This window comes from Chelonia mydas, chromosome 8, assembly GCF_015237465.2.
Source record: "Chelonia mydas isolate rCheMyd1 chromosome 8, rCheMyd1.pri.v2, whole genome shotgun sequence".
Taxonomy (NCBI): Eukaryota; Metazoa; Chordata; order Testudines; family Cheloniidae; genus Chelonia; species Chelonia mydas.
The window spans coordinates 44,082,856-44,227,034 of record NC_057854.1 but is presented as its reverse complement, the minus strand read 5'-3'; the positions used below and the strand labels follow the sequence as shown (position 1 = coordinate 44,227,034).

Sequence of the window (144,179 nt, the reverse complement as noted above, 5' to 3'; positions counted from 1 at the left end):
ATTCTCTTCTTTAATCTTTGTCTAATGGAGATTCAGTCCTGCCTGGAATATTGGCAAAGGGATAGCTCAGTGATTTGAGCATTGGCCTGCTAAACCCAGGGTCGTGAGTTCAATCCTTGAAGGGGCCATTCTGCCTTAGGCTGCTCTCCCAGCCAGCAGCACCGCCATCACACAGGAGATGATGACAGCTAGCAGTCGTACTGCACTGTCTGCTGTCAGCCTACCCCTTGCTCCTCTCTCCATGAAAGCAACAGCTGAATTGTTCCATGCCTTTTTCCGTGCGGGCGCCATACTGCTGTCAGCATCGTCATCCACCTGCCGCTTCCGCTGCCACTCTGCTCTTCTGCTCAAGCCATACCACGGCAAGCTTGGAGCCCGCTCAAATCACCGCAACAGTCATGACCATTCTAAACACCACGCACACTATCCAGCAGTATATGCAGAACCAGAACCTGCAAAAGCAGGCGAGTAGGCAATGGCAGCGCGGTGAGGAGAGTGGACACACACTTCTCTGAAAGTACAGGCCCCAGGAATTTGGCCATCCTGGTGGCAATGGGGCAGGCTCATACCGTGGAATGCCGATTCTGGGCCCGAGAAACTAGCATAGACTGGTGGGACCGCATAGTGTTGCAGGTCTGGGATGATTCCCAATGGCTGCAAAACTTTTGCATGCATAAGGGCACTTTCATGGAACTTTGTGACTTGCTTTCCCTGCCCTGAAGTGCAAGAATACCAATATGAGAGCAGCCCTCATAGTTCACAAGCGAGTGGCGATAGCCCTCTGGAAGCTTGCAATGCCAGACAGCTACCGGTCAGTCGGGAATCAATTTGGAGCGGGCAAATCTACTGTGGGGGCTGCTGTGATGCAAGTAGCCAACGCGATCATTGAGCTGCTGCTATCAAGGGTAGTGACTCTGGGAAATGTGCAGGTCATAGTGGATGGCTTTGCTGCAATGGGATTCCCTAAATGTGGTGGGGTGATAGATGGAACGCATATCTCTATCTAGGGACCGGACCACCAAGGCAGCCAGTACATAAACCAAAAGGGGCACTTTTCAGTGGTGCTGCAAGCACTGGTGGATCACAAGGGACGTTTCACCAACATCAACGTGGGATGGCCGAGAAAGGTACATGACGCTCGCATCTTTAGGAACTCTAGTCTGTGGAAACAGCTGCAGCAAGGGACTTACTTTCCAGACCAGTAAATAACTGTTGGGGATGTTGAAATGCCTATAGTTATCCTTGGGGACCCAGCCTACCCCTTAATGCCCTGGCTCATGAAGCCATACACAGGCATCCTGGACAGTAGTCAGGAGCTGTTCGACTATAGGCTGAGCAAGTGCAGAATGGTGGTAGAATGTGCATTTGGGCGTTTAAAAAAGCGCTGGTGCAGTTTACTGACTCGGTTAGACCTCAGTGAAACCAATATTCCCATCATTATTACTGCTTGCTGTGTGCTCCACAATCTCTGTGAGAGTAAGGGGGAGACGTTTATGGCAGTGTGGGAGGTTGAGGCAAATCACCTGGCTGCTGGTTACGTGCAGCCAGACACCAGGGCAATTAGAAGAGCACAGCAGGGCGTGCTGCACATCAGAGAAGCTTTGAAAACCAGTTTCATGACTGGCCAGGCTACGGTGTGACAGTTCTGTTTGTTTTTCCTTGATGAAAACCCGCCCCCTTGGTTCACTCTACTTCTCTGTAAGCCACCCACCCTCCCCTCCCCCCTTTGATCACCGCTTGCAGAGGCAATAAAGTCATTATTGTTTCAAATTCATGCATTCTTTATTAATTAGTCACACAAATGGGGGGATAACTGCCAAGGTAGCCCGGGAGGGGTGGGGGAGGAGGGAAGCACTGGGTGGGGTGGTGGAGGAGGGGAGGAGGGAAGGACAAGACCACACTGCACTTCAAAACTTATTGAATGCCAGCTTTCTGTTGCTTGGGCAGTCCTCTGGGGTGGAGTGGTTGGGTGCCTGGAGGCTCCCCACTGCATTCTCGGGCGTCTGGTATCCACACTGCCCTTCCTTCTTATACACATTCTCCTACCCACAACTGTATCCTTTCTTACTTCGTTTTCTTCCCTCTCAATGCTAAAATCCGGTGTGGAGATTACCTGGACATCTCCCAACCATCTCCCCCAAATTCCTAGTTTAAAGCTTTCTTAATCAGTTGTGCCAGCCTCCATCCTAGAAGTCTATTTCCTTCCCTACTCAGATGAAGTCCATCCCGAGAGAACTGTCCTTTGTCCATGAATGCCTCCCAGTGGCCAAAGATCCCAAAGCCCTTCTTATAGCACCACTGCCTAAGCCATCTGTTAATAGTCATAATCTTGTCACACCTTTGTTGCCCTTCTCTAGGAACAGGCAGAATCCCACTAAAGATCACCTGAGCCTCGATTTCCTTAAGCATCTTCCCCAGCCTAGCATAGTCTCCCTTAATACTTTCTAGCGAGAATGTAGCCATATCATTTGTTCTCACATGAAGGATAATTAGGGGATTCTTTCCTGCTCCCTTTAGGATCCTTTTCAACCTCAGGTCTACAAACACCGGGACCATAACAAAGCATGGCAGCGTATGGTCCCGGTGTTTCTATAGATTAATTAAAAGCACCTGAAGCCAATTAGAACACCTGAAGTCAGTCACCTGATAAAAACCCCCTGCTTCAATCAGCCAGGGGAAGGAGCTGGAACAGAGTGGTTTAGAGTTGGAGCAGAGAGCAGTTTGAAGGAGTTGGAGCAGAGTGCAGTTTGGAGGATTTGAAGTAGAGGAGAGTTTGGAGACGTGCCGTGGCTGGCTAGACGACCAAGACCCTAGGTAAAGAGACACCCAGCTTGTGCAGAGAGAGGGCAGGAAGCCCCACAAGCTGAAGGGCAGGAGCGGGAAGTAGCCCAGGGGAAGGAAGCACTAGTTCAAGTGGGTTGCCACTCTCCGTAGGGCCCCTGGGCTGGGACCCGGAGTAGAGGGCGGGCCTGGGTCCCTCCCTCTCCACTACCCTTCTCTGGGTTACTAGTGGGACAGTAGATACCCTAGTTCAGGGGCAGAAAACTGTGCCCTGAACCCCCCACAAGACGAGGAAGCGCGAGACCCATCATAATCATGCCAGCAATTTGCCACATATCACACTGGTAGATGTGCAGGTGAATGAGCCCTTGATGGTGTGGTTGATGTGGTTAGGTCCTATGATGGTGTCCCTTGAATAGATATGGGGACAGAGTTGGCACCGGGGTTTGTAGCGGGGCTTGGTTCCTGGGTTGGTGTTTTTGTTGTGTGGTGTGTAGTTGCTGGTGAGTATTTGCTTCAGGTTGGGGGGCTGTCTGTAGGCAAGGACTGACCTGTCTCCCAAGATCTGTGAGAGTGAGGGATCATCCTTCACGATAGGTTATAGATCCTTGATGATGCGCTGGAGAGGTTTTAGTTGGGGGCTGTAGGTGATGGCTAGTGGCGTTCTGTTACTTTCTTTGTTGGGCCTGTCTTGTAGTAGGTGACTTCTCGGTACCCTTCTGGCTCTGTCAATCTGTTTCTTCACTTCACCAGGTGCGTATTGCAGTTTTAAGAACGCTTGATAGAGATTCTGTAGACGTTTGTCTCTGTTGGATGGATTGGAGTAAATGCGGTTGTATCTTAGAGCTTGGCTGTAGACAATGGATGATGTGATGTGGTCTGGATGGAAGCTGGAAGCATGTAGGTAAGTATAGCGGTCAGTAGGTTTCCGGTATAGGCTGGTGTTTATGTGACGATCACTTATTAGTACTGTAGTGTCTAGGAAGTGAACCTCTTGTATGGACTGGTCCAGGCTGAGGTTGATGGTAGGGTGAAAATCGTTGAAATCCTGGTAGAATTCCTCAAGGGCCTCCTTCCAATGGGTCCAGGTGATGAAGATGCCATCAATGTAGCGCAAGTAGAGTAGGGATGTAAGGGGATGAGAGCTGAGGAAGCGTTGTTCTAAGTCAGCCATAAAAATCTTGGCATACTGAGGGGCCATGCTGGTACCCATAGCAGTCCTGCTGACTTGAAGGTATAAATTGTCCCCAAATCTGAAATAGTTGTGGGTGAGGACAAAGTCACAAAGTTCAGCCAACAGGTTTGCCGTGATGGTATCAGGGATGCTATTCCTGATGGCTTGTAGTCCATCTTTGTGTGTCTGACTTGTATTTAAAAATGCATCCTTCTGGGAAGAGATCCATTTACCACTAAGCCACTTTATCAACATACAAGTTTATGGGATTTCCAAATATGTGTACTAGAAGCCAAGCCAGGAGAGAAATCAGAGTAAATGATAAAGTAAGGAACCAGTGGTGCCTCTTTAGAGGGATTGCCCTGAGAAAAGAGAAGGTGCATCATATGAATGGTATTTGGCAACACGTACCTCAAGTTCTTGATGCGATGTAGTTGTTGGTATGCATTTATGGGTCAGAGTTAAGCTTGCTTGTCCATTTTGATTTCTAATTTATCCTTACATGTGAATGTAGTGACTGAAAATAGAATATACGAGAGAATCATAGAATCATAGAATATCAGGGTTGGAAGGGACCTCAGGAGGTCATCTAGTCCAACCCCCTGCTCAAAGCAGGACCAATCCCCAACTAAATCATCCCAGCCAGGGATTTGTCAAGCCAGACCTTAAAAACTTCAAAGGAAGGAGATTCCACCACCTCCCTAGGTAACGCATTCCAGTGTTTCATCACCCTTCTAGTGAAAAAGTTTTTCCTAATATCCAACCTAAACCTCCCCCACTGCAACTTGAGACCTTTACTCCTCGTTCTGTCATCTGCTACCACTGAGAACAGTCTAGATCCATACTCTTTGGAACCCCCTTTCAGGTAGTTGAAAGCAGCTATCAAATCCCTCCTCATTCTTCTCTTCCGCAGACTAAACAATCCCAGTTCCCTCAGCCTCTCCTCATAAGTCATGTGTTCCAGTCCACTAATCATTTTTGTTGCCCTCCACTGGACTCTTTCCAATTTTTCCACATCCTTCTTGTAGTGTGGGGCCCAAAACTGGACACAGTACCCCAAATGAGGCCTCACCAATGTCGAATAGAGGGGAACGATCACGTCCCTTGATCTGCTGGCAATGCCCCTACTTATACAGCCCCAAATGCCATTGGCCTTCTTGGCAACAACGGCACACGGTTGACTCATATCCAGCTTCTTGTCCACTGTAACCCCTAGGTCCTTTTCTGCAGAACTGCTGCCTAGCAATTCGGTCCCTAGTCTGTGGTGGTGCATTGGATTCTTCCATCCTAAGTGCAGGACTCTGCACTTGTCCTTGTTGAACTTCATCAGATTTCTTTTAGCCCAATCCTCTAATTTTTCTAGGTCCCTCTGTATCCTATCCCTACCCTCCAGTGTATCTACCTCTCCTCCCAGTTTAGTGTCATCTGCAAACTCGCTGTGGGTGCAGTCCATGCCATCCTCCAGATCATTAATGAAGATATTGAACAAAACCGGTCCCAGGACTGACCCTTGGGGCACTCCACTTGATACCGGCTGCCAACTAGACATGGAGCCATTGATCACTACCCGTTGAGCCCGACAATCTAGCCAGCTTTCTATCCACCTTATAGTCCATTCATCCAGCCCATACTTCTTTAACTTGCTGGCAAGAATACTGTGGGAGACCGTGTCAAAAGCTTTGCTAAAGTCAAGGAACAACACGTCCACTGCTTTCCCCTCATCCACAGAGCCAGTTATCTTATCATAGAAGGCAAGTAGATTAGTCAGGCATGACTTGCCCTTGGTGAATCCATGCTGACTGTTCCTGATCACTTTCCTCTCCTCTGAGTGCTTCAGAATTGATTCCTTGAGGACCTGCTCCATGATTTTTCCAGGGACTGAGGTGAGGCTGACTGGCCTGTAGTTCCCCGGATCCTCCTTCTTCCCTTTTTTAAAAATGGGCACTACATTAGCCTTTTTCCAGTCATCCGGGACCTCCCCTGATCGCCATGAATTTTCAAAGATAATGGCCAATGGCTCTGCAATCACATCCGCCAACTCCTTTCGCACTCTCGGATGCAGTGCATCCGGCCCCATGGACTTGTGCTTGTCCAGCTTTTGTAAATAGTCCCGAACCACTTCTTTCTCCACAGAGGGCTGGTCACCTCCTCCCCATGCTGTGCTGCCCAGTGCAGTAGTCTGGGAGCTTACCTTGTTTGTGAAGACAGAGGCAAAAGAAGCATTGAGTACATTAGCTTTTTCCACATCCTCTGTCACTAGGTTGCCTCCCTCGTTCAGTAAGGGGCCCACACTTTCCTTGACTTTCTTCTTGTTGCTAACATACCTGAAGAAACCCTTCTTGTTACTCTTAACATCGCTTGCTAGCTGCAACTCCAAGTGTGATTTGGCCTTCCTGATTTCACTCCTGCATGCCCGAGCAATATTTTTATACTCTTCCCTGGTCATTTGTCCAATCCTCCACTTCTTGTAAGCTTCTTTTTTGTGTTTAAGATCAGCAAGGATTTCACTGTTAAGCCAAGCTGGTCGCCTGCCATATTTACTATTCTTTCTACACATCGGGATGGTTTGTCCCTGTAACCACAATAAGGATTCTTTAAAATACAGCCAGCTCTCCTGGACTCCTTTCCCCCTCATGTTATTCTCCCAGGGGATCCTGCCCATCAGTTCAGAACAGAAATATTTATTGGCCCCTTTTGCCTTTTGCTCACTATTAACAGTTTTACCATCTCCAGCCAATAATGGCCCTATACTATTGTTAGGATTTATTTTGTTCCTAATATACTGAAAAACTCCTTATTGTCCTTAGTTCTGCCCTCCATGGATTTTTCCCTGATGTCTTTAGCTTCTCATATCAATTTTCTATGCTTTATAACTTCTAATTTACATTGACTCCTTTTTTCCATTTGTTCTATATTTCTTTTTTATTTCTCATTGCTGCCTTTACTTAGCCATTGAATCAGGATGGGCTGTTGGCCAAAGTCATCCTCTCTTGATTGTGGAATCATAAAGGACTCCCAATTTTCATTCACATTTTTATGTCTACGTTTTTCCTCCTGGTGAATTTCATTCATAATTTTCCTCAGCTTTGGAAAATTAGCCCTTTTGAAGAACCAGATTTATATATTACTGGTCAGGACCGTTCTCTGCCCATATTAAACGTAATCAGGTCATGGTCTGTAGGCTACCACCAACTTCCAGTGATCAGTTACTCTTTAGCCATTATAATGAGCTCCACAATAGAGTTACTTCATGTTGGGTACAATACCTTCTGTGCTAGAAAATTATCATCTATAGTTTTTACTAACTCTACTGATGATTTACTACCGGGTGCATGAGATCTCTGGCCTGACTACCAAACTGCAGTGCCCCATAACAACACAACTTTTGGTTCCACCCATTATAGACAGGTGCTTAAGGAATAACTTGCCCTGCTCTTTTGTTTGATTTGACTCTCTGTGACAGACGCCCTCATCAGAACCCCCTGCTGGGTTTTGTTAGTACACATAATCCATATGTAGCCCACTGAATGCATGTGCATGAATAGACATGAACTACCTTAACACTCCAGGCTCACACCAGTTTTCTGGTGGAGTTTCCGTGATCTCTTTTGTAGGGTGCAAATGAAAATTTCCTAACACCGTGAACACACTGATCTAGGTTTAAGGTGTGTGATGGAAGATTTTACTAAGAAAATACCCAGGGACTCAAACTGAACCCAAACCTGAAAACTGGGTCAGAGAGATTTTCTAAGTGAACCGGAACTGAACCCGGACCAAAAACCTCAGTCACATTGAACCCAAACTGAAAGCAAACACTAAAAGCAAAACCAGTAACCAGTTCAAAACAACAGGTTCAATGAGCAGGAGCTGAGGGAGGATCTCTCTGCTCCAACCCTACAGAGAGAACAGCAGAGACTACATTTCACAGGAAGCCACTGGAGGAGATGAGAAGAGAGGGGTTCTGGGATTGGTAGGTCTCCTGTATGCCCTGGTAGAATCCTGCAAGGAAGTTCTTCTCATTTGACCAGGCCAAGAATATTTCTACTTGTAAAGTTGATAATTGCAGGACTGTTATGACAGAAATACCTGCATCAAATTTAGAGCAACAGATACAAAGACATCACCCTGATGAGTGTACTGTCCTTACTCAAGAGAAGCTATCCCCAAGTGAGACAAGTTCACATAACAATTATGATAATCCAAACCCTCAGTGCAAAAACAATGAACCTGTCCTCAAAGCAATGTACTCTAGATTCTGTGTGAAAAGCAAGATAATAAAAGTGAAGATTGAGGAGTCTACTTTACTTACTGCTTGCCTTGAATTAGTAACAGTAAATGGAAGATTCAGGCTTCCAAAAATTCTTAACCCTCTTCTTGAAGGTTTTGCAATAAACTGTCAATAATTTCTGAAAATATTCAAGACAAAATTTCTGCCCTTGCAACCAGAGTATGTCATGAAATTAAGCAGGAGGCCAAGGGCAAGCTTATGTCTTTGAAAATTGATTGTACTACTCATCTTGATAGAGCCATATTAGTAGTGAATATGCAGTATACTGCACGTGGAAAATTATCCTCCACACACTTCTTATTAAGCAGATCACTGAGAGACACCCACTGAACACCTGAAGGCAATTATACTCAAAGTCATAAGCTGTTACGGAATTTCTCTGAAACAGATCTATAGCATAACTTCTGATAAGGCGGCTAATATAGTCAAATCTGTCAACTGCATGATTGCAGATCAAGAAGAAGAGGAAAAAGAAGATGAAACTGGTGATAAGCGTCAAAAAGAAAAGGAAAATAATGAGGACTTTTGTGGAAAAGAGACTCCCGGAGATGTTACACAAGACCAGCTTCAGAAGAGACAGATTTCAACATGGCAGGTGCTAATGGTGTTGCTTTGTGAGGAGTTCTCCATTCTGCTCATACCTTGCAACTTGCTGTTGCGGATGCTATGAAAGAATGCTCTGTGAACCATATAGTTGGAAAAGCATGTTTGGTTTGCCAAAGGCTTAGGAACCCAACAGTTATGGTGATTATGAAAAAGCTTAATTTTAAAAAGTGAATACAAAATTGTCCAATTAGATGGTGTCATAAATATAAAGGGAAGGGTAACCACCTTTCTGTATACAGAACTATAAAATCCCTCCTGGCCAGAGGAAAAACCCTTTCACCTGTAAAGGGTTAAGAAGCTAAGAAAACCTCACTGGCACCTGACCAAAATGACCAATGAGAAGACAAGATACTTTCAAATCTGGAGGGGGGGAGAACAAAGGGTCTGTCTGTCTGTGGGATGCTTTTGCCGAGAACGGACAGGAATGCTCTTCAGAACTCCTGTAAAAAGTTAGTAAGTAGTCTAGCTAGAAGTGCGCTAGATTTCCCTTTTTTTAATGGCTGGTAAAATAGCTGTGCTGAATGGAATGTATATTCCTGTTTTTGTGTCTTTTTGTAACTTACAGTTTTGCCTAGAGGGATTCTCTATGTTTTGAATCTGATTACCCTGTAAGGTATTTACCATCCTGATTTTACAGAGGTGATTCTTTTACTTTTTCTTTAATTAAAATTCTTCTTTTAAGAACCTGATTGCTTTTTCATTGTTCTTAAGATCCAAGGGTTTGGGTCTGTGTTCACCTATGCAAATTGGTGAGGATTTTTATCAATCCTTTCCCAGGAAAGAGGGTGTAGGACTTGGGGGATATTTTGGGGGAAGACGTCTCCAAGTGGGCTCTTTCCCTGTTCTTTGTTTAATACGCTTGGTGGTGGCAGCATAGGGTTCAAGGACAAGGCAAAGTTTGTACCTTGAGGAAATTTTTAACCTAAGCTGGTAAGAATAAGCTTAGGGGGTCTTTAATGCAGGTCCCCACATCTGTACCCTAGAGTTCAGAGTGGGGAAGGAACCTTGACATGGTGGCAGAGCAGTGGGATCATTTTGAGATCACTTTGAGATTTTTTTTTAGATCATTTTCAACCAGAAGCACAACAGGATTTTAAAAGGGTTTTGTAAAAGGGGACAGCAGCAAGCATAACAAAGGGATCTTCCTTTTGTGAGCTGGAGTTTTCTCTACCTGCAGGGAAATTCACAAGGTTTTCAGAGACCTGAAGAGTTGTTTGTTTTTTTTTTAGCTAAGAGCAGCTAGAGGGGTTTTCTGTCTATTTGCCTGGAGACAAAGGTGTTAGGTTTTTTTAAAGGATTTTTCTGTAGGCTGAGAATAGCTATCAGAAAACATAGGTATCACATTACAGCACAGCAAAATTTTACAAGCCAGGTTCTTTGTGGTTTTCTTTCTAACTCTTGGGTGTAAAGTTAGTTAAAAACAGAGAGGCTACGATGACAGAAACTAAGGCAAAACACAGACTGGATTTAACCAGAACGGAGGCAGTGAAAGAGGCAGAAAAAGCCCTAGAGGCTGCCCACAGGAGCGCTATGGAGGCAAGGGGAAAAGAACTGGAGGAGAAGAAAAAAGAGAGGAAGCATGCACTGGAGATGGAGAAGGCAAAGGCTCAACAGAATATACTAACAAACCCTAGCAATCCTTCTCCAGGTACCATTTCCCATCCCAGAAAGTTCCCCACCTACAAGGCAGGTGATGATACCGAGGCCTTCTTAGAAAACTTCGAAAGGGCCTGCCTTGGGTACAGCATCTCTACAGACCAATACATGGTAGAGCTGAGGCCACAGCTCAGTGGACCCTTAGCAGAGGTGGCTGCTGAAATGCCTAAGGAACACATGAACAAGTATGAACTGTTTAAAACTAAGGCAAGAGTCAGAATGGGGCTAACACCCAATCATTCCCATCGGCGGTTCAGAGCCCTAAGGTGGAAACCAGACGTGTCATTTACCTGACATGCCTACCACATTCTGAAACATTGGGATGCCTGGATAGCAGGAGCAAGTGTTAAATCTCCAGAAGAGTTGCCCTTCCTAATGCAAATGGAGCAGTTCTTAGAGGGTGTTCCTGAGGAAATAGAAAGATACATCCTAGATGGGAAGCCCACAACTGTAATCGAGGTGGGGGAGATTGGAGCCAAATGGGTGGAGGTGGTAGAAAAGAAAAAAATAGTAGCAGTTGGGGTGAATATCAGAAGGGGCAAACCGGAACAAAACGAGTGGAGGGAGGAGAGAGGAACAATCCTGGTCACAGTTGGAGCAGAGACCAGAAGGGACAACCTCCGACCTCACCCTACTACCGGGGACAGCCCAAGACCCCAACTACACACCAAGGAACACTCCAGACACCTTATCATCCTGCCACACCATTCTCCAGCAACCCACCTTGCCCCAGTAACCCGTCAGCTGGATGATGTTTTAAATGTAACGAGCCGGGGCATGTAAAGACCAACTGCCCCAAGAACCCCAACAGATTACAGTTCATTGCACTGGAATCACACCAGAGGTCCTCAGGCCCAGATGCCTCCCAGATACCCTCGGAGTGGAGGGAAACTGTGAGTGTGGGCGGAAAGAAGATCACCGTGTGGAGGGACACCAGAGCGCAAGTGTCGGCTATCCATGCTACCTTAGTGGACCTCAGTTTAATCGACCCAGAGATCCAAGTAACAATTCAACCCTTCAAGTCCAATTCTTTCAATTTGCCTACAGCCAAGTTGCCTGTCCAGTACCCGTGCTGGTCAGGAATGTGGACTTTTGCAGTCTATGATGATTATCCCATCCCCATGCTGTTGGGGGAAGACTTGGCCAATCATGTGAAGCTAGCCAAGAGGGTGGGAATGGTCACCCACAGCCAGGCTAAGCAAGCTATCATGCCTAGCTCTGTTCTGGAAACTTCTACCAGGACCCACTCAGAGGTAATGGAACCAGACCCCATGCCAACGTCAGCAACAGCAGTAGTGGATCCAGTCCCAGAGACCCAGACAGAGCCAGTCCCACAACCAGAACTGGCGGAACAACCAGCACCAGAACCAGTGCCAGCACTGAATCCAGTGCTTGCAGCCCCAACACCAGAGGGCCCCACTGAACCTGCACTGACAGCAGCAGATAGTCCTACACAAGAGGCTCAGCCGGAGCCTGAACCCCAATGTAGTGCACCAGTGGAAAGCGGTTCACAGTCAATGGAAACAGCCCCATTCCCTACATCGCTTCCAGAGGGACCAAGCCCAGATCCACAATCCAATGAGGAACTGATGTTTCCAGCATCAAGGGAACAGTTCCAGACCGAACAGGAAGCAGATGAAAGCCTCCAGAGAGCTTGGATGGCGGCACAGAGCAACCCACCGCCTCTCAGCTCTTCTAATCGATCCAGGTTTGTTGCAGAAAGAGGACTTTTATACAAGAAAACTCTTTCTGGTGGACACCAGGAAGACTGGCATCCTCAGAGACAGTTGGTAGTTCCAACTCAGTACCAGGTAAAGCTAATAAGTTTAGCCCATGATCATCCTAGTGGCCATGCTGGGGTGAACAGAACCAAAGACGATTTGGGAAAGTCGGTCCACTGGGAGGGAATGTGCAAGGATGTTTCTACCTATGTCCGGTCTTGAGGCGTGCCAAAGAGTGGGGAAAACCCCAAGACCAGGTCAAAGCCCCTCTCCAGCCACTTCCCATCATTGAGGGTCCATTTCAGTGAGTAGCTGTGGATATTCTGGGTCCTTTTCTGAAAAAGACACCAAGAGGAAAGCAGTACATACTGACATTCATGGATTTTGCCACCCGATGGCTGGAAGCAGTAGCTCTAAGCAACACCAGGGCTAAAAGTGTGTGCCAGGCACTAGCAGACATTTTTGCCAGGGTAGGTTGACCCTCCGACATCCCCACAGATGCAGGAACTAATTTCCTGGCAGGAACCATGGAAAGCCTTTGGGAAGCTCATGGGGTGAATCACTTGGTTGCCACCCCTTACCACCATCAAACAAATGGCCTGGTGGAGAAGTTTAATGGAACTCTGGGGGCCATGATACATAAATTCGTAAATGAGCACTCCAATGATTGGACCTAGTGTTGCAGCAGTTGCTCTTTGCCTACAGAGCTGTACCACATCCCAGTTTAGGGTTTTCACCATTTGAACTTGTATATGGCCATGAGGTTAAGGGGCCATTACAGTTGGTGAAGCAGCAATGGGAGGGGTTTACACCTTCTCCAGGAACTAACATTCTGGACTTTGTAACCAACCTACAAAACACCCTCCGAACCTCTTTAGCCCTTGCGAAAGAAAACCTACAGGATGCTCAAAAAGAGCAAAAAGCATGGTATGATAAACATGCCAGAGAGCGTTCCTTCAAAGTAGGGGACCAGCTCATGGTCTTAAAGGGGCTCCAGGCCCATAAAATGGAAGCCTCGTGGGAAGAGTCATTCACGGTCCAAGAACGCCTGGGAGCTGTTAATTATCTCATAGCATTCCCCACCTCCAACCGAAAGCCTAAGGTGTACCATATTAATTCTCTAAAGCCCTTTTATTCCAGAGAATTAAAGGTTTGTCAGTTTACAGGCCAGGGAGGAGATGACACTGAGTGGCCTGAAGGTGTCTACTACGAAGGGAAAAGTGCTGGTGGTATGGAAGAGGTGAACCTCTCCATGACCCTTGGGCGTATGCAGCGACAGCACATCAAGGAGCTGTGCACTAGCTATGCAGCGACATTCTTAGCCACCCCAAGACTGACTGAACAGGCATACCACTCCATTGACACAGGTAATGCTCACCCAATTAAAGTCCAACCTTACCGGGTGTCTCCTCAAGCTAAAACTGCTATAGAACGGGAGATCCAGGATATGTTATAGATGGGTGTAATCCGCCCCTCTGGCAGTGCATGGGCATCTCCATTGGTTCTAGTTCCCAAACCAGATGGGGAGATATGTTTTTGCGTGGTCTACCATAAGCTAAATGCTGTAACTCACCCAGACAACTATCCAATGCCACGCACAGATGAACTATTGGAGAAACTGGGATGGGCTCAGTTCATCTCTACCTTGGACTTAACCAAGGAGTACTGGCAGGTACCGCTAGATGAAACTGCCAAGGAAAGGTCAGCCTTCACCACACATGTCGGGCTGTATGAATTTAATGTACTCCCTTGCGGGCTGCGGAATGCACCCGCCACCTTCCAAAGACTTGTAGATGGTCTCCTAGTGGGATTAGGAGAATATGCAGTCGCCTACCTTGATGATGTGGCCATATTTTTGGATTCCTGGGCAGAACACCTGGAACATCTACAAAAAGTCTTTGAGCGCATAAGGGAGGCAGGATTAACTGTTAAGGCTAAGAAGTATCAAATAGGCCTCAACAGAGTGACTTTCCTTGGACACCAGGTGGGTCAAGGAACTATCAACCCCCTACAGGCCAAAGTGGATGCTATCCAAAAGTGGCCTGTCCAAAAGTCAAAGAAACAGGTTCAATCCTTCTTAGGCTTGGCCGGTTATTACAGGTGATTTGTATCGCAATACATCCAAATCGCCGCCCCACTGACAGACCTAACCAAAAAGAAACAGCCAAATGCCATTCAGTGGACCGAAGAGTGTCAGAAGACCTTTAACCAGCTTAAAGCGACACTCATGTCTGACCCTGTGCTAAGGGCCCCAGACTTTGACAAACTATTCCTACTAACCACAGATGCATCCGAGCGTGGTGTGGGAGTAGTTTTAATGCAGGAAGGACCGGATCGAGAATTCCATCCTGTAGTGTTTCTCAGCAAGAAGCTGTCTGAGAGGGTAAGCAACTGGGCAGTCAGTGAAAAAGAATGTTATGCTATTGTCTATGCTCTGGAAAAGCTACGTCCATACATTTGGGAACAGCGTTTCTACCTGCAAACCGACCATGCTGCACTACAGTGGCTTCATACTGCCACGGGAAATAACAAAAAACTTATTCGGTGGAGTTTAGCTCTCCAAGATTTTGATTTCGACATACAACACATCTCAGGAGCTTCTAACAAAGTGGCTGATGCACTCTCCCGTGAAAATTTCCCAGAATCAACTGGTGAAAATCGTCCTTGAGATGTGGAAAATATTGTTAGGCTTTATACACTGGTAGTATATTTAGAGGTGCATGTGTCTTACTAACTCTGTTTTCTCCTAGAGCTCCAGGAAGAAATCACAGGCAGTGTTCCATCCTATCTGTGATTTGGGGGGCGTGTCATAAATATAAAGGGAAGGGTAACCACCTTTCTGTATACAGAACTATGAAATCCCTCCTGGCCAGAGGAAAAACCCTTTACCTGTAAAGGGTTAAGAAGCTAAGATAACCTCGCTGGCACCTGACCAAAGTGACCAACGAGAAGACAAGATACTTTCAAAGCTGGAGGGCGGGGGAACAAAGGGTCTGTCTGTCTGTGGGATGCTTTTGCCGGGAACAGACAGGAATGCTCTTCAGAACTCCTGTAAAAAGTTAGTAAGTAATCTAGCTAGAAGTGCGTTAGATTTCCCTTTTTTTAATGGCTGGTAAAATAGCTGTGCTGAATGGAATGTATATTCCTGTTTTTGTGTCTTTTTGTAACTTACAGTTTTGCCTAGAGGGATTCTCTATGTTTTGAATCTGATTACCCTGTAAGGTATTTACCATCCTGATTTTACAGAGGTGATTCTTTTACTTTTTCTTAAATTAAAATTCTTCTTTTAAGAACCTGATTGCTTTTTCATTGTTCTTAAGATTCAAGGGTTTGGGTCTGTGTTCACCTATGCAAATTGGTGAGGATTTTTATCAATCCTTCCCCAGGAAAGGGGGTGTAGGGCTTGGGGGGATATTTTGGGGGGAAGACATCTCCAAGTGGGCTCTTTGCCTGTTTTTTGTGTAATACGCTTGGTGGTGGCAGCATAGGGTTCAAGGACAAGGCAAAGTTTGTACCTTGAGGAAGTTTTTATCCTAAGCTGGTAAGAATAAGCTTAAGGGGTCTTTCATGCAGGTCCCCACATCAGTACCCTAGAGTTCAGAGTGGGGAAGGAACCTTGACAGATGGCAACTTAGAACTTAAGGATACTTGTGGGGTTATGATTTAAAAATAAAATAATTTCTTCAACCCAAGACATTTATATGAGCGATGAGAAATGGAAGGCCATTAAAAATATTATGGAGGCACTAATGCCTTCTATATTAACAACAAAGGCACTTCAATCAGGACAATTTACTCTGGATGATTTTTACAGAGCCTGGCTAAATGGCCAACTCGACACATCAAAGGAGTCTTCTTCATCTTTTATTGAAACACTGTGGCCTCAGTGAAGAACTGTAAGAAAATGTTATTGGACAATGATACATTTTGATCCTGTAATTACTTTGACCCCCAGGTACAAAAGGCTTCTCTCATATGAGGACAAATAAAAAAGTAAAATTCATCTAACTCAAACATGGGCTAATTGGGAATTACTACAATCTGATATTCCAAATGTTGAACTTACCGATTTTTCAGTCTGGACAGTCAGATAACAGCCTCTTCAAAGCATCTGAGAAGTCCAAGACGCCAGAGACAAATTTTGGTTGAAGCAAGGTCAAAAAACATGTTAGTCCCTTCCTATGTTATTTTGTTGATGAGCCTTATTTCAGTAAAAGTGAAAATATTCTCCACTACTGGGAGCAGCAAAAAATAATGAGACCTGAACTATATCAGTTGGCTAACATTGTGTTTTCTCTTCCTGCTAGGTATGTCAGCACAGAAATGGGATTTTTGTGGGCTGAAATTCATTTTGTTACCATAGCGGTCAAATATGACTGACAGAGTTCTGGAGGACATTGTATTAGTGCATATAAATAAAAAAAATTTCTCCAGTGAAAGAAATATTTGTATTTGTATTCTTTTGCTAGGAGTTACAATGCAAGCATAAGAGTATGTGACATTAATCTGCAAGAAATGTATCTGAATCAGTTCAAACAGGTTACAAATGGTTGAACTAGTTACCAAACCATCATTCTAAGTTAGTGTCTGAACCGGCACTGAACCGGAGAGTTAGAAAATACTGATGAACCTGAATTAGACCTGAACCAAAATGTTTAACGGTTTGACTCGTGTTTAAATAGTTATTTCTGGGAGAGATGGAAAACAGCCATATTCAAATCCCTCTTTTTCTACCAATCAACAAGAAGATCAAACTTATTTTGGCCTTCTGTAGTGAAAGAAGACTTCTGGGGAATTTACTCCTAGAAACCTAGTTTACATAGTGACCGGATGCTCTCAAAATTATCTCTACGTGCAGCCATAAATAATTTAAGACAGAGCCAAAATGGAGATTAACCATAGACTTCCCATTACATAGGTTGGATAGGGCTGTTGGGAAATTGAGCTCCCAATTTGCCAAAGTAGTAATGGGGGAATATGGGCAGTCATTAAAGAAGTAAAACACAACAACTTGTGTCTGCAATACTGCCCCCTCCTGGACAGATGGGACCTACTTCTGACAAAGAGCTGGATGCTCCATCTCTCTTATGCTTTAGCAGCCCTTATACGGTTATCTCGGCTGTAAAGCTTTTACTGTGTTGAGTGCAGATGTATGTGACTCTAGGTTTGCAGAGTGCAGTGCACTTCTCAGTGTGGGGTAGGTGAATCATAGAATATCAGAGTTGGAAGGGACCTCAGGAGGTCATCTACTCCAAACCCCTGCTCAAAGTAGGACCAATCCCTAATTTTTACCCCAGATCCCTAAATGGCCTCCTCAAGAATCGAACTCACAACCCTAGGTTTAACAAGCCACTGCTCAAACCACTGAGCTATCCCTCCCCCATACATACAGGAATATGTATGCCTGGTTCCGTAAATGTGGGTAGGTGGAGGTGCCTTGCTGGGAAGGAGGGTATAAAACCATGAGGAAGGAGCCAAAGGGCCAGGGGCAGAAACAAAAGGATCCTATAAATGCCAGGTGCAGTCCTGATTAAACACATTCCATGTTAGCCAAAATGCCTTCTCTGCCAGTATCCCATTAATTCGCATACTCTTTTAGGTCCTAATCCAAATCCCACGTAAAACTCCCATTGACCTCAATGGGCTTCGAATCAGGCTCTCAGGCCCAAAGCCTCAAAGCTGTTCAGGTGCCTAACTCCCAAGTGAAATGAAGGGTGCCTAAATACCTTTTAGGGTGTGTACTTACAAAAGGGGGAAAATGCATAATGTCAACAGTCTGGTTCATCTTTAATAATTCAAAACCAGTTGGTAAATGTCTTGGCATAAACATTAGAAGTTATGGCAAAAAAATCTAACCAAACACTTTATTGGGTAACTGTTCGATCCAACACAAAGCACTGGAGTCATTATCACTGTTGATATATGTGCTAAATATGAACTTGTATATGTTTCTGTTTCTACACTAAGAAACCTGAGGGACCCAAAGAAATGTTAGAAAACCAGTGATGATTTTTAAAAAATGGGTCATTTAAAAATATTTCTAAATTTTACATCTGCATTTAAATCACTTGAAGCTTTCCAGATAATTAAATCTGGATCACTACAGTCAGAGCCATAGTTTTAGAAAGGAAAATGTTTTTATTGCAATAAGTCTCACTTTACCTTCTATATGAAATTGCAATCAACACCTCCAGAATGTTGTTCTTTCTAGGGATAAAACGTACTAGTGAATTTATATCTAGTGGAAGAACTGCTTAGCTATTGGGCCTGATTCACTGTGTCTTTGGCCCCTGTGTAGTAATTTATACTTGCACAAAAAAGTGTAAAGGCACCACCAATTCAGGATGCTAGTGCTTTACACTCTTTTTTTTGCACAAATGTAAATGACTAGACACGGGGTGGAAGGTAGTGGAGAATCAAGTTTTTTAAATGTATTTTTTACTTAGGTGCCATTTTAAAAATTATTATTATAATTATTTTCTTGTAGCACCTCGTGTTCCTAGTCATGGACCTGAACCCTGTTGTGATAGACACTGTACAAACACAGAACAAAAGACAGACCCTACCCTAACGGGTTCCCAATCTCAGTAAATATATTTCTAGGGGTATAGCTCAGAGTTCTTTTAATTAGCAGGTCAAATGAGCTTTGTAATGTAATACTTTAATATAATTAGTGTGTGAGCTCTTTCTCTGCTTCTGTACAATTGACCCATGTTTATAACACAAATACATAAGCACCAGTTGCCTGGTGTTGAGTGATCGGTGTCTGTGGGATGATTGTGTCTGATGGCTGGAGCAAGCCACTCTGAATATTCTCTGCCTGCGTGCGTGTAGATATAAATAACTAGTTAGATCTGCATATGAATATTTTCAGCCCTTTTTCCTTTTATATCGAAAATGCAGAGGGAAATAAGCTAATATTGAGAATTGGGTATGACTAACCCAAAAGGTCTGGGGTTTTGTTCTTTCTTCTCTGTATTACATATGATACAATTCACACCATGTCGTGGTTTGAACTGTCCGGTGTCTTGAATTCACTTTGTTTCCAGAGCGCAGCCAAAAGCAGTTTCAAGGAGTTCATTTTCTTTTGATAGCCTGAGGTTAGCTCTAACTCACGCTGGCTGCCACGAGGGGCTGCAATGACCGATTGTAGGTACATCCTGGCCATTGGGGAGTAACAGAATCTACACCGGCCAGGGATTCCCCCCTTGCGCTGGGTTGATTCTTCCAGGATTAGATATGTCGGCTGCATAGCTGGAATCCATTAGTGGTACAACACAGAGCAGTCGTGCTGCACCAGAGGAGCCAGCTTTTGTGTGTGTCGTGCAAATCAGTGCCTGTGCACACACACAGCTCTTACCCATTTATAGTGGGTCCAATCCTGCAGCCCTCACTCCTGCCAATAGTACTTATACAAAACATCTTGTCAGGCCTGATTCCACTGGCACTAAGGCCCCTTTGGACCACTCTGGCACTGCAGAATGGCCTGATGTAAATAGAATTTACCCCCACTCTACAGCCCGTTATGCTGTTAAACTGATGTAAATGCCAGTGTGAATCAGGCCAATTGAACCCACCTGGGCCTACAATTGCAGAATTGAGCCCTCTGCCTGTGGGTGTGCACAAAGACCTGGTTTCATGCGCACATCTTGTGGGCACTGCTCATTTCAGCGAATTGCTTTAGCCACAGCTCTAGGGGCAAAGTGTAAAACATACAAGAGAAAAACAAAGCATTCGGCATTAAACCGCCTGTTGCCCCACCTTCTCCAGAAGACGTGGAAAGGCAGGTCTTCCCAGCACTGCCAGGACCTTTAGAGAGTCGAGTATGTGTCCATTGCCCTGCCTGCAGCTCCTTCCTGTTCGCGAAGGCTTCAGCGCTAACCCCTCCGCCGATCGCTGCAATGCAGCGTAGTATTGTACAGGGAGAGATGGTGCTTCTCAGATAACCAGGTCCTAAGCCATGCGGGGTTTTACGAGGTAAGGCCAAGACCTCAAATTCGTCAGCCAGTGCAGAGCATGGAGAACAGGTGGGATGTGCTCTCTGTGTGAAGCTCAGCTGGTCTCAGGATGTCACTTCACTTTCCACTGGCATCCATTCCTACAATCCAGGACTGGTATCTATAGCATGGGCCCCAACCAAAACAAACTGGAGAACTCAGGTCTACCACTGCTACCTGGGCACGTAGGTTCAGCTGAGCCTCTCAGGGTCTGTCTACACAGCAACTAGCTACCTGTGGCTGGCTTGTGCCAGCCAACTCGGGCTGTGGGGGGGTTTCATTGCTGTGTAGACTTATGGGCTCAGGCTGTAGGACCCTGTGAGGTGGGAGGGTCCCAGAGCTATGGCCTGAGCCTGGAGGTCTACAAAGCAATGAAACAGCCCCTCAGCCCAAGCACTGTGAGCCTGAGTCATAGAATCATAGAATATCAGGATTGGAAGGGACCTCAGGAGATCATCTAGTCCTCCCTAGGTAACCCATTCTAGTGCTTCACCACCCTCCTAGTGAAAAAGTTTTTCCTAATATCCAACCTAGACCTCCCCCACTGCAACTTGAGACCATTACTCCCCGTTCTGTCGTCTGCTACCACTGAGAACAGTCAAGATCCATCCTCTTTGGAATCCCCTTTCAGGTAGTTGAAAGCAGCTATCAAATCCCCCCTCATTCTTCTCTTCCACAGACTAAACAATCCCAGTTCCCTCAGCCTCTCCTCATAAATCATGTGCTCCAGCCCCCTAATCATTTTTGTTGCCCTTCGCTGGACTCTTTCCAGCTGTCACAGACCAGTCAGCTGGCACAGGCCAGCTGTGGTATTTCTTTGCTGCATAGACATACCCTAACAAGAGCCCTGCATTGTGAACCTGTGTCACAAACAGTGGTCACCCCCACTCAGTCATAGGCACTGATAGCATCTTTGCAATCTCTTCTGGTTCGTTCCCCCGTCCATAGGTGCTGGAACTAGGGGTGCTGGGGGTGCTGCTGCATCCCCTGGCTTGAAGTGGTTTCCATCATATACAGGTTTTACAGTTGGTTCAATGGCTCTCAGCACCCTGCCTATACAAATTGTTCCAGCACTCCTGGCCCCCTCCCTAACTACTGCTCCCCAAACCTAAAGTCACCCTCAATCCCCAGCCTTATGCAGGGCTGCCCAGTGAAATCTGGCCCAGGGTCTCTGTCCTTATTGTCAAGGTTCTCAATAGCTAAAAAGTCACCTGAAGCTGAGAAGAAGCCCGTGGTGGGCAGCCCTGCTCCCCTGGGCACTGGAGAGTATAAGAACTGGAATAGAACAGAATAGCCTGTAAACCGTGAGGACACTTGCTCAACCAGGTGAACTTGAATGGAATGTCTACATAACCTGCTTGCTGATCTCCTGTGACTGGATTTCAGGTACAAATGTCACAAACTCTTTCTGTGGATTGAGAATGCAGCTTTTTTGTTTTTTTTCTGCAGATGTTTCTGAGTCATAGGAAACAGGTTTGGGATACCCAAAACAGGAGACCATGGTGATTTTCTTATAAAATATGTATAGTCTTCCTGCTTCATGACCTCACGGGTATGTTATCTGGTTAAGAGCTTTCTGGCATTCATTACGCATTAAGTATTCTTTTCCTCTTCCTTTTTGTGTGTGTGTAGTGTGGGTTTCTTTTTAAATAATGGCCTCGGCATGGAATTTTGCATGGGTGTTATTTTTCAGTGTGTTTAATAATAATCTTGTGAGAATGGATTTATCTTGAGTTCTCAGATTTCTGAGTTGCCATAAACAAAAAGCTCTTGTGATGTTTTTCATAGAATATCAGCATTAGAAGGGACCTCAGGAGGTCATCTAGTCCAACCCCCCTACTCAAAGCAGGACCAATCCCCAATTTTTGGTCCAGATCCCTAAATGGCCCCCTCAAGAATTAAACTCATAACCCTAGGTTTAACAAGCCGCTGCTCAAACCACTGAGCTATCCCTCCCCACTCACTGAAGACATTTAAAAAATCACAAATGCTTGCCTAATTCCAGCAGGGCCTTTACAGCTCAGCGACTGCAAAGGGAACTCTCAACATTCCAGTGGTTTTTTTTAAACACAGCTACTCCCCACTGCTGGCCCTGTGCTAATTAGTGGATTCTCCATCACTAACCATTTTTAAATCAAGATTGGCTGTTTTTCTTAAAGATCTGCTCTAGGAATTATTTTAGGGCAGTTCTCTGGCCTGTGTTATACAGGAGGTCAGACTAGCTGATCACATCAGCCTTGGAATCTTTGAATGAATTATTCCATACCCTGGCCTGCTACTTCCCAAGCTGTCAAGGCCAAGGGATGGGTCGAGAACCATCAGCTGCCAGAGGCAGGTCACACTAGAGATGCTGGCTAATCCTCTTAACAGTTAAATGAACTATGTGCAGTCTTTGTAATCAGTCCCATCTCCCTCTGCTCCTCCAGATGCTGCCTTTGGACTCTGAGGGCCCTGGGCAAGTTCTGAATTAGTCTGCTTGAACGTTACATAACCCTCAACCCTTTGAACTCTGGTTCTTTGACCTCTGTGAACCCTGCTGACCAGTTGCAATGAAATGAGCTTACTTGATTCTGGTTAGGGATGAATACAGACCTAGCCTGTGAAGGGTCTCATCCTCCAGCTGAGAGAGCCACGTGAACAAGTGAGCATGGGGGAGTTTGGTGGGTGTGGGAATCAGGCATCTAAATTAGACCACTAAAAGCCCCCATTGTCTACTGAAAGAAAGGTTAGCCTTGGTCTTAGTCCTCAGTCACATGGCATAAACCGCAGTCTAATGGTGGAGGTAAAGGACCAGCAGCAGATGAGGTGGGGAAGGGGCTACTCCAGTTACCACAGGTGCAGAATGGATGACTACTTACCTTGTGGCCAAGAGGCATCTGTCTGCAGCTGGTGCAAGCAGCTCAGGGCCTCCACGTGGTATCTTGAGGCCAGAGTTGCTGAATTGGATATGCAGAGAAACAGAACAGCATATAGGGTCATTATTGAGCAGGCCCACCCTAGAACTGACTGCCCCAATCCACCAGCTGAGGAAGCCAGTCACATGATGGAAGGGCATGTAGATAGAATGGAGGGTCCTCCCCGACCCCCTTGGATGGCACCCACTGTTCTGGCCACGGCATGCACACAGAGAAGTTAGATAGCAATATCAATGCTCCTGTTAGAAGGCTGAAGCGTTACATGATTATATTTCTTGGAATTCAGAACGATAAGACATAAGAACCACAAAACAGAGGGAGATAAAGCAGGCTGCTCCCTAAAGCAGTGAGGCACAACTCACCCCACCTCACTCCAGGCTACTGATTTTGATTGCACACTTCCCTACAGAGCCCCCTGCTGGCAAGCAGGACCAGGAAGCCCCTGAGAATTTAAAGAGATCGATCACAATTTTAACACAATTTTCCAAACACACCACACCCACGTTCTGACTGGGGTAAAGGAAACTGACAATTAATTCCTCATGCCGTAAAGAGGGCACTCCAAGAGATGGGTTGTGGCTGGGAGATAAAGACAGGTTAGGGGACAGGATCATTAGAAACTTAGATAGCTGATTGTGGGGTGACAGCAAGAATACACCAAAACTATTATAATGCCATTACAAAACTCAATGGCACTGCCTCATCAGGAATACTGCATTCACTTCCGGCCGTCCTACCTCAAAAAAGGATCTGATAGAAACAGGGGGGATTCAGAGATAGGCAAATGGCATCATCAGGGGCATGGGGAAACGGAAACAGAAATGTCCATGAAAGGTTGAAAAGATAGGGACTGGTTATTTTGGAGAGGAGATGAATAAGAGAGGAGGTGATAATGCTACACATAATAGCGAGTGGTGTAGTGAATGCAAATCAGGAGATTCAACTCACCTTGTCTCATAACATGGGGCTATGAAGCAGCACTGGAGAAGTGGCAAATTCAAAACTGATCAAAGCAAAGACCATTTCACACAAAGCACCATTAGTCTGTGGAACTCATTGCCACATGATATCATTAAAGCTGGGAGTTTAGCAGGATTATTAAAAGGATTGGCCCTTTATATGGCTAATAAGAATATTCAGAGGTTACAACAGTCATAATTAATTATAGAGGCTTGGAAGGGATCTAAACTCTCCTGCTGGAGGGGAAACACCAGCCTTTAACTCATAGGAAGCAATTTCCTACGTGGAAAAGTTATTCTGTAACTGCGACCATGGGCTTTCTTGCACCTTTTGTTTTAAGCAGCTGCTAGGGGTATGGAACAGCTTCTGTATGAGGAGAGATTAATAAAACTGGGACTTTTCAGCTTGGAAAAGAGACAGCTATGATTGCGGTCTATAAAATCATCACTGGTGTGGAGAAAGTAAATAAGAAAGTGCTATTTACTCCTTCTCATAACACAAGAGCTAGGGGTCACCAAATGAAATTAATAGGCAGCAGGTGTAAAACAAACAAAAGGAAGTGTTTCTTCACACAACGCACAGTCAACCTGTGGAACTCTTTGCCAGAGGATGTTGTGAAGGCCAAGACTATAATAAGGTTAAAAAAAGAACTAGAAAAATTCCTGGAGGATAGGTCCATCAATGGCTATTAGCCAGGATGGGCAGGGATGGTGTCCCTAGCTCTGTTTGCCAGAAGCTGGGAATGGGTGACAGGGGATGGATCACTTGATGATTACCTGTTCTGCTCATTCCCTCTGGGGCACCTGGCATTGGCCACTGTCAGAAGACAGGCTACTGGGCTGGATGGACCTTTGGTCTGACCAGTAGGGCCATTCTTATGTTCTTATTACTAGTGGCCACTATTTAGAGACAAGACACTGAACTAGAAGGACCCTGATCTGAATGGATATTCCTATGAGGAGCATTTCTGCTGCAGAGGACAAAAAGGGCACAGAGGGACTCATTCCACCCTCCAGCCCTGCTGTCATTTGTTTCTGGGCAGCCCTCCCCCCGGCCCCTTTGGGACAGTGCTATCTCCAAGACACTAGCCAAACAGTTGCCCCCAGGCAGCATCCACCAGGGGATCAGTCAAAGTCTAAGTGCAAATGTGTGACTCCAGTTAAAAGATAAGGGTTTTCATGGAACTAGAACCCTGCCTGGGCTGTCCTTCAGCTTTGTGGGGCTCCAAGCAACACTGAGGCTACAGAGGTGGGTGAAATTTGGCCATCAGTTGCTCCATGGTGGTAGGGGTATGCCCACCTTAACATTTCTGATGGGCCTGAGCTGTGCGTTTTTGAGTCTAGGGAGAATCCCAAAACATCCACTGGTTTTACTTCTGCTTCAGACCTGCTCTGGTTCCCTGGGGGACTCACACTGAGCTCACTATGAAAAAAACAATGCTAAATCTCTGGAATGTCCCTGCCAAAGGAGGATAACCTGTAACCTTTGTCCAGAGTCCTCCTCATCCAGAAATGAGTATGAGCCACCGCCTCCATTCTCACTGTACACTCAGTTCTAGATCAAGGGACAAAGGTGACCAATTCTTCCTGGAATGTAAAATGACTCTGCTTCTTTGATAGTAACATTGAAACCTGAGGGGGATCATTAATGGACAGGAGAGAGACAAAAATTTCCACTAGACACCTGCCTCTCTCAACTGACCACAGCGTGAAGGCTCATGTGATTTCAGTACCATTTTGCTGGCTTTTCTTACACATGGAAGTAGTCCCATTGAAGTCATTGGGACTTAATTGCATGCTTAAATGCTTTCCTGAATCAAGTCTGTAATTCGCAAATATTGCCCTTGCTTTTCTGTGTGTGAATTTTCTGTGAGCTGGTTGCAACATTCTCCCTTGTATTCCCTGCTCAAAACTATTTGTAATTTATTCCACAAATTTTGGTCAAAATTATGTGTAAGTGTTACGTTCAAATAGCACTCTCCGAATGAGCAGTGATGGCAGTAGCTGGGCAGCTATAGTTTCTGCTCTCTGGCTGGATGATTTATGTAACTAGCTAGCAAATTGGCATCAACTGCCAGTTGCATGTTTGACTGTAATATACACATGCCACATTCTACGCTGGGTTGGTTCCCATTAAGTGTGATTCATGAGTTTTACAATCCAATTTACAAATACAGTTTATTTTTTGGCAAATATTCCAAGAATGCGAGCTAAACATTCACTGCACCTGGCTCTGGTGCTTAGAAACTGACCTGTGAAGGTGGAACCCTGTTTCTACAGAGCCCCAATGGGATCTGCTCGTGTGGATCAGCTGACAGGATTAGGGCCTTGTCCGTCATTCCTTATTGACCCCACAGTGATAAACTGAATTGTGTTCCGAGTCCTTGTCTCTGCAAACCATCTCTTACAGTTTATCTATTGCTAAATGATTGTAAACCTACCCTTTTGTACATTCAATGATTGTTTCTGCATAAATATCAAACTATTTCCTTGTTTTAATCCCTGAGTTTAAAATCCAGGATTGCCCACCCCAAACATTTGAACATCACGAGTCAGATCCTAAAAAATCATAAGCCTGGTCCCCCAATCGGGAGATTTTGCTAAAAAGATTCTATTTTGTCTCGTGGTCTGTCTTCTCCTTTCTGAACTCCCCCTGCCTTCCCTCAGTGTGTGACAATGTCAGGGCTGCCGTCTTTCATACATGGACAATGAGGAACTGAAGTTGCTGCAGAACTCTCGCTAGAAAACCCAACTGAGATTGAAGCTTTCAGTTTCTCTCCTAACCCAAAATCCCAAGTAGCTAACGCTGTGCCCCCCCAGCTGCACATCTGCCTGTCCCCCAGCCAATCAAGTATAGAAGCACTTGTCCAACCCCATGTCATTTCTGTGCCCCTCATCCCCACATAAATTAATTTTGTGTCTCTCCAAACCTCACATCTGCCCCACCCTATAAAGCCACATCAGTTCTGCACCCCAGCCCCACCTCTGCTCCTCCTGCAACTGCAGGGTCTTTTCACCTCCCTCCCCTCTTGTGAAAATGGTATTCTGCTCCCGCTGCTCTCTCCCCTCATCAAAAACTTATGTTGGCTCCTGAGGGGAGCCAGGGAGCGCTCTGTGTCCGGGAGCACGTGGGAAAGACAGCCCATCAGAGCTGCCGGGTAGGGCTGACATGCACGTGGCAAGACGAGCTCCAGCAGATGCCAAAATGCCTTCAGGATAGTACACCAGGGCATGCCACCCTTACAGTAAATGAGTTCATTTTAACCGTTAATGTTTTGACTTATGTTGCTCATTTAAAATGCTCTCAGCAGACATTTGCCAGTGTTGAAATGGGAGGTACAACTTCAATTTGAATAGTATTGCTGTCACCTAACGAATACTGAACCTTATTGTTTCTGTAGAGGTACAGGCAGTATATATACGCTGTGTGGCTGCAGCCCACATAACACATAGACAGCTGGAAATGCGCCCACAATGGTAAATAGGTTGAGAACCACTGCTCCAGCATGTCACCTCGTGCCATGATCTAGGTTTCCAGCTGCCGAGGTCTGACCAGACCGAGAGCATGGCTGCCCCTTCCCCTTTCATGGTTGGGTTTCCCGCATCCAGGGGGTTCTCAGGAGCGTGTATGCTGTTTCTGCTTGTCTCAATATGATGTGCAATTAAGTTCAGCTATCCTTAAGAATACATCCTAATAGTTAATAGCTCATGGTTGTCAGCTATCAGGGCGGCATTCCTAAGACCCTATAGACGACTGCTGTTACTGCTTTGACCCATACCTGAAACAAGGCATGTTGGTCATTGCTTGGGAAGCAGCAGCATTGACTGCCCTCTGCTGGATGTTCAATGCAGTTCTCTCCACTAAGGAATGAGTTCCACTCAACAACCAGCAACAAATCTTGCTACCTCCTGATATGAATCAGATTCAAAACCCCATTACCAGGGCTGGGAGCCAGCCAGTCTCCCTGCTAGTCTCATATCGAGTGTTCGCTGTGCATGCACTTCCCTGACAATAGATAACAATCAGTTTAATTCTCAGAACTGCAACGGTCCCACCAAGGAAAGTGATCAACTGCTGCAATCTGCAACTGACCCATGGAGACTAAAATAAGAAACCATTTTCCCTTTACAGTACTCACGGGCCGACAACAACCCAGGATGTATCTATATCTCCCTGTTGCTTTGACTCAACTAGGTCAACCGAACTCAGTAAATGAGTGAGGGTGAATCAAGTCCTTTCTTCATGGGGTTGGTGGTTGCTTTTATTTAACCTGTAATGGTCTCCTTATCTGTTTGAGACTCAACCTGCCCTGGCTGGGGGATGATTGCGTATTCTGCTAATCCGAGCTCTAGGAGCCATCCCAGCTATTTCTAAAGTACCTATCTCTGTGCTATCTAAGCCATCATCCGATCACTGATGATTTTCAAACTAGCCTGCAGGGGTTTTTTCCCATTTCCTGGGCCCCATGCCCAAATCTCGCTCCCTATCACTGTTACATTTCCTCTGCTATTCTAAAACCACCACCCCTGGCCCCAAGCTGCTGAGCGAAAAAAAAAAAAAACAACCTGCCAACGAGCAGAGCAAAAACGGCCAGCCAATCAGAGTGGAGCCAAAAGGCGAGCAGCACAACAGTGCAGCACTTCTTGGAAACAGGCACCCAAAATGACTGCCCTGCTTGACCACCCCTAGAATAAGCCTTGATGGCCAACTGTTGAATATCCCCTCCTTAGTCTCCAGAGCCCATTCATTCTCTGCTGGGTGCCACTTAGTGCCCATTATGATGGTGGTTTATTGAAATGTAATTGGTCTAAACCCACCAACTTCTTTCAAATTCGTGCTCTTCCTGTGGTAAATCAGTAGCTTGTGGTGTCGAAATACCTTACAGTATTTGGTGTCTGGGGAGAAATAATCCCAGAAAAGTTCAGTTGCTAACATAGAAAACTCATCTGAGTACTGACGGGATATCATGCAGTCATGACACTACAGCCCGGCGATACCATCAGTACTAGTATGACTAGTTTAGAATATAAGATGGAAAAAGAAAATACATCAGACAGAAATACCCCACCCCTATATTATTTTTTAGATAATTTGGGTGTCCTGGATTTACAAAGAGTTTGCCATGAATGGCATGAGGTGGTAATGACTCCCCCATATGTATGGAAAGGTCATTAGTAGGAATAATTCCATATCTTTCCACATCGTGTATTTTTGACCCCTTCTCCTTTTGACCCACCACTTTTGTTATCCATTGAGTTGGCAGTATGGTTAGGAAAGTTTCTTCTACCCTTTCCACCACTTCTAGGGCCCCTAGCTATCACTTCTGGACACGTGTATTTTTGGTACCATCGGACAATTTGAAAAAACAAACAAGACTTATTTTAAATGTTATTTAGTTAATCCTTACTGAAGATATTAAAGCTAAATGAATAAATATAGATTTCATGCCTTTTGCTCATTTTAAGGAGAAAATGTGCTTTTCATACCATTAGTAAATGGTGGTACAAAGTCTTAATGACACAGGAATAAAGAAGAATTGCTAATACCTATAATATAATATATACATGCATGCATATAATTTTCTTGATTTTTCTAAGATTTTAATGATCCTTGTATGGGTAACAAACAGGCAAGAACCATGCTCTCTCTGCCATCTTCATACCAAAGCCAGTGCTCCAGACATTATCCCAATGTGTTGGGTTGTGCAACTAATACATGAAAAGAAGAGACCAAATGCATACTTCATGCACTGATCAGGAATAAGCTTAGCAGAGGATACCAAACCAGTAGGAGATGCTAATACCAGGAGGACAGAGAAATAATACAAAAGGAGTTGTTGAGATCAGAAACTTAGATCAAAAATAGCAACATGAGACTGAGCTGAAGGAATGCCAGCTAATATATCAGTGGGCAACTCATCCAAACCAGGGATAGTCAATGGGAGAGAGAAACTATGAAACCTAGCAATCAGTATTGCTGTAGCAGATGTGGATGTGATAATGGGGAAGCAAATTAGGCATGAGTTTGTAATCCAATGTGACCCCAATTCAGCAAAGTAATTAAGCCTAATTTTAAGGGCACGAACAGTTTCACTGTCAATGGGGCGACTCTCACATGGAAAAAGAAAAGGAGTACTTGTGGCACCTTAGAGACTAACCAGTTTATTTGAGCATGAGCTTTCGTGAGCTACAGCTCACTTCATCGGATGCATAGCATATCGTGGAAACTGCAGAAGACATTATATACACACAGAGACCATGAAACAAAACTTCCTCCCACCCCACTCTCCTGCTGGTAACAGCTTATCTAAAGTGATCATCAAGTAGAGCCATTTCCAGCACAAATCCAGGTTTTCTCACCCTTCCCCCCCCCCCCCCAACACACACACATACAAACTCACTCTCCTGCTGGTAATAGCCCATCCCTCTTTGAAACCTCTCTTTATAATGCGCATGATAATCAAGGTGGGTCATTTCTAGCACTAATCCAGGTTTTCTCACCCCCCCCCCCACACCCCCCTCCAAAAACCACACACACAAACTCACTCTCCTGCTGGCAATAGCTCATCTTACAATGTGCACAGCAATAATCCAAGTTTAACCAGAACGTCTTGGGGGGGGGGGGTTTGTAGGAAAAAAACAAGGGGAGATAGGCTACCTTGCATAATGACTTAGCCACTCCCAGTCTCTATTCAAGCCCAAATTAATAGTATCCAATTTGCAAATGAATTCCAATTCAGCAGTTTCTCGCTGGAGTCTGGATTTGAAGTTTTTTTGCTTTAAGATAGCGACCCTCATGTCTGTGATTGCGTGACCAGAGAGATTGAAGTGTTCTCCGACTGGTTTATGAATGTTATAATTCTTGACATCTGATTTGTGTCCATTTATTCTTTTACGTAGAGACTGTCCAGTTTGACCAAGAAAGGCCAGTCCTTGCCTACAGACAGCCCCCCAACCTGAAGCGAATACTCACCAACAACCACATACCACACAACAGAACCACTAACCCAGGAACCTATCCTTGCAACAAAGCCCGTTGCCAACTGTGCCCACATATCTATTCAGGGGACACCATCACAGGGCCTAACAACATCAGCCACACTATCAGAGGCTCGTTCACCTGCACATCCACCAATGTGATATATGCCATCATGTGCCAGCAATGCCCCTCTGCCATGTACATTGGTCAAACTGGACAGTCTCTACGTAAAAGAATAAATGGACACAAATCAGATGTCAAGAATTATAACATTCATAAACCAGTCGGAGAACACTTCAATCTCTCTGGTCACGCAATCACAGACATGAGGGTCGCTATCTTAAAGCAAAAAAACTTCAAATCCAGACTCCAGCGAGAAACTGCTGAATTGGAATTCATTTGCAAATTGGATACTATTAATTTGGGCTTGAATAGAGACTGGGAGTGGCTAAGTCATTATGCAAGGTAGCCTATCTCCCCTTGTTTTTTTCCTACAAACCCCCCCCCCCCAAGACGTTCTGGTTAAACTTGGATTATTGCTGTGCACATTGTAAGATGAGCTATTGCCAGCAGGAGAGTGAGTTTGTGTGTGTGGTTTTTGGAGGGGGGTGTGGGGGGGGGGGTGAGAAAACCTGGATTAGTGCTAGAAATGACCCACCTTGATTATCATGCGCATTATAAAGAGAGGTTTCAAAGAGGGATGGGCTATTACCAGCAGGAGAGTGAGTTTGTATGTGTGTGTGTTGGGGGGGGGGGAAGGGTGAGAAAACCTGGATTTGTGCTGGAAATGGCTCTACTTGATGATCACTTTAGACAAGCTGTTACCAGCAGGAGAGTGGGGTGGGAGGAAGTTTTGTTTCATGGTCTTTGTGTGTATATAATGTCTTCTGCAGTTTCCACGATATGCTATGCATTCGATGAAGTGAGCTGTAGCTCACGAAAGCTCATGCTCAAATAAACTGGTTAGTCTCTAAGGTGCCACAAGTACTCCTTTTCTATTTACGAATACAGACTAACACGGCTGTTACTCTGAAATCTCACATGGAAGTACCTTGCAGACTTGGGGCTCCAACAAGCAAAAGAAGCTAGTGCAGTTTTGGGCTGTTACCCAGAGATAATAAAAACAGAGAATTTTTTACTCTTAAATAGCCCCAAGGTCACCCAATAGGCCAGGCTGGGAATAGAACCCAAGTGTCCTGCATGACAGTTTAGTGCTCTATCCATTAGGAGACACTACCTCGCTTTCAGGACAACCCCTTTCTTGGCACCTCGTTAAAAAAGGTTAAATAGATATAGTTAAGCAAAGAGGCCTAAGAGTCTATGAATATTTGAAACTAATAAATATGAAGACAAGGGAGGAATTTATCCGCGGGGAGACGAGGGGTTAATGCTAGAAGTGATGGGATCAAACCTGGAGAGGCTGCTCATCAAGAACTCACTGAGAGTTAGTTGTGTTGGGTTGTGCCAAAGATTGTGAGAAAGTTGGTAAATCCCCTAGTATGGACTGGACAAAATTAGAACATGGACTGTAGGGAGTAACTCTGCTGTGGTGGGGGAGGGGACCCTACCAGATCTTCCCCAGCTCTAACAGCAATAATCTCAGGTCTCAAACAGATGCAATTTTTCAACTCATCCTATTATGTGTATAAGGCCCTTAAGCCTCTCCCTGCTTTCTCTGCCCCTGGGTTAAGCCTAAAGATTAGAGATTTAGGCCTGGTCTATACTGGGGGCGAGGGGGGAGATCGATCTAAGTTACGCAACTTCAACTACATGAATAACGTAGCTGAAGTTGACGTACTTAGATCGACTTACCGCGGTTTCTTCACTGCGGTGAGTCGACTGCTGCCGCTTCCCCGTCGACTCTGCCTGTGCCTCTCACGTCGGTGGAGTACAGGAGTCGACGGGAGAGCGCTCGGGGGTCGACTTATCGTGTCTAGACTAGATGCAATAAATCGACCCCCGCTGGATCGATCACTGCCCACCGATCCGGCGGGTAGTATAGACATACCCTTAGGGTTGCCAACTTGGACTGAAGCTATTCCGGGAGATTTTTTCCACAACATGGCGTAATGTCCTTTTCTTAAAATATCCTATTAAAATCTCCTGGATTGCTTTCAATAGTCACTGGGAGATCAATGCCGATTCCGAGAGACTCCAGGCCAAACCTGGAGAGTTGGAAACCCTATAGAGACTAGACACTGGTATCTAGTTCATTTGTGTCCAGCTGGGTGACTCTGGGCTTCCTTCCTTTGAGGGACACTTTTTGGAGTCTATGGAGGCTTACAGCCTTTTGGAGAGCTAATGAGGGTCTCCATAGGAAATGATGGGCAGTGCATTGAGGGGCTGGGCCTGTTTGGCTGCTGGTTTTAAAGAAGAATTGTGTTACGGTAGGTAGGGACCAGTTTATTTCTCCCCATTCTCATCTCAGTTTGCTTTCCCTGGTACCTCCGGGGGAGCTGAAGGGGAACTAGCTTTGCATGGTCGCCTATTTCTGGGATGTCAAATTGGATTCAAGACAATGGGCCCATGCACCAAAGTGGGGGCAGGAAGGTATAAAGTATGCTGCTCTGTGGCAGCTAATTCCCCAACATGCTTTGCCCTGAGAGAGGGGCAGCTCCTATAGGGGTTTCACCCTAGGAGAGACGAGTTTGTGGCCAGGATTTGCATCATGAGAGACTGCAATGATGCAGCATTGACCTTGCTGTGCCCTCTTCCCACCTGCTTGTTGGGCTACACCCGCTAAGCCACTTGACACCACCAAGACCCTGGGCAGAAGTCAGCACAACTTGAGGTGGAATCTGACCCCAGGTCAGGTAGTAGGCTGCATAGGACAGAGCTTGTGAATGAAGCTGTCTGACTGAAGTTGTCTGGTTGTTATTATACAGCCTTTGCATTGCAGTAGCAGGTAGAGGCCTCAGTCACAGCTCAGGGCCCCCCTGTGCTAGGTCTGCCTCTGCCCCAGAGAGCTCACAATGAAGGATATGATGGGACACAACAGACGGATGGGGTGACTGATGAGGGTGGGGAATATGAAGAAACATTAAAGTGAGCAAATTCTACAAAGCTCACCACCTACCCAGCCCCTGTTAGTTATTTTTTCTGGCTTGTACATTTTCTTTGGCTGTTTCACATGGGTATACAAGCCCATGCTAGAAAGAAATTAGGCAACATCTTTAGCAAGAGCTCCTGCCCCTTTAAGAGGATCTTTGGGTGCTTCCATGCAGTTTTTAAGTAACCCATTTGGAGAGCGGTCACATCAGACATGGCTCCCAAGGCTAAGTACAGTAGTTAAAGATACGCTCTAGGCAGAGAGGTTTCAGATGGTCGGAAGTATGTCGTGAGTGACCATGGGTCTGTGCCCCAAGCTGTGTTTTGTGTACAGGATCTTGGAGGTTGTGTGCTGGGAGGCTGGGATTGCAACACATTGAAATTGAATGAGTCTAGCTGCCAAACAAAAGGGCAACAGTCCCAGGGGCCTGCCCTGGCTGGGGAAAACCAGTCTGATGCAGAGGGAAAACTTCATATATAGGCCCTGGGAGAAAGGCCATTGAGCAATGTGGTAATTTGGCCCACACAAACACCAGAAGGGAGATGGGCTTTGAAAAAAGGGCATTTCACAGAGAATGGGGAGAGCAGGCTGGGTGAATCCCATTGTAGATAGGAAACGGAGATGAGGCTGGGTCCAAAAAGTACCCCCCCCCCCCCCGAGCTTACTAAAAGAATGTAAGGTCATAGAATTTAAGGCCAGAGGAGACGACCAGATGAGATCCGCTAGACTGACCCACAGGCCACCAGCACCACCCAGCCCCCGAACACTAAACCCAACAACCGAGCGTAGACTGAAGGATTACAGCCCAGAGGAGACTGGACTATTATGTGCCCCAGGCAGAGAACAGGAGGGACTGAGGTGCACCAGTTCCTGAGGCCCCTGCAATGGCAGGGAAATGAGGAAGTGAGATAGACCCAGGTAATCCTGGCAAGTGACCCACACCCACACGCTGCCGAGAAAGGCAAAAAAAACCCAAGGTCACAGCCAGTCAGACCTGTGGGAAATTCCTTCCTGGCCCCACACTGGCAATCAGTTAGCCCTTGAGCTTGAGAGCCAGAACCAGCCAGCCAAGCACCCAAGAGAAAGGGCGCTCAGTGCCACCTCAGAGCCTGGCCCTCCCTGTCCAATGTCCCATCTCCAGCTGTGGCCGTCCTTGTGAGGAAGCTGAGTCAGTTCCCTTCCTGTAACACAAGGGGGCATGTTTCAGAGTAGCAGCCATGTTAGTCTGTATCCATAAAAAGAAAAGGAGGACTTGTGACACCTTAGAAACTAACAAATTTATTAGAGCATAAGCTTTCATGAGCTACAGCTCACTTCATCGGATGCATACAGTGGAAAATACAGTGGGGAGATATTGTATACACAGAAAACATGAAAAATGGGTGTTACCATACAGACTGGAACAAGAGTGACCAGGAAAGGTGAGCTATTACCAGCAGGAGAGCTGGGGCCGGGGGCCGGGGGGCGGGGGGGAACCTTTTGTAGTGATAATCAAGGTGAGCCATTTCCAGCACTTTACAAGAACAGTAGGAGACGAAATAAACAAGGGGAAATAGTTTTACTTTGTGTAATGACCCATCCATTCCCAGTCTTTATTCAAGCCTAAGTTAATTGTATCCAGTTTGCAAATTAATTCCAATTCAGCAGTCTTTTGTTGGAGTCTGTTTTTGAAGTTTTTTTGTTGAAGAATTGCCACTTTTAGGTCTGTAATCAAGTGACCAAAGAGATGGAAGTGTTCTCCGACTGGTTTTTGATTATTGACTGGTTATAATTCTTGACATCTGATTTGAGTCCATTTATTCTTTTATGTAGAAACTGTCCAGTTTGGCCAATTTACATGGCAGAGGGGCATTGCTGGCACATGATGGCATATATCACACTGGTATATATGCAGGTGAACGAGTCTCTGATAGGTTTCAGAGTAACAGCCATGTTAGTCTGTATGCGCAAAAGGAAAAGGAGTACTTGTGGCACCTTAGAGACTAACCAATTTATTTGAGCATGAGCTTTCGTGAGTTACAGCTCACTTCATCGGTGTGGCTGATGTGATTAGGCCCTATGATGGTGTCCCCTGAATAGATATGTGGACACAGTTGGCAACGGACTTTGTTGCAAGGATAGGTTCCTGGGTTAGTGTTTTTGTTGTGTGGTGTGTGGTTGCTGGTGAGTATTTGCTTCAGGTTGGGGGGCTGTCTGTAAGCAAGGACTGGCCTGTCTCCCAAGATCTGTGAGAGTGATGGGTCATCCTTCAGGATAGGTACTCCAACAAGAGACTGCTGAATTGGAATTAATTTGCAAACTGGATACAATTAACTTAGGCTTGAATAAAGACTGGGAGTGGATGTGTCATTACACAAAGTAAAACTATTTCCCCATGTTTATTTCCCCTCCTACTGTTCTTGTAAAGTGCTGGAAATGGCCCACCTTGATCATCGCTACAAAAGGCCCCCCCACACCACCCCCAGCTCTCCTGCTGGTAATAGCTCACCTTTCCTGGTCACTCTTGTTCCAGTCTGTATGGTAACACCCATTGTTTCATGTTCTCTGTGTATATAAAATCTCCCCACTGTATTTTCCACTGTATGCATCCGATGAAGTGAGCTGTAGCTCATGAAAGCTTATGCTCTAATAAATTTGTTAGTTTCAAAGGTGCCACAAGTACTCCTTTTCTTTTTACAAGGGGGCATGCCATCTATCTTAGCTTGTGGTGCCATGTACAATTACTCCAAGTATGTGTGTTGGCTGTTTGGCATTATATCACCTGAAGCTGCACCTGCATGGTAATAAGCAGCTGGCACAGGTGGTGTGTGGCACCCAGATCCTATCTAAGAGTGGGAGAATTGTGGAATTCCAACCCCAGATCAGTGAGGGCATGAGGAGGGGCACTCAGAGAGATGAGGTGCATAGAGAAAGGGGCCAAACAGCCCCATAACTGTGACAGGTATGATGTGGTTACTATTGTTTAAATATATTACCATTTATTCTGCTTATGTGACAATATGTCCAGTTAGAAACAAAGGCCAAGATTTTCCAAACTGGGTGCCTAAAGTCAGGTGCCTAAAAGTCCTAATCCAGCGTTGAGAAACTCATCTTAAATCCATATTTATGCAGCTAAATAACCAGCCAGATTTTCAATAGTGCTGGGCACCAGCAGCTCCCCCTGACATTATTTCTACGGGGGAGGCCGTTGGATGCTGATTTGTCAGGCTTGCCGCTAGCACTCGCAGAGTGTCTAGGTTCTCCACCTATCAAAACCTTGTGCAAGGCTCTGTGCTGGCTGAAAAGTGAGCCTGCCAGCTGGTAGGGTATGTGGTCATGTGTCCATTACATTACCCTGAGCCCCTTCCACACTGTTGGCAGGATGTAGGTAGTTTCATTAGGACTGTAGCAGGAAGCCAGCCATGATTGGGCTAGGAAAGATTTTAGGCAGAAGCTCTATGGTGAATCAGAGAGAGAGAGAGGTGTTGGGGATATCCCTGCTCTCCTTTGGCTCCTTGTTCCTTGTTCAAGTTGGGAAGAAAGTGACTGATTCTTTGCATTGGTCCCCAGTGATTCCTGTTCCGGGTCAAGTGTGCCCCATTGAGAAAGAGAGTGGTAATAGCAATCATGTGTTTTCTGCAAAAAGAATTCAGATTGTCCAATGCACTCAAATGAGCAAATGCTTACTGGGACTGGCGCAGGTAGGTGCTTTGTTAAGACCATATTTATTTAATAAAATCAATGGTGAAAAGCTATTAATTATGTCTTGGATTATCAAAGGGACTGAAGGGATTCAGGCACCTGACTCCCATTGACTTTCCAAATGCTCCCAGGCCCTTTTGAAAATCCCCTCCCATATCAGGTTTATAGATTGCTATGATTTATTATTTGCCATAGCAGGCCGAGACCGCAGCTCCATCGTGAGGGGCACTGTACATCCATAGAACACAAAGACAGCCTCTTCCCTAACGACCTTCTCTCTCTAGTTGTAGGAGTCACCAAAGCCAGTGCTTCTGCCTCGACCCTTCCCCAGCCCAGTCCTGCCTGGCTTTCTTCTAGAGGTTTAGAGAACAGGGTCAGGATTTTCCAAAGTGACCAGTGATTCTGGGTGCCCAAACTGAGGCACCTTAGAGATGCCTGATTTGGAGGAAATGCTGAGCACTGGCCCTCCAAAAATTAGGCCTCATTAAGGCGTCTCAAATTGGACACCTTAAATCCGAAGTCTTGGCCACCGTACATATATCCCCTTAACTGGAAATACTGTACTGGTGCTCACTCTTTGACTTCCTGCTGCAATGCTTTCGGGAATAAAAACATCAAAGGTTTCTTTGGAAGCAAGCAGAAGTGATCAATGTTTCAGTGGGGATGTATTCAGATCATGAATCACAACAGGAAAACACTTGATTATCAGCCAAGGATGGGTACAGGGAGTTTGCCTATTCCCTTAACAGGGCAGAAGATAGCTATTTATGTTGCTTTATACAGGATGGCCCTGACCTTGCATGTGTATCCACAAACATGGACTCTCTACTCCTGGGTGAAGTACCATTGATTTGAGTTTTGGCTGCGTAAGGACTATGTAGTAACCTTTATTGATGCTCAACCTGACTAGTTAAATACTTTATATCCTGAATGCTAATGTGACATGTGAAACTATGGTGGCTCGTTCTCCTGGAGAGGTCTATATATAAGTATATGGCTGAGCCCTCGCTGACTGCATTGGTAACCAGGCACTTTGTTGAGACCTCATATAGATGTTCCAGCCACTTGAGTATAGAGCTGGGGAGAACAGTTTTTTGTTTTGTTTTTTGGTTTGTTGGCAGTTCTGAAACAAATTGAGGGGAAAAATTGGTTTGGGTGAAGCCGAATTGAAAAATTGTTACACATTTTGGCTCGACTTAAATGGGTTGGGGGCCAGCAGGGGTCTCTCCCTTATAACCTTTAGCCCAGTGGTTAGAGCACTCAGCTGGGATGTGAGAGACCCAGATTTGATTCCCCTCTCTGGCAGGTGGGGAGAAGGGATTTGAAGGCCACTTCACTGTAGCATTCCCACATGAACAAATGCATCCTCACAACACTCTGGGGAGGCAGGGAGACATTGTTATCCCCTCTTGGCAGATGGGGAACTAACACAGAGAAAAAACCAAGGGCCAGGTGCCTAGTTTCCATTGAAATCAATGTGAGTTAGGTGCCTAAATACCTCTGAAGATCTGCGCCTAAGTGACTAGTTCAGGGTGGCACAAGCAGTTTGTTGCACAGCTAGGAAATTAACCCAGACATCCTGAGTCCTGAATCACAAAGCCATGCTTCTTCTTCCCCTACAGAAATATGTTTGTAGGGGGGGCTGGAGTGAGGGCAGGAATTCCTGTGCTATGTAACTTATGCCACATGATGCCCATGCACTTTGAGTGGGGAACATTGGTTGCTGTAGCCCTGTCCACATGGTGTATGACCCTGGAGTGACCAACAAGATAGAATCTGCATAAATGCCATGACAACATGCAGCACAAACGACTAACTCCGTTCTTTGGGGATTTTACACACATTTCATTTCCTTTTGTTTTCCATGAAAGCAGGCACTATGGGCACCAACATAAGATTTGTTAAAGGGAGGTGAAACATGCTTGCAGTGTTTGGAGCTGGATTACATGGAGGACAGGGCTCAGAGTTCGGGGTTCAGTATGGGCTAGGGTTCCGTTCTGGATTCAGTGAGACTGAAATCTCATAATCCAGTCTCATTGGCTTCCACCTGAAATTGGGTAAATCTCACCAGATCAACTGTTCCTGAGAGGTTTAACCTACCATGGAACACATCTGATCCAGGTCTGGGAAAAGGGCATGTTCTGCTTTTTGGATCACCCCAGGAACCTAAACAATAAGCGGGTAGAATTCAGAGCTGGGGATTCCACTCTGAATTTACCCTAACCTTCCAAAAATTGAGAAAGGGGACAGTCAGATTGGAATTTCCACCTCCAGGTTAGGTCTATCTGTAATTAGCAGCTGACTGGTAAAATATGCCACGTTCATCACAATTACAGTCTGTTATGAGGTGAACCCCCAGCATGGGTGAGAAAGGGTCAAAGTCTAGTTTGGTACATTCACTCCATCTGGGCGGTAATTAGATTGTCACTTGTCAGTCAAGGAGGGTAGGACTAAAGAAGGACCAGGTGATAACTCAGCAGACACCTGGGCCTTATTAATAGGATTCAGCACATACTTCCATCAGGGGAGAAGTCGCAGGGAGAAACCAGGCTGGCTGGCTTAGATTGGGCAGAACAGTGCATGAGAGCAGAGGTGGGGAAAGGCAGTGGAACCCCAGGAAAGCATTGCACAGAGGGCCCGGAGGATAGGTTGGTTCCCTGGGACTTTGGATGACACTTGGACCTTTTCTTGTTACCCTGGAAGGGGTCTAAAGTAGCTCCTTCTCAGCTGGAGAGCTGAGTGGTGCACAAAGACAGATGGCCTGAAGGGGGTGCTGTAGATGAAAAGCCCTGCAACCTCACACCCTGACAAAAGGGGGCGCTTTCAAGGGTGCGGACTCACCACTGCACAGTCCAAATGCGAAGATGACTTACATATACATCTATTAAGAACTGGATTTCACGAGAGCATCAAGAACAGTGAAAGTGACCTGTATGCAGTTTAGGAAGATACATCATTTATATCAGCCCCATGTGAGATGTCTAGCTCCTCTGTTGAGCTACTCTGCTATCCAGTGCTTGAATGCTACAGCTAGTCACTGAATGTAGTCTGCATTCAAGCTGGTAGGGAATTTTTTGACTAACCACGCCAATTTGTCAAAATCCCGACTGTTCACATAACAGGTTTGGTTACAACTAATCTCCCAACTCAAAACAGTTTTGGGGGGGAAAAAGTTTAGAATTTGTTCAGGATTTGTTCTGGGATTTTCAAAATGAAAAATTCCAATACAAAATCATAGATTCGTAGGATCGGAAGGGACCTCGAGGGGTCACCTAGTCCAGTCCCCTACACTCATGCCAAACAGAATTACTTTGTTTTAAAATGTAAGTGAATTAGACTGAAAAACAAAATTGAAATTGAATGTTTCAAAATTATTGAACCAAAGCATTTCAATTGACCTAAAACAAAAAAAAAATTATTTTGTGAAAATTTGACATTTTGATCTTTTGTCCCAGTTTGGGACAGTAACCATATATTCAAAAACATTTCCTCCCCAATTGTACTCTGCATGCTGAGATCAGACTGAAGTGGTCTGCTCTCACCAACACTGAGTTGAAAAGAGTTTGAGTGACAGGGAACTAGGGACAGGAACAGAGAAGTTCTGAAGGGAAAATCCCTAGGCACAGTAAGACAAAGAGAATGTTTGCTCTGAGGTGTCAGCTGTGTTGCTATTTCACTTAACAATACAGGGAAACCCCTGAGGGAGAGGGGTGGGACATGTCCCATGTGTTTATATGTTATAGCATGTTGGGACCTGCCTGTTTATAGACCCATACACAATGGGACAAGTTTTGCTGTCAGTTCCACCGGCAAACAGCTTGAATGTCTTTACATATTGCCTGTAGCTGTGAGGCTGGGAGTACCTTCCCCAGACTGAAGAAGAGCTCTTTGTGGCTCAAAAGCTTGTCTCTCTCACCAACAGACGTTGATCCAATAAAAGATACTATCTTCCCCACCTTGTCTCTCTAATATCCTGGGACCAACACAGCTATAACAACACTGCATATGTGTCTTTCCTGAAGTCAGTGGAGTTGCTTTGGATTGGTGGAACTGAGAACACAATCTACCCCCTCACGGTTTTGACATCAATCCTGTATTCCTGCATCAAAGGTGATATTTGCACAATCACCCAGCCATGGAGGAAAGTTCTAGGGACAACAGTGAATATTCTTATGTTGACAGATGTTAATGGCTGTCATCGGGGGTGGTCTTAGACCCCAAGACAATCACAGACCCCATTACAGCCAATGGGTGTCAAACATTCTCTTCCAGGCTCAAGAGAAGGAGCAATCTGTTTCATTCACAAAGAGAGATGCTGAATGCAAGTGAAGTTGAACAAGTAGAAGTTTATTAAACCCTGTGGACTGCTCCGTCCCTATGGCTGAGTTGTTTCCAGCCTGACTCCCCTATTTCCCATTTCCTTGGTGTTCCCTCAATAACAGTCTCAGGGAACATGGGCCCTCTGGTTTCAATTCTATTGACCATGATATGCAGTCAAGCCCCTTCATGTCATAAAAACAGCTGCAGATAATGGTGATGACCACCCAAGGCAATAGGCCGCCTGGCAGGCCAGAGCTAGCCCAGATAGACTAACAGGAGTTACCCTGGCCTGCTAGTGCAGTGGCTTGGATGCTGGGTGCAGCACATGTGTTGGAGAGGGAAATCAGTGGAAGGAATTGTGAGTGTGACCCTGAGAGGATGCCAAGGGACAGGGCTCCTTGAACATAGGGCTCCCTGGAGTGACAGACCTGGGGATTTCTAAGCACTTTGCTGTGTTCTGAGACACAGGACTTTTTGGACATGCTTTCTATGATTACAAACAAGATTACACCAAGAACAGACCTAACTCCTATCACTGATTTCCCCTCCTGAGAGAAACAACCCTGCAAGGCTCCAGATACTGGCTAACTGTTTGGGCCAAAGTGGAAACAGCATGATTGGGAATACAGTTGCAGAAGAGGCCAGAACCATTGCCAAATGTAACCCGTATGACTCCAGAGGCCGCAGGGCAGCAACTCCAGACTAACGCCACTGCGCATGTGAAAACAAAACAATATTCTGTCCCATGGCCCAGTTGCCATCAACAGAAACGCTTGACTTACCATAGGCATTTCTCTGTCAAACAATCATTTGGACGATGCTTTTGGAGAACAAACATGATGCAGACAGATCAACATAAGATGTGATTTCGGTAATAGAACTGGCCTTGATTTTAATAATAAAAATTAAAAGATTTGCCGGGTGCCCACAAGAATTTCTTTACAAACCAATCATTTCTGGAAAGGCGTCAGATCTGACTCTCAGTCTCCATAGAAAACAGGGCTATGTAGTAAAAAGGGACCGGATTATGTGATGACTCATCAAATTAGAGACAAATTTTCAAGGGCAGTCCTGCTCTGAAAAGTTTCAGAGTAACAGCCGTGTTAGTCTGTATTCGCAAAAAGAAAAGGAGTACTTGTGGCACCTTAGAGAAAACTGGTTAGTCTCTAAGGTGCCACAAGTACTCCTTTTCTTTTTGCTCTGAAAAGTGACTCTTTGCAATGAGCATCATGGGGTTCTGCGCTATTGTTTCTCAGGTTCAAGGTTCCCAGTTTTCAGCTAAAATGGTGGTGTGGTTTTCCTTAGTGCCTGCCTGGCCTCTGAGAACCAAGCCCCGTTCTTTCCTCTCAGGCATCATCACGAGGGTAAAGATCCTGCAGTCCTCGCTAGGCATCTGTGCAACGTAATGGTCTTCTCATTATGTCTCCAGTGACACGGGCGAAGCCGCGCTGCTTTGAACGGGCTAGGGTAAGAATTGTAACTGAGTGATCGTGGGGTTGTAACAATGTAACTGTTTGGAATGTATTAAAGTTCTGTGGATGATGTGCGAGAAAGAATAGAACCCAGCTCGCTCACTTAGCTCTGCTGACTCCTCCAGGCTAAACGGCGTAAACGTACTGTAGGCACTAAAGTGAGCTGATTTGATTCCTGTGAACAAAGAATCTACTGAGTCTGAAGGTGCCATTTTTCCATAGTCACTCATCAAAGCAGAGCCGTACTTGAAGCAGGGCCTTTTCTGGGGGTGCTTTGTAATTCTGATCTGCATTTTGCACCAGAAATGCCAGAGGAGGTTGTAGGGATCCCACAGCAGCTGTCCCAAGCAAACATGACAAAACCATACTTTGACAGGAAGAATCCCATCCCAGTGGTATGAAAATGGGCAATGGGAGGAGCGGAGACAGGACCCAGCAATGGAGCTGGTGACAGAAACAGGGGCCAGCCCTTTGCTGTACTCCATGCCCCTTTCTGCACACCTGACCCCTCAATGCAGGCAACCTAAATTCTGGCCTCTCCTAACTTTTGCATGCATGACCGTACAACCTTAATAATGATCTTTTCATGTAGTTGCAATATATATAAGTATACTGTATCCTATTAATATGGCACATAAACGTCTGACCCCTAGTGGCTGTAATTAAGATCTACACCAAAGGTCTCAAACTCGAGGGCCACATAAGGACTAGTTTCAGAGTAACAGCCATGTTAGTCTGTATTCGCAAAAAGAAAAGGAGTACTTGTGGCACCTTAGAGACTAACCAATTTATTTGAGCATAAGCTTTCGTGAGCTATAGCTCACTTCATCGGATGCATACTGTGGAAAATACAGAAGATGTTTTTAAACACACAGACCATGAAAAAATGGGTGTTTATCACTACAAAAGGTTTTAGCTTATCTAAAGTGATCACTCTCCTTACAATGTGTATGATAATCAAGGTGGGCCATTTCTAGCACAAATCCAGGTTTTCTCCCCCCACCCCCAAAAAACCCACTCTCCTGTTACCTGGATTTGTACTGGAAATGGCCCACCTTGATTATCATACACATTGTAAGGAGAGAGATCACTTTAGATAAACTATTACCAGCAGGAGAATGAGGTGGGGGGAGAGAAAACCTTTTGTAGTGATAAACACCCATTTTTTCATGGTCTGTGTGTATGAAAACATCTTATGTATTTTCCACAGTATGCATCCGATGAAGTGAGCTGTAGCTCATGAAAGCTTATGCTCAAATAAATTGGTTAGTCTCTAAGGTGCCACAAGTACTCCTTTTCTTTTTACATAAGGACTAGTATATTGGCCCGAAGGCCTCATCACTGAAACCTTTTCATACAACGATACAAAAGTATAGTCAAAAATGAAAAAAATGAAGAGTAATATAGTATGCGATTAAAAGTCACTGTATTAACTTTTTAAAAACTGTAATGTGAAGAGGGTTTTTAATAAAATATAAACACTCAGAAATGCACCTCACTCAAACAACAAAACACACATTTACTTTTAGAATTACTTGAGTTAAAGCCTCCCCCACCCCCAGCCCCGCCCCACTCCACCCCCGCCATGAGGCCCCACCCCTGCCCCGCCTCTTCCCACCCCTTCCCTGCCCCCATTCCAACCCCTTCCCCAAATCCCTGCCCCGGCCCCGCCTCTTCTCCGCCTCCTACCCTGAGTGCACCGCGTCCCCGCTCCTCCCCCGCCCCCCCGGAAAGTCCTACACACCGCCAAACAGCTGTTTGGCAGTAGGAAGTGCTGGGAGGTAGGCGGAGGAGCGGGGACATGGCATGCTTGGGCGGGGAGGGGAGCTTGGCTGCCAGTGGAGTCAGCACCTATGGCTGGCTGCAGCGGCCCACGGGCCGCGTGTTTGAGACCCCCGATCTACACAATAGGTTTGTCACTAAAGAAAAGGTCACGAGAAGACTGCAAGTGGGAACTGGATAGAAAGGGCAAAGCAAAATGAAACGTCACATTGATATCTCCTTGCTACAAGAACAGTGTTCAGAGACCCATTCTGCATTGGGAAGCCTATTTTGTTAGGTTGTCTGGTTTGAGTAATATTCAAGAGAGGATATTATGGCATCTCTGGTAGCTTGTTCCATTGCTGAATTGCTCCAATATAAGCACACAATAAAGATTCGCATTCACCAGAATCTCGTCATTGCAGAGAGTCCCGGAGTGCTCTAGATCTTCTATAGCTACAGGACTCACTCCGCGACTGAAACACAGCCATGACTGCCCTACGAGGGAGACAGGCCAACATTGCACACTGCATAACAGTGCTGGGAGAGGATTTATGGGTGGGGCAGATCCCAGTGCTCCTGAGAATCTTTAATCTCCACGCAGAGGGAATGTGAGGTTTGAAGGTTCTCTCTGAACGACATACAGTCAATTTATCCAGCCCCCTTCACCATTGTGTCTCAGCACCTCACACACCTTCTGTTAATTCTCTCTAACCGTGTGCCTGGGAGGGAAGGAAGGAATATCTCCATTTTCCAGATTAGGAACAGAAGCACAGAGACTAAAGGTGGCTTGTTCAGAAAGCCTCAGCATGGACCTAATTCTGCATCTGTTTAAGTCAACAGGCCAGTGCTGAGGGCCACAGAAAATCTGCAGCTGACCAGTCCGAGGCCACATGGGAAGTGGGCAGCACCTGAGCCCAGCTCTCAGCACAGGGCCTTAGCCACAAGACCCCTCGACTCATCCCACTTCTGAAGGATGAAGGACTGAGTCGCACGGCCACGTTGGGAAAGGCTGGGTTCAAGGCCTAGCTCTGCCACAGACTTCCAGTGGGACTCCAGGCAAATTGCTCAGGGTAAGGTTAGCCAAAGCGCTCAGCGTTGGCCTGGTGACTCTGTACCAATGGGCCTGTACACCACAGTCCTCATACTTAGCCAGTCAGCCATGTCCCTTGATGCTGTGATGCTACATCTTCTAATGCTTAACCTCACTTCTCCCAGCCGCACCTACTGAGTATCCCTCCACCGGCGAATGGGAAAGGAAGCAAGTCTGGTCCTCTGGATCAAATCCCTTCTACATGCCTGGAGGCAGCCTTCATGTCTCCCCTACCTCTTCCCTCTAGAATGAACATGCCCAGACGTGCCCGTCAAAAAGAAAACCCCCAGAATCTTCAGCACTTTTTCCCTTCCTGCTCTCATTTTGAAAGCGTGTCTATAATCTTTCATCCTCTGCCAGCAACAGGAAGTCCGATTGCCTCTGCAGTCTGGCCAAAGCACACCACAAACTGGCAGAGCAGCTCATTCTTTAGCAACAGACCCCCTTGATGCAAAGTCTGCAAAGTTCACAGCCCAGCTCCCTAAAGTTCTGTTCTCTGCATTTGACTCAACCCACTTCCATTTGTCAGCTGGCAGAAAACAAGTGTATGAGAAAATGTTCCTGCTTCTACCAAGTGAAGCCCCAGTCCAACAAACCACCGAGGCTGAGATTTGCAAGTAACCTGAGGGAGTTTTGCTGCCCCAGGCCTGCTGATTGTTCAACAGGCCTCTTTGCAACACCCATTCTTAAGTACTTGCTGAACTTTTCTAAGAGATGACTTATATGCTGAAGGTTAAGCACATGCTTAATCGCTTTGCTGAAGCAAGGCCTGAGTCAGTGACCCTATGTAGACATGTGTGACACCGACAGACCCCGGTCATCGGCAGGCGGGATTGAACCTGGGACCACTAGAGCTTAGTGCATGAGCAGCTCTCTTCCCCCTGAAGAACACCACACCAAGGAGGTGTGTGGGTTACATATGTATGCACCAGTGTGTGTATGCAAAAGGTGGTAAATAAACACAACAGGACTCGGTGGAACAGCAATGTTTGTTGTAGTGCTACAGTGTTTTAAGGGAGGGGCGACTGTAACAAGTTACTCTAAAGGAAATGTACTGGTGAATCAATATCTGCTGGCCCAGTGGGAGAAGCGGAGTTCATGCTGTAATTCCCCTGGAGTGTGGAAAGTCATGCTTTAAAGCACTCTACATTTTTGGCTTGAGGATCTGGCCTGCAGGAAATGGAGCGCGCGAATGATGGACACCACTTTCACACAGGGTTTAGAGCTGTGGTTCTTGTAAAGTTTCAGATCAACTCTGCGGGCTAGAACCTCAGCTGCTGCAAATCCACATCGTTTACACCAGCTGAGGATTTGGCCCTACAGAAACAAAAGCTTCCCTTGCACAATGAGGAAGAAGTTAAAAGAATAAGGGAGGGGGGGGGGACCAGTAGACCAGAAAGAAGTTGGAACATGAACCCACTGTCTTAGAATAAGCCAAATTTACTACACAAGGGAATGGCAAGGACCAGAATGTTTTGAAATGAGACTGGAAGCTGTAACAAGATTGTGGTAGCTAGCGTTGCACATTCAGTCCCAGTGGATGGAGTAGGTGGCCACTTCTTTCCGTTTAAGATCATAAAGAAAGGAAAACATCTGCTTTGTTTTGCATATTCTCTCTGATGAGTTGCCAAGGCTCAGTGTCATCTGTTATCAACTTCTGTTATGTATAGAAATGAACTCATGCTGCAAAATATGGATTCAGCTATAATATATCAGGGCACAAAGCGATCAACCCTTAGGACCTAACCTCAGCCACAACATGGGCTACCACGAGCACATCAGTGCTGTCCTTCCCTGGCTACACTGGCTTCTCAAAGAACATTGAATCAAGCCCTGGGTCCTTATCTTCAGGTGCTCAGTGGCTTGGACCCAGAGTATCTAAAAGATGACCTAAAGCTCCAGGACGAGGACCCTGGTTGACAGCTCTGCTGTTCAGGTACTTTCTACAATAAGGGTAAAGCTTGTCTGTGCGGAAGACACAGCTTTCTCGGGAGTGGGCTGGACTGTGGAACAAACTCCCTCAGGGACTAAGGACCACCACAAACCTTCCTCTCCAAGGACAAGGTACATGTCTTCAACCTGCCTTCACTCATCTAGAGATAGCGGAGAATATAAGGAAAACCATACCATGGAATCCTACCAAACCATTACACTGCATACAGAATGCACCCCGGGGAAGAGGAAGAGAGAAAGAAGAAACCATGTGTGACAGCTGTCAGTCACGGTACTTAGTGCACCACTGGAAGGTGGTGAGTGCAGTACAAGACCCTGAAGGGAATAGAATCCACATTTTTTATACCTTAAAATTCAGCTGTGTTTGGATCCAAGGGTTTGGTTCTCACCATTACAGCGATAGGTGGTAGATGTAAAATTCATGTCTAGGTCTGGGTTCAGATTTCAAACACTTCCAAAGGTTGGGGCGGGAGAGTAGAGCCAACGTTGTCAGTTGAACATATCCAGTAAAACATCTCTTTTGCCACCAGAAACAATACTGATACGTAGGGCTCTGCGTTTGTCACAGAGGTCGCAGAAGTCACGGATTCTGTAACTTCCTACGACCTCAGTGACTTTTGCAGCAGCCAGTGTGGCTGACCCCAGGGCCACCCAAGCAGGTGGCTCCAGGGCCAGCTGCTCAGGCGGCCCTGGGGACAGCCACAGTGGCCACTGCTGGAGCGGCCCCAGCCTCGGGGACAGCTGCACTGGCCGATGCTCTGGCAGCCCCTGGCAGCTGGCCCTGGGGACCGCCCAAGCAGCAGCCGATGCAGCTGGCCCTGGGGACCACCTGAGCAGTGGTCCTGGGGGCAGTGGGAGCAGCTGCAGCTCAGTGGCTCCAAGCAGCAATCCTGGGGCATCCCCAGCCTCTGATGTTGTGGACTCCTCCCCCCCCCCCCCCCGCCCCAGCAGTGCTCCTCCCCCTAAGATTAAATCAGGGGAATTTATGGTATAAGTGATGGACAGGTCACAGGCTGTGATTTTTTTTATTGCCCGTGACCTGTCCAAGGCAGCCATTCCCTGCAAGCACACACCACTCAGAGAGAGAGCCCACCACTCCTTGTAGCCAGCGAGCAGGGCACCCACCTGCCATGTGGGCCAAGCCCCTCATCCAATGATTGAGCATTTCACATCAAATGAAACTGGAGAGCGCCCACCCTAGAACACCCAGCAACCTAGTGCTCAGGGCACTTCGCTGGAGTGGATGAGACCTAGGCACAAATTCCTGCTCCAAACCAGGTGACGTGGGGACTCAAACAGGATATCCTGTATTCCATGTGAATGCACAACCCCCTGGGTATCTGGTGTTCCAGAGAAGATGAACCCAGGGCAGCCAGCCCTAAAAATTTCTAACTTGCTTGCCCTAAGCTGTCTTTTGCACAGGTAGGGTGCATTCCTGCTGGATCAGGCCCTGAATCTAGCCTTTAGTGACTACATCATCCACCCCCGTAGACACAGGTGGATCTCCATGTTTCCGAAGGGGTCCTAGCACCAGAGTCAGCATATCCTCCCCTTCCACGCCCTACCCCCAGCCCCAGAATCCCACCGTTGGGGTTGGGACCCTGTTTCAAAAGTGGTCTCTGGATTTTGTGACCCCCCCCATCCCCAAAGACAAGAGCATGCTTTGGGGGGGCAGCCTTTCAAGAGGGCTCCCCACATTTCACAACCCCACCTCCCACTGAGCCCGGGTTTGTTTGATCAAGGCCACATGTAAACCTTAATCCAGCTCTGAGAGGAGCCGCAGACAGCAATTCAGCCTGCTTCATGCATACGTCTTGCAAGAAGGGGAAACTTCAGATTATTCCCACACCCTACACTAACAACACATTGTGGTTAGGCCTCGCATTTGCGGTAGAGTTCATTTGCCTAGCACAGCACATCAGCTGCTTTGATGTCAAATGTGACGTTGGGATGTAACTTGCGTTTTCTGCTCTCAGTCTGACCCACAGTTGTCGAGTGCTGTGCACTCTGACTGTTCCCTGGAGCAAAGCTGGACTTCTCTGCGGGGCTCGACTGACTGGGGATCAGGTGGCTTTGGAGGGGTTCTGTTACATTTATCCTTGGTGCTGGATTGACAGCCCGGGGGACTGACCCTTGCACATCCACAGCACAAGAGCAGCATGGGCTGCGATGGTCAGACCCACATGGACCCCAGCAATCTCCTCACCCCTGATGCATGAAGGGACAGTGCCTCGGCAGTGTAGAAAGCATTGCCTAGTAGACAGGGTACTGGCTGGGGATTCAAGAAACCTCCCTTCATCTCTTGGCTCAGGCACAGATGCCCTGTGTGAAGCTGGAGAAGCTGCTTAAGCTGCCCTGTGCCTCCATTTCCCTATCTGTAAAGTGGGGCTAGCATTTCCCTACCACAAGCCTGTGAGGATGAAAAACCATTCATGAGACTGGGGCACTCAGAGAACACCATGATAAGGGTCATATAAGTAACTGGACAGAGACAGCAAACCAATAGTTTAGTGGTCCCTTATCTCCCAAATCATCCACGTGTTGCTCTGAGTGACACCTCTTTCCAGCTGACTGTACCACCAAAGAGATCCTGCTGTGGGCAAAACAGAGCTGCTTTTGCTGGTGAGATTGGGCTTGTGGATAATGCACCGGACTGGGACCCAGGAGATGTGGGGTCAATCCCTGGCTCTGCTACAGATTTCTGGTGTGACCTGGGCAAGTCATTTGATCTACCCTGTGCCTCAGTTCCCCATCTGTAAGTGGGAATAATGCTGCTGCTGTTGTCTGCTATTTGTACTGGATACTCTTTGGGTTGGAGCAGTGTCTCCCTAGGTGGGTGCTGAGAGCATATCACAATGGGGCCCCACTAAGGAAGAAGCAGGAACATTGCTTCCTACAAGTGGAGAGTGCGGCAAGGCTAAGCTTTTGCTTCCCAAAGTGGCAGTGGGTGGGATGCAGCAGAGAATGTGGATGGGGAATGAGAGCAGAGAAAGGATCTGCTCTCCTTCAGCAGAGTTAGACAGCAGCATATGAGTGGCAAGGAGTGGGTCCTCTGGTCCTTTTTGGGCTGGAAGATGGCAGATGCAAAGAAAGGCGTCAGCAGTGGGCACATGAAGGGAATAAAATCAGGGGGCGGGGGGGGAGTGCTCCATATGGACTATGGTGGAGATGTACAGGTAGGGACAGAGACCAAGAAATTGGGGGGAGTGCTGAAAAAAATCCTGCTTTGAGGGTTTCTACTAATGGACACGGTGGTGCTTAAATGCTCATAGAATCATAGGACTGGAAGGGACCTCGAGAGGTCATCTAGTCCAGTCCCCTACACTCAAGGCAGGAATAAGTATTATCTAGACCATCCTGGACAGGTGTTTGTCCAACCTGCTCGTAAAAATCCCCAGTGATAGAGATTCCATCACCTCCCTAGGCAATTTATTCCAGTGCTTAACCACTCTGACAGGAAGTTTTTCCTAATGTCCAACCTAAACTGCCCTTGCTGCAGTTTAAGCCCATTGCTTTTTGTCCTGTCCTCAGAGGTTAAGAAGAACAATTTTTCTCCCTTCTCCTTGTAACAAACTTTTATGTACCTGAAAATTGTTATCATGTCCCCTCTCAGTCTTCTCTTCTCCAGACTAAACAAACCCAATTTTTTCAATCTTCCCTCACAGGTCATATTTTCTAGACTTTTAGTCATTTTTGTTGCTCTTCTCTGGACTTTCTCCAATTTGTCCACATCTTTCCTGAAATGTGGCACCCAGAACTGGACACAATATTCCAGTTGAGGCCTAATCAGTGCGGAGTAGAGTGGAAGAATTACAACACTCCTGCTAATACATCCCAGAATGATGTTTGCTTTTTTTGCAACAGCGTTACACTGTTGACTCATATTTAACTTGTGATCCACTGTGACCCCCAGAACCCTTTCCACAGTACTCCTTCCTAGGCAGTCATTTCTCATTTTGTATGTGTGCAACTGATTGTTCCTTCCTAAGTACTTTGCATTTGTCCTTATTGAATTTCATCATATTTACTTCAGACCATTTCTCCTGTTTGTCCAGATCACTTTGAATTTTAATCCTATCTTCCAAAGCACTTGCAACCCCTCCCAGCTTGGTATCGTCTGCAAACTTTATAAGTGTACTCTCTATGCCATTATCTAAATCATTGATGAAGATATTGAACATAATTGGACCCAGAACCAATCCCTGTGGGACCTCACTCATGACCTTTTAGCATGACTGTGAACCACTGATAACTAACTACTCTATGGGAATGATTTTCAACCAGTTATGCACCCACTTTATAGTAGCTTCATCTAGGTTGTATTTCCATAGTTTGTTTATGAGAAGATCATGTGAGACAGTATCAAAAGCCTTATGTCCAGCAGCTCAGGCCTGCATAATGATACGGGGCAAGTCACAATCTAGTTGTGCCTCAGTTTCCCCTGCTGCAAAATGGGATTAAAACCATGTTGTTCCATGCTCCGAAAAGGCCAGTTATCAACTCAGATTCTATTAACATGATTAATCACATTACTGAGTTTCTCACCCCACCACTTTCATTATTTCTCTTTGAGCCAGGAGGATGTCCCTGGGGGAGAGTGAATGGCTCAGGTGTGACTGAGCAATCTCATTTTGAGCTCACTGCTCCTGCAGTGCTGGTCTTCCCAAAATAGAACTACAGTATTTTGTTTCTCTGAAAACCTCATTTCTTCAACCACAGTTTCCAGGAAGAGCACCTCAAATTTCCCAGGCTGAGTGTATGAAGATGTAGCACATTTGACATGACTGCATTCTTCCTGTGCCATTGTTACATGTATTTTATCAGGCAATGAGTGAGTTCAGGGAATTTTGTGCTGCTTGACAAAGTTGAGTTGGTCTTACAGTCACGATTCAAACTGTTCACAGATTTTTAAAGCCAGAAGTCATCATTAGATCATCTAGTCTAACCTTCTGGCTAGCACAGGCTAGAGAGTTTTACCCAGTTACCCCTTTATCGAGTCCAATCGCTTCTGTTTGACTAACACAGGCCTTCATGAAAGGCATGCAGTCTTGATCTGAAGACATCAAGAGATGGAGAAGACACAACTTCCCTTGGGACTTTGTGGTAATGATTAATCATCTTCATTGTTAAAAATGTTACTCCTGCTGGAATTCTGCACCAGCCAAATTTGTGCAGAATTAATGTTCCCCAGCACCAGAACTGGGAGAGCCACGGGGCCATGGTCCCTCCACTTTTTAACAAGAGAAACATATGCACTGCGGGGAAAATGATCACAGAGGTGATGGGGGGGGCATACAGTGTCATATACCCCTCCCACCCCGAGATTCACAGGAGAACCTTGCCAGCATCAGCCTTTCGGTGCTGTGTGGGCGGGAAGGGATGGGAGCTGCATCTAGCTGTAGGGGGGAGGAGGGTGTATCTTTGCAGAGCTCATCCCTTCCTCCCGCCTCCCACAGCTGGAAGCAGCTCTTGTCCCTTCCTGCCCGCACAGCCCTGAAAGGCAGTTAATGCCTCCAATTTGCTGCTGGCCACCATCATAACCCAGCCGCTTCCTGTCCACTGGCTGCAGTGCAGGCAGGAATGGGTTAAGCCTTAAGGTGGCATTGTGCACCAGGCCAGGAACCTGACTGCTGGGACATCAGCGACCTTGGAGCCTGGCCAGAGGTAGCTCAGCAGGGGAGGGCGCCTCTTCCAGGAGGAGCAGCACTACGTGTGGCTGCTGCCTTGCGCACAAAGTCTAGGGGAAGGAGCAGCCCTGTGCTCCCTGGGGCCAGGACCCAGGCTGAGCAGGGAGGCTTGGGGTGGGGGGGGGGGATGCGCAAAAAGAGCGCTAAACCTCTGCCTGAAGGCTGCTGCAGAGCTTGAGTTCAGGCAGGAATAGGCTAGAAATCACACTCTCTTCCACCTCACCCCAGTGATGTTTAGAACTAAAGTTGTCTCATTGTTTTGTTTATTCGTACTATAATTATACTTAAATAGTATAAGGTGGCTACATTTTGTATTTGGGTTATTTAGGTTACAGTTGTATTCTGTGGGATATGTAAGTGGTATTTTCATTCCTCTGCCACTTTGGCCTTGCCCCTCCGTGTTCCCCACAGTTCTACAAAGGCTCCAGTGCCCTTGTTCCCAGCAGAATTTTATTTTTTCCACACAGAATTTGCAATTTCCACCAAAGTGCTTCCTTTTCCTGTTTTGCACATTTCAAATGGATTAGTTACATATCCACGTAACACGTTTGCATGCACATGAGTGCTCCTGCTGCGTGGTGCAATGTAAAAACCTCACTCACACTGTATAGTAGCACTTCACTGTGAACTCCACTCTATGCATATCTGACCTGGGTGGGAGGGGATAGCTCAGTGGTTTGAGCATTGGCCTGCTAAACCCAGGGTTGCTAGTTCAATCCATTTAGGGATCTGGGGCAAAAATTGGGGATTGGTTCTGCTTTGAGCCTGGGGTTGGACTAGATGACCTCCTGAGGTCCCTTCCAACCCTGATACTCTATGACCCTAGTGGTGCCACCATACCTCTTATATTCCCTGCCAGCCTGAACCAACCCCCTCTGCTCCCACCTATCACTGACACTCCCCAGCACTCCAGTCCATGCCTGGCATGGGGGTGTGCATACCATCTCCAGAGACAAGGGGGTGTTTGCTGGCACACCATGTACATGACCCAAAACACACAGACACACACACTCTACCCTGGGTATCTCTTCCCCATGCTAACCACCCGCTATCCTACAAACTACTGATGACGCACCAACCCACCTCCTCCCGCTACAGTGGTGTGACCCAAAAACCTTACAATACACATAGAAGCTTGACTTTGGACAAAGCATGACATCACTGGATGTGGAGAAATTGGAAAGAGTCCAGCAGAGGGCAACAAAAATGATTAGGGAGCTGGAGCTATTGATTTCTGAGGAGAGGCTGAGGGAACTGGGATTATTTAGTCTGCAAAAAGGGAAGAATGAGGGGGGATTGAGAGCTGCTTTCAACTACCTGAAAGGGGGTTCCAAAGAGGATGGAGCTAGGCTGTTCTCAGTGGTAGCAGATGACAGAACAAGGAGTAATGATCTCAAGTTGCAGTGGGGGAGGTTTAGGTTGGATATTAGGAAAAACTTTTTCACTAGGAGGGTGGTGAAGCACTGCAATGGGTTACCTAGGGAAGTGGTAGAATCTACTTCCTTAGAGGTTTTTAAGGTCAGGCTTGACAAAGCCCTGGCTGGGATGACTGAATCATAGAATCATAGAATCAGAATATCAGGGTTGGAAGGGACCTCAGGAGGTCATCTAGTCCAACCCCCTGCTCAAAGCAGGACCAATCGCCAACAGTATGCATCCGATGAAGTGAGCTGTAGCTCACGAAAGCTCATGCTCAAATAAATCGGTTAGTCTCTAAGGTGCCACAAGTACTCCTTTTCTTTCTGTATTGTTGCAGACATACTGGCTAACATGTATTTTGAAAGAAATTACCAATATAATTGAAACTGCCTCGGGAGAAAGGTGGTGGAAACCTGCAGTCCTTAAAAGGGAATCTAGGAACTGCCATGCTGGCTCAGACCTAAGGGCCAGTTAGTCCTGTGTCCTGGCACCATTAGCGGCCAGTGCCAGATGCTTCAAAAGTTGCGAGGATCCCTGATGCAGGCAGCTGCTGCGAAAAATTGTTGGGTCAAAACCCCCTTATGTCCAAAAAAAAAAAGTTGTGATTTATTATTTCTAATCCTACATTTATAGGATCAGTCACTCATTGACACACAGGTGTAACATGGACCCTTTCTCCATTCTCTAGGTGGCCCGTAGTCGGCTCCTGTGACCTGTCTGGTTAGTTAACTGACTTGCTCCACTAGCTACCATAGTTGCTGGGTTACTCCTCCTTCCTTTGCAGGTCTCAGCTGTGGATTCCAGGAGATGACTGGACAACATCTTAATCACTCTACTGAAATCTCCATTTACAATAGAAGTGAGATAAATGCATAGGCTGTAAGGAACCGTTATGGTCATTTAGTCTGACCTCCTGCATGACATGACATGTCCTAATGAAATATTTTGCCACCCATAGCTCATTTCACGCTCCTACTGTTATCAGGATGTGGTTAGAATGATCAAACTGCCCCTAAGGTCTCATGCCATCTTTGGTGACCTTTAATCAATAGCTTCTGCACTTCATATAGTGAATTGTATACAGGTATCACTGTCTGTGCCCTTTATCCCTTTGTTGTGAGTTGTTTACACATAAATATGGAGAAGGTTGTAGTACAGTAACTCCTCACTTAAAGTCGTCCCGGTTAACATCGTTTCGTTGTTGCATTGCTGATCAGTTAGGGAACATCCTTGTTTAAAGTTGTGCCATGCTCCCTTATAACATTGTTTGGCAGCCATCTGCTTTGTCCACTGCTTGCAGGAAGAGCAGCCCATTGCAGCTAGCTGGTGGGGGCTTGGAACCAGGGTGGACCGGCAGCCCCCCCATCAGCTCCCCGCTCCCCTAAGTTCTCTGTGCAGCAGCCGCCCAGCAGGCTATCAGTTGCCGGCAGTTCAGCTGTCCCTTCCCCCACTGCCATGTGCTGCTCCTGCCCTCTGCCTTGGAGCTGCTCTCGGGAGCCTCCTGCTTGCTGTGCGGGGGTGGGGAGGTGAAGAAAAGGGGGGCTAATGTCAGGGTGTCCCTCTCCCCCCTACTTCTGCCCCCCGCTTACCCAATTTCCATAGAGCAGGGGGTGGGGACATGACAGAGCTCAGGATGGAGGGAACATTCTGGCAGCAGGGCTGTCTCAACTTGCTGATCTATTTAAAAAGGCAATGTACTTATAGTGGAGTCAGCGTACTTAAAGGGGCAATGCGCATCTGACTCTCTCACACACAGGATGTGTGTCTCTGTCTCTGTCTGCCTTGCTGTCTCCCCTCCCTCCATTTGTGCTGCCTTGTAGAGTGTGAGGCTACATTAAAAACAATGTGTTAATCCTTGAGGGCTCAGCTGTTCTGGTTCATCATTTAGCAGTAAGGCATTCCCTGGGAAATATCCCACCCTCTGACTTCACCACCTCAACCAAGCTTCACAATCATCATTGTTGTGTACAGTATTAAATTGTTTGTTTAAAACGTATACTGTGTATAATATATAATATAGTCTTTTGTCTGGTGAAAAAATTTTCCCTGGAACCTAACCCCTCCTATTTACATTAATTCTTATTGGGAAATTGGATTAGTTTAACATCGTTTTGCTTAAAGTCGCATTTTTCAGGAACATACCTACAATGTGAAGCGAGGAGTTACTCGATACAGATTCCGATCTTATGGGCCACATTCCCAGCTCGTGTAAATCAAGGCAGTTGCAGTGCCTGCAGTGGAGCTGCCAAGATCTGTCAGCAACAAAGAGTTTTATTACAAGTAATTGTGGCACACAAAGAATTTTTTGGGCATCTACAGGCTCAGTTTGTAGTGCAGATTTTAGTCAGAGTTAGGACATATGAGCTGAAATGCCTCCAGAACCCAATCTTCATTTAGAACCTCCCGAAATTCATGTTTGTTCCAAGATTTTCACTTCCACCCTTTACAAAAAGGGGCCAGATGTGAAGTTCAAAGCCAGGATCAGATTCCAGAGATTCCAACTCCACAAAGCATGAAGGAATTTAGATCCCCAGAGAGAGGCTCCAGCTGGGTTTGGATTCTGAAAGCATTACCCTGAAAGCTTGGGGCTGGGGAGTGGTTGAGTTCAGGGTTCTGGTATCATAAGGCTGGGACCAAGCAGCAAAACTGAGATCCAGATCTGGGTCCAGATTCCAAAGAACCAGAGAAGCCAACCATGAAGATTTGATCCAGGTTTGGATGCCAAACACACGTTAAAGTTGGGAGCAATGGGAGATCTGATCCAAGGGTTGGGTCCAGGCCCATTTCTAACATATAAAAGGCAACAAAAGAGTAGCTCAGTTCTCCCAGTACATCCTCTTTCCACCCCACAACTCTGTGCCCCTCCCAACCCCAGCTTGGCCAAGGCTCGTCCATCCCAAGGATCCTTCTATGCCCATCTACCAGGTGGCAGAACAGAGAGCTACCCATGAGGCCATCATTCAGGCCCATGTGTTGCCAGCTTTAGCACTAAAGCACCAGTCCTAGCACATTCTACTCTGCTAGGCCATGCCTGCATTACACATGAATTCCCACCACAGCTACCACCAGTTCAAACTGCACCAAAGGGAGCGGTCATATTCACAAGCTTCTGGTGGCTTGTGGCATTTTTATCCCCAGGTCAGTGGTTTGGACCCCACTCCGCCTCTTCCCATTCTCAAGCAACTTCCCTCCCTGCTGTGCATCAGCTTGCTGTAGTGTAGAATTTCCACCGCTAGCTTACAGGCCATTAGTCATTTCAGTGCAGACAGCTGAAGGGAATATGCAAGGTAGTGGAAAACAGAACTGGGGACTGGTGCTGCTGAGGGTTTTGTTGTGTTTTGGGACTTTTTCTTTCCTACCGTGGGCGTCCTGAAGATTAAAACGCTGAAAAGGTCAAGAAAGCCGTCACTGTCCAAACTGGGAAGTGTTAATAGAGGCTTCTTTACTCCTACCTACAGACACCCAGATTGTTCTGGGCTAGAGAGAGCCGTTGCACCATGAGGCCTTGAGGTTTTCTGATGAAGGGCTGTTTTTTCCATAGCCTGACAGAAGGATTTTGCATCTGTTGACTGCACTATATTCTAGGTGGCACATTATATTACCGGTGATGCCGATAGTTAAGGTTACCTGATTATTTCCATTAGAAGACCCTGGTATTGGTTGCTTATAACTTTGCCAAACTTTAACCACTCTGGCTAAAATTTTCCATGTCCAATGTCTGCCTCAAGGCTGAATTTTTTTTTTTTTTTTTTGGTGGAGGGGGGCAGTTTCAGCTGAAATGGATCAGCTGGGATTGCTGGGCACTAGAGTTCCTCAGGTTGGCTGCAGCTTCAGACCCAGCCACTTCACCACTTCACCCTGAATCTGCCTCAGCTCGGCTGCATCAGCCACCCCTTCACAGCCATCTACTGCCTTGAAGCTGCCTCTAGGCTAAGGCTTCAGAGAAAAATCAATGGCATACAGAACCCTTAGTAGAGCCTGTGTCATGACAGAAGTACTCCCAGCAGAAAATGGAAGCCAGTCTCTTTCCTAGCTCATGCTTTGTCCAGATCCCTTATTCCAACAGTGCCAGATCTTGCTCTAGGTCAGGGCGACCCCTCAGCCCGGCGGGCATTTGGTGCTGTTCTCTTGCCCTTTCATTTCCCAGCAGGGACATTTCATTGCCCCTAAACTCAAACTGTGTACACATCATACACATTGTAAGGAGAGTTGGGGTCTTGGAAAGCTTGGTATGACAAGCATGCTGGAGAAGGGTCTTTTGATTTAGGGTCTTGGTGTTAGAGTTGATTCCAGTGAGGAAGAACACAATCCAAGATTGTTGGGAGGGACCTTTTGAGATGGAGAGATTGAATGAGGTCACTTGTGTTGTATGGAAGCTCCATGACAGGGGAGCTGTGCAAACGGTACATGTCAATAGATTGAAAGCTTACCAGGAAAGAGAGATGGTGGTGAACGTGATTGGTGCTCCTAATGAGGGAACATTTATTGCACCTTTAGTTGATTTGGTGAGGGAGGGTAAGGAAGAGACTCCCCTGGAGTGCACTGAGATTTGGGAGAGTTTGAACCCAACCCAAAAGTGGGAGATGTTGACCCCCTTGACATACCACAGGCAGGTATTTTCCAGCCCTCTGGGCTTAACTAACAAACCAGAGCATTGTACTGACATGACAGAGCCGTGCCCTGCCACTAGCAGAGCATACTATGCCAAAGGAGAAATGCAGGGGGAGGGGGAAAGTGTGCTAGATATGGAGGTGCTTGTGAAAAACCCCATGGCATCTCCTGTCATGATGATACTTAAAATGGATAAAACCACGAGATAGATTTTAGAAGGGTAAAAACCATCACCCAACCTGTCCCCACACCCTGGATAGAGAACCTACTGGATCTGTCAGGGGATGAAAAACTCATAAGTACTTGAGATTTGACTTGCAAGACTGGCAAATTCCCTTAGATGTGGATGCCCGGGAAAAGTCAGCTTGCCTAGTTGAATCTGGCCTATATGAGTTTAATGTTATGCCTTTTGGATTAGTTAACGCAGGGGCTACCAGTCAGAGGCTTGTCAGTGAAGTGCTGCAGGGTTTACAGACCTCCACAGGCCCAGGCATAGACAACTCTCCTATCTCTAGCTACTCCTGGCAAGACCACCTGAACCATACGGCAATCATATTGCAGAGGCTTAGAGAAGCCAACCTCACTGCCAAACTGACCAAATGCAAGGGGGGGGGGGGCGCGCTCAGGAAGCTTTTTTGGGCCCAGTGTGGGCAGTGGGTTGGTTTGCCTGGAGCCTTTAAAAGAAGAAGCCATTTGAAATTGGCCTGCCCCACGAACCAACAAGCAGGTTCAACCCTTTATTGTTCTGGCCAGTTCTTACCCAAGGTTTATAAAGGGATTTAGTGACATTGTGGCCCCCATAACAGACCTTACCAAAAACAGGGGAAGCCAGACAGGGTGGTATGGACCCAGGCCTGTGAGAACAGCTTCAAGGATATGCCTTCTTGAGTAAAAGACTGGCCCCCAGTGAACAGAACAATGTTGTCATTGGGCGGGAATGTTATGCCATAGTAAAAAGAAAAGGAGAACTTGTGGCACCTTACAGACTAACAAATTTATTTGAGCATAAGCTTTCGTGAGCTACAGCTCACTTCATCGGATGCATTCAGTGGTTTGAATGCATCCGATGAAGTGAGCTGTAGCTCACGAAAGCTTATGACTGTTAGGTGAGAAAAGCTAAAGAGGAGGCAGTTATGCCAACCGAACCAAAGTCAGGCTAAGAGAGGCTGCTGGGAAAGTCTCTGAAAGTAGAATGAAGGAATATTTGTTTAAGTTACAGAGAGTGAGAAAAAAGGGGAGGCCTGCATTCCTGCATTTTTGTACCAGATGTGCTGGGAACAGTCCTTGAGATACAGAGGCGCTGTTTTCCAGTCCCTGCTCTTGTGTTATGTCTGTTTTAACTCCTTGTCTCCCGGTTGACACCCATACCGATAAGAAAGTTAGTAAAGCACTACGATTTGCTAAAAGTTATCTACAATAAGGGGGTAGAAGTGCATGCATAATAGAAAAAGAGGATTTTAACTAACATGTGGGGGGGCGCGTGGGCTGCTTTATGAATAAATTTGTGATGCGACGGGACTGTCTATAAAAACCTATTAGTTTTACTTAGAGGCGGCTGGTTCTCTTTGGAGACGAGCTGCTCTCTACTGTTGTGTGCACTCTTCAATAAAGAGCTTTGAGTTCGGACCTTGCCGGTGTTGCCTGTCTCTCACCGGTCAGACAACGAACCGTGCTGTCTGGGGTTCGAGTCCTCGACATGCTCAAATACATTTGTTAGTCTCTAAGGTGCCACAAGTACTCCTTTTCTTTTTGCGGATACAGACTAACACGGCTGCTACTCTGAAACATGCCATGGTAAGTTAAGCAATTTAAACTTTAGCTGTACAATCAACTTAATGTTTTGACAGACCACTCCCTACTGATATGGTTGCACCAAGGTAAAGGCACCAATTCCAAATTATTGTCCTGGAGGTTAGCTCTGCAAGAGAATGACATGGAAATAATCCATATCAAGGGGAAAGAAAAGGTAGTGTCAAGAAGAGGTGCACCCTGAGGCATATTCAGGAGTGTTGGTGACATCCCTTCATATACCATTTTTGCACTGGGGATGTGATGCTGACAAATCAGGTGCCAGCTCATGGCAAGGCCCTCCATGTCTGAACTGAACACTGGCAAATACATGGCTGGAATGAGTCCAGCTCACCTGTGTGTTAGCATTGTTAAAATACCTATTAGAGTTATGAAAATGTGTTTAATGTTATAGACTTCATTGAATGCTTGCAAATTGCTGCCTGCATTAATCTCGCTTAGAACCATCGGTATCCTGTGTGATAAGGTAATATTTAAGTATTTGCATTGTAAATCTCAGTAGCAATGGAAGTCACTAGAGAGGAGAGAGACATTAATGTGAAATGCAGGCCTACAACAAAAGGTATTACATCCTGCCCCCACAGACAAGGCCCATCAACACCGGACCAGCTATTGTGAAACATCAAAGAAGACAGAAGGCTTGGCTGATTGCTTTCTCTCCCCTCCCCTCCACTGAAGAGAGACATTTAAGTGAATTCCTCCAGTCAGATGAGCTGGCAGCTCACACAAGGGGAAAAGGGAAATAAAAATGCCTGACAATGAGAAACTGCATTTTCATGCTGCTTGAACTCCGAGGGGTGAGGATTACTTATCTTAAACAAAAGATCCCCAGTGTTTAGCCGGGGTTAGCCCTAAAGGACACATTGAGCTTGCTGATTATAGAAGCTTCTATTACTTTTTGAAATTTAAGATTGGAACTATTTGTGTCTATGTTTACCTGCTTTAACCCTTTAAATAACGATTTCCTTTTTCTAGTTAATAAATCTTTAGATAATTTATTACAGGATTGGTTACAAGTGTTGGCTTTTGGGGAGACCTAAGGTGCAATTGACCTGGGGTAAGTGGCTGGTCCTTTGAATATTGTTTGTGATTCTTGGTGTAAGGGACCATCTACCACAAAGGCAGGCCTGCCTAGGTGCCAGGATAGATCAAAGTGACTCAGAGGGCTGCCTGTGACTCCATGTTAAGGCTGTTATAGTGCCTGAGTAGTTCACACTTGATCATCGGGTGATTAAATCTAAGTATAGAGCTCACAGCCAACTGGGGCTTGTGTCCTGTTTCCTGACAATCTGCCCTGAGGTTTCAGAGTAACAGCCGTGTTAGTCTGTATTCGCAAAAAGAAAAGGAGTACTTGTGGCACCTTAGAGACTAACCAATTTATTTGAGCATGAGCTTTCGTGAGCTACAGCTCACTTCATCGGATGAAGTGAGCTGTAGCTCACAAAAGCTCATGCTCAAATAAATTGGTTAGTCTCTAAGGTGCCACAAGTACTCCTTTTCTTTTTGCCCTGAGGTTGGTGTCCACGCTCTGGAGTCACTGCAGGACAGCTTGACAAGGATGACTCAGTACTCCAAGGCTTCCTCTCCCTGGACCCACTGGATCAAACCCTGGCTGGACCTAACTAATTTTGCTGTGACATGATTATAGTCAGATCCATGGTATTTACTACGGGGAGATTTTTCAGGCAGACCTTGAAACCCAGGTTTTCCATGGGCTTGAAAACCCTCTTTTGGATTCAGCTGACCTTTAGGGTAATGTGAAAGCGAATCTCTGCTTAACTTCTTGTTTTTAATTGAGTCTCTCACCCTTTGCCTTGTAAACTGAAGCAAACTGACCTGTAGGGCTGAAAGCAGCAACCAGCTGAGTTCCACCTCTGCCTCCCAGAGGTGAGAGGGAAACATCAAGTTTCCTGCTTCTGCCATGATGCCAGCAGGAAATCAGCTGGTAAATAACAGCTTGAAGGGTAGGTGTGGAGAGCTGGCTTATCATATACTTGCAATTATTAGGGAAAAATTGCAAGTATCTCTCTTCCCCTATGTTGCATGTCATCTTAGTTTATAAAAAGAAAAGGAGTACTTGTGGCACCTTAGAGACTAACCAGTTTATTTGAGCATGAGCTTTCGTGAGCTACAGCTCACTTCATCGGATGCATAGCAGTTTCCACGATATGCTATGCATCCGATGAAGTGAGCTGTAGCTCACGAAAGCTCATGCTCAAATAAACTGGTTAGTCTCTAAGGTGCCACAAGTACTCCTTTTCTTTTTACGAATACAGACTAACACGGCTGTTACTCTGAAACCTTAGTTTATAAAGCTATTTGGGGTGGGTGGGTACTGGATCTCGCTATATCGATATAGTAGGTATTTGGCTGGGTTGGGTTATATCGATATAGGGCTTGGTTGAGGTTGGGGGAGGGGTGCCCCGGCCACGGCAGATCCAGGCTGGGGCTGAATTTGGGCTGGGGGCGTTCCTTGAGTGTCTGCGCCGTGCTAAATAGGCTGCTGCACAGCTTACCGAGAACTTAGCCCAGGACTGTGAGTCACCCTGTTACCCCCTATTCCAGCGCGAGGGAGACTTGCCTGTGCTGGCTGGGTGTTCGCTCCCTACCACCACCCTTTCAGCTACTCAAGCGCTCCCCTCTGGGCTATGCCAGACTTGTCTTCGCCTTGCAGGTTATCAATAGGTGCACCCCAGACCCAGAGTCCCTTTGAATTGTTCTCCTGCAATATCCAGACCCAGACAGCTCACAGACATGCCAAATCCTCTGTCCGCAACGGAGTAGTGTACCTCAGTTTACCATTTTTACCTTCAACCATCTCTCTTGTATAGCACGCAGCACTGTAAAAGAAAAGGAGGGTTATTTAAGAAAAAATAGTTAACTAGAAATGAGAGAGTGGTGGAAACAAATGGTTACAATGCAAACCAGAATCACAAAATGCAAAGTAGAATGTACACTTACTGACAGTTCTCTTTCCTATCTAAGAAATTGTTTCTCCCCACCTGCCCCCTCAAAATCCAGTCTGTTGCAGAGCTGGCTGGCTTATCTGGATCCAAACTTTCTCCCCCCATGTCTCCTCAGTGAAAGGATATAGGGTGTTTTCCCTACCCTCAGTTACACTGAACATCTGTATTTATTCAAAGGCAGGATGATTCTGCCTGTTGTCATGTTCTTTTCATCTCCAAGCAGTTTTGATTGCAACTGTCTGATGGTTTTCCACTGTAAGTCTTGGGATGAGATAATGCTAGATCACTGAGCCTTGCATTCCGTCACTGGCTAAACATGGTGGGGTGACAGCTCCCTCCTGCCTGCTTGGGCCATCACCAAGACACATTATCATCTGGTGACTAAGTTTTATTCCAAGTCCATAAAGCACACTGTCACTATAAATACATTATTCCTTAAATTATACCCATACATACATCTCTCCCTAATTTCCGAATCTTGGCAAGTTACAAGCTTTCTGTAGATATTTTGTACATTCTTGATGGATGAAAATCCCATAAGACATGGGCTTGTTATAGTGAGTTTGTCAGGTCTGAGATGAGTTGTTTGCAAACAACAAGGGACCCTTGGCCAATGGGTCTCTGTCTCTGTTAGCCATCCTGCTGTAAAAGTCCAGTGGGAACAAGGCAGTGTAGTTTTATTCTAAGGCCAATCAGAGATGGGTAGTTAATAGTGCTGATCTCCCCTAGCTACTTTGCTGTAAAAACTGCAGGTGCCTTGCCTCACTAGGGTTTTACAGCAAGAGAACTATCACTTCAGCTACCTCACTGTAAACCCCACCACCACCTTTCTGGCAATGGGGACGTGGTCAAAGCCAGGGGCTGAGCTTGCTGCAGTTCACTCAGGGAGCTGCCCTGCTGTGGGTGGGCCTGCAGTTTCCACGGCAGCTGCCTCAGAGGGAATTCACCTTGTGCGTCTGTCTCTCTGGGAGGGCGTCATGTTGTCCCCACGCACTTTCCTGGCATCTCTCCCGGCCAGTGCCTACATGTGCAGACTGGGGTCCTAAGAGCTTTAGTCGGGGAGAGCCTAGGGCTCCATTTCCGGAACTCCCACAGAACTAGGAAAGCCCTGGCTGTCCCTTTCCCCACACCAGTTATGGGGAGACCACCACCAAACCCAGGGGGGATTGGCTTCTCACCAGCTGCCCAGCTAGTCCATGAGCCAAAGGGGAACTACTCCCCACCCCTCCAACAACATGCCACAGGCTGACCAGCCTGCTAGCGCCGGTGCTGGAAACGGCCTCAGTAGTACTGGGGCTGGCAGAAGGGTTGTCCTATCCGAGCCATTGAGGGAAGCCTCCATGAGGTGCTGGGGTGGAGAGAAGAGAGGCTGGGCTTAGGGCTGGCATGGGGGAGACAGGTGCTATGGGCAGCGTCCCCGCGGATGCCGACGGGAAGTCAGTGAAAAGGAAATATTGTCTCAGTCTGAGCCCCACTGTGCTGTCACTTCAGGATGATTGTGGAGGCCAATATCGCACCGGGGGGAGTGCGGAGGCAGGAAAGCAGATAAACAGGGTATGGGCGCTGAACCCAAATCTTTTCCATGGCGAGGTGGTTGGTGCCACCAGCCCGGTGCTCCTATTTAGCGTGGCTGAGGAACTATTCATGCATAGCCATGGGAATGCTCCCATCTGCAAGGTAGGACAGCACAGCGGTGGGAGAAATGTAGACAAAGGTCATTGAGGTGAAACGCCTCTTTATCAAAAATGGGGAACATTTTCTGCAATTTCATCTCTGCAGTTTCCACCCCCAAAACATAACATTTTTGCTTCACGATCATGATTTTTCTTCTGTTTTCACAGTGAACTAACCTGGCTTGAAAACCGGCTCACCAAACATGGCCCTATTTTGCCTGAAATATTCAGAAAAACAAAACTAGCTTTGACAACAAAAAGCAGAAATGGTCACATTTTGAGTTCTGTAACACAGATTTCATAGGTTGGAGGCCCGAAGGGCTCATTACGATCAGCTGGTCTTGACCTTAACACAGGACATAGGATTTAACACAGGGATTCCTGCATAGCTTCTGGCTGAGCTACAGCAGATCTTTTAAGAAGATGTCCAGCCCTGGTGTAAATGCTCCAAATGATGGAATACCCACTGCATCACTAGTAAATTGTTCCAGTTAATATTTCAGTACTCCTCAGTGAACTGACCAGAGAAAGAACCAGTCTGTATTTCTGCTGCCCTACCATTTAACAAGCAGGGCCTGTATTCTAGCTCATTCTCAGCATTTTACAGTCCAGGTTTTGAAACCAAAACACAACAATACCTTCACACCCCAGCCCACAGGAATGCAAGAGAAGGGAAGTCCCAGAGCTAATTCCTAGAAGTTATTAGAATTTACAACACGTACTCTGGCGCCACCTCTTGGCCATTTGAGCTAGTACATCGAGAGCACAGCATGAGAGACCTGGAAGAAAGGGCCATTTGGGCTTTTTTGGCAAGTTTGGCACTGTAAAGGGTGAGGGTGAGACACACAGCGGGCATCTCACTGTCCTGTCCTCAAAGTTGAATCATGCTCACACTGACTGTCAGATCTGAGTTGGGAAGGAATTTCTGCCAGGTCAGATTGGCAGGAACCATAGCAATTTTTTGCCTGGCTCTGAGGGATGGGTCACCTGCTGGGTTCCCTAGCCATATCTGATCTAATAAATGCTCTGCCCTTGCAGGGGCCTTGGAGCCCTCCAGTCTCTCCTGTTTTCTGCCTGCAGCCACAACAGTTTAGTCTCCTGAGGACTAAAGTCTTTGGGCCTGCACTGTGGGGCTGGCTGGGTTTGGCTCTCTGCTCCAGGCGTTGCAACCTCTGGGGTTGCAGCACTGCTCAGGTTTGGCCCCGCCCCGCTGACAGGACCAAATTTGTGTGAGTGGAGTTGTGACCTGGTTCATGGGATTGCAGGGCCACTCACTCAAATCTTGCCTACCCGGACTCCCGTTGTCATGACGACTGGGCCAAACCAGAGTGGCGTTGGGACCCCAGAGGTTGCAGAGCCTGGAGCACGGAGTGAGCCCAGCCAGCCCCGTGGGACAAGGAGCCACAGGAGCTGCCATGTGACCCTTTAAAACATTGGGTTCCTAATCCACAGGTTGAGAAACCCTGACCTAACCTATCCCCCTGCACTGTGGCAGGACTAAGCATACCTAGTCCATCCCTGACAGGTGCTTGTCCATCCATCCAGTCCAATATACGATTTCCACTATGTTATCACAGCTAGTATTATCCAGTCTGATTTTAAATGTCCCACACAAAGCTTTTACTATTACCCGGGGAGCCTATTCAATCAGCCATATTTTCAGGAGAGGGGACTATATCCTGGACACCAGTGACTCTGAAAAAGACTAATGGGCCATAGTAGGTTTCAGAGTAACAGCCGTGTTAGTCTGTATTCGCAAAAAGAAAAGGAGTACTTGTGGCACCTTAGAGACTAACCAATTTATTTGAGCATGAGCTTTCGTGAGCTACAGCTCGCTTCATCGGATGCATACTGTGGAAACTGCAGAAGACATTATATACACAGAGACCATGAAAAAATACCTCCTCCCACCCCACTCTCCTGCTGGTAGTAGGTAACCACAGTAGGTAACCAAACAAACATTGTAACCTCATCAGGGCAATCTTTTCATTATGTGTCTGTCCAGTGTCTAGCACAATGGGGTCCAGCTCTGTGGAGGAGGTGCCTAGGTGCCACCCATCCTTGCAGATAAATAATGATCTCCTAGTTTGATGCTGTGGAAAAAAATTGCTAATCCGATCGCTGGCTGTATAAGCAGGGGAATAGGGAGTAGGAATAGGGTGGTGATATTCCTTTGAATACAGCACTGATTAGAGCATCATGTCTATACCCCACAGAGGATTTTGAAAAATTGGAGAGGGTTTAGAGAAGAGCTACAAGGATGATTTGTGGCCTGGAAAACAAGCCTTACAGCATAGAATGAGGGAGCTCAATCTGTTTTACCAAAGAGGAGGTTAAGAGATGGCTGTATTACGGTCTACAACAAGATATCTGATTTTAGGTATCTTTTTAGTCTAGCAGGCAAAGGCATAACAAAACCCCATGGCTGGAAGCTGAAGTTAGAAAAATTCAAATTGAAACTAAGAAACATTCACCGCAAAGGTAGTTAGCCATTAGAAGATATTCTTATGGGATGTGATATATAAAGGCACTGTTACTTGGAGTTTTTCAAACCGAGATTGGATATCTTTCAAAAAGATGTATGTCTAGCTCAACCAGAAGTTATCAGGTTCCTGTACTGTGCGACAAAATAATTCCCTTGTTGGCAGAAATTACTAAGTGACATTCTCTGGCCTGTGTTTTGAAAGAGATCAAACTAGATGATCAGAATGGTCTCATCTGCCTTATTATTTAGTGTTACACAGTGTAGTCATGGTAATGCATCCGATGAAGTGAGCTGTAGCTCACGAAAGCTTATGCTCAAATAAATTGGTTAGTCTCTAAGGTGCCACAAGTACTCCTTTTCTTTTTGCGAATACAGACTAACACAGCTGTTACTCTGAAACCTATCATACCCTGCCTTGATCCCACAAGACTCTGACCTCTGCTATGGAAAGTGACTAAGGGCTGTATGCACAAGGCAAGGCTGCTCATACTTTGTATAAGGTTGCATACTCTGTTGTGAGAGAGTAGAAGATCTGGAGAAGGTTATGACCTCTACTTTTTTGACCTCTGTTGTTAACTTCCCCTCAGAGTGATTTGTTTGCAGTGTTGGTATAGGCATGTTGGTGCCAGGATATGAGACACACAAGGTGGGTGGGTTTATATCTTCTTAGGCCAACTTTGGTTGGTGAAAGAAACAAGCCTTCTAGCTCCACAGGTCTGAAGAAGTGCTCTGGGGAGCTCAAAAGCATGTCTCTCTCACCAAAGTTGGTCCAATAAAAAGATATTACCCCCCCGCACCTTTTCTCTCCCAGTGTGAGTTGATATTCCTGAAGCAATGACAAACAAGGACCCATTAGAAAATTAGCCACGTTATTAGACTTTTTGATTGCAAACAATTTCAAAACTGAAAGCAAGTCAGAGAGGAAGTTTAATTGTGGAGTAGCAACAAAAATTCAGGCTGGAAGGACTTGGAGCGATGCAAATCAGAGTCCTGATGCACAGGGGTCAGTGTGGGGGACACAGAAGTACTCTGTCTTTGCCTGTTCTTCAAGACATCTCTCCATAAGGGTGTCTGGGTGCATTGTGTGGGAGGTATTACTTTAAGTGTGTGTTTCCTGTGTTGCATAAGTTTGTGGTTTGGCTTCGGGTAATGCGAACATTCTTTTTAGGGATACAAAGGGAGAGCCTTCCTGAAGGTTTTATTACTTTCTAGTGCCCAATTTCTGGTGATTCAGCAGCAGCCTTAGCAAAGCTTTTGGGAAGTGAATAGTGTAGTTAAGCACAGAGATGAGAGTCACTAAACCCAGAAGGCCTTTTATCCAGCCTTTACCACAGAGTCACTGTGTGACCTGGGGCAAGTCACTTAACCTCTTTGTGCCCCATTCTCCACCACCGGTAACAGGGGGATAACACTATGGAAAATGCTGTCGGGGCTAAGTATGATCATTCCTTGGTCTCTTCAGCATTATTCATGGGACTTGAACTAGCAGGACTCTTCAGTCTGTCATACTTGCTTAAAAAGGTAGCTAACATCACCGCTCATGGCCCCTGTGAAAAAGCTGGTGTGGGTTCAACTCTGCAGTAGACTCCTCACAACCAGAAGGAGAATTGAGCTCCATATAATTTTGTTGAGACATTTTTCTTTTAAGCAGCATGGCTGAATCATTCACCTGCCCCCCACGTCATGGGCGCCTTGTAGAAGTTCAAATCAAAACAGATAAAAATTCAGCTTTGCTGGACAACTGGCTTCCTCTCAGCCTGGGGTTTGGCTATCTTTGAGCATTACAGCTGCTAGGTTAAGGTATGAGTAAGACTCACACGTCAAAAAAAAAAAAATTCCCTTGAGTGGGTTTTTTTTGTTTTTTTTACATGAGATCTCAGTCCCACGTATTCCTTTCTTTGCTGGGGAATCTTGACTAGGTGCTCTAAAGGCCTGCATAGTCATGTGATAACTGTTACGGCATTGTGAACACCAGCTCTCCTTCCCCCCGCCTTCAGGGAAGGGGATGTAAAGTGCTAGATTTAGGTATTCTGTCAAGAAAGCAACAGTATCTTCATCCGTAGGCCCTGCTGGCATGTGGGTTGGTTCCACTCTCCATTAGCCACAGGAGGGAAAAGTGGCTCCTTGAATCTTTGCCGATCTTTGACATCTAGAAGTGAAAAAAGATTGATCAGGGCAGACAAATCTGGAAGCAGCAGCTTGAATCCCACTTTTGGCTGCCATTTGATTTAGGATTTTCCTTTCTGTAGTAAGTTGCCGGCAACAGCACTGTTGACCGTGCTGAAACTTTGCAACAGTCTTCAAATTTACCTTTGCTTAAACCCCAGGTCTTCTTTTAAAGTTAGCATTACCCAGCTCCTGCAATGAGACAGGCAGTGGGGGCGTGAATGCATGTTCCCAGAACAGCCTAGACTAGGACTCTGCCTATGGACAAAACAACCAGCCTCTTCCCTCAACCTCCCTGAAGAAGCTGGCTGTGCAATCTATGGGATGGGATGGAGTCTCACTGCTTGGGGGATGGGAACTGGGACAGCATAGAATATCCGGAGGTGGGCACAAGACAGGAGGCAGCCAAACGGTGCTACGGGTAGCAAGTGGCTGTTTCTAAATGTTGGAGAGCAAAATGGTCTTCCTCAGAATAGCTCCAAGGCACAGGAGCTACCTTCTCCCAAGAGTAGCTGCTCTCCAGTGTTAGGCCCCACTTTCCTCCCACAGGGCTCTGGCTTCCCCCTCCACTTCTAAATTAAACCTCACGCTTAAATCTTCCCTCTTCATGTCTTTTACATTCTAACCTTTGAACACACCGTGATGCAGAGGAATCTACACTATGAAATTAGGTTGATATTATAGAAGTTGATTTTGAGAAATCAATTTTATACAGTCGATTGCGTATGTCCACACTAAGCGCATTAAGTCGGTGAAGTGCATCCTCACTACTATGGTTAGCATCGACTTACGGAGCGGTGCACTGGGGGTAGCTATCTCACAGTTCCCGCAGTCTCCGCCACCCATTGGAATTCTGGGTTAAGCTCCCAGTGCCTGATGGGCCAAAAACATTGTCACAGGTGGTTTTGGGTACATGTAGTCAGTCACCCCTCCCTCCATGAAAGCAACGTCAGACAATCGTTTCGCGCCTTTTTTCCGGGCGGACGCCATACTGCTTTCAGCAGACAGTACAGTAGGACTGCTAACTGTTGTCATCCGCCGCTTCTGCTGCAACTCTGCTCTGCTGCTATTGTCTCAATAGTGAATTTCTCCATGTTGTCTGTCATGGGTTCCCGGGTACGTGTATTCTTCCTCGGGAAATGTGCGTGGTGCTAACCGTCGTCCTCCACTGCTTCAACTCTGCTCTCATGAATCCACCTCGCAGGTCCTCTCATTGTTCTCTATATCTAGCCTCATGGCATCCATCGTCAGCCACCGCTTCCGCTGTAACTCTGCTCTCCTGCAGACGCCATACCACGGCAAGCATGGAGCCTGCTCAGATCACCGTGGCAGTTATGAGCATTGTAAACACCTTGTGCATTAACCTGCAGAACGTGCAGAACCAGAACCTGCAAAAGCAGGCGAGGAGGCGACGGCAGCGCAGTGACGAGAGTGATGAGGCCATGGACACAGACTTCTCTCAAAGTACGGGCCCCAGCAATTTGGACATCCTGGTGGCAATGGGGCAGGCTCATGCTGTGGAATGCTGATTCTGGGCTCAGGAAACAAGCAGACTGGTAGGACTGCATAGTGTTGCGGGTCTGGGATGATTCCCAGTGGCTGCAAAACTTTCGCATGCATAAGGGCACTTTCATGGAACTTTGTGACTTGCTTTCCCCTGCCCTAAAGCGCAAGAATACCAAGATGAGAGCAGCCCTCACAGTTCACAAGCGAGTGGCGATAGCCCTCTGGAAGCTTGCAACTCCAAACAGATACCGGTCAGTCAGGAATCAATTTGGAGTGGGCAAATCTACTGTGGGGGCTGCTGTGATCCAAGTAGTCAGTGCAATCAGTAAACTGCTGCTACCAAGGGTAGTGACTCTGGGAAATGTGCAGGTCATAGTGGATGGCTTTGCTGCAATGGGATTCCCTACCTGTGGTAGGGTGATAGACAGAACGCATATCGTTATCTTGGGACCAGACCACCTTGGCAGCCAGTATGTAAACCACAAGGGGTACTTTTCAATGGTGCTGCAAGCACTGGTGGATCACAAGGGACATTTCACCGACATCAACGTGGGGTGGCTGGGAAAGGTACATGATGCACACATCTTCAGGAACTCTGGTCTGTTTGAACAGCTGCAGGAAGGGACTTACTTCCCTGTAAGCCAACCGCCTTCCCCCCTTTGATCACTGCTTGCAGAGGCAATAAAGTCATTGTGTTTCAAAATCATGCAGTCTTTATTAATTCATGACACAAATAGGGGGATAACTGCCACGGTAGCGTGAGAAAGGTGGGGGAGGAGGGAAGCACCGGGTGGGGTGGTGGATGAGGGGAGGAGGGAAGGACAAGGCCACACTGCACTTCAAAACTTATTGAATGCCAGCTTTCTGTTGCCTGGGCAATCCTCTGGGGTGGAGTGGTTAGGTGCCCAGAGCCCCCACCGTGTTCTTGGGCATCTGGGTGAGGAGACTATGGAACTTGGGGAGGAGGGCGGGCGGTTACATAGGGGCTGCAGTGGCGGTCTGTGCTCTTGCTGCCTTTCCTGCAGCTCTACCAGACGCCAGAGCATATCAGTTTGATCCTCCAGTAGCCTCAGTATTGCATCCTGCCTCCTCTCATCACATTGCCACCACCTCTCCTCTTGCTCCCGCAACCTCTCATTTTTCTCGTCCCTCCTGTCCTCGCGTTCATTTTCTGCTTTCCTGGACTCTGCCGTTCTTTGCCTCCATGCATTCTGCTGAGCTCTTTCAGTGTGGGAAGACTGCATGAGCTCAGAGAACATTTCATCACCAGTGCGTTTTTTTTTTTGCCTTCTTATCTGCGCTAGCCTCTGGGACAGAGATGATAGGGGAATCGTTGAAACATTTGCAGCTGCGGGAGGAAAAAAAGGGAGAGTAGTATTTAAAGAGACACATTTTAGAGAACAATGGGTAGACTCTTTCACAGTGAATCAAGCTGTTAACATTAAACAGCACATGTGCTTTCGGTACAAGGTCGCATTTTGCCTCTTATATTGAGGACCTGCCGGTTTGGTGTGAGAGATCACACATGCAGGGCTGGGCAACAGAATTTGGCTTGCAGGCAGCCATGGTAAGCCACAGTCTTTCGGCTTCTTCAACCTTCATAACATGTGGGAATGGTTTCAAACAGCAGTGCCCTCCTTTCCCATACCAAGTACCCGTTGCGTTGGCCATTTAAAAGGAGGGGCTGCAGTTTTCGAGTTAAAGTGCAGCACAAACCCAACTAACACCCCCCCCCCACACACACCACCCAATTCTCTGGGATGATCGCTTCACCCCTCCTCCCACCACAAGACTAGTATCAGGGAAGATTCCTGCCAGCCAAATACAAACAGCTCAGTGCGAACGGCCCCCCGCCCCAGCACCATCGCATGGCTAAAAGCGGGGATGATTTCTTTTCAGCCACAGGCAAACAGCCCAGCAGGAACGGCCACCTCTGAATGTCCCCTTAATAATGTTCCTGGAGGATTTCCGCTCCATCCCCAGACGTGTTAACAGACTTTTCCAGTACTGTACTGGCTGCGAATGCATCCCAAGTCTTCTGGGCAAATTAATCATTACACATGCTTGCTTTGAAACCACGTATTATATTTACAAAGGTACACTCACCAGAGGTCCCTTCTCTGCCTTCTAGGTCCAGGAGCCCGCCTTGGGAGGGTATTGGCTCCAGCGTGATAAACAGTTCCTGGCTGTCAGGGAGAATGGTTTCTCCGCTTACCTGTTGTGTGCTATCCTCCTCCTCATCCCCCAAATCCTCATCCTTGTTGCGTGAGACTCCCACCTTGCAGGTTTCCACAGACAGGGGTGGAGGAGTGGTAGGGGAACCCCCTAGAATTGCATGCAGCTCATCATAGAAGCGGCATGTCTGGGGCTCTGACCCAGAGCGGCCATTTGCCTCTTTGGTAGGCTTGCCTGAGCTCCTTAATTTTCACGCGGAACTGCTGCGGGTCCGTTATAGCCTCTGTCCATCATGCCCTTGGAGATTTTTTCAAATATACTGGTATTTCGTCTTTTGTAATGGAGTTCTGATAGCATGGATTCATCTCCCCATACAGCGATCAGATCCAGTACCTCCCGTTCAGTCCATGCTGGAGCTCTTTTGCGATTCTGGGACTGCATGGTCACCTGTGCTGATGAGCTCTGCATGGTCACCTGTGCTGATGAGCTCGCCATGCTGGCCAAACAGGAAATTAAATTCAGAAGTTCCCGGTGCTTTCCCTAGTGCAACTGAGCTTTGGCTAGGGCATCTGAGTTGAAAGTGCTGTCCAGAGCGTTCACAATGGAGCACTATGGGATAGCTCTCGGAGGCCAATACCGTCAAACTGCGTCCACGCTACCCCAAATTCAACCCGGCGATGTTGATTTCAGTGCTAATCCCCTCGTCGGGGAGGAGTACAGAAACTGATTTTAAGAGCCCTTTAAGTCGACAAAAATGGCTTCATTGTGTGGATGGGTGCAGAGTTAAATCGATCTAATGCTGCTAAATTCAACGTAAACTCGTAGTATAGACCAGGGGCTATGAAAAGGACTTAGCATTTATTTCAGCAACACAGCAGCATTCTGATATGATAGACTCCTGTGTGAAGAGGTGACTGAATAACATTCAGTACAAGAAGGGGTGGGCAAAGAAACAAATTTGACCTTTGGGCCTTCCCTCAGAGGTAGCCAAAAGACCACTGGGTTCCAACCAATCAAGTGCCATTTTGAGACACATTCTTGAAATTTGGGAAATTCCTTTATTGTGGGTTGCTGATGAGAGAAATAACCCCAAATTTGACAACTGTCATAAGTCACAATAAAAGTCGCCATTAACAGTTCCCAGACATGATAGTTTGCTCCTTCCAAGGGTGGTCACATCGAGTACATAGCTTCCAGTTTGGAAAAACGATACTGCTCAAGGTCACCAGTTCCGTTTATTGGATAGCAGCCAGACAATTGCTGACGGTGAATGAATGTGCCAGTGCTGACAGCCAAGTCCACCCAAACGATAGACTACTGTCAGCTAGTGGCAATAGCTACTCACCCCAACACCTTTCAAGAGAATGCACTTGTGGGTGACCCCTGTCACAACCAAACCAAGGAGGGGTGAGGCCACAAAGGGAGGGAGGGCCAGTATGTAGGCGGGGCTATGGGGATGCGCCACAGGTACTGTAATAAAATAATACCACGTAGCTGTTCTCTAGCACTTTTCATCAGTAGATGTAAAATCCTGTTACAAAAAGGTGGTCAGTACCATCACCCCCATTTTACAGATGGGGAAATGGAGGCATTTCCTTAATCCAGCCCCATGTGGCCGGTTTCCTTTAACTCTTTTTCTTTTACATCGAATAGATTACACAGCACTGGAGAATAAAAAGAATATTCAGTTATTCTGCACAGCATATACATGGCATGCACTTCATATAAACACACACAAATGCATATTTCATTTCAGCACTAGGCATTTTTATTTAAAAATGTATGACACTTTAGAGGCTGCTTATTAAAATTTCTAGCAAACACTTAATGTTTTGATTCCATACCACAAGCATTATGACTAGCTGGGAAATCCCCTGCCCCCATCCCAAACCCAGTAGTACTTCGGGTGCCCTGCTGATCTCACTAGTATACATTGTAAGTATTATAGCTCAGTCTTGGTTTTAACAATTGCCTTCTAAAACTAGTGGATTTCAAACTGGTGGGGTTTTAAGGCTCATTCTGCTACATACGTGGGAATTAAGAAAAAATAGGTGTTGGGAAGAGACGGGGCGAAAAAAAATCTGTGTCCTGTTGCAGATTTCACATGTGCTCAGACACTGCTGGGCTTTAGGAGGCTGTGAAGCTGCTATTGCAGGGTCCATGCTACCAGTGACCAAGTGCTTTGCCAGGTCCCTCATGCTGCTTCTTCCTTCACCACCATCTCCTGGAATTGGCTTCATAACTCACTAGGGCCCTTCTCATCCTGAACCACTGGATACAGACTGCAGCCGCCACCCTTACTACCCCTAACACCATGGCATGTGGTACACTTCCTCCCACCCACCTGGGAAGCTTCAGAAAAACAGGAAGTACTGACTAATGGGGGGGCCATCTAGCTACATTAGAACCTCCAGAACCATCACCTATTGTTTGTTAAGGGGATTCCCTGGAAGCATAGGCAAACTGGTAGGTCAGTGATTGGGTGGGAGGGATCTGAGCCCTTCACCAATTATAGGGAAGGCAGCCAGAGGAGAGAAGGAGACTGGCTCTGTGTTCTGAGTACCCTAGTGAAACAAATTATAGCTGCCCCAGTACAAGCGTGTTCTGAAGAGGGGAAAAGAAGTGGGTACAGGGAGCCCTTTAAGGTACACCTACATGGGAGCTGGAGGTGTAATTTCTAGCTTGAGCAGACATACCTGCGCTAGCTCTGACTGAGTTAGCACGCTAGCCACAGAAGTGTAGCCCCCGCAGCAGGAGTGGCTAGCCGCCCTGAGGACAATCCCACCTGAAATGCTAGGGACGTACTTGGGGCAGCGAGACTTCTATTTTTAGTGCACTGGTGCAAGGATGTTTCCTCGAGCTGGAAATGACACCTTCCAGCTCCAGTGTAGACATCCCCTCAGCCTCTCCTCCTAGCACTGCATTACAGGAAGCTGCCATAGTCCAGTTTTCTGAATAGGTAAAACAGCACCGATTTGGGTACATGGAGCGTCAGCCCTAAACACAGTCCAGTCCAGCCCAGCCACCAGTTTGAAAAATTGGTTCTATACGTCAGTGTGTTTTAAACCGCTTTCTCCTCTCAGCACACACACGTAGTTCTCCCTCCAGCCTCAAACAGGCTTCCAACAGTAATACCCACTACAGAAACCTATTAACTCTCCAGAGGAGAGCTCCATACGGACCTTCTATTCAGAAAAAAGGGGTGACCTGTCAGCTCATGTATCTCAGGACAACTCTATAAAGTTATGAAGAAGCCAAACCCATACTGAGAGCCCTACCAGGCCAGAATACAATAGTTCATTCCAATACATAGGATGGGATTTTCCCCCTCTTTACACCATTGTATCATCACTGGCTCAAACTGAGCTGCTCCGTATTTACACTTGTGTCACAGAGCCGGATCAGAGCATTGCGTTTTGCAGGGCTTCAGTATATTCGTTGGGGTTTTTTGGATAAAACAAAGAAATCATTTGTTCATATTGCTCTGACTATTCCTCCTATTGGCTCCCAGAGCGGCTACCTCTTACTCCAGAGCTGGACAGTACCTAGACTGTGAGAGCAGGACTTCTCCATTACAGAGCAGGCAAGATGGGTATCTGCATCAGAGAATACTACTTTCAAAAACAGACTTTACTACACATTTCAGTGTCTTCTAAATCTCTCATGCAGCTGCCCTGTACATACCCTTGTGCTTTGTAGTACACAGCAGTTCAGAGAATTTGCCAGAACAGGCCCTTCCATTTGTGTGTCACAGTCCAGATCCAGAAGTGGAGGTTGCCAGGGTATAAATGGAGGGGCCACGTGGGCACTATATTCATCTTCACTTGGGTGTCTTGACTCCCCAGAAGTCCAGTTCATCTCCCAATGAAATCAAGGGAAAGACTCGCACTGAGCTCACGGAGAGCTGGATCAAGCCCTGGGTACTAAGACAGACTGCTTTGCCAGCTTCATACACGCTCTGAACATACCTTGGTAAGCTATATACTAGTGTGATTATGCCACAGACACTCTCAGAGCACAGCCTTTTCCAATACAAATACCTGTCACAGCAGGGCACCTGCACTCTGGGCCTGCCCCAAAGCCCAGGGAGGTCAATGGCTTTGGATCAGCCCCTTTGACAAGTGCAACATCCCATACTCCTTCCAACTCTTTCTGTAGTCTGTGCCTCCCCCGCCACTGGACAATGGCAGGATCTGGGTTCTCCCTGGTGACACTGACTGGGTGCAGAGAGAGAGAACACATGACAATCATTCTGGCAGTGGGGAGCGGATTTCTCCCCTTCACAGGGAAGTCCTAGTTACACCGAAGGAAAAGTACTTTGCCACAGGCATGTTTCTTCACTTGGATTTTAAGCACAGAGGTACAGGCTGCAACCCGGACAGTCACTGGTGAGCGTGAGGAATAGTCATGCACTCTGTCAGGCCCTCTAGGGCATTAGGCTTTTTGCCAGCACAGATCCATCACACCCACTAAACAAAAATGTGGATCAGTCTTCCTTAAAACTAAATAGTTCCTTCTCCCCCTGCCACTCACATTTTTCCTTACACAGGACACAAAGTCTAACTTCCATTCCCTTTCAAATGCAGTTGGAGCAGTGCAGCCCCAAGCAGTCAGAGTAACCCAGAGTTGGGTTGACTCTATGGCTTCACAGTAGCAAACAAGATGTACTACCCTTGGGTCACATTTCCATAGGAAAAGGTTACACATTACACATTTCTGACTTGAAATGCTGACACGATGATGCAAGATTCATAACTGTTTTCAAACCGGCAAAGCCGAGGAGACCCCCGCTGCTGAGTTCACGAAATGACAGCCTGCCTCGGCGCCGGCCATCCTCACTTTAGCACAGCAGCAGCCCTTCCTTTGCTGCCAAGCGCTGGCGATGGATTTTGTCTTGCTGCAGCTCCTCATGGTTTGGATGCCAAAGTTTCATGATGATTCTCTCAATGTTTAGAGCGTAGACGGTGTGTGCTGGAACAACCTCTCTGTGCACCTGTGGGGGAGCAGGGGTTACACATTAGAAAACATTGTTAGCCAGATGCTATCACGCTCACTCCCCCCATTTCTAAAATAAGATGCATCTAGTACATTTACTATAACTATAGAATAAACTGATGAGGGGGTCCTCAGGGGCAACAAAAGCATGTTGCTTTGTGTTTCTAACTTGCCAACATTGACACACACCCAGAAGAGACCACCTGCACTGAAGCCACCCACTCAGGATAAGCACAGGGAAATAGATAGTCCTTGCAACATGCTCATAAGGGTCAAACTCAGGAAGCTAATTCCAGAGTCAAGAGTCTTCCTGCTGAGAATGCTTGGTCTCACCAGCCCCAAGCCATGCAAAGCCAGGGACAGACACCTCGAGCAGCCCAGCTGGTAATAAGTACCTGCATGGAACACAGAGAAAAGAGGGATTTATATGGCAACTCATTGTGCTGTATTTCTGCCAAATCTCCGTCAATCGAATGCAGGGAGGGGGGCTGTGACCACCTGTAACCTGTGCATAATCCCAAGGTGAGAACATATGAGCTAACGCATAATGCACTTACAGCTACAGTGGCAATATTTACCCAGCTAGCGGGGCCAATCCAGAGTCCCTGCCAAATACTCTAGGCAGCTCCATGTATAGCCACAGATTTAAGAAGAAAACAAGGAAACAGCCTGTTTAAACAAACAAGCAGTGGGGAGGGAGTGAAATCAGGTCAGTCTCCAAGTACATATTACAGAGCAGACACAATCAGCTCTGACTAGCAGTCTCTTCTCAGGAAAGCATCTCCCCAAGCCATGCTGCAATGGAACGTGAATGGTTACCTGTAATGCCTCAAAAAGGTCGTACATGTTCACAGGAGGGAGAGTAGCTGGTAAAGTATTCCCAGAACATGCTAAGAGGAGAGCCGCCTGCTGCTCAGCATCGTCAGGAGCGGGATGGGAGGCTAGATTCTGACCTGCAGAAGGTGCCACGCAGGTAGGAGGACTGTAAAGAGAGGGACATTAAAGACATTTCAGTCAATAAAGAAGCTCCCATTTGGGGAAATATCAGGGCAGTAGCTTGGCTCCTGAACTCTATTTTTCACTTAGAGCTGGCTCAGGCCTTGTCTGGATACCAAAGTTGCACTGGTTTCACTAAAAATCAGCTTTTAAAAAAAGGGACCAAGTTAAAATGCCGCAAAGCCGTGTGGCCACACTTAAACTGGTTTACGTTACTTTTAACTTGGTCACTTTATTGCAGACAGGCTGCTGGCATTCTTACATGACTAATCTCCAGCCAGAACAGATCCCAAGGCTGTGTCTACACTAGGTAAAGAGTTGCAGCAAACTAAAAACAAATACATCTTGGTTAAACTATGTATCAGTTGCAACTCTTCAAATGGCAATGGTGCCTTATAAGGCTTTTTGCTTTGTGAGGTCACAGCCAAAATACCACTGCTCCCCAGCAGCCAGAGACAGCATGCTTACTCCTAAGCATAAAAAACGCTGTGGTATAGTGCATTGCTGTTTGGGTTTCCGAGATTACAAGAGACAAAATGTGTTCTGGAGATTAGCTATTAAAAAGACCCTGATATCTCAGGATTGCTTTCTTCCGGCAACTCGCAGAAGCTACTAGATCGCACGCCCTGGTTCTCATGGGTGACTTTAATTTTCCTGATATTTGCTGGGAGAGCAATACAGCGGTGCATAGACAATCCAGGAAGTTTTTGGAAAGCGCAGGGGACAATTTCCTGGTGCAAGTGCTAGACGAGCCAACTAGGGGGGGAGCTTTTCTTGACCTGCTGCTCACAAACAGGGAAGAATTAGTGGGGGAAGCCAAAGTGGACGGGAATCTGGGAGGCACTGACCATGAGTTGGTTGAGTTCAGGATCCTGACACAGGGAAGAAAGGTAAGCAGCAGGATACGGACCCTGGACTTCAGGAAAGCAGACTTCGACTCCCTCAGGGAGCAGATGGGTAGGATCCCCTGGGGGACTAACATGAAGGGGAAAGGAGTCCAGGAGAGCTGGCTGTATTTCAAGGAATCCCTGTTGAGGTTACAGGGACAAACCATCCCGATGAGTCGAAAGAATAGTAAATATGGCAGGCGACCAGCTTGGCTGAACGGTGAAATCCTAGCGGATCTTAAACATAAAAAAGAAGCTTACAAGAAGTGGAAGGTTGGACATATGACCAGGGAAGCGTATAAAAATATTGCTCAGGCATGTAGGAATGAAATCAGGAGGGCCAAATCGCACCTGGAGCTGCAGCTAGCAAGAGATGTCAAGAGTAACAAGAAGGGTTTCTTCAGTATGTTGGCAACAAGAAGAAAGCCAAGGAAAGCGTGGGTCCCTTACTGAATGAGGGAGGCAACCTAGTGACAGAGGATGTGGAAAAAGCTAATGTGCTCAATGCTTTTTTTGCCTCTGTCTTTACTAACAAGGACAGCTCCCAGACTGCTCCGCTGGGCATTGCAACATGGGGAGTAGATGGCCAGCCCTCTGTGGAGAAAGAGGTGGTTCGGGACTATTTAGAAAAGCTGGACGTGCACAAGTCCATGGGGCCGGACGAGTTGCATCCGAGAGTGCTAAAGGAATTGGTGAATGTGATTGCAGAGCCATTGGCCATTATCTTTGAAAACTCGTGGCGAACGGGGGAAGTCCCAGATGACTGGAAAAAGGCTAATGTAGTGCCAAATCTTTAAAAAAGGGAAGAAGGAGGATCCTGGGAACTACAGGCCAGTCAGCCTCACCTCAGTCCCCGGAAAAATCATGGAGCAGGTCCTCAAGGAATCAATCCTGAAGCACTTACACGAGAGGAAAGTGATCAGGAACAGTCAGCATGGATTCACCAAGGGTAGGTCATGCCTGACTAATCTAATCGCCTTCTATGATGAGATTACTGGTTCTGTGGATGAAGGGAAAGCAGTGGATGTATTGTTTCTAGACTTTAGCAAAGCTTTTGACACGGTCTCCCACAGTATTCTTGTCAGCAAGTTAAAGAAGTATGGGCTGGATGAATGCACTATAAGGTGGGTAGAAAGCTGGCTAGATTGTCGGGCTCAACGGGTAGTGATCAATGGCTCCATGTCTAGTTGGCAGCCGGTGTCAAGTGGAGTGCCCCAGGGGTCGGTCCTGGGGCCGGTTTTGTTCAATATCTTCATAAATGATTTGGAGGATGGTGTGGATTGCACTCTCAGCAAATTTGCGGATGATACTAAACTGGGAGGAGTGGTAGATACGCTGGAGGGCAGGGATAGGATACAGAGGGACCTAGACAAATTGGAGGATTGGGCCAAAAGAAACCTGATGAGGTTCAATAAGGATAAGTGCAGGGTCCTTAGGACGGAAGAACCCAATGCACCGCTACAGACTAGGGACCGAATGGCTAGGCAGCAGTTCTGCGGAAAAGGACCTAGGGGTGACAGTGGACGAGAAGCTGGACATGAGTCAGCAGTGTGCCCTTGTTGCCAAGAAGGCCAATGGCATTTTGGGATGTATAAGTAGGGGCATAGCGAGCAGATCGAGGGACGTGATCGTTCCCCTCTATTCGACACTGGTGAGGCCTCATCTGGAGTACTGTGTCCAGTTTTGGGCCCCACACTACAAGAAGGATGTGGATAAATTGGAGAGAGTCCAGCGAAGGGCAACAAAAATGATTAGGGGTCTGGAACACATGACTTATGAGGAGAGGCTGAGGGAACTGGGATTGTTTAGTCTGCAGAAGAGAAGAATGAGGGGGGATTTGATAGCTGCTTTCAACTACCTGAGAGGTGGTTTCAGAGAGGATGGTTCTAGACTATTCTCAGTGGTAGAAGAGGACAGGACAAGGAGTAATGGTCTCAAGTTGCAGTGGGGGAGGTTTAGGTTGGATATTAGGAAAAACTTTTTCACTAGGAGGGTGGTGAAACACTGGAATGTGTTACCTAGGGAGGTGGTAGAATCTCCTTCCTTAGAAGTTTTTAAGGTCAGGCTTGACAAAGCCCTGACTGGGATGATTTGATTGGGGATTGGTCCTGCTTTGAGCAGGAGGTTGGACTAGATGACCTCCTGAGGTCCCTTCCAACCCTGATATTCTATGATTCTATGATACTGAAGCAAATGCCTCTAAGTTCAGTGTCCGGTACATGAACTTGGCACAGGTACTGCTAACATTGCTAAAACACACTGAATATATAAACACATTCCAGCAGACTAGCACAAGAGATGATCTGACAGAAGTGATCAACAGGGATGTTTTATCTGAAACATCAGGACAAAGGTACAAGGGGTGGCAACAAACATGTCATCAAACACACAAGGTGGTACGTAAGTTGTTTATCCCAGATTGTTTGTCGCAGTCTATAAATGTTGGGGTACCTCACCTTAACCCTTCTCCAGCCTCAGGGGCAACAGAAAGTCCCACTGCTGACTGAGTTCTTGTCACTCAGCACTCCTGTATCACTGTACCTGTAGAAACTGATCTGGGAAGCTAGTACTGTGTCTTGAGGGCAATAAACCTGGCCGAATGCCTTTACCACTGACCTGAGTCTGGTCTTTCTGGGTCTGCTGAGCCAGCTACCTGTGCAGAGTTTGGACAACACATGGAGAGAGCACCTATGCATGCCAAAAATGGCCTCACACCAGGGATGTTGTGAAGATTAGTTATAGATAAGGCTGCGTGTCTGTCATGGAGGTCACGGAAGTCACGGATACCGTGACTTTCTGTGACATCCGTGACTTCTGCAGCGGCTGGCACCGGGGCTGCCCAAGCAGATCAGGCAGCCCGTGGGCCAACTGCACTGGCAGCTGCTGGGGCAGTTTGGGTGTGGAAGGGAGCTCAGGGCTGGGGTGCAGGGTAGCACTTACCTCGGGGGGTGGGGAGGGGGCTTCCCCAGAAGTGACTGGCATGTCCCTGAGCTCTTAGGCGGAGGGGCTGGGGGCTCCGCGCACTACCCACGCTCACAGGCACCTCGCATTGGCTGCCAATGGGAGCTGTAGCTCGTGGCAGAGGCAGTGCAGGGAGCTGCAGGAACACGTGCAGCTGAGTAGGGAGCCTACCAGACCCGCCAACCCTCCCCTGCCCAGCACCAGCAAGGGTCCTGGGCCCAAGTTTTAGTTAGGGGTATATAGTACAAGTCATGGACAGGCCATGGGCCGTGAATTTTTGTTTACTGCCCAAGACCTGTCCATGACTTTTACTAAAAGTACCCGTGACTAAAACATACCCTTAGTTATAGATCGTCAAGCCTGTACCCTGGGACCAGTGCATAATTAGTCTTAAAATACAATTCAGTACATTATCCAATCCAATTTAAATGTTTCCAGTAATGGGCTTTCCTCCCTTCCCTTGGCAGTTAATGTATAGAAAGGGCTTTGAGATCCCTGGATGAAAGGTACTTCAGATGTACACAGCATTATTAGGGCTTGAAAAATTCATTTGCCAGCAGGGAACAGGAAATTCTCCCTGTGGAGAGGGAGTGGGATGGGGGAGAAGCATAATCTTCTGCAGAATTTACTCTTTCATGCAAAACAAAACAAAACACCATTCCTTATGCAGAGAAGATAACCTTCCAGATATGAACTGTACAGTCTTCCTGAGTCTGCAGACATGCAAAATTACTGCTGCTGCTGCTGCCCATAGCCTTCCCAAGAGGCTGCAGCAGGAGACTGAAATCAAAATCATTGCTGATAATTTTACTGCTGACCGAAAGAGTTCTGCACAGTAGCCACGAGTCAGTATCTTTGCCAATTCCACACTGTAGCTATCTGGGAAAGCTATAGGCAACAACAAAGGTAGACACTGGAGCCATCCACATGGGAGTAGGACCCAAAGAGAGGCTGGAAAAGTGGTAGAGCCAGGAGAACAGGGAAGGGAAATAGTGGCCCAACGCCTTCACTATTCTTCACAAGTCAGAAGATCGTAGGGGGCATGGCGTATTCTTATCTCATCTTAAGGTTTTATACAAGTGAAAGCTGCTTCTCCCTTCCAGCAGCAAGAGGTAGTTGGAAGGTGGGGGGTAAGAGTCTGTGTACTTCAAATCAAACACTCGCCTACTAACCAGAGGCTTATATGAAAAACTGAGTCCTCAGACTGGATCTAGAGAGAACACCCAAACAGGAATTCCAGCGTCCTCACCTGCTAGGAATCAGTGCTAAGGGACACAGACTTCTCACCAGGGCACTTATGCTAAACCCCAAGTCCTTCCCCTCTGCCCAGTAGAGACAGTCCTCTGGCACATCTGCAGTTTCTGAATATTAAATATTACCACTAAGTTTTCTCCAGGGGTTTAAAAAAAAAAATAAAAAAAAATGGATCAGTATGCTCAGTCTCCTACACCAACTACTCATTGACTATGTTTAGAACGAGGTAGCTCCATGAGAGCTCGCTTACCATTCAATTAGATTATTATAGGCAACAACACTGTTCTTCAGGTAAGGCTGTGGATTAACATTGCTTCCGAAGGCGTATTTGAAATGACCATCTCTCAGGCGATAGGCTTTCCTCCTGGATACTACAGATGCCAGGATATCCTTAAGGTGATTCTGTAATGACAAATGTTACCTTTACCATTTGTGGAGCATGCTCTCAATATTGTCACATAGGCCTGTTTATCCCTTCCACGCTGCAATCAGTGCATCACAAATGCCATTGGTCATATATAGAGGCAGTTTCATAACTATTCATTTTAGACTATTAACTGGTGGATTCTGTTGTATGGATAGCTTCCATTATTAGAGGCACAATCCGGCAATGTTATTTTAAAGGAAATGCATTCAGTAGAAGATGATACAAATAGCATCCCCCTGCATCACATATCCGGAAAAGAATGTATTTTATAGTTTTTTACTGAATCTGGAAAAAAAAAAAAAAAAAAGTCAAGATAGCCCTGAAAAAAAACAGATCTCCAACCCAGATAAAAATCCTAGTGCCTCAGGACGGCAACCCAATCAAAACAAAGCCAGCATACTGATTTCCTTGCTATCACATGTTCATGTGTTTCTCTTCCTGATTTATTTCTGCAAACCAGTAGGGTACCAAACATCAGGGGAGTCTGCCTTCAGACAGCAGGACTGGTGTAAATTTCATTACCCTATTTGTACACAAAGCAGAACAAGCACAGTAAACAGAGCACTATGTGCACTTGCCTGTGAACTGAAACTCACAGCTCTAATTTGAGATCTCCTGGTACCAACCTTAAACATGTCTCTTAAATGTCAGGAAATTCCCACCACTAACTAGCACACTGTGGTAGAGGACAAGAAGGGGTTTCATAATCAGCATCAGAGAGTGCATGTGCATAGGAATATTGCACTTAAAGCTATTCTGAAAGCCACACTATGCTTTTATTAAGGGCTGGCCTTACTTCTGAGGTGAAACTGCTGGAGAGGGGTGTACAGGGGCGAAAAGAACAAGCAGAAAGTTGCTCCCACATCTGGTCCTATTGATGGATAGGGAGATCAGACTGGCCTCTGAGTCTGCTGTGTAAGCACCCAGAAGCACAAGTCTTAAGTAGTTGCTTGCATTGCTTGGGCCTGATCTTGAGAGATGCTAATAGCCACAACTCCCATAGAAGACAATGGGAATTACATGTAATCAGCACTTCAGGTTTAGGCACTATATGATTTATCTACCTTGCTTGAGCTTCAAGAGCAGACAAGTTTTACAATAGCTTGACGTGCCTAAAAAGGGACTGTTCAAAACTAATCTTGTGGCCTCTGGATATAAATCTGGAGTATAAACCGCTGCTAGTAATGGAATATACATTTTAAAAATCCATCATAGTTAAAGAAATCTTTTATTTTAAAAGCTGAAGGTCAAACGTTTTCAAACTCAGCTTCTAAAACTGTGCCTACAATTTTTCACTCTGAGCTACTGCAAATTATATTTTTGTATGCACAAATACAAGATCCTTTATGTGTGCCAAGACTCTGATCTGAAGTGCTGCAGGAATAACTTTCGGTGCCAGTTTGGGAGGCACCTATGAAACACATGGCATGGATTCTCATAAGTCACCTGTAAATATAGTGAAGCTAGTTTCCTCTCACACGCTGTTGTGCCTCGCCATACACAAAGCCTTTTATTAGTAGCATAATCAAAACCACATTGTTGGTTTGTCTTTTCTAACCTGCACAGCATAGACAATAGCCGTCACTGCCTCTTCGGTGACATTGTCCAGCCCGTGCTCATATGCAGTCACTATCATCCTTCCTTCTAGCTGGCCCCGCGTGGGAAGCATCATTGTATGGGAACACAGCTTCAAATCATCATCTTCTTGAGGATCCTTTGCCACAAACTGCTGGGCTCCAGACAATGGATTCTGAGGCTGGAATCGGTGCTATCAGACAAACACACTTTTCATTTAAAAACTACTAATTCCAGCAGTGAGTACAGTTTTCAGGGGAGATGTGAAATTGAGGTCCTGAATTTACATGGTCATTAAACAAGGCACTCTTCATAAGAGAATAAGGATTTTAAGCATAGCCGCCTAGTTGAGTTCCAACTTTGGTTATTATATTCTGCCTGTCTTACATTTACCTGGATAAGGTGAGTGAGGTAATATCTTTTATGGGATCACTTCTGTTGGTGAGAGAGAAAAACTTTTGAGCCACACAAAACTCGAAAGTTTGTCTCTCATATCAACAGAAATTGGTCCAATAAAAGATATGACCTCACCCACCTGGTCTCTCTAATATCGCGGGACCAACATGGCTACAACTACACTTCAATTTACCTTACCTTTTCAACTTAACATTGCTGTGTGCTGCTAAACAGCTGGCTGTTCCCCCTCAGAAACAGCTGTTTTTCAGTCATCCCAAAATATCAGATGCTTAATTAGTTAATGTTTATACAGATCATAGAATCATAGAATCATAGAATATCAGGGTTGGAAGGGACCCCAGAAGGTCATCTAGTCCAACCCCCTGCTCAAAGCAGGACCAAGTCCCAGTTATATCATCCCAGCCAGGGCTTTGTCAAGCCTGACCTTAAAAACCTGTAAGGAAGGAGATTCTACCACCTCCCTAGGTAACGCATTCCAGTGTTTCACCACCCTCTTAGTGAAAAAGTTTTTCCTAATATCCTCGGATAGAGGGGGTTATAAAAGCTTTATACAAAACTACAAAGGATAACCATATATCTAACCAATGTTTATTTAAATCTGATTGAAAAAAGTATTACCACTAATGAGTGGGAAGTTGTTCTGCTAATTTTGAGCACTTCAGCTTTCATTTGGTTGCAAAGATATAACCTTCAAAATGTAACTGATTCTGCAAACAGAAAACATACGTCTTTGGAAAGCAGAAGCAAAGTGGAATTAACATGAAATCTGGTAATTTCACAGCTGTTACTTGGACCTTCCTGAGTAGCAATGAAATTGTGTCAATTTCATGCTGTTGAGGATACTAATAGCAGGGACAGGCACAGAAGTTATTCATGGGGCGGGGGGGAAGAAAGGTGGGGAAGGGATAGAGTAGAAGACACTTCTTTTCCCTTTCCCTCCTTGCAGCAGGGAGATGGTCCTTTTGAGAGATCGAGTGGAGCATTAACAGAAATCTCCTCTCTCAGCAGTATTTTGGTGTCAGCTGAACATCGCTGAACATCTTAACTCTAATGGGATTAATTAACTTCACTACTTGTAAATAATCCTATCCAAAATTCATCCTGATAAAACCTTAATACAGTACTACACTATCATACATTCCTGAAAAAAAATGCAGATGAACAGTATACATACACACACATTCACATTTTTTAAACCCACCAAGTTTTAAGTCCACCACCAGACATATGTATTACTCAGTTAGCCAGATTCTCATCATTGCTTAGTGCGAAAAGATTACTGTGAATTTTTATAAATGAAGATACTACAGATTATCCGAATAGCAGCTTCTATGCATTGCTGTTACAGTTTCGGCCAAAACTGGGTGAATAGTAAGAAATATTGTCTGAATCATTGTGGCAATTTCTAAATATAATTCTACTTCCACTGGGTTCACAACTCTTTAAGACCACTGTCTGTAAAGAATATTACAGTGCCGGATTATACCAGTGTCAGATTTACTCTCCGGTGTTTATGGGCCCAATTCTCACTCACACTAATGCCCTTTATACCACTCTGGCAGTGTAAAACAGTCTCCAAGTGGGCCCATCTTACAGACCCTTTAGAATGTCAGAGTAATATAAAAGGGGATTAGTGTAAATGAGAACCTAGTCCTAGGCGTTTCTCCCCTTACCCCACGGGGAAAAGCCTAGGCAGAGAAGAGGCACTCCGAAGTATTTTCCCTTAAGAAACTTGGAGCCCTCTAAGAGTGGTCTCTTTAAAAGAAAGTGTTGCACCCATCCAGACATCCCAAAGCAATATGGAGTTGGCTAGCCCAACCGGGCTCACGCAGCAAGTCAATTTGAGAAGAAGAGGCAAGCATAATGGTAACTATAATATATGGAACGATGACCTTTTGCTTCATGAAGCACTTCTCTTGTTGACTTTAAAAAGCTATCAGGGGCAGCATGAAATTATAAATATCTGGACTGAAAGAGACTTGTCTGGTAATTACACTTGAATACTTATTGCTTTAAGAAAAATGCTTCTGCTGGAATGAGGTAAAGCATCTTAGTCATCCCAGCTAACAAAGGGGCCATCTACTGCTCACAAATTGCCAGCTCTTCATTTCTAGAGTGTTTAGCAGAGTGGAGACCCTTTGCAGAATATAAACTTACATCAAACTTCTGCCGAACAGAAGAAAACTTTTTCTTTCCTTTGGGTTTTCCAGGTTTAGCTGCAGAGCCACCCGTCCACGGCAGAGGCCCAGGACCCTCTGAAAATAGGAGAGAAGGGAAAAAAGCAGAGAGGGGAAGGTCACTCCAATTTTTAGCCAATATAATTTAGTTCATACAGTTAACAACAAGACAAAACCCACAAGGTTCTGATACCTCTGAAGAGCACGTCCATACTTTCCAATTTAAGTGTATGTACCACTTCTATTTTACACTATTTGGCTTGTTACTATTCTCGACTACTAAAACCACGTATCTGAGCAATAATTCTGTTACTTCAGAGGGAAATTATCTGAACAATATTGTGCCTTTCTTGCAACATGTTTTTAAACTGCAATAGATGCATGAGGCTATCACAAAGGCACATGTATATAATGGCTAGACAACACTACACCTACCTAAAAGGACAAGGCAGGCACTGTATTGGTGGATGTCTTCTGAAGACGGTTATTAAGCCGTACATCAAGGATTGTATGACTAAGTATGCTTCTCAAGTATCTGAAGTCCGAGCCTGCAGAGTTCCAAGTGACTCCTGAGAGGTGCTGAGCATCCTCATCTCCTAGAGAAGCCACTGGGAGCTGAGACTGCTCTGATCCTCACAGAATTGGATCCTAATTCTTCAGGCACATCCTGTATTTGCTATTATGCAAATTACAAAATCATATAAAGAGAAAAGCTAGATGTGTGTTCACTGGGTTTTAATGATGATAATGACCCTGAAAGTTCTAGAGTCTCCAGACTGTTCAACATATTTCACAGAGCTATCTCACATGACATGAGTCTGACCAAGGAATTAGTGGTTGAAATTTCCCTTTGTAATCCTGTAGTGGTATGCAAATGTCTACACCCAGAAAGAGCTTTTCATTTTAAAAACAATGACCTAAACTTTTGAGGACAACAGTATGTGGGGAAACATCTTTGAGAACTCAAATTATATTGGGGAATGGAAAAATAACAGACATTGCATTGTCTGTTAATGGATCCTTTATATACCTAGGATTTCATATGTTCTTACTTCCCCTGAGAAATAGGTGCCCCAAGGAGTAAGAGCTCCATATAGAAGCTCAAAAACACAAGGATTTCTTGACACAGAAGTCCCTACACTACTGACACCAAGGAGTTCATAACAATGGTGTTGATTTGGAAGAACTACTAATAAGAGAATAAAATGTATTTTAAAAAAAATTTTCTACACCCAAATCATTTCATATTTCCCCACCCCCAAAAAAATATTTTTTAGACAAAAGGAAGTCACCAACTAAAGTTAAATATACAATTCTTAAACCAAGCTGGGGTTGCACACTCAAAGACTAGAAGTTTCTCTCTATGCAACACACCAGGGCAACCTTAACTCTTCTAGTAGAAGGGGAGGGAAAAGAGTAGAGCATTTCAGGGAAACTATGAAGATAGAACGAAGTTGCTCAGGGCCACGGACGCAGAGGTTTTTGTAGGCAGGATGGAGAAAGGGGTGATGCGTATCATTCAGGCCCTCTCAGTAGTACCCCGTCCCACTTCTCCACTCACACCCGCAGCTCAGCAGACACTTCCTATATGCTTAAAGTGTTTAAATGTGTTATTGTTTAAACATTAAAAGTAGCACTGGGATGAACTGTGCTGCTAGGCCCTCCTCTAGCAAAGCAGTTAAGCACATGCTTAACTTTAAGCACATGAAGAGTCCCATTGTATCTCATGTGTTTAATGATAGATTCTTTGAGGTGCTTTAAGTACTTTCCATATTTCAGATGAGACTTAAAACCAAGGTCCTGATCATATGTGGTTCTTAAAGATCCCATGACATTCTTTTTAAGAGTAGGGATCTTAGAGTCAGCATCCTGGCCACATTCCAACTCTAGGAATTATGGTCAGCCTAAATAAATTCCCTCTACAGTTTCAGTTCTAAAAAGGTACTCTTCAGGTTCAGTTGTGTAGCACTGCTGTGTTCTACTTGACAGTTGCCATACGTCATCCCCAGAAATGGCTGCATTTCACGAGCAGAGTCATCCTGGACTATAGTTCGTAAGTCATTTTGAAACGAGAGGGATTGTGTAAGCATAATATAGATATATCTTTTATTGAAAAGATTGTTTGACATTCTGGAGTTTTGTAAGAAACATGCTGTGTCCGGACATGACAATTTAGCCTTTCAATATCCGGTGCCTGGCAGGTATTCAATTCCTATTAACAACAAAGTTCAATTTGAAGTTTATGTGCTGACTTGCTGAAAGGTAAATTTGCAGTAACATATTGTTCCAATGCTTGGGGCCAGATCCAAATACCCTTACTCACAACTGAACATATCAGATGCCACAAGTGGAGGACAACTTTGTGGAGTACGGTGCAACCCAGCATGAGTGAGGGTATCAGAGTCTGGCTCACTGGATCTTACTGAAGTCAGTGTAAGTCTTTCCACTGACTTTAATAAGTACTAGATCAGGCTCTTAATAAACAAATGTCATATTCATCCTTAAAAGGCCAAGGGAGTATGAAAAAAGTTGCAGAAGAAATAGAGACCCAGAAAGCAGACAGAGAGCTAGCAACTGTGTGGAACTGAGGGAAGGAGGAGGAAGGACCAAGTGAAACCAGCTGCAACAAGGATGGTTGTTATATATTACATCACACCAGAAGGTCTAGCCAAGCAGCCCACTTGGATACTGCTCAGGAGTTAGCTACTTGTACTTCCATTGCCACTGCTGGCCAGACCAATATTACAGACTTTATACCACATACCCTTGGCAAGGGAAGTCCTGCAGAGTAGTCAGTATCTCCTATTGAAATGTTCACAGAATCTTGTGCACCAGCTCCCACTCCATTATTTCTGGGGGAGGGGCTATGGAGAAAGTTTGATCTGATGGATTTTTTCATTCACTGGTAGTACTATCAGGCACCTGCCCTGCCCCCAGTTTGAGCTCTCTGGCTGAGTGTGCAGCTCCCACTAATGAACAAAGATTGGGATTGCTTCCTGTGAGGTAAGGGCTGCCAGCCCTTTCATGATAATCTGTCTAATATGCAGCCAATCCGCTCCTTTATGTTTACTCTGCAAACATCTGCACCCCCAGTGCTGTTCAGGGAAATAACATTGCCCTTCCTTCAGGCTTTCGGTATCGTGCTGTGATCATTTTGTTTTATTAAACAAAATAAAAATTCAGAAAGGTAAATGACTTACCACACATTTCACAGGATAGCCAATAAAATTATGCAATTATGCAACTTTTAGCTTGTCAAAGAGCAGAGCAGACAATATAAAATTGGTCAATATCACACAGATCACACAATATCACGCTAGGGTGGGGTTAACAATTCTGTGATCGTTATTTGATGACAGGGAAGTTAGTGCAAATGGTGTTTAAAGACGTGTCAGAAACCAAGGAAAGCTTTTAGCATTTCAAAGTTATGTTAGGGGGAGTTTGGCAGCTCTGAAAAAATCTTTGAAAGGTTTTACCCCTGAAGTCCACGCATTTGTATTTCCTAGCCAAGGGGAGGACAAACTTTTTGGCCAGACGGCCACATCGGGGTGCAAAACTGTATGGAGGGCCGGGTAGGGAAGGCTGTGCCTCCCCCCCACGCAAACAGCCTGGCCCCCACCCCCTATCAGAACCGCCGACCCAGCCAACCCCCCCGACTCCTTGTCCCCTGACTGCTCCCTCCCGGGACCCCACCCCCCAAACCGTGCCCCCCGGGATCTCACTGCCTATCTTACCCCTCCTGCTCCCTGTCCCCTTATTGCCCCCCCAGGCCCTTAACCACACCCCCGCCCCCTGACAGGCCCCCCAGGACCCCACTCCCTATCCAACCACCACTGTTCCCTGTCCCCAACTGCCCCCCAGGACCTCCTGCCCCTTATCCAACCCCCCGGCTCCCCTATCATGCAGCTCAGAGCAGCAGGAGCTCGCAGCCCCGCCGCCCGCCAGAGCCAGCCGTGCTGCCGGCATGGCTGTGGGGGAGGAGGAACAGCGGGGGAGGGGCCGGGGGCTAACCTCCCCAGCCAGGAGCTCAAGTGCCGGGCAGGATGGTCCCATGGGCCGTAGTTTGCCCACCTCTGTCCTAGCCCATACAGGGCATGTGGCATTCCTTCTGATTCAGAAGAACTGGGCTGTTTCTGTCTCTGCGCCACATCTCAGAATATGGAGTATGAATGTACCAGAAGAGTAATGCCAATACTCAGTCCACTCTGGCTATTTCTTCCCAGACCTTAGAAGGTTAGAGAGCAGCCTCTTAGGTCCCTGCTAGATATCCCAACCTCTCAACCTGGGTTAAGAGAAAGTATTCCAGATTTAAAATTAAGAAATCCTAACCCTAACTGAAAAGGAGTACTTGTGGCACCTTAGAGACTAACAAATTTATTTGAGCATAAGCTTTCGTGAGCTACAGCTCACTTCATCGGATGCTCAAATAAATTTGTTAGTCTCTAAGGTGCCACAAGCGCTCCTTTTCTTTTTGCGAATACAGACTAACACTGGCTGCTACTCTGAAACCTAACCCTAACTGGGCTCTGGCCCTGGTTCTTAATAATGGTTCTAGGGACAAGAGAAAGCCACAGCCTGACTGCAGCACGATATATGCATGATTAATATGCTACTCACTCCAATTTCTGCTCAGAAATCAAACTCCAAAAATGCCAAGGCTTTCTAATGTAGGATGACAGGAGAGAGTGGCGTGGAATAATTCAGGGGGGGTGGGATGTTCCATATATGAAATTTTTGATTAAGCTTAGAGAAGATATTTCTAAACTATCAGATAAGGCAGATGTTAATGTAACAAATGTCTCCTGGGCTCCCTTATCTAAAGGCCATCCAATACAGTTGGTTTATTTGGAAGGTATGTACACTGGCAATGAGAGGCACAACCACTTTTGCCCAAGAGGGCCTGGCCAGGTTGAAGATTTGCCACATTACCTACTATTATGTAGGTATTATAGACGTTTTTCCCTCAAAAGTTATCTCCAATCTTGGCCCTGAAACCTTTTGCATCATTAACTCAAGAATTAGTATGGTTGTTATCGAGCAGTATTGTTTCAGTTATACAGCCAGTTGTCCTATTTGCCCACTCAGCAAAAATAAGAGACTGTGAAATTAATGCTCTTTATGATGTAAATAAATCAATTTGCTTCGAACACCTCTAATTTTGTTTCTGCATGTTGTTTATGAGCTATTTTAAAGATGTCAGTTGAATTTAGGAGAAAGGTTGAATGTGGTTTTTTGTATTTTGATCATTTTAAAATTTATATTTGTTTCATCAAGCATCATGGCTAACTGCTAAATCTGAGTTTGTTGGGTGCTGCTGTTTAATTCAGGATGTGCTAATTTCTCTAGGATTTTCTACAGTTTATCAAGGATCTCAGAGCAGTTACTCTTTTACCTACTTAGCATGTAGGCTAGTCATAGTTTGGCTTCTATAGTATTCCTAGAACATTTTCTTTACTTCTCTCACCCCTACCAGACAAACCTGTTTTATTCCTACAAGCCCACACCATTGTCTCAGTGTTCCCAGGGGCAGAGAGGGAAAAGAAGCTGAATATGAAAAACAAGAATTTCATCATCACCACAGATATCCACCTGGTTATGCTACTGCCACATAGGATCCTGAAGAACCTCCACAGTATTTTCCAGGAGGGCTGAATCTGATTTAGAATTCAGTCAGTAAATATGATCATCAGGCATTTGGATATCACTATCTGATTTCCTAATGTTTCCAGACAATTACAGCAACGTCAGCTGAAGGCTTATCCTTTCAACACATCAATCCTGTTTTCTCCACTCATTTGGATGTTTAGTTATGGAACTTGGGGCTTCACACTGCCAAGCTTATTTTCTCTTGCAGTTACAGAGGTCACCTTCTGACTGTGTAAAATCCCCAAGCAGATCTCTGGGTTAAGGTGTTCCTTGGGCCAGTGTTCTTGAACATACAGGTTCCCTTCATATAGTCCTCCTATTCAACAAAAGTAGGCAAGTAATCCCAACCCTATTCAGCCAAACACATATTTAACTTTAAGTACATCCTTACATTCTGTTGAAGCTGATGGGCCTTAAAGTTAAGGATTTAAGCACCTGCTTAGTGTTTTGCTACTATGAGGGGGAGTTTCTACAACTTAATATTTTGTTTCCAGTTTTAATCTTTCCTTTTAATTTTCTTGAGCCTTGTGCCCTTAGAATACCTTTTAACACACAGTATTCTAGCACTTAATCATGAGGTTCATATTAAAGGCTTCAAGTATTGGGGCACTGAAGTAATGAACCCCATCTATGTGATAGGCTCTACTGTTCACTCATTCATTTGACAGCTACTTCCTCCTGAATTCTCTTGCTTTGTGCTGCACAGACCACCTCAGGCTTTGCCATTTTTCTTTATTCTTTCCACAGGTCTGTTACTATACCTATACACTGGACGTGCATTCTTCTGACCTATAGCCTCAGATGACCTGTCACAAGCCACGCATCATAGGGCTAGGTTAGCATTTGGATGGGAGACAGAACATGCAAGTGCTCTTCACTTCATAGAATAAACCAATATTCTAGTAGGTGTAGAAGGTAACACGTTGTTTTGTAGAAGGCATAAGACTGAACTGTAAGCATTGAGAATCTTTAGAAACACAAAGTAAGGAAGTCTTGAGCAGGTCAGAAATTAAGAGTGTGGGTAAAGGTAATGAGCATGGGATACCATGAGGAAAAACAGTAGTAAAGAAAAAGAAAAGAGCCACAGTTCTTCAAAAACACAGTAGTCTTCTGTCAGGGTTCCCTCCCCAATCTGAACTCTGGGGTACAGATGTGGGGACCTGAATGAAAGACCCCCCTAATCTTATATTCCACCAGCTTAGGTTAAAAACTTCCCCAAGGCACAAATTCCTTTCCTTGTCCTTGGACGGGATTGCTGCCACAACCAAGCGATTTAAACAAACATTCAGAGCGGGGCTACTTGGAGCCCTATTCCCCCCCAAAATATCCGCCCAAGCTCCTTCACCCCCTTTCCTGGGGAGGCTTGAGAATAATATACTAACCAATTGGTTTAATGTGAGCACAGACCAAACCCTGGTTTTTTAGGACACTGAAAATCAATCAGGTTCTTAAAAGAAGAATTTTATTTTAAAAAAAAAAAAAAAAGTAAAAGAATCACACCTACAAAATCAGGATGGAAGGTAGCTTTACAGGGTAAATAAAAAGATTTAAAACACAGAGGATTCCCCTCTGACTTTGCTTTCCAGTTACATATCTCTTATCATAGGGAAAATTCACAAGCTAAAACAAAAGATAATCTAACACAGAGGTCCCCAACGCAGTGCCCGCGAGCGCAATGGCACCCGCCGGGGCAGTTGTGTGCACCGGAGAACCACCCGCCGAAATGCTGCTGAGAAGCACTGCCATTTCTTGGAGGCATTTCAGCGGCGACCCTTCTTGCCGCTGCCGCGTCTCGGAGGCATGTCGGCGGCGAGGTGTCTGGCATCTGCTAGAGTCTTCTGGGAATAGGCATATGCTATCCCCACAGAAAGATCAGTGGTCCCCAACCTAACATATTTTCTTGATTTGCTTACAATTTTTGTAATCTTAGATGCTCCTTTCAGGTATGTTTTTAGGAGATGTTTTTTCCTGCCCTAGTCTCTCTCTCTCTCTGTCAGAGAGGGAACAAACAAAAAAAGAGCATAAAGAAAACCTCCCCCCTCTCGCCCCAGATTTGAAAGCATTTTCTGGTCAGGTGCCAACTAGGTTCACCAAGGGTAGGTCATGGATGGATTCACATGGATTCACCAAAGGTAGGTCATGCCTGACTAATCTAATCTAATCGCCTTCTGTGATGAGATTACTGGTTCTGTGGATGAAGGGAAAGCAGTGGATGTATTGTTTCTTGACTTTAGCAAAGCTTTTGACACGGTCTCCCACAGTATTCTTGTCAGCAAGTTAAAGAAGTATGGGCTGGATGAATGCACTATAAGGTGGGTAGAAAGTTGGCTAGATTGTCGGGCTCAACGGGTAGTGATCAATGGCTCCATGTCTAGTTGGCAGCCGGTGTCAAGTGGAGTGCCCCAGGGGTCGGTCCTGGGGCCGGTTTTGTTCAATATCTTCATAAATGATTTGGAGGATGGTGTGGATTGCACTCTCAGCAAATTTGCGGAGGATACTAAACTGGGAGGAGTGGTAGATACGCTGGAGGGCAGGGATAGGATACAGCGGGACCTAGACAAATTGGAGGATTGGGCCAAAAGAAATCTGATGAGGTTCAATAAGGATAAGTGCAGGGTCCTGCACTTAGGACGGAAGAACCCAATGCACAGCTACAGACTAGGGACCGAATGGCTAGGCAGCAGTTCTGCGGAAAAGGACCTAGGGGTGACAGTGGACGAGAAGCTGGAAATGAGTCAACAGTGTGCCCTTGTTGCCAAAAAGGCCAATGGCATTTTGGGATGTATAAGTAGGGGCACAGCGAGCAGATCGAGGGATGTGATCGTTCCCCTCTATTCGACATTGGTGAGGCCTCATCTGGAGTACTGTGTCCAGTTTTGGGCCCCACACTACAAGAAGGATGTGGATAAATTGGAGAGAGTCCAGCGAAGGGCAACAAAAATGATTAGGGGTCTGGAACACATGACTTATGAAGAGAGGCTGACGGAACTGGGATTGTTTAGTCTGCAGAAGAGAAGAATGAGGGGGGATTTGATAGCTGCTTTCAACTACCTGAGAGGTGGTTCCAAAGAGGATGGTTCTAGACTATTCTCAGTGGTAGAAGAGGACAGGACAAGGAGTAATGGTCTCAAGTTGCAGTGGGGGAGGTTTAGGTTGGATATTAGGAAAAACTTTTTCACTAGGGGGGTGGTGAAACACTGGAATGCGTTACCTAGGGAGGTGGTAGAATCTCCTTCCTTAGAAGTTTAAGGTCAGGCTTGACAAAGCCCTGGCTGGGATGATTTAATTGGGGATTGGTCCTGCTTTGAGCAGGGGGTTGGACTAGATGACCTCCTGAGGTCCCTTCCAACCCTGATATTCTATGATTCTAGGTTAATTGAACTAATTAACCCCTTACAGGTAAGGGGATTCTGTACCTCTGGCCAGGAGGGATTTTATGTTACAATCTTTTTACTAAGCAAGATAGGTTACCAAGAGCACATCATACAGAGCCATAATTCTTTGCATTAATTCAGACTTTAAGACAGCAGCAAGGTCAAGATTTCAGTTCTTCTCCTCAAAAAAGCCTTTATAGAAGTAACCCCAGCTATGCTGTGGGACTGCCCCTCACTCTTTTCAGTCATGACAGCAGAATTCCACTGCAACTGGGAACCTCAAAAGTGACAGAGGAGACAGTTTGCTCAGCAGGTTGATACAAGTGTGGAACACAAGCCTGGAAGTAATCAACAATACCAGACCTCCCTGCTGTCAGATTGAAGCATAAAACCTCTCTCTCTAACCTGCCTTTTCCAACAACTTAAAAAAAATGATTAACGAATAGGGAAAAAGCCAGAAGTTCTCTAAAAATAAATTCATTAGAATTCACAAGGCACTTAGAAATGATGAGTACAGTTGTACTGCCTGCATAGACAGACTATATGATTCCATGTGTTGCTACTAAGCCCTTCTGCCACCATTCCCCTATCAGGTTTTATGCAAACAGGTTAATATAATGTTAAGCCTGGAGATTTTAAAGTTGCAACAATATCAGCAGATCCAAGGAGGCTTGAGCAACATTAACTGCTCCTTTAAGCACGTGCGTTACCACACATAAATCCACACAGCCAGGCCATATGTGGTAGTTGTCATCTAGTGTAATATAAAGGAACTGCATCTCTTTCCATAACTAGAGGTGCTTAGAAGTAGCATTATAAGTGACAGCATGTGTTCATTTTACTAATTTCTAGAGCACAGTTTATACTTATTGCACACATTGAAGGGAGCAGTATTAGCACGTGGGAAACTTTAACGACTACTCTTGTGCAGTTCAAGATTTGCCAATTTCACATTGGCAGGGTTTTGTGACAACCGATCCACTGCGGTGCTAGCCAGCTTCTAGCCTTGTTAACAAAAGCAACAAGCTGAGAAAGAGGACAGAGCTGCTTCTCTCCAGGCTTGCACTGCTTTGCCATAGGGGCAGAGTACAGTCAAACCCCAGCAAAAGGAAGGAGGTGGCATTTCAGACTTTTCCAACACACACACACACACACACACACACACTACAGCAGCAAGAGCAGAGAGAGGAAAAGAAATGTACTAACAGATGAAGCTACAAGGATGTGTTACAGAAAAGAACCCACCCATTCTGTTTATTTCTTTCATTTTATTTTCTTGGCCAGAATAGAGAAGGACAAATGCTTAGGAGAATCTCTCTGATCACTCTCTTCTCTTTTCAGTTGTTGCTTTATTCCCATCTCTTTCTTTCTCACACATTTCTTCTTTTCACCTCTCCTCCTTTCTTTGGAGGCAAATGGGACATGGTCAACCCATCCCTGTCTGTCAGACTTGTTGGCCCTTAAACCAAAACACATTGCCACCTCTGAATAATTAATAATAAAAAAAAAGTTATCCAGTCTCAGGTGTAGATGACTATAGCTCCAAGTCTTTGTTAGCCCAAGATTACTGAAAAAGAAATTGGGGCCCTATAGAAGCCAGGATTAGCTAAAAAACAACTAATTGCTTTGTTCATCAAGATGGATCAGAGACCCTATAAATTGAATGTACACTTCAGTAGGATTTCCCTCCGGGGGAGAAAACACAAGCATGTGAAAGCAAAAACAAGTAGTTTTTGAAAGTCTTCCTAGGAACAAAAACACTGAAGGAAGCAATTTCCACAAGCTAAGTACTCTCAGGGGTCTAACAAGAATCTTCCCTGAAATTGGCAATCTGGAACAGAATGTGAGCAGCTCTACAGCGATTCTTATTATTAATACAGAGCACTCATGTGATGCTTTGTCTGTCTAGGTACAGCCTGTCGCTGTAGTATCCAAGTGCCTCCCAACTTTTTATGGATTTATCCTCACATCACTCCTACAAGGTGGAGAAGTGTTTTCCCCAGCTGTAAAATGGGGATAAGAGGCACTGAGAAATGAAGGACCAGATTTTCGAAGTGTGCTTGTTCAGCACACAGCAGCTCCTACTGTTCTCAGTGGGAGCTGTCGAGTGCTGTGCAAACGCTTGTTAAAAGCTGGCCACTCATTTAGGTGCCTAAACAGGAGTGGAGATCCCCTCCCAACCAGAGCCTGAGCCCTACCTGAGCAACGTTACACATGACAACATCTGTATCACTCTTGGGAAATGGAACCCAGACCTGCCCAGTCCCAGTTCACTACTTTGTCCTTTTTTAAAAGATAGTTGGGCTGTGGTTAAGTCTGTCCGGTTTTATTCAGAAGGTTTAGATTATAAAACAAACCAAGTGCAATGTATTTGCTTCAGCCATCCCAATGTTAAAAAAAAACAAAAAACAAAAACCCCCCAAGAAGCAGCAGAAGTTACATGGAGAACTTTTGGTGTTCGGTTAGCCAGGTTTGATTGTATTATGCAGTCAGCATAAACAATACAGCAGGCTCAGCACAATACCCTAAAATGCCGGTCCCTGAACTTTCTAGCAGTCTCAAACTCGTATTCTAATTTGCAGTTTGAATCACTTTCACTCAAAGGGTCTTGTGACTAAAAGTTACTGGTCCATCCTTTCAAGATGCATTCTGGTGTCAGCAATACTGAAACTCACTAGACACCACAGACAAGCGTAACACCAGACATAATGTGATAGCTGCAGGGACTTAACAGAAGGATATTAAATTCATTGGCATCATTTTAATTAAGACTTTACAACTATGAGCTTCCCGTCCTCCCCTCTGCTCTGGGGACAGGACAAAAAACACGCACACAAACACCACTCTGAAACCTCTCTCCTAGTGCTGCCTCCCTCCATGACTCAGAGTTTCCATCTTCCTGACAAAAGGCTCAGTCTTCTTTTAAAACCTGTCAACATCATTCTCGCATCATGCCAAGCAGATCGCTGGAGAACATGGAGCAAAACCTCCCTTCACTTGGCCCTGCAGGTTGGTGGGGCACAAAGCACACCACCTTACAGAACTCACAGTCAAAGAAGCAGGAGACTAGAAATCAAACCTTGATCTCCTGCGTGGCAATGCAGAGCACTAGTCTCTAGTTAAGTGTATGAAATCCTTATTTTGTATTACAGATTATTTATATTACAATAGTAATAAGGCCTCAGTCAGGATCCTCACTGTGTCATACGGCACCTAGTTCATAGTAAGAGACAACATACAATTTAAGACTAAATAACTTAAAAACAAAGCCCACCACAAACACTTCCCAGGGTTGTGCTGTATGATTTAAAAAAAAAAAAAACACAAACACACCACACTAATTTTTTGTTCTCTTACCTGGTGCAGAAACCAGGATTTGGCATCGGGTGAGAATAGCCAGGAGGAAATCATTGTGAGAATGGACTGCAAAAAAGATAGTTCACTCAGACAGATGCCAGGAAAGAAAAATGTTACTTGAAGACAGATTCACATTAGCAACATGGCAGGCAAAGTCCAAAGGCAGACACTTGAAGCTACCTTATAAAGTGATTTTGTTTACACTTTCCACAGCCATGTTTTCCCATTCATTCCACGGGCTGCATACACCTCCCAATTGATATCCTTTATATAGGTTTTTAGCCTCTCTATGAAATTAGGAGCTGCAAAGGAGAAGGTTCTTATCTCAGCAGTGGTAAGATAATGTGGCCCAAGAGAGGAGGCAAGTTCTAGACAAGCAGTGGGAGTTATGTAGTCACACTTCATGTGGCTGCATTGGTGTGTAGCAAGCAGCAACTAACCCAGAATGTGGTATTTTGAGAAATATGGGAAGACAGAAAAAGGGACACTCTCAGAGACTCTCTCTTACCGTTATCTTGGGTGAGGAGTCTACGAGCTTCCAGATCAAACTCTTCTTTACTGATCTTTTGTTTGAACCAAAGTTTCAAGTTTGCCCAGTATCTGTGCATGGGAGAGAGAACATTAAGCACTGTAAACAACATTGCTTTGCCTACTATATCTATTCCTTTTCTCCCATTTCTTAAATGGACAGTCATGTAGTTCAGATCCAACATGTAGCTTTTTGTATCGTATTAGAAAAATCTAATAAGAAAAAATGTTTTAGTATAACTTCAGGGAAAACAGAGAGGGTTGCATAAGAATGGCCCTACTGGGTCAGACCAAAGCTCCATCTAGCCCAGTATCTGGTCTTCCAACAGAGGCCAATGCCAGGTGCCCCAAACGGAATGAACAGAACAGGTAATCACCAAGTGATCCATCCCGTCGCCCATTCCCAGCTTCTGGCAAACAGAGGCTGGGGACACCATCTCTGCCCATTTTGGCTAACAGCCTTCATGAACTTAATTGTTTTTTGAACCCTGTTATAGACTTTCCCTTCACAACGTGACCTTTGGTTTGACCTAATATGGCCGCTCTTACGTTCTTAGGGGATAAAGTGTAATAGTCATGCATTTAGGGACTAACAATAAGAATGTTTAATATAAGCTGGGGATGTATCAGTTGGAAGCAGAGATGGAGAAAGACCTGGATGTATTGGTTGATCAAAGGATGACTATGAGCTGCCAATGTGATGCAGCTGTGAAAAAGGCTAATGCAATCCTAGCATAGATCAGGCGAGCTATTTCCAGTAGAGATAGGGTAGTGTTATTACCATTATACAAGGCAGCAGTGAGACCTCACCTGGAGTACTTTGTGCAATTTGTCTCCCATGTTTAAGAAAGATTAATTCAAACTGGAACAGGTACAGAGAAGGCCTACTATTAGAGGAAAGGAAAACCTACCTTACAAGAAGAAACTTAAAGGACCTTGGCTTAAGGACCTGATTGCCTTCTATGATGCAATAACTGGCTCTGTGGATATGGGGAAAGCGATGGACACGATAGATCTTGACTTCAGCAAAGCTTTTGATATGGTCTTCCATAGTATTCTTGCCAGCAAATTAAAGAATTACGGATTGGATGAATGGACTATAAGGTGAATAGAAAGCTGGCTAGATCGTCGGGCTCAACGGGTAGTGATCAACTGCTCAATGTCTAGTTAGCAGCTAGTATCAAGGGGTCAGTCCTGGGGCCGGTTTTGTTCAGCATCTTCATTAATGATCTGGATGATGGGATGGGCTGCACCCTCAGCAAGTTTGTGGATGACACTAAACTGTGGGGAGAGGTAGATATGCTGGAGGGAAGGGATAGGGTCCAGAGTGACCTAGATAAATTGGAGGATTGGGCCAAAAGAAATCTGATGAGGTTCAACAAGGACAAGTGCAGAGTCCTGCACTTAAGACGGAAGAATCCCATGCACTGCTACAGGCTGGGGACCGACTGGCTAAGCGGCAGTTCTGCAGAAAAGGACCGGGGGATTACAAGTGGATGAGAAGCTGGATATGAGTCAACTGTGTGCCCTTGTTGCCAAGAAGGATAACAGCATATTGGACTGCATTAGGAGAAGCATTGCCGGCAGATTGAGGGAAGTGATTATTCCCCTCTATTCGGCACTGGTAAGGCCACGTCTGGAGTATTGCGTCCAGTTTTGAGCCCCCCACTACAGAAAGGATGTGGGCAAATTGGAAAAAGTCCAGAGGAGGGCAATGAAAATGATTAGGGAGCTGGGGCACATGACTTACGAAGAAAAGCTGAGGGAACTGGGCTTATTTAGTCTGCAGAAGAGAAGAGTGAGGGGGGATATGATAGCAGCCTTCAACTACCTGAAGGTGGGGTCCAAAGAGAATGGAGCTAGGCTGTTCTCAGTGGTGGCATATGACAGGACAAGAAGCAATGGTCTCAAGTTGCAGTGGGGGATGTCTAGGTTGGATATTAGGAAATATTATTTCACTAGTAGGGTGGTGAAGCACTGGAATGGGTTACCAAGGGAGGTGGTAGAATCTCCATCCTTAGAGGTTTTTAAGGCCTGGCTTGACAAAGCCCTGGCTGGGATGATTTAGTTGGGGTTGGTCCTGCTTTGAGTAGGGGGTTGGACTAGATGACCTCCTATCTAGGAGTCTATGGCTTGTCTCACAGAAGCAAACGAAGCTTGGGCGGGGGAAGATAGGATTGCTCTCTATAAATTAGGGCTGTCAAGCGATTAAACGCGTGATGAAACACTAACAGAATACCATTTAAATATTTTTGATGTTTTCTACATTTTCAAATATATTGATTTCAGTTACAACACAGAATACAAAGTGTACAGTGCTCACTTTATATTTATTTTTAATACAAATATTTGTGCTCTAAAAAAGAAATAGTATTTTTCAATTCACCTAAAACAAGTACTGTAATGCAACCTCTATCATGAAAATTGAACTTACAAATGTAGAATTATGTACAAAAAAATAACTGCACTCAAAAACAATGTAAAATTTTAGAGCCTAAAAGTCCACTCAGTCCTACTACTTGTTCAGCCAATCGCTCAGACAAACAAGTTTGTTTACATTTGCACGAGATAATGCTGCCCGCTTCTTGTTTACAATGTCACCTGAAAGTGAGAAGAGGCGTTCGTATGGCACTGTTGTAGCCGGCGTTGCAAGATATTTACATGCCAGATTTGCTAAAGATTCATATGTCCCTTCATCTTCTTAAAAGAACTACACTCTGATGCAGAAACTACAGAACCCAAACCACCAAAAAAGAAAATCAACCTTCTGCTGGTAGCATCTCACTCAGATGACGAAAGTGAACATACGTCGGTGTGCACTGCTTTGGATTGTCATCAGCATAGATGCATGTCCTCTGGAATGGTGGTTGAAGATGAAGGGACATACGAATGTTTAGCATATCTGGCATGTAAACACCTTGCAATGCCAGCAGCAAAAGTACCGTGCGAACGGCTGTTCTCACTTTCAGGTGATATTGTAAATAAGAAGCCAGCAGCATTATCCCTCGTAAATGTAAACAAACTTGTTTCTCTTCGTGATTGGCTGAATAAGAAGTAGGACTAAGTGGACTTGTAGGCGCTAAAGTTTTACCTTGTTTTATTTTGGAGTACAGTTATATAACAAAAAAAAATTTAAAAAAAAAAATCTACATTTGTAAGTTGCACTTTCACAATAAAGAGATTGCACACCAGTACTTGTATAAGGTGAATTGAAAAATACTATATCTTTTATAATTTTTACAGTGTAAATATTTGTAATAAAAAATAATATAACATGAGCACTGGACACTTGGTATTCTGTGTTGCAACAGAAATCAATATATTTGAAAATTTATTAAATATTTTTGTATATTTTTCTACATTTCAATTGGTATTCTATTGTTTAACAGTGTGATTAAAACGGCAATTAACCATGATTAATTTTTTGCGGTTAATCGTGTGAGTTAACTGCAATTAATTGACAGCCCTACTATAAATACATCTGAGGGATAAACACCAGGGAAGGAGAGGAGTTATTTAAGTTAGTTGCCAATGTTGGCACAAGAACAAATAGATATCAACCAGCCATCAATAAGATGATGCTAGAAATTTGACAAAGCTTTCTAACCACCAGAGGAGTGAAGTTCTGGAACAGCCTTCTAAGAGAAGTAGTGGGGACAAAAAACCTAACTTGTTTCAAGACTCAACTTGATAAGTTTATGGCGGGGATGGTGTGACGAGGTTTCCTAAAACTGCATATGGCCCACCCACAACTGCTTTTAGCAAACATCTCCAATGTCCAGAGATGGAACATTAGATGGGGAGGACTCTGAGTTGCTACACAGAATTCTTTCCCAGGTGTCTGCCTAGTGGGTCTCACCCACATAATCAGAGTCTCACTAGTCACCATATTTGGGGTTGGGAAGAAATTCCCCCCCTTACCCTCCCCCCCCCCGGACAGATTGGCAGAGAACTTGGGTTTTTTTCACCTCTCTCTGTAGTGTGGCGTATGGGTCTCCTGCCAGTTTGAACTAGAAAAATGGTGGATTCTCTAATTTGAAGCCTTTAAATCAAGATTTGAGGACTTCAGTAACTCAGCCAGAGGTTATGGGCCTATTACCAGAGTGGATGGATGAGGTTCTGTGGCCTATGATGTGCAGAAGTTCAGACTAGATGATCATGATGATCCCTTCTGGCCTTAAAGTCTATAAATTTAGGTGTAGTTGAGTTAAGAACATACAAATGGCCATACTGGGTCAGGTCAATAGTCCATCTAGCCAAGGATCCCCATCTTCTGATAGGGCCGGTGCCAGATGCTTCAAAGTGAATGAACAGAACAGTGCAATTTATAGGTTTCAGAGTAACAGCCGTGTTAGTCTGTATTCGTAAAAAGAAAAGGAGTACTTGTGGCACCTTAGAGACTAACCAGTTTATTTGAGCATGAGCTTTCGTGAGCTACAGCTCACTTCATCGGATGCATAGCATATCGTGGAAACTGCAGAAGACATTATATACACACAGAGACCATGAAACAAAACTTCCTCCCACCTCACTCCCCCGCTGGCAACAGCTTATCTAAAGTGATCCTCAAGTAGAGCCATTTCCAGCACAAATCCAGGTTTTCTCACCCTTCTCCCCCGCCCCCCCATACAAATTCACTCTCCTGCTGGCAACAGCCCATCCCCCTTTGAAACCCTTCTTTATAATGCGCATGATAATCAAGGTGGGTCACCTCCAGCAGTAATCCAGGTTTTCTCAGGTCCCCCCCCCCCCCCCCCCCCAATTTATAGTAAATCATCCCATCTTCCAGCCCCAGCTTCTGGCAGTCAAAGGTTTAGGGATACCCAGAGCACAGGATTGCATCCCTGACTATCTTGGCTAATAGCCATTGATGGACCTATCCTCCAGGAACTTCTCTAATTCTTTTTTGAACCCCATTATAATTTTGGCCTTCACAACATCCCCTGGCAATGAGCCTCACCAGTTGACTATGCACTGTGTGAAGTAGTGCTTCCTTATGTTGGTTTTAAACCTACTGCCTATTAATTTCTTTGGGTGACCCCTACTTCTTGTGTTATGTCAAGGGGTAAATAACTTTCTCCATACCAATCGTAACTCCCCCGCCACCTTGGAAAAGAGATGACTAAACTGAATAATCCCTGTCTTTTAAATCTCTCCCCACATGGAAACTGTTCCATATCCCTAATTATTTCTGTTGCCCTTCTCTGTTCTCCAATTCTAAATACATCTTTTTTGCAATGGGGCAACCAGAACTGTACATAGTAATCCATAGAGTTATATTGTGGCATTATGATATTTTCTGTTTTATTAGCTATCCCTCTCCTTGTGGTTCCTAACATTGTTAGCTTTTTTGCCTGCCGCTGCACATTGAGCAAATGTTTTCAGAGAACTATCCACAATGAGTCCAAGGTCTGTCTCTTTGTTGCATTTCAGCTATGTTTTTCACTTGCAGGCTTCAAATCTATCAGAAAACCTTGAACCCACTCCTAAACCACACACACATTTTTTAGAAGGAGAATGGCTTCCAAATACCTGTAAGGCTACCCATACTACAGGTTTTTCTTTGTTTCGTCATTAAGAAATAACGTCAAGTTGTTTCAAGATTATGTTATTTGAATCCATTTAAGGGCCGGTTTGTGCTGACTGGAAAATGGGAGTAGAAACTTTTAAAAACAGGTAGGAAAACTGTTTTCCTCCGAATTATCCATTTTGCTCTTTGCAAACATTTATACATGCCACCAAACACTTGTACTAATGCCAATCACTCATTAGCACAATGATTTAATGACAGGTCAGTCCTGAATGTAGTTATGCAGCAGCAAAGCCAACAGAGGAAGCACAAATATATTCAGCAGTAGCATGTTAATATATAGGATTCTTTGCATTAATGTAACAGTCATACAAATGTATTCCTAGAATACTAGGTGGTGAGAGTAGCACCATTAGGAAGGTGCCATTAGGAAGGTAATTTGTTCCATATTTGAGATCAGAGTTTATATTTTACATAGGATCTCAATAATACTTAGCTACAGCACCAAGAGCTCTTAACATCTGTGGGCATTCTTAATACACATTCCTTGACAGATACCTCCACTAGTTTCTATATTTCTTTAAAGTTTCTCATTCACTGGAATGGTGGTTCTCTTAAAAGAGAAGGCATTTAAAATTCAGAAGACTTTACCCAACATACAGGTTTTAACCTTCAATGCCGAAACTAGTGGAAAACACTCAGGCAATTCAGAAATCTACAGATCATGAGCCCTGCTATTTGTAAACATGGCTTGGTGCCAGAAACTTAGTAATAAATCTGGACCACAGTCAGCAGATTTTACTCCGGCAGGGACAACAAATGGATTTAATAGCAGACAGTACGGTTTGTTCAGGATAATAAAACATTCAATTTAAAAGGGCATGTAGGTCACATTCATTGTGTCAATTAATGCATGGTTTTTGAAGGCCAGGAAAGGTTTCCACCTTGCTGTCACATCAACTTAATCTTAAGGGCTGTTCAGAGATTCCAAGACAGAGCCAAAACATCTCCTTAGTGGAGGAAGGGGATGGGAGAAGGGAGTATAGTATCTGAGCAAGCCAGCTGACTATCCAAATATAAAGAAGAGAAATATAGGCATTTATTTACTTTTTAGAGTCCTAGTAGTGCCTTAAACCTCTGTTTCCCTCTCAGATAAAGATGCAGAGGGAAGCAGAGTAGGCCTCCATCCCACCACCAACATTACAGCATGCATGTGTAGCGCCTTATTATCCTCCCCCAACCCCACATATCCCTACTCTTGTTCCTAAATGATTCAGTCACCAGTCACCACGACAGCAATTATACTTTGTGACTCTGCTGATAAGCACAGGGAATGCCAGGATGGTTAATGCTGTTTCAGCAACCATAAGGGGGGGGAAAGGAATGAGATGTTTGTGTTTTCAAATACCGTTGAATCAAACATATTGTTTTTTAATCTATATAGGAGAGGGGAGACAAACACTTCCTGTGACTGTTTCCAGATCCTTCCGTTAAATGGATTGATTTTTTGCAGAGCAGACACTGCAGAGCAGCATACATCCCATTCCATGTGTTTCATCCCAGGCAGTGTGGTGGACAGGAAATGAGCAGAGAGGTGGGCCAAAAAGCATAGAGTCCTTAAGGTGCTCATATCTCCCAATAATAGTTACGATCATAAATCATTTTAAAAACATTTCTCCTTTTTCCCATGCTCAACTAAAACTAAAACATTGTGGTGAATGATGTAAACTTTAAAGGCACATTTGAGGGAAAAAGGGAAAGTGCTCCCAATTAGGTAAACAATCGACTTATCAAATGAATACATAATAGAATTGGCCAGTGTTAGACCAACGGGATTTGAAAAACCCTGATGAATAGGAAGCTTTCCCTGACAAGAGGGGATGAGAAACAGCTGTGCTCCACTAAGGGATACAATGTGGCTTACTGGTAGAGTGCATTAGACTAGGACCCAGGAGACCTAGTTCTATTCCCAGCTCTCCCAATGGTCAGCTGGGTGAATGAGCAAGTCACTTCACAGGTCTGTGCTCAGTTTCCCCCGCTATAAAATAGAGTTAATTATACTGATCTCTGTTCTAAAATGCTTAAAAATAGAACCTTAATGACTGAAACCCACTTCTTATAAGTTGAGGTTATGAACATAATATAACAGAATGAGTTGTCACCCTGAGTCTGCAGACAGTCTACTACCTGTGCTGCTACCCATAGCACCCCAGAACAGCAACAGAATGAAATTGACAAAACTAGGGTCAGTTTGACTCACAGAAGAGGCAAGCACTGGAGTTATCGATAAGGCAAGATGCCCACAAAACTGAGATTTAGAGTAGCAGACACCTGCCTTCAAAGTCAGGTGCCTGTGACATAGGATGAAAGGTAGAAGAAAAAAAACTGCTTTCCCCCTTCTAGCATCTAGAGGAGGCAGAAAATATGGCATTAGGGTTTAAAACATGCCAAGTAGCACAGAAGATGGAGCATCTGAAGATGGATAATGAGAACTGTGCTTCTGTGTTCTCTAGATCAGTGCTTCTCAAGCTATCGGATGTGGGGGACTGGCCATTTTTTTTTTTTCCAATGTGCACGCAGACTGGCAGCTGATGGCTCACAGACCGGCACTGGTCCGGGGACCACCACTTTGAATAGCACTACTCTAGATCGTACAGGTACACCTACACCTCATCCCCCTGCTCCCATCTTTGATACCAGCTTCTGGTTAATACTGGTGTTAAACTTTCAACGCTATAGTATGACCATTAACACTTTCTCCCTGAATCTCCATCAGACACGTCCCTCATCTGCAATATGCTCCCCCTTTGATAGCCCAAGCTTTCATGCGCTAGAGCAACGCCAGCTTCTGAGACTCAGGCCAAACATGAACCAGAAAGTCACTGAACTGAAATTAGTGATTATGATCATTCATTCTGAGTGACATTATTTCCCTGTAGGTGAAAGCATTTAAGAACTATTACAACAAATTCTTATTTGCCACCGTGATCTAACAACACATGTGTTAGAAGCAAGCACTCTAACATCCAGAGTTGATGCCCGCCATTAATAACACTACTTAGCTCTCACAGAGTGCTTTACGAGGGATGAAAATATCATTTTCACCATTTGGCTGATGGGAAAATGAAGGCACAAAGGTGTGAAGTGACTTGACCAGGGTCAAAATAACCCAGTGGAAGAACCAGAGACAGAACCCATTTGAACCAATTCAGTTTCTGTTATATTGCTTATAAACAGAAGTCTCTAATTTTTTATTTAAGTTTATTATGGGGGAAATGGGAAAACAATTACATAGCACTAAGTTTAGCATAGGCAAAGGCACATGAACTAACTGGTCCATTGTACTCATACAGAATCTTTGCAAATTTCTAAATGTACTCGTAAAAAGACCAAGAGAACAACCAGTTCTCATCTTGCTTACTAGCTGTTTAGTTTAAGCAGATGGGAAAGGAGGCATCTTTAATTAAACAGGCAGACCTTAAATGACCTAGTTAAGCGCCATGTGTGTTAAAAATGTGGGCCTACAATTTCTCATGGTGGAACAGGATGTTTCAGTGCAAACCCAGAGGGTGAAAAAAGCTTGCCTCTCTGCATGAAGACCAGTTCATATAAAGTAAACAAGAGAGCAGCAGGAGTCAGCAGATCCCTTCTGGCTACATTTGCCAACTTTTTGCTAAATCCAGAGTTTTAACTGGATAGAATTAAACCGGACAGGCTGGTGGGAGAAGAGACAGAGGCTGCTACTTCATCACTTCCCCCGATCTCTTACTGCCCTCAAAGGCCCGAGCACGGAGTGAAACGGACCCGTTATTAAGCTGGGCCTGCAAAGCTCAAGCTTCCTGTCAATGAATGAAAAGATGCTGCTTAGATGAATAAAGTCCATAGACTGCGAGGCAGCGCTGTGACCGCCTAGCGCAGGCCGCGGAGCTGCCCCACGCCACTGCCTAGGCCGATGTGACAGACCGAGCGGCCAGGCCCGAGACGGCGACGCCACCGGGCCCCGGGACGCCGGTTCCCGCGCTTGGTTCCCCTGTCAGACACCGCTCCCCTCCACACGCCGGCCCACGCCCTCCGCGCGGCGAGGCGCGAGCAGCCATGACAAGGCTCCCGCCCCCGCCCGCCCGGCCTAAAGCGCGAGGCCGGTGTCCGCCGCCCCGCCCCGCCCCGCGGAGGCCGAGGGTCCCCACCAGGCCAGGACGTGAGCTCCTGCGGGCCGGGCGCTGCCGGTTGTCCTAGGGAAAGTCGAGGCTGCGGAGCGACCAGCGACTGGGACACGCTCCAGGCTGAGCCCCTCGGCCCAGGAGCGGCCTCCACCGGCCGGCAGGCCCCGCTCCCCCAGGACCGGGCAGAAACCGAGGCCGGGGCTCGGCGGGCCTAGCCGGGCTGCGTGTGCGGGGCGCAGGGTGGCCGGGAGCGGGCCCCACTCACTGCTTCACGTTCTCGCCTAGCGCCTCGCTCAGGTTCTTCTTGGCCACCTCCAGCTCGCTCACGTACGTCGCCATGCCTCCCTCCGGCTCCTGGCTGCCCTTCCGCGCCGCTCTACGCGGCAACCACAGCATCAACTAACTCGTGCACTGCGACTGTGTCTCTCCTCCCCCACCACCTCCGCTGCTTGTTTGTTTGTTTCACAGCTCCCGGCCGCGCCGCTTCTTCTAGAGGAGGTCGGGGCCGGTCACATGACGTCCGTCGCCCGTGGTGGTCGAGTGGGAGGAGTAGTGTGTCACTGTCAGATGCTTCAAAAAGAAAAGGAGTACTTGTGGCACCTTAGAGACGAACAAATTTATTTGAGCATAAGCTTTCCTGAGCTACAGCTCACTTCAAGGAATGCATCCGATGAAGTGAGCTGTAGCTCACGAAAGCTTATGCTCAAATAAATTGGTTAGTCGCTAAGGTGCCACAAGTACTCCTTTTCTTTTTGCGAATACAGACTAACACGGCTGCTACTCTGAAACCTGTCAGATGCTTCAGTTCCCCAGGCGCCAAGAGGGAGAGGGGGGGGAGCGCCAGCAGTCAGCGCTGCGGGATATGGCCGGGGGTGGGTGGGTCAGTATCATGCAGGGCTTGTGGGGCCCTGGCAGGGCAAGATAGAGGTGGTCACGTGGGATCAGTTTTGTGAGTCAAGAAGCAGCAAGCTGAGGGTGGGAGCGTTTGAGGAGTCATGGTTACGCCCCCCCCCCCCCCCCCCCCCCCCCCCAGTGCTTGGGGAGACAGGGGCCATGTGCACTGCGTGTGGAGAGAGAAGGTTGAGGGCATCTCTCACCGCACAGTCTCATGGGCTCACAGTCTCAGAAGGTGCACTGCACTGCATGGGTGCCCTGAGTAGGCTCATGGATTCACTGTGTGTGAAATCGTCTCTCCCAGAAAACTTCATTGTAGGTCTGAGTAAATCATCCACCACATAGGATGGATTTAGCCCACATGAGGTATTTATTTGAATCCCAGTGCAAATTCAGAAGCTGCAAAATGCAAGCTATGGTTTAAAAGAAAATTGTCTAACGCCTCATGTCATTGTTCACAAATTGTTACAATGATCCAGCGTATACTTAAACAGCCTTGGGCCCAAATCCTGATTTCAGTGCTCAGCAGCTGACTACATTTAGCCCTTTGTCGTTTTACATAAATTCTCTTCAGTCTAAAGTCTGCATTTTTCTAATTTTGGCCCCAGTCCTGCAAATAATCCTCACTATTCATATAATAGGGTGGGGTCTAAATTAGCTTTAACACTCAAGAAAAAGATCTTGGGAGTAATTGTGGATAGTTCTCTGCAAACATCTGCTCAATGTTCTGCAGCAGCTAAAAAAAGCTAACAGAGTATTAAGAACTATTCGGAAAGGGATGGCTAATAAAACAGAAAATATCATTATGCCACTATATAGATGCATGGTATGGCCATATGTTGAATACTGCATGCAGTTCTGGTCGCCCCAGCTGAAAAAAGATATATTGGAATTGGAAAAGGTTCAGAAAAGGGCAACAAAAAATATTAGGGGTATGAAACGGCTGCCATATGAGGAGAGATTAAAAAGACCAGACTGTTCAGTTTACAAAAGAGACCTAAGAGGGGATATGAGAGAAATCTATAAAATCATGAATGGTGTGGAGAAACTGAATAAGGACATGTTATTTACATCCTACACAACACAAGAACTAGGAATCACTCAATGAAATTAGTAGGCAGGAGGTTTAAAACAAAAGGAAATAGTTCACACAGTGCACAGTCAACCTGTGGAACTCATTGCCATGGGATATTGTCAAGGCCAACAGTATAACTGGATTAAAAAAAAAAAGAATTGGATAAATTCCTGGAGGATAGGTCCATCAATGGCTATTATCCAAGATTGTCAGGGACACAACCCTATAGTCTGGATGTCCCTAAACTTCCAGCTACCAGAAGCTGGGACTGAATGACAGGAATGTATCACTTGAAATTGCCCTGTTCTTTTCGTTCCCTCTGAAACATCTGGCACTGGCCACTATCAGAGACTGGATATTGGGCTATTCACTGGTTTGATCCACTCCTGTGGTTATTCTTATGTTCTAAAGCCACACATGCATAACTTTACACACATTTCTGAAATGGGCCTGCTCATATGAGTAAAATTACACACATGCTTGGGCTCTGATCCTGCAAATTCTTTTCTAGCCACCAGTACATTATGTTTAAGGGGCAACTTTTTTCCTTGTGCAGACAGCTGCACCTCTGGCCAGTAATACTATCCTAAGAGCTTTTCTCAGAGCAGCTGATACAAAAAGTTGTATTAACAGAGTATGTTTTTATAAAATGCTGCTTTTTTATTATTCTTTTTCATGTTGCTTGCTTATCCTCATACTGTCTTAATAAAGGTTAGTTGCTATTTAGAGTTAATTGTTCTGTCTTTAAAATAGACTATTTCCTTAATGTGTGAGAACTGGGTTATGGAAGTGATGTTTACATGTTATTGGTGTGATTCCTATTTGTATTTTGGGTAGTGGCCTAGAAGCCCTAACCAAGGGCTAGATCAGTTGTTCCCAAACTGGGGGGTGTGGAGGAACATCGGGGGGGGGGGAGGCACACCAGGATCTGGGCAGGCCGACAGGGAGGACAGGAGGGAGTGCCACCAAGAACTCTGGGTTCCACTCTGCCCCCAGCCCTGACTCAGCCACAGCTTGGGCTCCAGCCCTGGCCCTCTCCCAGCCCCCCAGCCTCCTGCCTCAGCTCCACGCTTCCAATCATGGTGGGGGATGCGCACAGGTTCCATTACAGTAAGGGGGGGGGCGTGATGGAAAATGTTGGGGAGCACTACGCTAGATGCGACCCCAACACGTGACAAGAGACAGCCCCTGTTTCGAGGGCTTGCACGCTAAACACACAGAGTGACGTGACTTGCCAGGGGCCGAGCCAGGATTGGAACCCAGGCGTCCTAGCCCCCGGGCCGCTGCTCTAGCCACTAGCTGCGCACCTTGCAAGCCGCTATCCGCTCCTTCCGCCACAAATCAGTGGCCGCCCCGCCCTCGGCAGCCGGGCCCCGCCCCCTGCAGAGGCTGTATCGGCCGCTGCCGCCGCCGTTCCAGCACGTCGCCCGCGGGGAGTCAGACCGACAGCCATGCCGGGACTGCTGCTGGGGGACGAGGCCCCCAACTTCGAGGTGGACACCACGCACGGCCGCATCCGCTTCCACGACTTCCTGGGAGACTCGTGAGTGGCGCCGGCCGTGGGGGGGGCCCGGGGTAGGGGACAGAGACCCCCACCGCCCCGGCTTGGGGGGTGGGTTTCGAGGTCTGCGGGGGTGGGCTGGCTTCTCTTCCTTCTCTCTCTAGGCGGGGCTATAGAGTTAAGAGGCGTGGGGGGGGGTTCCTCTTTCCTTCTCTCTGGGGGGTTATAGGGCTAGGAGGTGAGGGGGGAAGAAGTGGCTGGGCTCTTTTCCTCTCTGGCGGGGAGGGGGTAATGGCTGACTGTTTGTTTCTACAACATTTCTTACAAATCCTAAATGTTGGGACTAAGCTGTCTGGCAATCCCTTGAAGTTTGAAAGAGGTATTTCCATAGTAAGACTACTATAGGCCAGCATTTTCACAGTCGACAGCTCCATGCATAACATACCTTCCTGGGGAACTCTGCATAGGATCTTTAGACTGTCTGTTTTTCACCAGTGGAACGCAGCAAGTACAGTAGTTAAAAGGGGACTGAGGATTTAGCTCACCATAGGTACTATTCAGTCTAAAGCCCATGTGTCTTCCATAACACTAATAGGGAGCATGCTGTAGTGTGAAATACAAAGGGCTGTGCCCACGTTGCCAGAACATGTGTTATCAGGCCAGTCGCGCAGTATCCGAGGATGACATTTACTGGTATGAACCAGTGTGGGATTTGGAAAGAACAGGATCCCATGTAGGCTTTGAAACAGCTGAGTCATTTCTGACCTTGTGTAAATAAGCTCTAATATTTCATGTCCGATTACTCATATTAAATAACAAGAAAGGCAAACGGATCAGACAATGGAACTTGGAAACAAATCTGCATCTTTATACCCCATTTCCCCAAAGGGGAGGTATAAAAGACTGTTAACTTTCATGCTCTGTGTAGAACAACCTCAGCCCCCAAAGCAATGTGACTGAAATAAAAAGACGCTGCTGTGCCAGTTTGTTCAATATCCATTGCCCAATGTTTGTTCATCTGAAATTATAGTAACAGTCATTTCAAATGCGTTTTATGGGTCTGGGATGACGGCAGTTTCCTGGTAGGGCATTAAAAGGCAGCAATTTTCCAACATAATCTGGTGGCACGAAATTAGGGAAGATTTGAGAGAGTAAGTAGAGGAACTATGCTGCTGGAGACAGTTCACATAGCACCATGCGCTGTCAGGTGCCCTGAATGGTGGAATAGAAGGAAACGTATTAGATTTGGTTGTGAAGGAAGTAGGGATAGTAAAAAGCTGAAATCTCTACACTGGGGCAGGGCCACAGTTGTGTGACTTGATTTGAGCTGGAGAAGCCACTGTGATTGACTGTCACTGGACTGCTGCTGGGCCCTTAGTGGAGTTTGATGGGAGCACAAAAGCCAGCCCTGCAGAAGGGGATGGTTTTGAAATGGTCTGTGTTCATGTATTCCATGAGGAAACAGTCTGTTACCGTAGTGCCCAAAGCTTGCCACCTGAGGGCCAAATATATTATCTCAAAAGGGCAGCAGACAGCCAAGGGGAGGAACAGGACTATGGGAATACTCCTGGCGCTGCTCCTTGGGCTGTGGGAGACTGGTGGGAGGCCATGCACCACATTTCCCTCAGGTAGCAGCATGACTGATGCAGAGGCTCAGGGCACAGCTTAGGGTATTTGCTTTCCATTCGTAATCAAACAAATGTTCTGCTTATCACAATTGCCCTCCAGGGTCACAGACTAGGCACCACTGCTCTAGCACTCATCACAGGATACTGGGAATCAAACTGGGTTCTCTTTATTCTATCACACCCTTCCTGTGACTTGACTTCCCAGAGCCTCAGTTTCCTTATCTGTGACATGTGTGCTACCTCTTAGGGGTATGATCTCAGTTCATTATTGTATTTGCAGTACTTTGGCCTGGTCTACACTAGAATATTAGGTTGGTTTAACTACATCCGTCAATGGTGTGAGAAACCTACACCCCTGAGCAGTGGTGTTATGCCGACCTAAATCCCCAGGTAGACAGTGCTAGGTCGTTGAAAGAATTCTTGTGTTGACCTAGCTTCTGCCTCTTGGGGAGGTGGATTACCTACATCTACAGAGGTAGTGTCTACACTGAAGTGCCACAGCAGTGCAGCTGTATTGCTGTAGCATTTTAAGTGTAGATAAGCCCTTTGAGTTCCTTGCATGGAAGGCATCGTTGAGGTGCAAAGTTTTCTGTAAACTTGGGTTGTCATTTTTTATCCCAAGATTAGCAATGGTGGAGTGTATTGTCTATAGATTGGGCTTGGAATGGAATCAATTCTTAACTTAGCAATGTTTAGTATATTTTGAAGCACTTTACAAGGGAGGGATAAGACCATTATCCTATGTTATAGGTAGGCGGTGCTAGTGGAAATGAAGTGCACAGAGTCCATCTAAGTAGTGGGGGAAGTAAATTTTATAAAATCCAGATTCCTTTGGGACTAGGGTTCACATTTACATATCAGAATAATTTACCTGGCCTCTGTCAGATACAAATGGGTGTCCTGTCAGCTGACTGAGCTTGGGGGATGGAACAGACTGAGGTTTGCTATACTGGCCTTGTTTGGACGTGTAGGATGGTGGCTTTTGGATGCAGTCAGATCTAAAAATCCCTCTATTTAAAAAAAACAAACAAAAAAAAACACCTGTTATTGAGGGTCAAGACACTGGCCAGGAGCCAGGGAGAGAGAGAGGGAGAGAGCGCGCGCCCCCCCCAGAGAAGGGAATATCCATAAAATCAGATTCCTATAAATGCACCACTCTTCAAAATCCATTGCTAGGTTTCTAGGCACAGTCATGGGTTTTCATAATCCTCAGCCTGTTACCCTCTGTACACCCAGTTCAGCATTTGACCTTCGGAGGTATTCCTGCTGGACTACAAACTATTTGAGCATAGTTCATTCTGCACCACTCAGTCAGCTAAATAAGCAAAGAAAGTAGAGCTGTCAATTAATTGCAGTTAACTCATGCAATTAACTCCAAAAAAATTAATTTGGATGTTTTTCTACATTTTCATATCGATACCTCTATCCCGATATAACGCGGTCCTCAGGAGCCAAAAAAATCTTACCGTCTTATAGGTGAGACTGCATTGTATCAGGGTAGGGAGAGGAACCGCTCCCCGCCCCAGCTCACCTCTGCTCTGCCTCCGTCTCCTTCCCTGAGCGTGCCGCCGCTGCTCCACTTCTCCCTCCCTTCCAGGCTTGCCGTGCCAATCAGCCGTTTGGCACGGGAAGCCTGGAAGGGAGGGGGAGAAACAGAGCGGCGGTGGCGCGCTCAGGAGAGGAGGCGGAGGCGAGCTGGGGCGGGGAATGGTTCCTCTGCCCCCCCCCTTACTTGCTGCACCCCCCCCCCACTCACCTCTCTTCCCACAAGCGCGCCGCTTCTCCCCCCTCCCAGGCTGATTGGCCTGGCAAGCCTGGGAGGGGGGAGAAGCAGAGCTGCAGCGCGCTCAGGGGAGGAGGCGGAGCGGAGGTGAGCTGGGGCAGGGGGGCCCACAGCAAGTAAGGGGGGGAGGTGCAGAGGAACTGCTTGCGGTAATACAAATTTAGATATAACAAGGTAAAGCAGCCCCGCTCCCCGGAGCGCTGCTTTACCACGTTCTATCCAAATTCACGTTATATCGGACCGCATTATATCAGGGTAGAGGTGTATTGTATTCTGTGTTGTAATTGAAATCAAAGTGTATATATTTGATTATAAATATTTGCACTGTAAAATGATAAACAAGAAATTAGTATTTTTTCAGTTCACCTCATATAGGTACTCTAGTGCAATCTCTTTGTCATGAAAGTGTAATTTTAGAGCCTACAGGTCCACTCAATCCTCCTACTTGTTCAGCCAATTGCTAAGATAAAAAAGTTTGTTTACATTTACAGGAGATAATGCTGCCCCTCTTCTCACTGTCTGGTGACGCTGTAAATAAGAACAGGTTTTTGCATGGTACTTTTGTAGCCGGCTTTGCAAGATATTTATGTGCCAGATGTGCTGAAGATTCATGTGCCCCTTCATGCTTCGGCCACCATTCCAGAGGATGAGCTTCCATGCTGATACTCATAAAAAAATGCATTAATTAAATTTGTGACACAATTCTCCCCCAAGGAGTTTAATGTCCCCTGCTCTGTGTTTTACCTGCATTCTGCCATACATTTCATGTTCTAGCAGTCTCAGATGATGACCCAGCACGTGTTCTTCATTTTAAGAACACTTTCACTGCAGATTTGACAAAACGCAAAGAAGGTACCAGTGTGAGATTTCTAAAGATAGCTACAGCACTTGACCCAGGATTTAAGAATCTGAGAGGGATGACATGTGGAGCATGCTTTCAGAAGTCTTAAAAGAGCAACACTCTGATGCAGAAACTACAGAACCCGAACCACCAAAAAAGAAAATCAACCTTCTGCTGATGGCATCTGGCTCAGATGATGAAAATGAACATGTGTCGGTCTGCACTGCTTTGGATTGTTACTGAGCAGAACCCATCATCAGCATGGATGCGTGTCCGCTGGAATGGTGGTTGAAGCATGAAGGGACATAATAAATCTTTAGCATCTGGCACGTAAATATCTTGCAACGCTGGCTACAATAGTACCATGAGTACACCTATTCTCACTTTCTGGTGACGTAAATAAGAAGCGGGCAGCATTATCTCCTGCAAATGTAAACAAATTTGTTTGTCAGAGTGATTGGCTGAACAAGAAGTAGGACTGAGGGGACTTGTAGGCTCTAAAATTTTACATTGTTTTGTTTGAGTGCACTTTTTTGTACATAATTCTACATTTGTAAGTTGTACTTTCATGATAAAGTTATTGCACTACAGTATTTGTATTAGGTGAATTGAAAAATACTATTTCTTCTTTACAGTGCAAATACTTTTAATAAAAAAATATAAAGTGAGCACTGTACACTTTGCATTGTGTTGTAACTGAAATAAATATATTTGAAAATGTAGTTTAACTATTTTTGGAGGTTTTCTGTCATAGAATACCATCTATTTAACAGTGTGATTAATCATGAGACAGCCCTAAAAGGAAGTGCAGTTGGGAGTTATTTTTAATTTTACGTTGCTCCCCATGGCATATTTTGAAAATTGACAAGTCTATAGTAGCCAAACTTGGCAGATTTTCTGCCTTATCTCTACAATAGTTTGAGTTTTTATATTTCAGTGGTGTTACAAGTTAGCTGGGTAGTTTTCACCAGATAATATACAGTAATAAAAAGGTGCAAACCCATAAACTCCCCTAACAACCATGCTCATCACACAGTAATTCAGATCTATGAGCTAAACTGTAACTTGTTTTGTCCCTGGGTAAACACTGCTGGTGCAGATCAAATAAGGTGGAGGCTGCACAGGCTAGTGTGGACTAATGTGTTTCATGTCTACTGTGGGTCAAGTAAAAAAAATGCTGTGTGGCAAGTACTGTATGTATCTGGGGTCAGGATTTTTCATAGAGAAACTTGATGTTGGGATTACTAATGAGCTCACGGCATGAGGTCCTGTCACTTTTAGCCGTTACGGAGATCCCAGTTAGCTAGCTAAAAGTGTTCTAAGAAATGCTTACTACTTCCTTTTTAATTATTGAGTCCTACTTACAAAGAGTCTTCAGAGATGAAGAACTTTCTGTAATAGTGCTTATGTGGGTTGTTTCCCCATTTTTTAAATTTATTTATTTACTTATTTATTTTAAAACGGTCCTTCCCCAGCTTATCAATGGGGAGGTGATGTGGCCTGGTGGATAGAGCAATGGACTGGGATGCAGGAGACCCCCCCCCTCACCCCACCCCACTGGCCTGATAGGTGAGCATGGGCAAGTCATGTCCCCTCTGCATGCCTCAGTTTGCCCATCTGTAAAAGAGGTGCAGGTATACTGACCACCTTTATAAAGCACTTTAATATCTACTGATAAAAAGCACTATGTAAGAGCTAGGTATTATTTATCACACCAGACCTAGAGCTATCACGGCACATCAGCTGCTAACTACTACTATTCTGAGGTTCAGTATAACAAAACTAGGCCAGGATAAGACCCAGCACCTTATTTTAAAGGCGTGTCCCCATCTAGAGGTGACTGACCAGATGAAAACTGCACAGAAGGTAATAATTGAGGTTGTAAAATATCAGCGACCCTTTCAGGATGTTAATTCATGTGACTTAGTAGCGGAGTCTTGTTCCAGTGGCACTAAAAAGGTCTAACGAGTATACCATATACATCGGCATTAACTTTATGGTGATTCTACTTGACAAAGAAATGCAACAATGTTTGTCCTGGAGGATGGGAGCGGAAGTGGCAGCCCCTGGAGACAAATCACTTTAAAGTTTTTTAGTTTATTATCTTTTGATATGGTGACATGTGAACTGTGGGCATCATTAAGCTAAAGTGGAAAGGCAAAACAGGGAGATGAGAATGAAGAGTGAGGATTGGGGAGAAGAGTTCTAAAAGCCTGAAGGGTCATTCTGCAAGATTTGCTTCACCTCAGCCTCTTACAATGATGGAGACACAAGGAGGATCTCTTAAAGGAATTCCTTGCTCAGTTGATGAAGAGATGAACAGTGCACTTAATTCCTGAGGCCAGCAAGCTTAAAATACCATCTGCAGCTGGGTATTTCTCTGTGTGTCTAACAGATTCCTAATCAGAATCTGGGCTCATTCTGTTGCTGTTCTCCATTCTGTTCCCTTTCAGATGGGGCATCCTCTTCTCTCATCCCCGTGACTTCACTCCCGTCTGCACCACTGAGCTGGGTCGAGCAGCAAAGCTGGCCCCTGAGTTCAAAAAGCGCAACGTTAAAATGATAGCCCTCTCTATTGATGATGTCAATGACCATCTCGCCTGGAGTAAGGTATGATGATGTGAAGAGGTGGCAGCAGGGAACTCTGTGAGGGAGCCCTGAATAACTGCCTGTATTATTACTAGCATGTAGAAGGGTTGGTCTTGCTTTGTAACATAAGCACACTAATGGAATAAAGCCACTGACTGACTGACAGACATACACTCATTGCCAATACATATGGTAGGTGTAGTATACACCACATTAATGGGTATGTGTATGGTATTAAAATATAAATAGATGTGTGTTGGAAAGTTATGTTAACTGAATGTACTCTGCTCTCCCTTCAGTTCTGTACACCCATGCCAAGTATCCCACAACACTGCAAAGCTGAAGGCAACTTTGTCATTAGAAAACAGGAAGCCTATCAAAGCCACAATACACGAATGGCATATGCTAGCGCAGGTTAGGTTGTACCTCTACGCCCAACTAGTTTGGGATGTAGTATTTAAAACAGCTAAGAAAGGAACAGAACAACAAGTTAAGGAACTGGTGGGTTGGATTTTTAATTAAGTATAAAGAGTCTTGAAACTTTGTAAAAATCACACTATAAATACTACCAGCTGACATTCATGACTTTGAAGCGCACCTTTTACATAAGGAGAACATGCTGCGAGAATTTGCTTCCCGGAACGAAGGTACTTCTGTCCCCTTTTCATATTGTGCTGCTTTGTATTTAGACAATAAATGTGGCTAAATTCAGTCTCTAGAACATTTTTAAGAACAAACTGTCAGTGTAGTTAAACAATTGGCCAGGCTACACCTTTTCGTCACTACTCTACCTCCACCCCAGGTTCTGGGTCTCAGAAATCTTTGCTGCTTGTAGGGGTTTTTTTGTTTGTTTTGTTTTGACTCTCTCCCATGCCTGATCAGTGGGCTCAGTATTTTGATCAGAGTGCAGATATTTGTAATTTTATTAGAGGATATGACTCAGCTGGCTTAGCTCTGCCCTGTCTATCCCTCACCTTTTCTTTTCGTTCTTGAAGTGGTTGATTGTCAAGCTTTGAAGCTAAGGCTCTGCCTCCACCATATGAAAAGGAGTATGGCTTTGTATTAGTCACTTCCTTAATGCTGCCTTAATCGCTCTTGGCATAGTCCAGTGTTCATGGCATCCTAATCATTCTTGCAGCACAAAATTCCTTCAAATTAGGAGTTAGACAGGAGGGAGTTTCCTAATGTGTATGGGAACAAAATAATGCCCTCAGAGAAAAGTCAGCAATTGCTGAGACCTGCAGGATAGACTGAGAAAAGGGTTGTGGTTGATAACCACCTGAACGTGCACTCCCAATGTGGTGCCTGGTCAAGAGAGCTGAAATTATCCTTAGCTGCGTAAGTTGGAAAATGAGTGTGAGTAGGGAAGTGGTGTTACGTCTGTATAGGACTATAGTGAGACCATTACTGAAATATTGTGCACAGTGCTAGTATCAATACTTCAAAAAAGATGTGGAAATATTGGACAGGGTTTAGAAAAGAGCTACGAGTGATTTCAGGTCTGGAAAATGTGCTTTTTAATGAGCTTTGACGTTCAAAGAGAAGACTAGAGGTGCTTTGATCATCTTCTGGAAGTCCCTACAGCAAGAAGGTTTATATAAGAGAGGACTCTAATCCATGAGACAAAAGGCAGAACAAGATTCTGTATCTGGAAGTGGGAAGCCAGAGAAGTTCAGACTAGAAATGCAGTGCAAATGTTTGAGTGAGGCTAACGAACTATTGGAACAACTTACCAAGGGATGTGGTAGCTTCTGTATCACTTGAAGTCTTAAATAAAGATTGGATGTTTCCTTTTTGAAAGATCTGTTTTAGTTCAATCAGAAGTTACATGCTTGAGGCAGGAATTACTATGTGAAAGTCTATGGCCTGTTATGCAGGAGGTCAGACTAAGATCATAATCCTTGCTTTAAAATCTATGAATAACTTCTCCTCTCAGCTCTTGTGAACACATTTCAATCCTGACTTGCAATAACCCCAGCTCTTCCAGTCCTCCGTCCCCACAGAGTTCTACCAATACAACTGAATATTGGTCTCCAGCAGTTACTGCTGTTCTGTTCATGGGTGGCTTTAGCAAATGTTGCCAGTTCTCATGAACTGGGAGATTGTCTCACTGTTGAAGCAGCCTATACATGTACAGCATTATAGAAAACTTTGAAATGTCTGTTTAATGTGCACAAGTTTCCACTGGAAACTAGAGATTAGGCTTCAAAATGGTTCCCAAAAGGAAAATGAACTAGGATTTGAATCAGACTGCTCAGTTTCAGCATTCTGGTAGGGATGGTGTGAATCATAAACAGCAGCTGACTCTAAGACAATGGCATGACACCTTCACCAGTTGGTTAATGTGAGTTTGAGAGTAGAGGGTCACACTGGGACTATGAGCTTTTGAAGTAAGTGGAAAAGAGCCCTGCTGCATCAGAGACAGGATTAGTGAGGGAGAGATGATAAAACACCAGTGGGATGCTCCAGTGGGTTACAGCTCTTTCTTGTCAGCATCTAACTTACAAAGTATGGAAGGCTGTTCTTAACAGAAGCAAAGACAACTGATTGATTGATTTTTGGAATCATCTTTGTACATTTGATACTGGAGACAATTCACATGTCTATGTTCCTCTGGTCATTAAACTGTTGAAATGCCAGGATAGATCCCAGGAGAACTAGAGAAGCGATTAGGGTAATGCTGGAGACCCAGAGCACTGAACTGGGATGATCACAATTCAACTCTTCTGTAAGCAACAAGCCAGGAGCAAAGCACCAAGAGACCCCTGCTCAGTTGTTGAACACAGCAGACAGCTTTAATGACAAGAGATAGCAAACTGGTTTGTAGATGAAAGCTGGTCATCATCTGTCTAGACAAAGGCAGACTGCATGAAATCCTAGACTGAGGCCTATGAAATAAGGATTGCCCTTTAAATTGCAGCTTCTTTCATAACTAGATCTAACAAAAAGGAGATTAGAGAAGGAGCATAATTTAGCTAAAGAGTCAGTTTTCTCAATCTGTGCTGCTATTGTCCAGCAAACTTCTCTTTGGATTAACCATAGAAGTGTCGGGCTGGAAGGGACCTCAAGAAGTTATTTATTCTAGCCCCCCTGCGCTGAGGCAGGACCAAGTAAACCTAGACCCTCTGACAGGTGTTTGTCCAATCTGTTCTTAAAAACCTCCAATGATGGGGATTCCACAACCTCCCTTAGTAACCTGTTCCGATACTGAGTTATCCTTAGAGTTAGGAAGTGTTTCCTGATATCTGACCGAAGTCTCCCTTGCTGCAGATTAAGCCCATTACTGCTTGTCCTACCTTCAGTGGATTTGGACAACAATTGATCACCATCCTATTTATAACAGCCCTTAAATTAAGCTCTGAAATAGGCTTCCAAGGGAGGCAGTGGAATCCCCATCATTGGAGGCTTTTAAGAACTGGTTGGACAAACCCCTGTCAGGGACGGTCTAGGTTTACTTGGTCTTGCCACAGCATATGGGGCTGGACTTGATGACTTTTCAAGGTCCTGACCAGCCCCATGTTAATTCATTAATGCTTATGAAGAGCTTTGTGATAACTGGAGAAGAAGCGCTGAAGTTATATAAATTATGGTTCAACTTGCTATTCAGTCAGTGTCCCATTTTATATATGCAGAAGTGATGTTTCCCTCTTGTACCAACGGAGCTTGTTCTCTAGTATTCTACTGTCAGTGGCATCAGTCAGTTTATAACTTGCCTGCCCACTCACAAGCTGTAGTAGTCTTTATATGCAGTCAGTGAAAAAATATTTTCATCTTTCAATTAAGTGATCAGAAGGAAAATTTCAGTATTTGATGTTCTGCTGATATAAGCAAGTGACAAATAGCTTTCAGAAAGTGAGATCTTCATTCCCCAAGCTAAATGATCACTGCAGTGATCACCAACATCTGATGCTACTATTACCTTAGCAGGCATCAATGGTCCTGTTTTTCATTGCTGTCTCAGCCCAACTACCCTCAGCATCTTCAGGTGAGAAAAGCCTACTGCCATTCGCTTCACTGACACCGGCTTATTTTAACTTGGACAGAGGGAAATACCAGTGTATAGGGGAGCTGAAAGAGCTGTGGATTGTTTCACTGCATTGAAGGGTGCAGATTGCAGTTACTTTTTATGAAGCTCTATGGCAGTAGGGGAGAGACTGGAATGACTTAGCTTCTCAGAAGTCATAACTAAATCCTGTGGATTCTTCCTCCGGGCTCAGCTTTTCCTGAATGAAGACACTTGATTGATCCAGAGTTATGTATCTGATGGGTCACTTAAAGCATTTTGAACCTCTGAACTGTTTAGCGATTGTTCTGTCTTAGATATTGCTGCTTCTGTGCTGCTTCTCCTCTTTGTTTTACTCTCATTTAGGGGTATTTGCATGAAAAGGATTGGCTCCCTCTGGAGCAGATCTCTCAAAACAAATAATCATGCTAATAATCTTTCAATAAACAGGTGAGGAAAGGAAAAATATCATAGAATTATTTCTGGGAAGCATCAACAGCTCTAAACTGGATACATTTCAGGGGCTGTAATAGAAACAAGAATATTTACCTATATCAAAACAGTGGAGATGGCTGTAGTGGAGTTTAATTTTGTTTTTCAGTTTTGATGGAGAGACTTTGAAGCTTTGTGGAATGATGCAGGATAATGCTGCATGCCTATGAATCCATCTAGCAGCTTCCTTTTATTGGTCCATTACATTAGTGATGGGCTGCCTGGATCTAGAAATGGGTGAGACCTCTTTCCAGGCGAGCCGGTGCATTTATTGTCAAATTAGCCCTTGGTCTCTGAATGCCAAACACAGTGTAAGTTGTAATGCAGGAAGCTGCCCCTGCTAGACTGGACTGCAGCCACCAAATCATTTTCTTGAAGCTTTTTCTGGACTCCTGCCACGTGCCTCGTAGACTTAGATGAAAGTCCAGAATGCCATGTCTTTATCCACTAAACCGCTCGCTGCACATCACACCAGGCTATGGAGTAAACTTAGATCTCAGGACTTTGCTGCTAAAAATAAACTGGAGAAACTGGCAGTTGTGCACGTTACCCTCCAGGCTTCCCGTGAAGCCAGTTCACTTTTTTTCATACAGAATTTCATGAGGTGCCTGGGGATTTACAATGGTTCAGAAAAGCCACAATCCTTTAATTAAAAGAGAATAATCCAGTCCAAAGACTGACAGACAGCGCAACACCAAACAGGGACTAGTGCAGCCAGTACCTTGCCGATGACTCTTGTGGTGAGAGGGTATGAAAGGCCAGAGGAAAGCTAGGACTTGGTTTAGGTACCCCGTCAGACTCTAAATCCGGAGACTCTCTTGCTCTGGATTGAACAGTCCGTTCAGTGAGCTTTCTAGATCCCTTTATAGAGCAGCACTCTGTTTAGACTCACAGACTTGATGATCATCTAGCCTGACCTCCTGCACATTGCAGGCCACACCCTCACCCACCCACTCCTGTAACAGACCCCTAATCTCTGGCTGAGTTACTGACGTTCTCAAATCGTGGTTTAAAGACTTCAAAGTTCAAGTTACAAAGAATCCACAATTTACTTTTCCCTCCAACAGAAACAACTCAGCAAATTAAACACCAATTTGTGAAATGTTTGTCAACCTGAATCTGTGCTTCTTTGTCTGAAGGATTTCACCCAGCTCTACTCCTAGCACATTTCTGTTTTACTGCACCCACAAGTGTGTTTTTTTTTTTTAATTTTAGTTTCTTTTTAAAAGTAAAAACATCAAACGAAACACTGTGTGTGAAACAAAATGTTAGATTCTGGTCAAACTTGAATTTTTTTTTAAACTTCAGTTCATCAAAAAAAAAAAACCCAAATCAACTTGCATTTTGTTTTGGGTGAAACCAAAACAGCGCTTCACCTTGTTTGGCCACCAAACCAGAAAAACCCAAACCCAATTATTCACAAAGCTCTAGCTAGGAGGCTGCAGTGGAGATAAAGATTATTTCAGCCCCCAAAAGCTCACAGCTTAATTCTATACAAGATATAAATAGTAGTAACAAGACATCTGTCTAATTGTATAAAATATTGTTGCCATCCTGTGGGAATTGTAGAAGTCTTAGAGTAGCATAAAGAGAATATAGAGAGACTTTTCTAGACTCATTAGGAGTTGAGTGGTAACAAACAAATTTAAAGTATCCTTGAGGAATTGCCACCGCATTAGGTTTATGGCAATAAAGAGTTGGCTGTGACACATAACCAAAGGATCAGTGTTCACATAGATACTGATATTGTGTGGGAGACTCCAATGAAAACGGGAGAAATAGTTCAGTGCTGGTAGCAAGAGAGCTGCTGTTCTGGGAAAACATGGTCTGTTTGCCTCAGACTTTTTGCAGTTCTACAAACTCTAATTGGCACAGTGGCGCTGCTCTTACTATGCTGTGTAAACACTAAGCAAGTCACTACAAACTATATAAATACATTTTTAAATGGGACTTGGAAAGGACTTGACAGACTAACAGTTTAGTCAAATCCAAACTCAACCCTAGAGAAAGTGTTTCTGCTCAGAAAATAGACTCTTTAACTAGGCCAGGTTTGGATTAGGGCATGGAACCAGTTTGCGCCACAATTATCTAGTACTAATGTAGGACAATCTTACCTATTCTGGTTGTAGATAATCTCTTCACTGTTCCAAAACCACAGCATATCAAATTGACTGTGTTTCTCTGCCAGTGTGACAGGGTGGACCACTCACTGCTAGACTGGCATCATCTCCTGGCCATTCTGAGGAGTAGCTCACCTGGTCAAAGGCCCATCCCATGGTTTCTCACAGTCTCTTTCTGGCAGTCTGCAACTCCCTCTGTGGCTGGCAGGGGAGCCCAGGCCCACCCTCTACTCCAGGTTCCAGCTCAGGGACCCTCCAGCCAGCAATCAAAGTCTGTTCCCTTCTAAGCCTCACTGCCTTTCCCTGAGCCCTCTCCTACCTTCCTCTCTCTCTCTCTCTGGGTTTTCCAGCCCAAACACACTTCCCCTCTCCCAAGGAGTGACTGCAGCCCCCTTTCTGCTGTGAATTTCCTGCCTTTATAACCCCATCTAGCTGATTCCTCCTTAGCTGGCCTCCCTCACTCAGTCAGGGGATTACCTAGCCACCTCTCAGCTGCCAGCCTGTTGGGTTAATTAGCCCCCTTCTTTGTCTTCATTAACCCTTTCAGGGCAAGCATGAGCTGAACACCCCATCACAGCCAGGCCTGGAAGATAAGTTGTTCTTACAGGTTTCTAATAGTCTCCTTGTTCACCTGCCTTTTCCATTCCAAAACCTCAAAACTTGCTTTTTAAAAATAGCCATGTTAGCTCTGCTGCCTTGAAGTCCCAAGAGCTGTCTGTGCCCAGTTCCAGAGGGGGCAGAGAGTCCATGGAAAATAGAAATGGAACTCTTAAGGCCCTGTCCATGCTGGTAGTGAAATTGTATCAGGGAGATAACTATATATTAGTGACCTGGAAAACTTGAATTAATAATAGCTGTGTTTGGAGCACACTGCCCAGGCAAACTGTGCACCACTGAGCTATTTTAAACCTGCCCTGAAAATTAGACTGACGGCCTTGGTTAATGCTAGGTGGGGTGGATACGGTGTAATTTTTTTCCCAGCAAATGTGCATTGCATTTTCCATTCGAATCTGACTTAGTCTGCATTCTCTCTTGTGTTTTTTACCCTCGCCAGCCAGTACTGAGGATAGTCAGGTAACTTGTCCTGGGTGTCATTGCTGGATCTAGGCCTAGACTAGAGAGCAAAGTTCCATCCATTAAAGAACAGGGACTGAACGTATCCTTGATCTAAGTGGTGCAACTGTTACTGACGTCGGCATGTGTTGTACCTGCTTACCCCAGGTCTAAATTTGACTCTAGCTGTGTGTAATGGGACCTTTTTAATTATCAGAGGTGCAGTCCAGGGAATCGCATGCACTGAATGATTCACATCCATCATCAGTGAGCCCTCTTTATCTGAGCTCCAATTCAAAAACTTTGCCCAAAATATGGGGTCTTTCAGCACATATTGTAAGTGTGATATTGATTGATGTTGCATTGTACTACTTAAAACTAGGGCTGTCAAGTGATTAAAAAGATTAATCACGCTGTTAAACAACAATAGAATACCATTTATTTTAAATATTTGGATGTTTACTACATTTTCAAATATATTAATTTCAATTACAACACAATAGAAAGTGTACAGTACTCACTTTATATTTAGTTTTGATTACAAATATTTGCACTGTAAAAAACAAAAAAAATATTTTTCAGTTCATCTCATACAAGTACTGTAGTGCAATCTCTTTACCATGAAAGTGGAACTTACAAATGTAGAATTATGTACCAAAAAAAACCTGCATTCAAAAATAAAACAATGTGAAACTTTAGAGCTTACAAGTCCACTCAGTCCTACTTCTTGTTCAGCCAATCACTCAGACAAACAAGGCTGGTTACAATTTGCAGGAGAGAATGCTGCCTGCTTCTTCTTTACAATGTCACCTGAAAGTGAGAATGGGTGTTTGAATGGCACTGTTGTAGCCGGCATTGCAAGGCATTTACGTGCCCATATGCTAAACATTTGTCTGCCCCTTCATGCTTCAACCACCATTCCAGAGGACGTGCTTCCATGCTGATGATGGGTTCTGCTTAATGACAATCCAAAGCAGTGCGGACTGATGCATGTTCATTTTCATCATCTGAGTCAGCTGCCAGAAGCAGAAGGTTGACTTTCTTTTTTGGTGGTTTGGGTTCTGCAGTTTCCGCATCAGAGTGTTGCTGTCTTAAGACTTCTGAAAGCATGCTCCACACCTCGTCCCTCTCAGATTTTGGACAGCACTTCAGATTCTTAAACCTTGGATTGAGTGCTGTAGCTATCTTTAGTAATCTCACATAGATACCTTCTTTGCATTTTGTCAAATCTGTTGTGAAAGTGTTCTTAAAACAAACATGTGCTGGGTCATCATCCAAGACTGCTACAATATGAAATATATGCAGAATGCAGGTAAAACAAAACAGGAGACATACAAGTCTCCCCTCCCAAGGAGTACAGTCACAAATTTAATTGACGCATTATTATTTTTTTTATCAGCATGGAAGCATGTCCTCTGGACTGGTGGCTGAAGCATGAAGAGGCACACAAATGTTTAGCATATGTGGCATGTACGTGCCTTGCAATACCGGCTACAAAAGTGCCATGCAAATGCCTGTTCTCACTTTTAGGTGACATTGTAACTAAGAAGCAGGCAGCAGTATCTCCTGTCAATGTAAACAAACTTGTTTGTCTTAGCAATTGGCAGAATAAGAAGTAGGACTGCATGGACTTGTAGGCTCTAAAGCAGGGGTGGGCAAACTACAGTCCGTGGGCCAGATCCAGCCCTCCAGCCATTTTAATTCAGCCCTCAAGCTCCCTGCTGGGGAGCAGGGTCGGGGGCTGCACCACACGGCTCCTAGAAGCAGCGGCATGGCCCCGCTCCAGGTGGGAAGCAGGGTCGGGGGCTGCTCCACGTGGCTCCCAGAAGCAGCAGCATGGTCCCCTTCTGGCTCCTACATGTAGGGGCAGCCAGGGGCCCCCGCCCACGCAGCTCCCGTTGGCCAGGAACAGCAGCCAGTGGGAGCTGCAGGGGCGGTGCCTGCAGACAGGGCAGTGTGCAGAGCTACCTGGACGTGCCTCCGCATAGGAGCGGGAGAAGAGACATACCTCAAGCAGCTCCCGGAAGCAGCGGCAAGCACCGCCTGGAGCCTGCATACTTGAGCCTCTCCCCACACCCCAACCCCCTGCCCCAGCCCTGAACCTCTTCCTGCCCTCTGAACCCCTCAGTCCCAGCCTGGAGCACCCTCCTACACCCCAAACTCCTCAGCCCCACCCCAGAGCCCTCATCCCCCCCAGAGCCCTCACCCTAATTTTGTGAGCATTTATGGCCCACCATACAATGTCTATTCCCAGATGCCCTGAGGCCAAAAAGTTTACCCACCCCTGCTCTAAAGTTTTACACGGTTTTGTTTTTAAATTCAGTTATGTACCCCCAAAAAATATGCATTTGTAAGTTACACTTCCATGATAAAGGGTTTACACTTCAGTACTTGTATGAGGTGAATTGAAAAATACTATTTCTTTTATCATTTTTACAGTGCATATATTTGTAATAAAAAATAATAATATAAAGTGAGCAGTGTGCACTTCGTATTCTGTGTTGTAATTGAAATTAATATTGAAAATGTAGAAAAACATCCAAAAATATTGAATAAATTTCAATTGGTATTCTATTGTTATAAGTGCGATTAATCATGATTAATTTTTTGAGTTAATCTTGTGAGTTAACTGCGATTAATTGACATGCCTACTTAAAACATAACTTTCTTTATATAAAAAGAAAAGGAGGACTTGTGGCACCTTGGAGACTAACAAATTTATTTGAGCATAAGCTTTCGTGAGCTACAGCTCACTTAGCTCACAAAAGCTTATGCTCAAATAAATTTGTTAGTCTCTAAGGTGCCACAAGTCCTCCTTTTGTTTTTGCGAATACAGACTAACACAGCTGCTACTCTGAAACCTTTCTTTATATAGTGTTTGTAACAGAGGTAAAAGTGCTTCAGTCATTTGTACTATATGTACTACAACTTCTGGTGTAGCCCCTGCTGAGATGAAGGAATTCAGTGTCTTCCGTCCATACTGATAAACAGAGTTTGCGTAATGTTGTTCTTCACAGTGGACTCCCGCAACAGAATAAAATCTGGTCCTTGGAAGCACAAGTCCATTCTGCCTACTGCTTTAGTGCTGATGCAGAGTATTCAATTTCTCCCTCCAGTCCCTTTACACCCAGACAAGGGCACATTCAACTGTACTAAAAGGGGGCAAATTCAAAACTGATCAGGTGAAATACACAATTTAATCACATTGTGTATCTCGCTGGCAGAGGAAGTTGTTGAGACCAAGCCTGGGGTAAGATTCAGAAGAGATGAGATGTGGATACCAAGGCTATCCAGAGCTGTTATAATCACTGCTAACATTTTGGAAGGAATATTAAACTTTTCTAGCTTTGGAACTTATGTCGGTCTCTCAACTATTAGACTAGGGCATGACCTAACATGGGGGGCAGATTATCTCACATCTGCTATGGTGGGGTTTGTACCCCTTCCTCTGAAGCATCTGGGTTCTGGCCCCTGTCAGTATACTGGACTAATTGGACCTCTGCTCTGATCCAGTTTGGCCAGCCCTCTGTTCCTTTGGTTGGTGCCTCAAGGTTCTTTCTATACTATTCTTCCCCTCCCCAGGGAAAGTTCTGTAAAGGAAAATAGGAGTCATGATGTTGGGTAAGAGACTGTAATGATCCTAAATCTAGTCCCTTGGTGCCGGCTGTACCTCCCCAGCCTGCTCCCCACTGCCTGCATGCCACTGACTGATGGGGTTTGGCAACTACAGGAAGGAAAATGTCCTCTCCTCTTGCAGCAGTAGTGCACTTTAATTGCAGAGTAACATCAGAGCACTGAACGGCAGCCTCACTGGCAGGGAAAGCCCATGGCGGAGTATGACTGGGTTATAAAGGATGAGCAAGTGACCCATAAAGCTCCTTGCACATCCTACAAGGAACATCAACCTGTACTTAAAGGCAGTGGTCATCACAGTAAACCATCTCTTGTGACAGAGCTCTGATGGGTGCTGGGGGAGGCATTTGCTTGTCTCTGTACAAACTACACTGAGGCTATTGCTTAAAAATGGTAGAAACCAAAGGTAGAAACCAGGCACGCAGTCAGTGTGGTGGTGGCGGATGATGGGAGAGGGAGCAAGTAACTGTAATTGTAAAAGTGAAAGAAGTTTTCTCTCTACACTGTAGCCCTGTTCCTCCACGCATCTGCCCTCTTGTCCTCTGCTAATGTCACTCCCAATGGGTAATTACAGCACTGAGATTCGAATTCAAAATCTTGTTTAGAAAAGAATCCCCCACCCCAGAAATCTAAGGTTGCCTGAGTCACGAATCCTCATTGCCTCGGCCCAGGAGTACCATGTTAATCCATACATTGAAATCCGGAGGTGTCGCTCGTAAAATTGGAGCGGATCTCTCCCCCCCTTTTGATCTGAGTCTTCAGAAAGTGCTGAGCATGCCTGTGCTTTCTCTCCCCTCCTGCTACAGGACATCAATGCTTACAATGGTGATGAGCCCACAGAGAAGCTCCCCTTTCCCATAATTGCCGATGCAAAACGGGACCTTTCAATCCAGCTGGGCATGCTGGACCCAGACGAGCGGGACAAGGATGGCATGCCGCTGACGGCGCGTGTGGTGAGTACAGGCTGCATGTGGGGCACTAGTGTAGACCAGGTGTGGGCATGAATAGGGTTGGATGAATGGGGCCTAAGCCCCTGGTGCCTTGTCTGTACTAGCACACTACCCCAGTGCAGCAGCCTAAGTAACTAGTCCATTGCATACTAGTGACTAGAGTAACTGACTGGCTGGAGAATGGAGCAGATCTTCAAAGCAATTCAATGAATCCTGTCCCGCTGAGGTTTGCCAATGTGGGGGGTTGGGTGGGTGATCCCTCTCCTAGCTATAGCTACCCTCAGTTGGGTAGGGAGACGGATGAGGGAGACTATCCAGGAGCCACTTGCTTCTGCCTCCCAGCTACATGTTAGTTTGCTGATCCTGCGCTCCTTTGTCCTGCTGAGAGCGTGACGAGATCGGTAACACTCCTTGTCTGGGATCTCAAATGGGCAAGGAGTAGAACTAAACAGGGGCAGAGGGCCTCTGTGGATGCCTAAAATTTGTTTTGTGACGTTCCTTCTCCCCTCCAGCACTAACATTAAAAGACCGTTATTGTTCCCTTTCAAGGTAGGGACGCACAGAGGGAGGTGGTGATAATGCTCCACACAGTAAAATAAACCACACACCTGAAATATTAGATACTGCATAAGAGCAGATGGCCGCTTTTCCTTTGTATGTGGCTGCATCTTTCCTCTACAAGAGATGAGGCTGTTTTATAATAAACATAGTGCCATCAATGTAAATAACACCGGTTCTGTCCTAAATGCTTACAGTCTAAAATGGACAGGACCCATGACTGCCTTTCAGAAGAGGGAGAGCATAGGGATTGTGGGTAGGAAGGATGGTCCTGCTTTTGAGCAGGGGATTGGACTAGATGACCTCCTGAGGTCTCTTCCAACCCAAAGGCCTGGTCTACAGTAGTGCGGGGATCGATCTAAGTTACGCCACTTCAGTTACATGAGTAAAGTAGCTGAAGTTAACGTACTTAGATCTACTTACCGCGGTGTCTTCACTGCGGTAAGTCGACGGCTGACGCTCTCCCGTTGACTCCGCCTGCGCCTCTCCCCCTGATGGAGTACCAGAGTCAACGGGAGAGTGCTTGGCGGTCGATTTTTTGTGTCTAGCCTAGACATGATAAATCGACCCCCCCGCCCCCCCCGCCCCGCTGGATTGATTGCTGTCCATTGATCCAGCGGGTATTGTAGACAAGTCCTAATAATCTATGATTCTATGGAGTAGGAATTGCTTCGAAGGAGGCAGTGTGGTGGTTGATGGATGAGAGAAACTATCCATATTGGAATACCTGTCTCACTGAAATGTGGCTTACCTGACACTGTTAAATGCTTGTAGCTGATATAAATTCAGGTTACTCTTCTATTCAGATTCCCAGAGTATCTCCTTATGTCTCTCTGCTGTTCAGGTGTTTGTTTTCGGCCCAGATAAGAAGCTGAAACTGTCAATCCTCTACCCAGCAACCACTGGCAGAAACTTCGATGAGATCCTAAGAGTAGTGGATTCCCTGCAGCTGACTGCAAAGAACAAGGTTGCTACCCCAGTGGACTGGAAGGTAAATATCTATAGAGCTACAACCCAGTGCTGTAGGGCAGTTCTGGGTGTAGAGAAGGACCATTCCTAGAGCCTCTGTGCCCATTCTCAGGAGAGGTGAAGTTAGGTAGTTATCATACAGAGGATGTGCTAAGAGACGTGGATCGTGAGAATCCCGGCAATCCTGGGACATGCTAAGGGCACTCCTTGAGGCTGAGAAGTAGAGCTGGCTGGGAGAATTCTGACTAATGTTTCATCGGAATTTGCTGATTTGGCAAAATCAGACTTTTGTTGCAACAGTCCAATTTCATCGACGTTGCGATGGAATCCAGGCATGCAGACTGCCCCGGGGCTGGGACTCCATTCCCTGGGGTGGAGAATTTGAGTTTTAATTCCTAACCAGAGCAAACCAGATCTCAAAATAGCGCAATCCTTCACGAAACGGAATTATCTTTCTCCACACAGCTCTGCTAAGAGGTGTAGTAACAGTGGGGAAAATAACGGTAACAATGGCACTGTCCACATTGCGCTCGTTAAGAGTCATACGTGGCTGGTTTAGTGATAATAAGTTCTTTCCTTCTGTTATCAGTGTGGGCTCTGCAAGGCTAGGGCAGAATGAGCTGGATTCTGCTCCTGCTTGTGCATGATAAGCAGAATTGTTGTGCCAATTGCAGAGCCCAGTGCTGCCCTGGTTTCAGAAAAAAACTCTCTTGCAAACAAACCATCTGGAGTCCTCCAGAGCCCACAAAGGGGTTTTGTCTTTCTTAATCTGAGAAAGGAGACCCATGTCCTACAGAAGTTGACCATTCTGATGCTTGCATACGTTATCTGTATCAAAGAGAAGTCTCGTTTGATCCATGGTATCTTATAGACCCATCTAGGTCACTTTTCCTAATGGAAAAATCTTCATAGCTTTTCATGATTAAACTAAACAGCTCTCTCCTGTCGTGCATGACACTGGGAAGACTCTCTTTTCATCCTAATTATGAAGCACTCTCTTTAAAACCCAGCTGAGTACGACTATGTATAACTGCTGCCTTATTAAAGTGAGATCTTCTGGTGCAGGTAAAATCCACCATCTGGCTGTGGGCATCCTTCTGACTTGTTATCATCTTAGTGAACTGGCTAGAGTTCATCACTGGCCTTGGACTTGGGACTGCTTAAGGATAATAGAGCTGTACTACTCATGGAGTGTTGCTTTTAGCTTTAGTAGAGGCTGACGTCTTAGAACTCCGATCCTCCTGCTTCAGTCCTCACTGCTGCTGTGAAATGCCCTGTAGCTGGGGAGTGTGGTAAAAGTCTCAGTAGACACTGGGTTAGTTACTTGGTGTTACAGCATCAGCTAAGGTTCCAAAAAGAACTCATGACTTTGGCTGAGCTTCCACCTCCCGACTCTTCAGTTTTGCACTGGTGATGCGGGAGTTCCCTGTGCATTCATACAAACAGCATGGTTTTTATACCGCTCCTATTGCTGGGGTGTTCATAAAGGACCAAAGGGAAAGGTTTTCTTTGCTGCTTCTCCGGGCCTGAGGTGTGTGGCTTTGTGGAAGAGTTATTTTGAGAGGGGAATTCACAAAAGCTGGGGGGCTTAATGGAAATTCTACCCTCTTTGGGGAGATTTAGGTGATGTCTCCACAAGCACTCACTGCAGTATAACTTATGTCACTTGGCTGTGAAAAAGTCACCCCCTTGAGCGACATAAGTGACATGGACCTAAGCGCCGGTGTGGGTAGTGTGATGTCTGTGGGAGAGCTTCTCCCGCTCACACAGCTACCATGCTCGTGGGGGTGGAGTAGTTAAGCCGACAGAGCTCCCTCCCATCGGCTTAGAGTGCTTACAGTGGCGCAGCTCCACTTTTCTAGCCCGGGGTCAGCTTCCTCCTTGTGAGCAGATCAGTGGTGATGACCAGGTGAGTTGTATTGTCGCGTAGGAACTGATCAGCAAGCTGGTGTAACGTGTTCCCTGGTTGGAAGACAAGTAGCAGGCAAAGGTGTAAAGATGAAGTCCCCCTATTTTCCCTTTACATCCTTCTGTAAGTTACTCATCTGGCTGCACCTCCCTCCTTTGCTGCTGCAATGTTACTTGTCTTGTGCACCAGCTGACTGCTGAATTGGTCCAAGTTACATTGCTGATGCCTGTCTCGCGCATACCCCATCTTCATTCAAGTCACTGCTGAATATGTCCCAGAGGCTTCATGGCAGCCAGATGTCTTGCTGCACATCTGAATATGGCACAGTGGGCTCAAGCGTATATTCATTTTCCACTCCTGCCTCGGCGGGGGTAACACCTCTTTTGTAACTGGTGAAGTTTAACACTGGTGTGGAGGGTGGCATGTGCACATCAGTGTATATGGTGACTAAGGTCTTAATGAAAGGGGAGGTCCGGGAGGTTAAAATCTCGCTTCTTAGCACGGGAACCTTGTAGAGTCCCTCGATTTCTCTGCTTCACTAAAATATTCCCTGTTTCTTACCAGCGTGGAGACCGTGTCATGGTTATTCCCAGCGTGCCAGATGATGAGGCCAAAAAGCTGTTTCCTGAAGGAATCTTCACCAAGGAACTCCCGTCAGGCAAGAAGTATCTCCGTTACACCCCGCAACCTTAGAGCAAGTCGCTGCCAGCAGAGATAACAGACTGCCGATCATGTGGTTTTTAGCAGAGCCGTTCACCTTGGGGTGGCCTGCGTGGGGTGGGGAGGGCAGACAGAGGCTGCTCCAGGGAGTAGTTGTCAGAACAGTTAAACTGACAGCTGCCATGCCTGGTGTTAGCTTCTCAGGGAGCCTTCTTGGGGCTGGCTCAGAGTTGATTAGAGTCATGGCAGATGCTGGTTCTGGTAAGCCATGTGATCAGCAGCCTTGTATTATCTGCTTGAAACCAGCTGAGCTGCAGCAGTACAATATGAAATTCTTGATTATTCATCCACTTGGTACTCACCCTCCACACACCTTTATAGCTAGAAAACTGAAATGTGCTTCTCCACTGGGAACTGCTAAATATATGGAAGAGGATGATGGATTTGTAATAGTGCTGAACGCTTGTTCTCATGGGTCTCTCCTATTTTAATATTGGTGCTGGGGCAGGATGGAAACACTTCATGCTTCAAAAGAAAGATCCCATCCTACAACAAGACGCACCCCTGCAAATAATGATTCACAATGTGACAAAGATTATCAAAGTAGCTACAACTGGGCTGTGAGAATTGCTGAATAAGCAGCCAAAATTGGATGGGGTGGTAGCTCATGAATTGTCCAAACTGCCATGTGCCTTTAGAACTAAAATTACTCTAACTTGTTAATCAAAAACTTACCTTTGACAAGTTTGTTACCAAAGCCGATGCTGCATTAGAGGAGCTGTAGGTGCATCTGTAGCTACATGGCTTTATTACAGACCTGTATTTCTCATGGGGTTTTTTGCTTAGATAGTTGACGATTTTTTCTTTTTTGGAGGGGGGAGTTCAACAAATAAAGCAGCATTTACCAGAAGTATGTGTAGTGTGTTTTATCTCCCCCTTACCTCAGCGTTCCAGCATGCACCATTAGCGCTCAAAATACATGAATAACATAGCCTTGCCTGGTGGAGTTGTGCAATGGGGACTTTCACAGGTAACCAGAGCTCTGGATTCATGCCAGCATGGTAGTATTTGTCATCCTAATCAAACTTAGTAAATGAAGCAATTATCTCAAAATACAGGAGCCTCAACAAAAGCAAATAGGATCATCTTTACACATCGTACCTTTGTACCCTTACTTTCTGTACCTAGCTGAACCCACCCTCTTGTTTGCCCTGGAGAGATGCTGTATTCATTTCCATGGAGTATATGGGCCCAAAGAGCCAAAGGTGTTAACATGACCCGGAAGCTGTCCAACTTTAAACAGTTTTAAATAAAGAGGGGGTGGGGTTTGGAAACCAGAGACTTCAGCCTGCATAGTTCATGGCAAACAGAAACAAATGCTAAAGCCTGGAGAGTCATTGATGGGGATACACAAGAGAAAAGGAGCTAAAACAAGTCATAAAGCACTTACCCTGGAAAGATTCTGTAAATCAAAGTTAGGTTTTGGTTATCAAATTCACATTTAAAGAGCGATGATACCAGTTAGTCTTATTTCATCAGACCTCCCTTCTTGGGGGCCGGGTGAGAGGGGGGGAAGGGCTTGTTTTGTTGCTCAGTTGCAAGATGTTAAGAATGGTCACCTTTCCTAATCGACAAACAGAGAAGCACAAAGGGGAGAGGCAGCGTAGTAAAGATGGAGGAAATACAGCTTTGTTGATGTTCCCAGGGCTACAGGCAGCAGGTCAGCTACAGCCAGATGCTCTGGTCTGGCCCGTCAGTCATGACAGCAGTTACGCTGGCTCATCTTCTGGTCTGGGACATCACCTGGCTGGTCTGGTCCCTCTCTACTGGTCTCTCTCAGGCTGGGCAGAGCTGGATAGGGTATCTCATCACAGTGTGCTGATGCCAGGTGGTACAGATGACCTTAGGATCGCATGGAAAGCAGAGAGAGGATAGGAGGGAAAATAGTGGGGCGGGCAGGGAAGACAGAGTAGGATCTTGGGTCTCCAGCAGGAGTTTTGATTCATGTGGTCAGGAAGCCCAGATCACAGTGCGGTTGCATCATGATGCAATGACTCAGCAACCCTTGGCAAAGGACGAGAGTCCTGGTGTGGGAGCCTGATGGCCTTCCCCCTCCTCCAGGCATCCCTTAGTTGGTTGATCTGCCCCCAAAAGCCTCTTTCAAAGGGACTCAATAAAGGGGTGATGGGCAGAATAGTCCAGCCTCTTTTTTTCTTACCAATTAGGCCTAACTGCTGACATTCTGAGTTCGGTCTGTTAACTTCCAGGCCCACATTTTTTGTTTACTCAACACAGTCCTTGAGTTGTATGACGGAGCCCCTGGTGGGCAGAGGAACTCAGCCCGTTCTTCACTTTTACACCGTTTTATAGAACAGGCTTTGTTGGCCTTGTTGCCTTTTCCCATCAGTGTTTATCATGTGATTGGAACACTGATAACCTGGCTCCACTTTCCCTGCCGTTGAGCTCACAATTAGGGTAAATTTGTGGCCCAATTGGTATAACAGCTGTTTTTTGCAAACTAGAAATGTACAGCACTTTTCATACCCAGGCCCTGGACACATGGGCTTTGACCCCATGATCTCTAGCCTCAGAAGCAGGAGCCCTACCCCTGTTGTCAGGCCTCCGCAGCGCACAGCTCTTCATACATTTAAAATGATGCATTTCATGCCAGGGAAGACACCTTTCACTTTTCATAACCAGTATGTGTGTGTCCAGAACAGAGCCCACAGCCTCCCCTAGCCCGCAGTCATGCCCTACACAGCAACTCAGCTTTATGTTTCTCGCGGAAAGAAATGTGTGAATTGGTTACAAAGAGCCTCTTAGCTGGGGGTAAAAATTCCCTGTCACTTTGACTGCCAGAGCATCTTTGGGATGGCAACTTGTGATCTTTGCCACCCTGAGTCCAGTGCCTCAGCCTTGGAGCAAAGACTTTGTCAATTATGCATGAAGTGGCCAGGGCCAAAACCTATCCCCACTACTGCAGGAACGAGCAGTTCAGCTGGCACCTCGAACCTGCAAAGCCAGAACTGGCCCTGCTCATGGAGTATGCTGCCTTTTCCTGTTCTAGGAGAGGTCTGCCAACTGGGGCAGGTATTTTCATCATGTGAGAGACAGTTTGCAATTGGCAATTCTTGCAACCCACATAGACCACATCCTTGCCAGAAATGCAAGACCTAACTGGCACATGGGGCTTGGGTTCACTACTTGTCAAGGTTTCAGAGTAACAGCCGTGTTAGTCTGTATTCGTAAAAAGAAAAGGAGTACTTGTGGCACCTTAGAGACTAACCAGTTTATTTGAGCATGAGCTTTCGTGAGCTACAGCTCACTTCATCGGATGCATAGCATATCGTGGAAACTGCAGAAGACCAAGACTCCTGTCCCCGACCTAAGGGAGGGCGTGAAACTGGAAGGGCCTGGTGTAACTCCTACCAAGGAATGGCAGAGACGCTGGGGCATCCATGGGAATGTTGGTGGCTTCGAACTTCCCCAGGTCACCGGCTAAAGTGACCCCGCTCAGTTCAATCTCGAAGGGGGGAGAGATGTGACGAAGTGGGACTGTTCTTAATGTTTCCTCCGAATATTGTGGGGGTGCCTCAGTTTCCCCTATGCAGTTCTTAAGTATCTAGGGGGTGGGGTAAGGGTGTATGATCACTGCAGAGCCCTAGAGGGCAGGTGTGTGCAGGGGTCTGGACACAGAGGATGGCCGACACCCTGTTTCCTGGCAACTGATGGCCTGGGCCCTTCCCCCCTGCAAGGTGAGAGCTAAGGGGTTGGAGAACAAAGGAACCAGGTGACCTCCTGGCCCGGGAAAGGAACAAAGCCCAGAGGAGGAGGGGCTGGAGGGAGTTTCAGTTTGGGGCTGGCTAGGACATGGAGTGAAGTGCAGACGTGGTTGTCTGGCTAACTGCCCTCCAAAATGGACCCAGCTGAGGGGTCCTGTTCTCTGCACCTGCAAGCTCTGTTTTAAACCATGTTCCTGTCGTCTAATAAACCTCTGTTTTACTGGCTGGCTGAGAGTCCCGTCTGACTGCGAAGTTGGGGTGCAGGACCCTCTGGCTTCTCCAGGAGCCCCGCCTAAGCGGACTCGCTGTGGGAAGCACACGGAGGGGCAGAGGATGCTGAATGCTCCGAGGTCAGACCCAGGAAGGTGGAAGCTGGGTGAGCTTTGTGCCCTGCAGACAGGCTGCTCACCGGAAGGCGACTGCCCCAGAGTCCTGACTGGCTTCATGGGGAGCAGTTCCACGATATGCTATGCATCCGATGAAGTGAGCTGTAGCTCACGAAAGCTCATGCTCAAATAAACTGGTTAGTCTCTAAGGTGCCACAAGTACT

At 45.7% G+C, this 144,179-nt stretch overlaps 2 protein-coding genes across 2 annotated transcripts; one reads left to right on the top strand and one right to left on the bottom strand.

Annotated features, from left to right (window-relative positions):
- Positions 1 to 76,647: 76,647 nt before the first annotated feature.
- TADA1 (transcriptional adaptor 1) lies at positions 76,648 to 113,588 on the bottom strand. Its single transcript, XM_037906839.2, has 8 exons — positions 113,455 to 113,588; positions 103,477 to 103,568; positions 102,969 to 103,034; positions 90,572 to 90,669; positions 87,981 to 88,190; positions 86,246 to 86,397; positions 80,717 to 80,879; positions 76,648 to 79,895 (listed from the first exon to the last, which is right to left on the bottom strand). Exons 1-8 carry the CDS (start codon positions 113,583 to 113,585, stop codon positions 79,743 to 79,745), a joined length of 1,065 nt encoding a protein of 354 aa, XP_037762767.1. The 5' UTR covers positions 113,586 to 113,588; the 3' UTR covers positions 76,648 to 79,742.
- A 225-nt stretch (positions 113,589 to 113,813) lies between these two features.
- PRDX6 (peroxiredoxin 6) lies at positions 113,814 to 140,757 on the top strand. Its single transcript, XM_037907167.2, has 5 exons — positions 113,814 to 116,701; positions 123,365 to 123,521; positions 135,608 to 135,754; positions 137,154 to 137,300; positions 139,752 to 140,757. The coding sequence occupies exons 1-5, from the start codon at positions 116,610 to 116,612 to the stop codon at positions 139,878 to 139,880; spliced, it is 672 nt and encodes a 223-aa protein (XP_037763095.1). The 5' UTR covers positions 113,814 to 116,609; the 3' UTR covers positions 139,881 to 140,757.
- Positions 140,758 to 144,179: the final 3,422 nt, after the last annotated feature.

What these genes read in the sequence shown, in the direction of transcription:
- TADA1 (XM_037906839.2), bottom strand. Translation starts at nt 113,585, where the DNA reads ATGCTGTGGTTGCCGCGTAGAGCGGCGCGGAAGGGCAGCCAGGAGCCG. An exon ending in TATAATAATCTAATTGAATG is followed by an intron (nt 80,880 to 86,245) that starts GTAAGCGAGCTC and finishes CTCTCTTTACAG; the next exon opens with TCCTCCTACCTGCGTGGCAC. An exon ending in ACCTTTTTGAGGCATTACAG is followed by an intron (nt 79,896 to 80,716) that starts GTAACCATTCAC and finishes GCTCCCCCACAG; the next exon opens with GTGCACAGAGAGGTTGTTCC.
- PRDX6 (XM_037907167.2), top strand. Translation starts at nt 116,610, where the DNA reads ATGCCGGGACTGCTGCTGGGGGACGAGGCCCCCAACTTCGAGGTGGAC. An exon ending in ACCATCTCGCCTGGAGTAAG is followed by an intron (nt 123,522 to 135,607) that starts GTATGATGATGT and finishes CTCCTGCTACAG; the next exon opens with GACATCAATGCTTACAATGG. An exon ending in TGCCGCTGACGGCGCGTGTG is followed by an intron (nt 135,755 to 137,153) that starts GTGAGTACAGGC and finishes TCTGCTGTTCAG; the next exon opens with GTGTTTGTTTTCGGCCCAGA.